This window comes from Musa acuminata, chromosome BXJ3-4, assembly GCF_036884655.1.
Source record: "Musa acuminata AAA Group cultivar baxijiao chromosome BXJ3-4, Cavendish_Baxijiao_AAA, whole genome shotgun sequence".
Classification (NCBI taxonomy): Eukaryota; Viridiplantae; Streptophyta; class Magnoliopsida; order Zingiberales; family Musaceae; genus Musa; species Musa acuminata.
In genome coordinates, this window is record NC_088352.1 from 44,172,819 (window position 1) to 44,297,563 (window position 124,745).

The 124,745-nt window shown below is 38.9% G+C and overlaps 18 protein-coding genes across 34 annotated transcripts; 12 read left to right on the forward strand and 6 right to left on the reverse strand.

Moving 5' to 3' along the window:
- The first annotated feature begins 2,575 nt into the window (after positions 1 to 2,575).
- Positions 2,576 to 5,834, forward strand: LOC103982735 (thylakoid lumenal 17.4 kDa protein, chloroplastic). Its single transcript, XM_009399734.3, has 4 exons — positions 2,576 to 2,758; positions 3,549 to 3,673; positions 4,892 to 5,138; positions 5,466 to 5,834. Exons 1-4 carry the CDS (start codon positions 2,647 to 2,649, stop codon positions 5,687 to 5,689), a joined length of 708 nt encoding a protein of 235 aa, XP_009398009.2. The 5' UTR covers positions 2,576 to 2,646; the 3' UTR covers positions 5,690 to 5,834.
- Positions 5,672 to 9,503, reverse strand: LOC135636175 (pentatricopeptide repeat-containing protein At1g73400, mitochondrial-like). 3 transcript variants are annotated; one of them, XM_065147785.1, is made up of 3 exons: positions 7,526 to 9,503; positions 7,265 to 7,364; positions 5,672 to 5,808 (listed from the first exon to the last, which is right to left on the reverse strand). In XM_065147785.1, exon 1 carries the CDS (start codon positions 9,323 to 9,325, stop codon positions 7,580 to 7,582), a length of 1,746 nt encoding a protein of 581 aa, XP_065003857.1. In that variant the 5' UTR covers positions 9,326 to 9,503; the 3' UTR covers positions 5,672 to 5,808; positions 7,265 to 7,364; positions 7,526 to 7,579. The 3 variants fall into 3 exon arrangements, with proteins under 3 accessions (XP_065003857.1, XP_065003858.1, XP_065003856.1); XM_065147786.1 differs by lacking the exon at positions 5,672 to 5,808 and having other exon boundaries at positions 6,934 to 7,364; positions 7,526 to 9,029; positions 9,146 to 9,318; XM_065147784.1 differs by lacking the exon at positions 5,672 to 5,808 and having other exon boundaries at positions 6,934 to 7,364.
- Positions 9,504 to 10,098: 595 nt separating this feature from the next.
- On the reverse strand, positions 10,099 to 14,531 carry LOC135636178 (uncharacterized). 3 transcript variants are annotated; one of them, XM_065147790.1, is made up of 5 exons: positions 14,240 to 14,531; positions 14,052 to 14,150; positions 12,176 to 12,353; positions 10,561 to 11,075; positions 10,099 to 10,480 (listed from the first exon to the last, which is right to left on the reverse strand). In XM_065147790.1, the coding sequence occupies exons 1-4, from the start codon at positions 14,315 to 14,317 to the stop codon at positions 11,026 to 11,028; spliced, it is 405 nt and encodes a 134-aa protein (XP_065003862.1). In that variant the 5' UTR covers positions 14,318 to 14,531; the 3' UTR covers positions 10,099 to 10,480; positions 10,561 to 11,025. The 3 variants fall into 3 exon arrangements, with proteins under 3 accessions (XP_065003862.1, XP_065003860.1, XP_065003861.1); XM_065147788.1 differs by having other exon boundaries at positions 10,561 to 12,353; XM_065147789.1 differs by having other exon boundaries at positions 10,099 to 12,353.
- A 10-nt stretch (positions 14,532 to 14,541) lies between these two features.
- On the forward strand, positions 14,542 to 19,110 carry LOC135636176 (alcohol dehydrogenase-like 6). 2 transcript variants are annotated; one of them, XR_010495830.1, is made up of 10 exons: positions 14,542 to 14,688; positions 14,799 to 14,935; positions 15,012 to 15,058; positions 15,150 to 15,472; positions 16,773 to 16,855; positions 16,953 to 17,028; positions 17,096 to 17,157; positions 18,159 to 18,254; positions 18,329 to 18,570; positions 18,658 to 19,110. XR_010495830.1 is itself a non-coding variant. In XM_065147787.1 (10 exons), the coding sequence occupies exons 1-10, from the start codon at positions 14,646 to 14,648 to the stop codon at positions 18,772 to 18,774; spliced, it is 1,146 nt and encodes a 381-aa protein (XP_065003859.1). In that variant the 5' UTR covers positions 14,542 to 14,645; the 3' UTR covers positions 18,775 to 19,110. The 2 variants fall into 2 exon arrangements, 1 of the variants encoding a protein (XP_065003859.1); XM_065147787.1 differs by having other exon boundaries at positions 18,329 to 18,490.
- Positions 19,111 to 22,001: 2,891 nt separating this feature from the next.
- On the forward strand, positions 22,002 to 28,555 carry LOC135580782 (cytochrome P450 86B1-like). 3 transcript variants are annotated; one of them, XM_065149851.1, is made up of 3 exons: positions 22,002 to 22,114; positions 25,551 to 27,052; positions 27,979 to 28,555. In XM_065149851.1, exons 2-3 carry the CDS (start codon positions 25,817 to 25,819, stop codon positions 28,351 to 28,353), a joined length of 1,611 nt encoding a protein of 536 aa, XP_065005923.1. In that variant the 5' UTR covers positions 22,002 to 22,114; positions 25,551 to 25,816; the 3' UTR covers positions 28,354 to 28,555. The 3 variants fall into 3 exon arrangements, with proteins under 3 accessions (XP_065005923.1, XP_065005921.1, XP_065005924.1); XM_065149849.1 differs by lacking the exon at positions 22,002 to 22,114 and having other exon boundaries at positions 25,323 to 27,052; XM_065149852.1 differs by lacking the exon at positions 22,002 to 22,114 and having other exon boundaries at positions 25,323 to 27,052; positions 27,965 to 28,170.
- A 6,239-nt stretch (positions 28,556 to 34,794) lies between these two features.
- Positions 34,795 to 38,238, reverse strand: LOC135635146 (NADPH-dependent aldo-keto reductase, chloroplastic-like). Of its 2 annotated transcripts, none has more exons than XM_065146026.1 (4): positions 37,802 to 38,238; positions 36,926 to 37,557; positions 35,738 to 36,004; positions 34,795 to 35,251 (listed from the first exon to the last, which is right to left on the reverse strand). In XM_065146026.1, the coding sequence occupies exons 2-4, from the start codon at positions 37,493 to 37,495 to the stop codon at positions 35,003 to 35,005; spliced, it is 1,086 nt and encodes a 361-aa protein (XP_065002098.1). In that variant the 5' UTR covers positions 37,496 to 37,557; positions 37,802 to 38,238; the 3' UTR covers positions 34,795 to 35,002. The 2 variants fall into 2 exon arrangements, with proteins under 2 accessions (XP_065002098.1, XP_065002099.1); XM_065146027.1 differs by lacking the exon at positions 37,802 to 38,238 and adding an exon at positions 37,645 to 37,795.
- Positions 38,239 to 40,177: 1,939 nt separating this feature from the next.
- LOC135636771 (uncharacterized) lies at positions 40,178 to 49,102 on the reverse strand. Of its 3 annotated transcripts, XM_065148795.1 has the most exons (13): positions 48,926 to 49,005; positions 48,547 to 48,587; positions 47,437 to 48,000; positions 46,150 to 47,361; positions 45,573 to 45,900; positions 44,887 to 45,142; positions 44,601 to 44,814; positions 43,568 to 43,698; positions 42,507 to 42,647; positions 41,947 to 42,024; positions 41,792 to 41,860; positions 41,149 to 41,212; positions 40,178 to 40,500 (listed from the first exon to the last, which is right to left on the reverse strand). In XM_065148795.1, exons 3-13 carry the CDS (start codon positions 47,992 to 47,994, stop codon positions 40,498 to 40,500), a joined length of 3,054 nt encoding a protein of 1,017 aa, XP_065004867.1. In that variant the 5' UTR covers positions 47,995 to 48,000; positions 48,547 to 48,587; positions 48,926 to 49,005; the 3' UTR covers positions 40,178 to 40,497. The 3 variants fall into 3 exon arrangements, with proteins under 3 accessions (XP_065004867.1, XP_065004866.1, XP_065004868.1); XM_065148794.1 differs by lacking the exon at positions 48,547 to 48,587 and having other exon boundaries at positions 48,926 to 49,099; XM_065148796.1 differs by lacking the exons at positions 40,178 to 40,500; positions 41,149 to 41,212; positions 41,792 to 41,860; ... (2 more) ...; positions 44,601 to 44,814; positions 48,547 to 48,587 and having other exon boundaries at positions 48,926 to 49,102.
- Positions 49,103 to 52,918: 3,816 nt separating this feature from the next.
- On the forward strand, positions 52,919 to 67,148 carry LOC135636756 (exosome complex exonuclease RRP44 homolog A-like). Its single transcript, XM_065148769.1, has 25 exons — positions 52,919 to 53,133; positions 53,241 to 53,378; positions 53,464 to 53,621; positions 53,962 to 54,017; positions 54,294 to 54,416; positions 54,506 to 54,636; positions 54,746 to 54,986; positions 55,060 to 55,216; positions 56,269 to 56,509; positions 56,646 to 56,802; positions 56,872 to 56,940; positions 59,073 to 59,198; positions 59,329 to 59,381; positions 60,503 to 60,609; positions 61,868 to 61,922; positions 62,041 to 62,140; positions 62,202 to 62,313; positions 63,491 to 63,611; positions 63,712 to 63,771; positions 63,851 to 63,956; positions 65,302 to 65,397; positions 65,873 to 65,954; positions 66,044 to 66,109; positions 66,570 to 66,765; positions 66,857 to 67,148. Exons 1-24 carry the CDS (start codon positions 53,080 to 53,082, stop codon positions 66,763 to 66,765), a joined length of 2,805 nt encoding a protein of 934 aa, XP_065004841.1. The 5' UTR covers positions 52,919 to 53,079; the 3' UTR covers positions 66,857 to 67,148.
- A 362-nt stretch (positions 67,149 to 67,510) lies between these two features.
- On the reverse strand, positions 67,511 to 71,288 carry LOC135636006 (uncharacterized). Of its 2 annotated transcripts, none has more exons than XM_065147509.1 (8): positions 71,098 to 71,288; positions 70,935 to 71,000; positions 70,783 to 70,825; positions 69,024 to 69,078; positions 68,758 to 68,806; positions 68,193 to 68,260; positions 67,985 to 68,093; positions 67,511 to 67,833 (listed from the first exon to the last, which is right to left on the reverse strand). In XM_065147509.1, the coding sequence occupies exons 1-8, from the start codon at positions 71,242 to 71,244 to the stop codon at positions 67,720 to 67,722; spliced, it is 651 nt and encodes a 216-aa protein (XP_065003581.1). In that variant the 5' UTR covers positions 71,245 to 71,288; the 3' UTR covers positions 67,511 to 67,719. The 2 variants fall into 2 exon arrangements, with proteins under 2 accessions (XP_065003581.1, XP_065003582.1); XM_065147510.1 differs by having other exon boundaries at positions 69,024 to 69,127; positions 71,098 to 71,236.
- Positions 71,289 to 71,459: 171 nt separating this feature from the next.
- On the forward strand, positions 71,460 to 74,391 carry LOC103982726 (expansin-A10). 2 transcript variants are annotated; one of them, XM_018824588.2, is made up of 4 exons: positions 71,460 to 71,841; positions 71,928 to 72,243; positions 73,512 to 73,801; positions 74,079 to 74,391. In XM_018824588.2, the coding sequence occupies exons 1-4, from the start codon at positions 71,604 to 71,606 to the stop codon at positions 74,096 to 74,098; spliced, it is 864 nt and encodes a 287-aa protein (XP_018680133.2). In that variant the 5' UTR covers positions 71,460 to 71,603; the 3' UTR covers positions 74,099 to 74,391. The 2 variants fall into 2 exon arrangements, with proteins under 2 accessions (XP_018680133.2, XP_009398000.2); XM_009399725.3 differs by lacking the exon at positions 74,079 to 74,391 and having other exon boundaries at positions 71,461 to 71,841; positions 73,512 to 73,970.
- Positions 74,392 to 75,265: 874 nt separating this feature from the next.
- On the forward strand, positions 75,266 to 76,658 carry LOC135635767 (amino acid transporter AVT3A-like). Its single transcript, XM_065147071.1, has one exon. The coding sequence runs from the start codon at positions 75,337 to 75,339 to the stop codon at positions 76,594 to 76,596; it is 1,260 nt and encodes a 419-aa protein (XP_065003143.1). The 5' UTR covers positions 75,266 to 75,336; the 3' UTR covers positions 76,597 to 76,658.
- Positions 76,659 to 78,352: 1,694 nt separating this feature from the next.
- Positions 78,353 to 89,850, forward strand: LOC135636172 (protein EARLY STARVATION 1, chloroplastic-like). 5 transcript variants are annotated; one of them, XM_065147776.1, is made up of 11 exons: positions 78,356 to 79,000; positions 80,021 to 80,112; positions 80,375 to 80,568; positions 83,132 to 83,171; positions 84,250 to 84,325; positions 85,262 to 85,366; positions 85,478 to 85,603; positions 85,892 to 86,013; positions 88,407 to 88,446; positions 89,173 to 89,247; positions 89,394 to 89,850. In XM_065147776.1, the coding sequence occupies exons 1-11, from the start codon at positions 78,750 to 78,752 to the stop codon at positions 89,548 to 89,550; spliced, it is 1,278 nt and encodes a 425-aa protein (XP_065003848.1). In that variant the 5' UTR covers positions 78,356 to 78,749; the 3' UTR covers positions 89,551 to 89,850. The 5 variants fall into 5 exon arrangements, with proteins under 5 accessions (XP_065003851.1, XP_065003848.1, XP_065003847.1 ...); XM_065147775.1 differs by having other exon boundaries at positions 78,357 to 79,000; positions 84,244 to 84,325; XM_065147778.1 differs by having other exon boundaries at positions 78,358 to 79,000; positions 85,289 to 85,366.
- A 749-nt stretch (positions 89,851 to 90,599) lies between these two features.
- Positions 90,600 to 95,702, reverse strand: LOC103982725 (probable serine/threonine-protein kinase PBL21). The gene is made up of 6 exons (XM_009399724.3): positions 95,112 to 95,702; positions 94,852 to 95,015; positions 94,545 to 94,734; positions 92,601 to 92,992; positions 91,034 to 91,569; positions 90,600 to 90,936 (listed from the first exon to the last, which is right to left on the reverse strand). Exons 1-5 carry the CDS (start codon positions 95,212 to 95,214, stop codon positions 91,303 to 91,305), a joined length of 1,116 nt encoding a protein of 371 aa, XP_009397999.1. The 5' UTR covers positions 95,215 to 95,702; the 3' UTR covers positions 90,600 to 90,936; positions 91,034 to 91,302.
- Positions 95,703 to 100,540: 4,838 nt separating this feature from the next.
- On the forward strand, positions 100,541 to 102,151 carry LOC135637330 (WUSCHEL-related homeobox 8-like). The gene is made up of 2 exons (XM_065150019.1): positions 100,541 to 101,032; positions 101,516 to 102,151. The coding sequence occupies exons 1-2, from the start codon at positions 100,873 to 100,875 to the stop codon at positions 101,989 to 101,991; spliced, it is 636 nt and encodes a 211-aa protein (XP_065006091.1). The 5' UTR covers positions 100,541 to 100,872; the 3' UTR covers positions 101,992 to 102,151.
- Positions 102,152 to 104,850: 2,699 nt separating this feature from the next.
- LOC135637294 (24-methylenesterol C-methyltransferase 2-like) lies at positions 104,851 to 106,236 on the forward strand. The gene has a single exon (XM_065149933.1). The coding sequence runs from the start codon at positions 104,992 to 104,994 to the stop codon at positions 106,084 to 106,086; it is 1,095 nt and encodes a 364-aa protein (XP_065006005.1). The 5' UTR covers positions 104,851 to 104,991; the 3' UTR covers positions 106,087 to 106,236.
- A 1,350-nt stretch (positions 106,237 to 107,586) lies between these two features.
- LOC103982723 (uncharacterized) lies at positions 107,587 to 108,434 on the forward strand. The gene is made up of 2 exons (XM_065149934.1): positions 107,587 to 107,744; positions 107,843 to 108,434. Exons 1-2 carry the CDS (start codon positions 107,725 to 107,727, stop codon positions 108,195 to 108,197), a joined length of 375 nt encoding a protein of 124 aa, XP_065006006.1. The 5' UTR covers positions 107,587 to 107,724; the 3' UTR covers positions 108,198 to 108,434.
- Positions 108,435 to 110,994: 2,560 nt separating this feature from the next.
- Positions 110,995 to 114,556, forward strand: LOC103983432 (GDSL esterase/lipase EXL3-like). The gene is made up of 5 exons (XM_009400645.3): positions 110,995 to 111,332; positions 111,511 to 111,641; positions 111,751 to 111,987; positions 113,846 to 114,101; positions 114,170 to 114,556. The coding sequence occupies exons 1-5, from the start codon at positions 111,059 to 111,061 to the stop codon at positions 114,361 to 114,363; spliced, it is 1,092 nt and encodes a 363-aa protein (XP_009398920.2). The 5' UTR covers positions 110,995 to 111,058; the 3' UTR covers positions 114,364 to 114,556.
- Positions 114,557 to 119,423: 4,867 nt separating this feature from the next.
- On the forward strand, positions 119,424 to 121,766 carry LOC135635473 (GDSL esterase/lipase EXL3-like). Its single transcript, XM_065146561.1, has 5 exons — positions 119,424 to 119,867; positions 120,498 to 120,628; positions 120,699 to 120,932; positions 121,027 to 121,285; positions 121,379 to 121,766. The coding sequence occupies exons 1-5, from the start codon at positions 119,552 to 119,554 to the stop codon at positions 121,570 to 121,572; spliced, it is 1,134 nt and encodes a 377-aa protein (XP_065002633.1). The 5' UTR covers positions 119,424 to 119,551; the 3' UTR covers positions 121,573 to 121,766.
- Positions 121,767 to 124,745: the final 2,979 nt, after the last annotated feature.

The window sequence follows — 124,745 nt, forward strand, 5'->3', positions numbered from 1 at the left end:
GCTCACTGAGATCTGCCATGGCAGAAGAATGGTCAACACAGAGGTGCAAAGACAAAGAGGTTTGCCCTCAGCACCATCCATGGCTTATTTTTCCCAGATACCACCTTCACAAGAGCATGATGATGATATCAACCCAGCTTATGGAGAATCCAAGAGATGGGTGCCTCAGGGTCCAAATCCTCTGCATAACTGACCAGGTTTTACCTGTTCTCCAGGCCTTCTGATAGAATTTATATTTGTAGATAGATGGCTAGAGAGAGAGAGAGAGAGAGAGAGAGAGAGAGAGAGTTTAGTTCAGTTTATACAACTTGGTGATATTATTGTTCTGTAGAAGCGATGGATATCTCAGTCTTCCCTACATAAACTAACCAGAGTATATTGCTTCAAAGTATTGAAAGATTTTGTAGGTATTTATACTTTCACATCATATCAGAACCAGTTGCAGCAATTTCATCTCATCAATTCTGCATCAAAGTGCTCATTCTCATTTGAGACACTTTTAACAGACATTGAACAAGTTGAAAAGCTTGAGAGCTTTACACATCTTGGTGAAGAATGTACTGCAGCAAATCAAACATTACCACTGCAAGAAATGATGCAAACATGAGAAATATCAACCTCAGCCCCTTGAGTTACAAGTCAAACATGCAATGAAGTGGAACTAGATTTTACCCTTTGAGGTCTGTTCATATCTGCAATATCTCAACTCACTGGATACTAAACTCTCTTTTAGTGTAGGTTCCTCCTCTCATCAAAATATTCTTCAGGTGAGTTCCTGCTGTGCCACTTTGCTGCAGAAGATTAAAGCACAGCATAGTACACTTCCTCAAGAAGGAACAGGGAAGAATACATTCTTAAATCTCTGTTTGGTTGCACTAAAATGGACATTGGTCACTAGGGTTGCTCATCCGACCTTCTAATATTAATTAATATTGATAAGATCTGGATAATGGACCACTGTGGTTTCTGCCACAAAGAAAGAAAGAAGAGCTGCTGATCCGCCAGAAAACAGCAGATGGATGATGCAGAAGACAGAAGCTGGGAAATTAGAGGAAATAATAGATGGAAATCATGGACCATTGGACTATGAGAACTCTTTCATTGAATAGTCATCTCATAGCATGTGTTTCTTCAACCTGTGTGCCAGACACTGATCACATTCAAAAATAATACTCGAAATAATTAAGGAGGTTTTATGTTTCTAGCATTTCAAAATCTGGAAATAGCATATTTACGGCTCCACGTATCCCCTCAAATTTTAGAATTTTAATAGAAAATATCCTAGCAGCCCTTCTCATCTAGACAACTCATGGCTACGGAAGCATTGATGTGAACGACAAAAGTCGAATCACCCCCATGAGACAGTGATGTGAAGGCCATTCGAGTTGGCTCTATCAACCTCCGTGAACAACAGTCTAAGGATAGCCGTTTGAGTCTGCACCCCCTTAGTATTGTCCACAGGAAGCAGTTCAAGCCTGCCTACTTCCTTATCGAAAAAACATTAGAGGGAAGATATTACAATCGTTATAGGACTGTCACTTTCTTGGGCAAAATGTTAGAGGAAAAGGTATTACTATTGTTATGAGTGATTCCTTCCATTGGACAAGTATAAAAATCAACCTTCGACACTAGCCTATGGGTCGGATCTTTCGGTAACTAACCTCTTACCTCTCATTCCACTCCAAAAAAATTAATTTAAGTGTCATAGGGGTCAAGTCGAGAAGCTCTCACGTAACACTAACCTTGGGTAAGAACTTAGTAAGGAGCCGAATCCCATCTCAATTTGACCTTAAGACCATCTCGAATCCTGATACTCCACCTGTCATCTCAAATCTATCTTGAACGCCTTAGTTCCCCCTCAATCGCTTCACAAGACACCCACACGAATCCACCTTGAATCCCCCTCGATCATACATTCCCCATAATAGTTTTTATATTATATTATATTATATTATATATAAATATATGTATATTTATATACATCTTTTTGAATCTTTAGATCCTGCAAATAACACTCATGTTAATATCTATCCAATAAACTCAAAATAATTAATTAAAATTTAATATTCCTAAATTAGTTTTTATTATTATGAGAATATTAACATATTAATTAATAAAATACACCTGTTTAATTAATTTAAACTTTTTAATTTTATTTACTTGATACACACGATACACCCAAACTCTATAACATAATCAAAAGGAAATAAAGGTTATTCATCAGAGGAGAATTGAATTCATCAACCCCTTGAAAGGACTTTTAGATTTCCATTTGCATGCATGGATTACACCACAAAAATTACTTTTCGATGACAGCATGATAAAAATATATACATATATTTAATAAATGTATTTAGAAAGAGTGTTCTTATGATAAGATTACTCGGATAAAAATATATACATATCTCCATCTTTATTTAGGTTTCAAGGAACTTACACTGTAACCAAATAGTGGCTATTGGGCCAAATGGGGGCCCAAAACCAGGCTTCATGGGTCCAAATCAACCGATTCCTGGGGGCCCCACTGTATCAAGAAGCGCGGGTGATGGATAGAAGACGATGGGATAAGAACGAGGCGGAAGAAATCCCAAAGCCGTAGCAGCAGCAGCAGAGCTCAGGGAAAGGGAGCGAGCACTTGGAAGTCGAATGGCGACGGTGTGCCTTCCCGGGGCGTGCTCTTCTCCAGCACGCGTGCGCTTCTCCCGGCGCCCGGCCGCCGCGCCGGCACCTCCCTCCCAAGCCCGAATCCGATGCGCAGGTGCGTACTGCCGAATCGATTCCCTCTTCTCGCGTCTTCTCCCTTGCGCTTCTTGTGGTCGATTTGTTCTGGATCTATCTATAATGACTACTATACGTTGTTGGAGAGAGCGTTGTGAAGATCAATCAGCATGTGATTGGGTCGATAAAGTTGGCTGCTGCGTTTCTTACTCATGCCTTTGGAATCAACTTACGGCGTTCAATCGATCCGATAAAAGTATATGTTGTGGCATTTGTCTCCAAAAGTTATCTTTTTCTTATGTTATCTTATTGATGAAGGGCGCCTCACATTAATAGACGAATTTAGCTTCTTTGGCTCTTTTGATATGCTCTCCTGTTAGGTTTATCGATTGAAAGAGGTAAATTTCTGGAGAACCAGTGGACATTGCAGAGTTGATATCAGAGGATAAAAAATGCATCAATTTAGGGACCATTGCGAGAGTTGTTATTACAAAGTCCTAAGAATAAGCTTATTTGTCGATTTGGTCAGATACAATTATACTTTTCAGTTACCTTGAGACATTCCACGGTATAAGATAAAATAAAAAATATATGCCATCCAAGTAGCTACAAAGAAATAAATGCAGAATATAATCTCCGAATAAGAATCCTTGAGCCACTTTTATTCTTCAGCTTTCTAAAGCAAATACTATGTAGACTACAGTTGTCTTCTTAGATGTTTATCTAAGATGAATGTCTCATGTAGCCCAAACTCAAAGTTTTCATCTTGCTGTAATTTTTTTGGTTCAGATTATTGGATGCATCATCTAATGCATTCTAGTTGTCTTCAGCAATTGAGGACCAGACAATCTTCTTAGAGTTTTCTTGCTCCCCAAAAGGAATGAAGAATCTTGCTTGCGGTATGCTTGCTGCCTGGGCAATCACCACTGCCTCTCCTGTTGTTGCTGCCAGTCAGGTTTGGACTTGGATACTAGCTGCATTTATACCACATTACTTTGTGGACTAATTCTTTTGTCAGCTGCTTTTCCTTGTAGAACTTTCTTCTCATGATATAGTATGTTCCTATGAGATACTAAACTTCATGAACAATTAGTCGATTTAAAGACTCCATTAGCCAATATAACTCAAACTTTTATATAAATGTGATTAAATATCCCTGAACCTGGCTGTTGGCAAAATTCTAATCTTTGTTCTTTTATTGCAAGTGGTGTTTTAGGGTGACTACTACCCGATAAGAAATTGGTTGAAAACTCCCAAATATACACAAATGATTCAAGAAGCGGGCATATAATAAAGATTCCAATTCATGCTGGTTTGTTAGTTCTCAGGATGTACTGAAAGGAAGATTCCTCCAGACATGTTGGGTTTAATACAGTTGGAATTTGAGATTGAGTTTGCTGTTTAGCACTGGTGTGGCATGTTTTGCAAGTTCTAAAATATAATAATGGTTGATGAATTCTTTGATATTAACATTGGCAACCCGATTAAGAAGCATTTCACGGGGTCCCCAGGTGTTGAATAGTTAAAACTTAATTGAGAGTAAGACCTAGGCATTTGAAGTACATGTGTGCTATAGTATTCCAGTTCATTTTTGTCTAAATTAGTAGAGGCTATGTTTGTCCTTAAACATTGTCTTGCTTTGTCTCTTTTTAATATCTGGGCTTCATCATTCCGTTTGAAGCTTCTCGTGATCAATTATTGCAGTTAATTCATTTAGATTGACTGCACCTGTAGAACGTATTCAATCATCAGTATGTAATTGGTTAATTTACATATTTGAGAGGACCATATAAATACTTTCATAGACACTGATACCCTTCCGTGAATGTTCTTACATTTGTCAAAATGAATGCCATGTTGTACACTTTATCTTCAATAGTCAGACAAATGCATCTAAATGCTTAATTGAGTTTTGATCGTAACCTAACTCTTTGATATGTTACAAAAATCATGTGTAGATCCTAATGTTGTTTCTCTCGATATACATTTCTGAACTCTTCTTTGGGAAAATGGATCTTCCTTCTTGTTGATGATAAAAAATGGATGGCCAAAAGGAGAGATCCTCTAAAACCTTTGATGGAACATCCAAGTGCTTCATCTTTTAGGTCCATTTGGTCACTACCCGTTGCAGTAAGTCAGCCAACTTCGTCACATCATGTTCTTCTTCTTGTAGAGGCTGCCTCCACTTTCAACAGAGCCAGATCGTTGTGAGCGAGCATTTGTTGGGAATACAATAGGTCAAGCAAATGGTGTATATGACAAGCCACTTGATCTGCGCTTTTGTGACTACACAAATGATAAATCACATCTCAAAGGGAAATCACTTTCAGCTGCCCTCATGTCTGATGCTAAGTTTGATGGTGCTGATATGACAGAAGTTGTGATGTCCAAGGCTTATGCTGTTGGAGCAAGCTTCAAGGGTGAGAAAAAGTCATTTATTTTAGCATTAGTTGGCATAGTACCATGTACTGCAATCTATAACCTTCTTACATAGTTTGTCCTCTACAATGCAAATTCATAGACATAATAGTAGTAGCACATCAGGAATCTAAATATGGTTTAATTTGAAATTACCTCAGCTCACAAACTATCTATGTCTTGTATTTCTTGAGAATTTATTGGAGTTTCCCAATTTCATGTTTGTGCATGTAATACATCCAAATTTTTGCAGCATCAAATTACTCTTTGTTTGCACCTTGAGAAAAATGACCTGACTACGGTTTATCAATATTTTTGTATCATCACAGGGGTCGATTTTTCAAATGCGGTTCTAGACCGGGTCAATTTTGAAAAGGCAAATCTAAAAGGAGCAGTGTTCAAGAACACCGTCTTATCAGGCTCTACCTTTAATGATGCTCAACTAGAAGATGCCAACTTTGAAGACACCATAATAGGCTACATCGATCTCCAAAAGCTTTGCACAAATAACTCCATAAGTGCAGAAGGAAGAGCTGAGTTGGGTTGCAAGTGATGTGTAAAGCTTTGACTCATTTTGGTTTTCCCTTGTCCTAATTCTTGCTTTGTTCAAATTCCTCATGCCTTGTTTCTGAAGATGCCAACAGACTAATTGATGTATCCATGCACTCCTTTCTGGTAAAATACAAATGTTTTGTATACATTATTTAAAAGTTAAGAGCTGGAAAAATGTAGAGAAAAGATCATAACTTCAGAAAAATGTATGGTGTCTAATATTTCATTCGCAACTTTGCTTTCTGTACTTTATATTTGTGTGTATAAAAGGATATGAGTTGGATTCGTTCATTTGAAGAATGTTTTCCAACTTACTTATAGGTGCCAACTACATTATGGTTCATGTAAATCCATATTGTTAGGTGCCAACTACATTAACACATCAAGATCTTTGGATACCAACTTACTTTTATGGTTCATGTAAATCCATATGCAACAATCCATTCAACCACACAATGTTAGTCCACAACTATATATTCTTTGTTTCTTAAATCTAAACACTTGCCCGAACTAAACCATAAGCTCTGATATCATTTGGAAAAAATACCACGGGAGAATCTTAACATTCTTTTTACTTCACAAAAAAACATTCATAATGTATTGATTACAGTTTTTATTGTCGTAATCTCCTTCTCTTTCTATAGTGATTTATCATATTCCATTTGATTTAATATACAAGAACAAGTTCTCTTTCAAATCCCACTCTTTATCTTTGTACTACATTAGTTACATCTCACACCAAAGAAATTATAGGTTTCTAATTACTTGCAAAAGTCCAGTAAATATCTTTAATCCAATTGAATATATATGAAATCTAAAAGTTCCCTTTGGGAACTCATTTCTAATGTTATCATTCATTAGTTATCAACTATGGAAAAACCAGGAATCTATCCCCTTCTTTCCTAATCATTCTTCAGGAGAACAAGTCAAAGCAAGATAAATCAAGCCATAAAGAATGCAAACCCTTGTTATTGGTAGTAGAAAACAAGATAATTCAGACTACATCCTAAATCACCATTAGTATTTACCTAACCAGACTTGCCAAGCAATCTATGTTTAAGTTTGTAAAGTAGGCCTTGATATCACTACAGACATCAATAAGCTTGACAACACCATAAAATTTCAGCATAATAGATTATATCGATCATGCAGCTACTGAGTACTAAGTAAAAAACCAACATGCTTTAAATTCTGTCACCGGTATGAGAATCATTAATAATTACATAAGACCTATTTTCCTATGGATATAGAAATTGTTCCAGAGCATTCGTCAATTAATTGTGAAAACCATATGGTATACATAGTTTTACCATTCTATCAAAAGCAATAAGCATGAGAAAATAAAACATTTACATTCTTCCTTTGCCGCACCTCCATTGTTTTTACTTTAATGGGCTAATTTTCCCATTCCCATTCAAGAAAATTGAAAAACAGACATTTTGATATGAAGACTCTTAATTTTACTCTTACTTTTCCTCGCTAGTATTAAATACACAGTCACTTCGTCTTTTTAAAGAACAAAACTAGCAATAGGAGATTTGCCCATCAAGTATGCCCGAACCTTAAATCCACAAACCTTATTGCTTGTTTGCTTCATGTTTATTTGCACTTTGTCTGGTTTTGCAACGGTGGCTGAAATTGGCCTCACCAACAGCATCACTTAGTTCAGTACTATTCTGAAGGATAGAAAAGAGAGTGAATATTAGTCTGGCATGACCATGTTCGACTTTCCAATACATAACACTGGTGTATTAACATTAATTAGTACTGTTAGCAATTTGTAAGTCGGTATAACCAAAGGAATTGGAGAAGCACACAATATAGAAAATGGTGGAACCTTTAGATTGACACAAGGCAAAAGAACAAGTCATTGATCCTGAGATTTGCATAATCATATCCTCCTCATGCTGATTCTCTTCTTCTTCTGACTTACTGCAAAACGCCTAGCCATGGCAACATTATAGAACTTCCTCATGTGCTCTGAGAGCCGATGGATGGCATTAAGATTTCCTATTTCTGATAGCCGCAACAAAATAGCTTCAAACCTTGAATATGACAGCTTAATCCCACGGTCTATAATCTCATCCAAGAGGAAACATGCATCCTGTGCTCTGCAACAGCTAAGCAACCCATCAATCATTATACCATATGTATCTGCAACTCGAGCACATCCTCTATTGTCCATCTCCTCCCATATGTGGATTGCCCTATCAGGTTCATTCATCTCAAAGAACATTGTCATTAACATGTTATAAGTGTGAATGCTAGGCTCACAACCAGCATCTATCATCTTCTCACATAGCCTTAAAGCTTCTTCAGCCTTCTTGAGCTTGCAAAGTACCTTGAGAAAGCAGTTATAGGTAAGAATGTCAGGTCTAAAACCTGTCTCGGCCATCTCCTCCAATATCTTATGAGCTGCATCATCCTTTCCAGCCAAACACATGCCTTCAATCATTTGTTTATAAGTTGAAACATCAGGAAGGCAACCAATTTTTCTCATATCAGCGAGGAGTCTAAAACACTCATCCAACCGATCAAATTTTGCAAGACCTACGATCATAATAGCATAAGTCTTGGCAGTTGGTGAAGATATGGTCGAACCTTTAGTTCTCATAAAACTGAAAAGCTCTCTTGCTTCTGACATCATCCCGGCACTGCAGAAGGAATCAATTGCAGCATTATATGCAAAATTCTCAGGAGTGTGACCCATCTGAATCATTTCCTCGAGCACCTTTATTGCGGCTTTCGGGTTCCTCACTCTGCACCACCCAAAGAACATAATGTTATACGTCTCCGCATTTGGTGCGACCTTGCTCTTCAATCGGTGAAACATGGTATCTGCTTCCTTAACCAGGCTACACTTGCAGAGGGAATCCAATAGCAAGTTAAGTGCATCGGTCTCGGGTGGAGTCTTCATCTTAATTCTCCTCTTCTTCGCGAATTTCCTGAGATGGGTCAAGTGCTTCTCCGTGTACACCCTCAAGATAGTCAACAAAGCGCCGATGGGCACCGATTTCTTGCCGCTCCTCTTCATGTGGTCCAAGATATCGCAGACGACACCAAATTGCTTGTCCTTGTATCTTGTGCTGGACAATACGTCGATCATGAAGTTGTATGTCGGAGGCTCGTGGGCGTACCCATCTTGATGGCCTGCCCAGGCGAAGAACCCGAAGGCCAACTTCTCGTCGTAGCGCAGCATGTGCAAGACCTCGTTCACCAGCTCGGTGGTCAGCTCGATGCCCAGCACATCGAGAGCAGCTCCCAAGCTTTCGCCGGAGCCTGAGGCGGACATTATGGCTTCGTATACTTTGCTCGAAGCAGAGCCCACGCGGCCATCTCCACTACCATCGATTGATGTGCGATTACCGGATGCATCCGAAACAAGCGATTCAGAAGAAGATGAGGAATAGAGGGACTTGAATGAGATATAAATATCAGTTCTAGGTGAAAGAATCACATCGCCAAGCAAATTACGACGGCAGGAACAACTCGATTCCCCAAGATGACGCTGGTGATGAATCTGTGACGAGGAAATGCGAGCAAAAGGGATCGAATTTGAGGGATTCGGTCTCGAACCAAGATTTTTACGGAAGATCCAACATCTAATCGAAGCCGGGATGGATCGGTACGATCTCATTTACGGCCACCGCTTCAGAGGAACCCAATTAAATCTAGGGTTTATGGAGCTTGAAGGAACACCCGGCCGGTGTCGCCGCTACTAACGATTGTTTTGTGACCGTTTCGGACGAAAGACGTCGGTGTAACGGTTTCGGCGCGATCGTTTCACAGTCGCTACAGGTGGGACCACGAAATCAACGGCTGTGGCTGCTTGGATGGCTACATATGATGCAGATAACAATCCAATGGATGGGCATAGTTTGTGATGCTAATATTCTTTTATTAATCTTTTATTTAGCATAAGATCACAACATAATGCCTTATTTTGAATAGGTATTTTTCTCTTTAGTTATCTTGTAAAAAATCCAGAGAAATGTATAGTTGAGTTTTCTCTGAGAATTTATAGTTATATTAATATGAGATTTTGAATATTTCCTGTTCTGATTAAGTACTGAAACATACAACATTATTTTTTTATATTTTTTTATTTTATTCAATGATATGGATGATACAGATCGATAAATTACTGAAATCAACATCGGATTGGCTTTTAAAACCTTAAAATGATGAATCAAAAGATAAAGAAACAGCAATTGTGATTTGGGATGGAACAAAAATACAAAAAAGAATTAGAAGACAAGAAATGGCAACAGTTAAGCAGATGTCTGCAGATAAACACTCCAATCATCAAGAAGAAGCTTCCTCTTATCATTCTTTGAGAAATTTTAAGAGAACACTTGATGGAGCAGATATATGCAGAATTAACACTTGATGGATCCACAATTGGCCTCATCTCATCTTCCTTTGAGAAAATTTATTGGTACAACAGGCATGTCTATTGTAAATTTGTACTGAAAAGCTAAGATATCACTCTACAAAATTTCATCTCTTGGATCTTTCTATTTCATTTTTCGCCTATTTACCATCAAGATGTTCTTTTGGATGCCCAAAACAGGTTTATCTAGGAAATGATAACAGCTATATCAAGCAAAAGTTGCGCGACTGTCCTGTCCTGGTTTCATAAACTTCAGGTGACTTGTTTTTTATACTTCAAGCAGTAGATGGTGACTCTTCACAGTGACCTTCCAAAACAGAATCATCAACCATCTTCTTCATTGATTCAACATCATCAATCTCAGAAAGTGTGTGCATGCGAAGAGTGTCTGCATCATCGCTGCAAGGAGCAAAATAATGTCAAAAAATTTGAAAGTAAATGAAGTGGAACACATATATGCATGTGGGAAGTAGCCATACTCTTTAACACCAAATATTTCCTTAATAATAAGTGAGCTGTCTCTTGAGCAGAACTCTGGAAGCTGGACAAAGGTGCAAATTTAGGTACCAGCTTAGGTTAGCATAGCTTTTTAGAACTGGTAAACCGGTATACTAAAACCATACAAAAGAAAATCAATTTGTGCTTGAGGTTTCTAGCAAGAATCCATGTGAGTCATCAGTTAAGGCCAATATGGACTTATTAAACAACAGAGCTAAGACTAACTCACAAATTGGAAGAAACCGAAGAATGTAAAAGATGCGAGAAAAAGTAAATAAAAAATGACCAATTTCATATATTAAAAGTAAATGTAAAAGACGTTTGAGAATTTTTCCCCTTTAGGTCAGATGAGAAATTTGATATTCTCAAACACACTATTATATTCATGAGTAACGAACCGTAGACAGGTAGAAAATTTTCCCAAATAATGCTTGAACAGCGAGCTTTCACTTGAAACCATTCTCTGTGAAACCTGATAGGTCCATTACGGCAGGCCCTGGAAGGGATAAACATGGATAACTGAAATTTGAGAACATAAAGAAAGTCTTCTTTTGCTAGTTAAATAAGTTTTACGACTCCATGGGATTTCCTCATAGATGCATTTTGCACTATGATAATAGCACATTAACAGAATGAAATATTAAAACCAAATATTAAGAAAGGTTTTACACTCAAATCGATGCATGTCTCTGTTATTATTTTACCTACCTAAATAGAGATATTAAATTAAATTAACCATAAAATAAACTACATATCAACACAGTCAAACAAAGAGAACTAGGACTGTTAAAGATTATATATCGCTCAACCTAAATAGGTGAACAGAAGAGAGTTGGATAGCCTACAGTAAGGACTTCCCAATTTAGTTCTGATTGAAATTGTCTATGGTTAAGTAATCGAAATCATGGACTTGGGTGCCATGTTACATGGCATACTAACTGGCTTTTGGCATTGTATGAATAGGGGTCTGACACGGTTATTATTGTGCCATGTACTGGCATGAGTATTAGTCCACATTCTACATACCAGCACAGGTAGCAGCAAGAACTTTTGTTTGTTCATTACAAGTATGGTAAGTAAAACAGAATACATCAGGCACCATAATCTATGCTTGAATGACTACAAACAAATATCTATAATTTATTTGGAATTCCAAAGAAAACAAATATAAAACCAGTTACTATGGTGTTATGACCTCTACCATAATTCATCAGAATGTGTAACCAAATAGTCACATAATTCATCATGTGATAAATGATAGAAGGAATTCAGCATGAAACCCAAGTTTGGGTATTTGCAACAAAGATGTCAGAATTGTCAATCATATTTATCACCATATTATTTGTTAGTATAGCAACATTAAAGAATTCCAACTTGCCTATTTACTCTTAAAGGGTTTAAAAAAAGGAAATAAAAGATCAAGTTGCAAAGGAAAAAAGACAAGTAAACACAAAGAAAGTACAGAACAATGCAGTACAAAGTTACCCAAATTTCAGGAAGTTGCCATAGGAAGCATCCTTCAAGTGGGTAACACTACCAAGTAGGAAACAATACAGGTACAATCACACAAAAGAAGAACTAAGGTAGTGACAGCACCTTTATCTTTAACAGTTCGTCTTGAGACCTCATTTAAAATTTCTGCAACTTGAGCATCTTCCAACAGTGATGATTTTCTAAGATGTATGAGATCTACAACCAGGTCAGTGTTGAAGGGCTTTTCATTCAAAGCATATCGAATGTACTTTCTTAAAATATCTTCCATGCTGAAACCCGTCTGAATACAGATATAAAGGGGACTTAATAACTTTCAATGATCCAAAACTTTACATACTTGATAAACCATACTCAAGAAAATGATCTGCTAAACCATTTTACTTTTCTTTTACATTACCAATCACATTGACAAGTACAGTAGAAGAGATGTGGTCACACAATAAAAAGCCTCATGTACACTAAACAGCGCGCTGAAATAATTGATCAGCAAAGTGGCAACTTTACTGTTAGATCCTATAGAAATTTGAAAACTAAAAAATTATTGAATTTTAGAAATATACAGTAAAAAATGTAAATTTTTCTCTGAGATGTACAGGATTACTTGTTTTGATGTAGATGTACATCATTCTAAATGCATAAATATCTCAATTATCAAAACCAACAGTGAGTTGTCTCTTGTTTGATGTATCATGGAGCATTAAAAATGGGTCTAGGTGTCTTCTTCATTAGTCTACTGTATTCAGGTGCCAAATTTTATCACTGAAGTGAGATCGGAGAACTTAATATAGATAGTAAAAAACAGTTTTCCTTTTGGTTGTTATTTCTAGTGAATTGATAGCTGCACTTAAGTAGATTTTCATCACTGAAGCAAGAATTGAAAACTTAGTAGGAGGTTTAACCGCTTCCCAAGAATGGTTTTGATTTTATTTATTGAATTCTCTTATAATACAGCACTTGGGTTTAATTTACACCTTTTCCTAGTGATGCTTGTGTTTTCATTCATGAAGGAATGTTAAAAGATAGTCCTTAGTTCATCACATGGAAGAAAATATATTGAAGAAACCACGTTTACTCAAGAAGAAGAGAAAAGTGGAGTAAATTTAAAGGCTATAGCATTCTTGATCAAAAATTTTCACTTAATCTAGCATCTACAATGATTCCCTTGAACAACAATTAGTGTTTTGAACATATTTCCTTCTGAAAATTTAATAGAAGCTACTGATCTGCAACAGCGAAATTTGACTTAAATCTCAAAATCCTCTAAATACTTAGATACCATGACAAATGAGACCTGGTTGCAACACTGAATTCAGAAGATTCTATTACAAGATTTATGGTTATTACATGGCAAATAACTCCATATTTTCTTGTCTATTAGAAACTTCAGCAAGGATTCTTAATTGGCATTAGAAAACATGATCACACTTGATTCTGCATCATATTTAACATACCTCATTGCCACAACAATGGTTTGACAACAATAAAGGCATAATAAAATAGACAAAAATTTCTTAATTTGACTGGAAGAAGATCCAAGATATGATGAATCTCTCATTTTTGTGAATGTATTGTAATATAACAAAGAACAAAAGCCATACATTTAGATAGGAAAGGTTTAAAGCATATTACACCATGAAAAATACATGTTACACGAGGGAAAAGGATCAAAAGCGATTGTACTGATTCCTCGAGTCAATTGCCAACATACAACCTGGCAACATTAACGTAGTCGCTTTCTGCAACTACATTAATACTATCGGCCCGGGTAGGTTGCATGTATAAAAATATCTCAGCAAATTTTACTGCTATCTGCCTCAAACCATCGGTATCAATTGAAACCTTTCACTAATAAAATTTTCTCAACTATCCAATCATATTGTCTAGTTAACCTCCCTGTAATCTAAGCAGATAATTAACTCCCGCAAATAACCATCAAGGTATATCTGATCAAACAGAGGCAAAAACCTATAGCAAGTACCTTTTGCATAAGATCTTTGAGAGCGGAGTTGTTTACTTCATCCTTGCCCTTCAGAAACAACTCATCTATCGATTTTAACAAGAAAACGTTCTTATTTACCTGCAATAAAACACCTGATTGAAACAATGCAAGGGAAACACAAGCCAAAAGGTTCCTGAATCAAAAGGAATGCAAGAACGGAGGCGTACCAATCTCTTGCGCTGTGCTCTAGGCGAAGTGAACTTCCTCAGGGCCTTCACAAAGCCAATTACGAAAGACAAACCCATCCACGCCACAGGCGCCGCGAGAAGGCACGGAAGTTTGCTCGGTCCGACCTTGGGGCCGGGAATGGCTTGGTCACGGTCCCAGTGAACTCCAGGAGATCGAGGGCCTTCTCCTGGATCCAGACCCGACCCGCAATTCTAATGATGTGATCCGGATCCGGGTCCGGGTCCGGGTCCAATTTCGCTCCGTCACCTACCGCCCCTCACCTACTCACCAACCCCCTCACCTCACCGTCCCCGCAACGAGCTTTGGGACGCTCTTTAAACGATCCACCTTTGACTTCATCAGGACAAGCCTTTGGGTTCGGTGAGATCTCTCCAAGCTGCGAGAATGTCCTCTTCGATCAAATCTGCTGGCGTCATCACGTGCAAAGGTTCACCATCATCGTGATAATATGCTTTCGAAACGCCTTCGATCGCTCCTCTGTCGCTTTGATCGCTCGCCTTTTCCTTGATTCCTCTGTTCTGGTCTTTGGATTGTCAGCTGCGGTGGCATGGGGACCAGAGCAACCACTGGTGCTGGAGGAGGTGGAGGTCGACCCGCCGAAGGCGTCGGAGATCCGCGTGAAGGTGGCCTGCACTTCCCTCTGCCGCAGCGACCTCACCCAGTGGCAATCTCAGGTCGGTAAATCCACCCGATCGTTCTTGGTGTGTGTCTTCCGAGCACTGCTCATGTTCTTGCTTGTGCCGGTTGCAGGCGCAGCCCGATCTTTTCCCTCGCATCTTCGGCCACGAGGCTTCCGGGTTCGTATTCTCTCTCAATCTCAGTCCTATTGGCTCAGCAACCATGAATCGCACGATGTGATGTTAGGTTGTGAACGCTTAACTTGGGCAGGATTGTGGAGAGTGTAGGAGAGGGCGTGACGGAGTTCAAGGAGGGGGATCATGTGCTCACGGTGTTCATCGGAGAATGCCAGAGCTGCAAACACTGCACGTCTGGGAAGAGTAACATGTGCCAGAAGCTGGGGTTAGAGAGGAGGGGCGTCATGCACAGCGACCAGAAGACTCGGTTCCGGGTGAACGGGAGGCCTATTTACCATTACTGCGCCGTGTCGAGCTTCAGCGAGTACACGGTGGTGCACTCTGGTTGTGCCGTCAAGATTAGCCCCAGCGTGAGGATGGATAGGGCATGCCTTCTTAGTTGCGGCGTGGCTGCAGGTAAACTCCGGCATCCCGTGCTGTTTCTTCTTGTGGCTTCTTTTGCATCTGTGATATTCTCTTTCCACTATGTCATGTCGCAAGATTCACAAACCAACAATGTTTTCATTAGCATGACCATTAACTTAACACAGTTCATTCTTCTTTAGACCAGTTTATGCAAGCTAGTGGAACCCTGTGTCATAAATTAAAGAGATAAAATAGATCTGAATGATATGTATCAATACAGAAACCCACATATAAACATTGGATGCCAGCTTTAAAAATATACACTAGAAGATGTGAAAATTGGCTAGAACCAGTACCATTTTATTCAGGAAACTGTAAGGTTTTATTGCTGATTAAAAGAAAACAAATTAATAGATGGTTGTTCAAGCAAGCAGAAAAAGGAAAAGAAATTACTGCTCTAGAAGAACTAGGGTGCTGATATTGGCACAAATGCTCTCCTTTTCAATAGGCACTAAGTTTTTACAAATTTCGTTTAGGATGTCAGGTAAAAGCTTTTCTCTTCTTATGTCCTTTTCATTTCTCTTTCTTTACCTCTTCTGGGTCATGCCACTCATAGGCCTGTGCCAGTGTGGCAAATGAACAGTCACATGGACAGAAATAGTGAAATAGCTCATCAGTCTGAGTGATACCACTTGAGGTCACTTATAACTAAATCAAAACCTCACTTGCTGACCCTTAAAACCAATGGAACCTTATACAGACTATAAATTTGGCTAAAAGAAAGCTGATGCAAAGGACTCTTTTTAATCTAAAGCAGAGTAAAGGAATTGATGATATAGAAAAGCTGAAAAAGGTCTTAAATTTAATCTCAGTTTAAATCCAACTACTTGTGCTTTTAGTATCATTAGTTATTGATTATAGCCAAGAATTGTCTGATTTCTTGGGAACTTTTTTGCGCATGACCCATATAATTTCTCTCACATGAGTTGTCATCGTTTAGAAAATCTTGATCTGGAAATTGCATCTGTAAATTGTAATTAATATTTTAGTCAGTGTATCATATGAATATCATTTTTTGTCTTTTCCTTTTTTGTGTGTCCATTCATTGTCATGACGAATGCTTATGGTTTTTTTCTCTGGTCACTACTGAGTCTCATCTTGCTCATACTGATTCCGTCCATTAGTCAATGTATCATATGAATATCATTTTTGTCTTTTTCTTTTATGTGTCCATTCGTTGTCATGATGAATGCTTATGGTTTTTTTCTCTGGTCACTACTGAGTCTCATCTTGCTGAAACTAATTCCGTCCAATTGATTTTGATGTCATTTGAACTATAATTACATTTTAGGCATCGGAGCTGCTTGGAATGTTGCTGATATATCAAAAGGTTCAACTGTAGTAATTTTTGGTCTTGGCACTGTTGGCCTTTCAGTAAGTCCCATGACAGATTCAGCACTGGTCTCTGGACTTGTCAAATACATTAGTCTTTTCCGAGTCAAATGCATTCAATTATATCATCCTTCATCAGGTAGCACAAGCTGCCAAATCAAGAGGGGCTTCTCGGATAATCGGAGTGGACATAAATCCAGAAAAATATGAAAAAGGTATTATATGGCTGCTGGCTTAAATGTATTGCTTGCAGTTGTTAAATGTCTTCTGTTCTTGGTGCAGGAAAGGCTTTTGGTGTAACCGAATATATCAATCCGGATGAGTGCAAAGAGCCTATTCAGCAGGTATCATCTGCAAGATAAGTGACAAATTTGTAGATTCTGTAAGGGAATAAAGATTCATCATACAGCTAATGCATTGATCTGTTTCGAAGAATGGAAAAAACTCTCTGATGATGACTGCAACTGATAAAGGTGCAGAAAGATGATCAAGTGACAAGGAAATAGAAACATAAAGAGTTGTTTGAAGTGAGTGAAAGGAAGTAGAAAAATAAACAAAGAGACCATATGAGCCAGCTGGAACTTAGATATCCATACTATTTTATTTTGCCCCTGGTGCCTAATCATAGTTCTCTAGAAGTCATTTAGCTCTCTCCAATATTAAAGTGGTTGATGGTCTCTGATATTTACTTTACAGTGCCCAAAAATATCCTCTCATTACCAGAACTTTGCAGTGCTAGGAAAATCTTTTAAGTAAATTATTTAGTTATACCGTATATTTAGTAAATATTATATATATATATATATATATATATATATATATATATATATATATATATATTCGGTTAGTTATCTGACACTGCTTGATTTTGAGCCTCAATCATAATAGCATCCTTAAGTTAAGATATGTCGTAATCGTATGAAAAGTCTTCTTTCCATGTATCTGGCAAAAGAAGTTCGTTTTGTTTATTTGTGTGTATTATTTGGTAAAGAGATCTGATTTTGTATGGTTTATTAAAAAATTCATTATTATTCTTTTGATTATGGATTTAATATATAAGAAAAAGATGGTCAGTGCATTAGGCTCCTACTTATGCAAAAGTTCAAAGAGGTCGAACTGCACACAGGAACATGCAGTGAAGCCACTAAATCTCTTGACTTCAACTACTAAACAGTTCCTGCATAACATTCTTGATGGCATTTAACTGTCTTAGTAAGATAGGTGTGCTGTTTGCTTGTGACTACCTAATATTTGATACTAACAATATGTACCTTAATACCCCAGATTTAGATAATTCTGAGATAGGTTAATGGGAATTCATTGACAGCCATGTTTTTTTTTTCAGGTTATTAAACAGATCACTGATGGAGGGGCAGATTATTCTTTTGAATGTGTTGGCGACACTAGTATAGTATCAACAGCCTTACAATCATGCTGTGATGTAATTCTCATCCTTTATTGTCTGAAGTTACACATGTTCTGTGCTGTAAATGTTTGACATGTTTTAACTTACAGGGTTGGGGAATGACTGTGACTCTAGGTGTACCAAAAACCAACCCTGTGGTTTCAACTCATTATGCTTTTCTTCTCATGGGAAGAACTTTGAAGGGTTCTTTATTTGGAGGATGGAAACCAAAGTCTGAGCTTCCATCGTTAGTCGACAAATATATGAAAGGCGTAAGTTTCTGATATCATTTAAGGAAAAGTTTCAGGAGCAAGGTTATCTTACTAGTTGGTAATGTGTTTCTTTTACCAAGGTAGTTTCTTTGGCATTGTTTTTCTTCTAAAAGTTTTGGTAGCAAGTGTTCATTGTTTGAATTTGTTGCTAAAATAACTTACTACAGGAAATCCAATTGGACGAATTTGTTACACATGATATAATGTTTGCAAATATTAATGAGGCATTCAGCCTGATGAGAGAAGGGAAATGCTTGCGTTGTGTGATTCACATGCCAAAGTAATTGTCGGTATGATAGTATGCAGGTATGTCTCAATCCTTTAGGTATCCATTTGTTTTAATTTTCCAATAACTCCAAGTCATCGATCTGTGTGATTCATATGCTGATGAACTAGTCATCTTGTTGTTCATCATATTTCTCTTTTCTACTTGAAGTTGTTCTTGTCTGGTAAAAAGTATCTCTTGTTGCAACATTATTCAATGATTCCCCTTCAAATTATCCTCATAACCTGATTCTGCCTCCTGGTTTTGTCATTTGTAAATTAAGCTGGTAATGCCTATCTCCAATCTGGAATGGGAAATAATTGCCGTCTTTCACAGTGGATTTAGTTCTGGTAAATTTTTTTAGATTGTTTATGAAAACACAGCTTCTGAGCTACCAGTAGATTAAGCTCTGTTGACTATCGATGTCCATCCTCATCTTGTATGTGCTCTGTGTTGATGGCAAGTACATCAGAGAATGGTGCAAAGGAGATGAAAGCCCTCCACATTTTTCTCATTGATTCTTTTATTTCCCGTGAATTCCACATTCTTTAGTTAAAGGAGTGGGTTTTGGTCTCGCTTCTCTATTCTCTGCTCCAAGATAAGACTGCGTGTATTGCTTCTCTATTCCCTACTCTAAGATAAGACTTTACTTCCCTTCCCGATTGATGATAATCGCAGTGAATAAAACTTCTCCTTTAACGAGTCTTCCGTCTCTCTTTTTTTATATATCCATGTCGAAATTAACATGCCAACAAGAGGAGCAATAGGAGCTTTGGCCACCTCAACTTGAGGTCAAGCAATCCATCTAATAGATTAGTAGTGAGGCAATCATCATCTTCCTAGTAGACGTTGTGACAGTCATTATCATTTGTGTCAACACAGAGTCGTAGATACATATGTCGAGTGGTCTTTTCGTCATTTAACAATTGCATCAATGTAATTATGTTGACGTTGAGATAGATGCAAAGCGACATTGTTCGTTATCACTAATTGAAATGTTAAAGTTATTTTTTTTTTTTTTATATTTTTATTGATAAAATCGATGATGTTAAAGTAAATAGATTTATATATTTTATTTTATAATTAAAAAATATCAATATAATTTTTAATTTAAAAACCGAAATACTGACAATAGTTAACCACTAATTAGCCCTCGAATGGGGCTCTTAAGCTGATTGGTCACGTAAAAATTACGACAACCTGACATGGCTCTCACGGGTGAGCAATAAGTGAACTGGATATCAGTGGTGAGCAATAAGCAGTCGTGGCCTAAGTCACCATAGGACGATTTCGACGCTGCTGTACCTTTCTGTGGCAAGGCAGCTGTCACTTCTTTTATCGGAACGACATGAAGTGTCTCCGGGGGATCGCAAGTAGTTGGAGTCCCGACATTAATGAGCCACCTGTTTGTGCTGACAAAGCCACCTAGAAATAAGGCAACTGCTCTTCCTGACACGCCACCTGTACCATTTAAAAAAAAATGCTGATGTGGCACGTGATCTGCATGCCAAGTTGGAAAATAATAATATGGGGGAAATGAGTTGAGGGGATTAAAATCGGTTCAGTTTCTTTCGATAAAAAAACTTCTAATTAGTTGTGCGCTCCCCATCAAAAACATTAAATTTTAACTTTAGTCATGTAATTGAAATCAAAGCAAAGGAGCCTTTGGCCTTTTTTTTCTACTTTTCTTTTGTTTCGTTAGATGGAAGAAGGCATATATATAAATTCTAAAAATTATAATAATATATCATTATTATTATTATTATTTTCAAAAAATAAGCGGCTATTAAGATCTTCATCTTCAAAAAGTATTAGGATCAAATCTTGTATTCACTATTTATTTTATCATTTGCAACAACAAAAAAAGAAAGAAAAATCATCACCTTGTTTAACGAGATCAAAATGCACTTGGAGATGATATGATCCGATGTTCACTTGGACAAGATTCTCTTGGGAATTACCATGACATCCTGCAGTTGTATCATGATACAGATGCTGAGGAGGATATGAGTACTGTGTTCCTCTTTGTTCTTTGTTGCTAATCGATTGATGTGCCCTGATGCCTCCCATCAACGTTAAGGGCATCAGAAGTCCGGATTCCCCTCGCGGCCGTGGCATTTCGTGATCCGGGCCGGTATCAGTCACCACTTGTCGAAGTGATAGAGTCATGCACCGGTTGTGATCAAGACTAATGGCTATATATATTGATTACATAGATCTATTCATTGCAGGATGGTAGGAGGATATGACCGTATTCCTCTTTGCTCTTTGTTGCTACCTTTCATTGATCTACCCTAATGCCTCCCATCACTGTTCAAGGGCATATCATAGGACTAGATTGCACTCTCAGGCACGGCTTTTGTTGTTCCCTGCCGGTGTTGGTCGCTACCTACGTGGTAATCTGATATCTTCACATATACTGATCGTTTAGATCTATCCATTCTTATCTCCAAGAACATCAAAAAGAAAACGATAGAGCCATTAATTACTGCTAACTTCTCGTACATAGTTGGGTTTGTACTATTAATCGGCAAGCTTGAAATGATTCCGTTCACTACTGCAGGCTGAGAATGCAGTGCTTAAAGCCTTGAGGTGCGTAAAGCATCAAGTCCTTCAAGCAAGAAGGGGAAGGGGGAAGGCCCAGCAAACCATTAGTAGATTTATCTTCTGGGGTTTGATTCAGGAGTCATGGCATGAGAGGAGAGAAGATACATGCAAAGGAGGAGTACGTGGAGAATAATTTCCACAGAGAGAACTTCCGCACATCATCTCTCTTACTCGCTACTCTCTTGCAGGTTCAGATCCTTTTCTCCATCTCTTTCATTTCGTTTCCAGAAAACATATTGAAGACACGAGGCCTTCTGATCTCAGGATCTCATGGCATCTTGTCACGCATTCATTTCTCTGCACATCATCTTCAATCATGCAGAAATCAGTCGAGTTCTCCAACACCAACTTCTCCTTCCCTTGTCACATTGGTTTTATGTATGCGTCACTTCATTCTTTTTCTACTAACGAGTACTTCTCTCCCTGTCTTCTTGCTTTCATCTACCACCAAACCCTAATTATCTCTGGTCTCTTTAACACATGGATAGCTGGCTGTTCTCCTGTTAAAAAGAAGATGCAGATCATCTAACACCAAATTGAATGTCTCATGAAAGCAGGCATTCAGCTGAGCAACTTGCGTGGGCTGTGAAATGAATCAAGTCGACGAGGGGGCCAGTGGCATCGACGAGGTACAGCATCAAGGAGATGAGACTCGGGCTAAAGGAGGAAGAAGAACTAGGGAGGGTTTGCTACTACAAGGAGCAGGCGGTGGCTTACAACCTTTCCTATGCCAATCACACAGTCAGTATCAGGTTTTCGTCTCGAGTTATCCCTTGCTCTTAGTTTAGCCAATTGCAAGTCATCTTGGCTCTTACGCTAATCATACAGAAGCATGGCATCAAGCTCATCTCCTCATGTTTCATCCATCGTACTAGTGGTCGCCCTCAAGAACATCCATTAGCGTCTCTTCTTATTCACTAAGCAAAAAATAATGAGAACTTGTTCGGAGAAGAAGACTCTTGAAGACACCAGCTTTTCTAGGATATGAGATTTTAATCTAAAGCGCCATATTAATGCAAGTTGCTTCCTTTCCAAAATGAAAGCATTAGAAAGGGGATGAATCCACACTAAATCACATACTTTGTAGAACATGTTAGAAAGGGATTACTTCTATTTGTTTGAAACAGTAAGATTTTAGTGTCACAAATTTTAATGTGGATTAACTCCATTTTCATTTGAATGGTAGCATACTTAACCCATAAGGAAGGGATCAATTTGATATATGCATGTTAGTAATAATTAGTGAGAGATTGATGGTGGATAGTTGAAGTATTAGAAACAAATAAAAACTAATATTAAGCTATTAAAATAGAGAGAAAGCTAAAAAAATTCCATGTCATTTGTTTTTCAATCTACTAATTTTTTATTTTTTTTACGGATTTTCATTCTAATGAAGATTTTGCTCGCACAAAGGCATGGATATACGAGGATAGTGTGATTATTGAAAGAAAGAAGTGACTTGGAAAAAATAGAAAATTACCGACACAAATAATTTTCTATACCTAAATTTTTGGCTTAACTAATTAATCGTGATACATTATTCTTAAAGTTTTCCAAACAAATCAATTTTTTTTGCTTTTCAAATCGAAAACCGGTTGATATTGATTCAAAAACATACTCACAAAAAGTAGGCGTTGAAGTTAGATGATAGAACGATGAAGATAAAGAATTTAAGGAGGAGCTAAAGCGAAAGAATACAAGTCGATATATTATGACTAAAATATCATCTAAAAAAAAAAAAAATCAAAAGAATACAAGTTGATAGAATCAAATATCATCTAAGCCTAACCTCTCTTGAGAAGAGGTTTTAAGAATACAAGTGGATAGGTTATGACTCATCTAATGCTTAAGCTTTTAGATGGAATGATAATGATAAAAAAGTTAAAAGTGCTCTCTTAGTCATCAATTCCCAAGTAGAAACACAGAGACATCAATAGCTCAAAACCACAAGGTATAAATGTCATTGACTGGATATTGCATGCGATCTTGATCTTGAGCTTCCATTACATCCAAGATGTATGTTGCTACATCAGCCTGGTGGCTCTGTTTAGGCCTCATGAACCATGAAATAACCAACAGTATTAAGGAGAGTAGATGGGCCTAATCGAAACTAAGCATCAACATTTAGGCATCCTTCCTCTTCATGGAGCTTATCATCTCAATGTGGCCTATCCACCTCCCCAGTCAGTAGGATTGGTTGGTCCATCAATGTTCTCCTGCCTGCAATACGGCTGGTGTCATGTAAACTGCACCCCAATTATATTGCAAACCCACTCTCAAATGCTTCTGGGTTTGAGAAAAGGAGAGTCGTCATTGAAGATCTAACATCCAATCTTGTCTGTGCCTCCTTAATTCTTCCTTGCCTACAATTCAATCCTCTTTCAGTTTTTTGATGCACACTTCTTCTTATTATTACTTCATTTTCCTGACTATTTTCCTATTGTTTGTTTCCCTGCAAGCTAAAAAAAAAAAGATTGCCTCAATCATTTCAGTAACGATATAAAACTAAATAAAGAAGTAATCTTATCGTGATGCCAAAGGTTGAAACATTGTTCATTGTCAACTCCTGAGCACAGCTCTGCAGAAATCACTAAGAAAAAGAGGAAGAAACAGTTATTTGTTCAGGACAATAAAAAAAGACAGTATCAACAAGCATCTGTTGTGTGTGTAGTTTATAACATTACTTGTGCTTTTCTTTTTGCTCATAAGAGTATCCAAATTGACCAAATCGAACATCTTAGCAGCCTAAATGTTTACGGTAAGTCATCATCATCGTCCTCATCATCATCATATTTAAGTGTGAAATATAGGCATTCTTTAGCTTGAATAGCAGCTTATGTCTTATCTACTGCTGTAAATGCGTAGTTTTCATGTGGAATGATTTTTTATCATCATGTTCATGAGAAAAATATCTTTGCAGAATGTGTGATCTATTAATTGTGTGTGAACTAACCACCATAATGTCTCAGTAGTGTATAGAATTAGAAGCTAAAAAGGTAGAAAGATTCTGATTTCATTCTCATGAGCATATCTACTATAATCATGAGATTTTTTTATAACAAACATTTTTTGTTAGAAGTAGAAATATCATACAAGGCCGATCGACTAATGAACCTCTTAATAATTCTTTGATATAGCAGAATTTTTTAGAGGACGAGTCTTAGTATAATGGTAACATTACGTCTTTACGATTTGACCGATCAAGGTTCGAGATACATAATGCATAATATATATATATATATATATATATATATATATATATATATATATATATATATAATATTAAATAAGATGGCATTGCACTTCTTCTACTCACATTCATTTGATAATTGAGTGTAAGGCATTTAGCACCTCTGCTAAATTCAGCTAAGGTGACACTTTCATGGATGACAGTGTGAAAGTTGTGTGGCTAAACATGTCATCCAAAACTATACTCCAAATACATCAACATCCTCAACCGCTGTTGCCTGGTTAGGGAGTCGGGTCTCATTCTCTCTATTAAAGATATTTGATAGCCTCGGTTTGGGATGCATCGACAGCCTTCTCTCTTCCACAAAACCATCTCAACCTCCAGAATTAACAACGAGACTTCAATGGCGACTGCCCAACCATCTCGCAACCAAGAAACCCTCTCTAAACTGAAGCATTCCCAACGATACTGTAGCTATGGTTTGACTATCTTCTTCGAATCAATGCTGAGATGTGAAGCTTGGAGTTGCGTAAGCAATCTAATCTCTCTCAATATGTGGAAAGGGTTGCTCACACGTAGGCAACATTGACTCACTTGACAGTGTCAACCATCATCTACGTCAGCCTGAGGGTGATATTCGATTTTGATGACTGATCTCGCATCGATATGATTATCTATTTTCTAAAGGAAAAAAAACTTGATTTCCTAAGAAAAGATGGTTTTATTATGAGGTGCATAAATTGTGAACTTGATCATCTACATGATTCCAGAATTTACATGGCTTACCAAGAAAACTTGGAAATGGGTGGTTCTCAATTAAAGCTAAAGAACTGGAGCTGTAGGAAACTACTACAACCTTTGACAGGCAATGCATGAACCCTCACTTGTGTTTGACAACCTTCCCAATGCCACATAAAGTATCCATCCTCTCGACACCATTTTCATGCCGCGACAGCCTCACCCACCCCATCTTCATCGCTTCCTTTGCTGCCCCACAGGATTCTTCGCTCTACTGGTCAGATCAGGATTCCCTTTTCCTAGTACAGTGTCCAGCGATTGGCCTTAAAGAAGGCCGATATGTGAGCTTTTCAGGTTCCTACCAACATTTAATCTGTGGTGATTCTTAGTCATACCAATCGAACGGCTGGAGACGAAGGAAGGCAAGCCAAGGAACTCCCTACCTGCTCCCCCGTCCCCTATATGTACCGTTGATCTCGGCAGTGGTGCCATCAGAACGAACGGACTTCAACTAGAGGTCGACATCATGAACTCCGGCAACCAAACCGCCCTCTTCTCCTACAGCTCCAATGCTTCCACCACCGCTAATGTGGAGATGGCTCGGATCTTGACGGAGATCCAGGTCTTGGAGCTCTTCTTTGCCATCTCCATATTTGTGACCATCCACTCGCTGAGGCAAGGGAGGGTTCGTGGCCTCGCGGTGTGGCCGGTGGTCGGCATGTTGCCGTCCCTCCTCCTTGGCCTTCGCAAAGACATCTACGAGTGGATCACCTGCATGATCGACCGTCAGGGCGGCACGTTCATCTTCTGCGGCCCGTGGTTCACCAACCTTCACTGTGTCATCACCGCAGACCCTCGAAACTTGGAGCACATGCTCAAGACCAAGTTCTCTAACTATCCCAAGGGCGAGTACTTCCGCGACACGCTCCGGGATCTCCTGGGCGATGGCATCTTCAACGCCGACGACGAGACCTGGCGCGGGCAGCGCAAGACCGCCAGCCTCGAGTTTCACTCCTCGGCGTTCCGGTCCATGACGGTGCAATCCCTGTTGGAGCTCGTCCACTCGAGGCTCCTCCCGGTGCTGGCGGAGGCCCACGAGCACCGGAAGCCTTTCGATCTCCAGGACGTGCTCCTGCGACTGACCTTCGACAATGTGTGCATGATCGCCTTCGGCACCGACCCGGGCTGCCTGCGCCCGGGGCTGCCAGAGATACCTTTCGCCAAGGCCTTCGAGAACGCCACCGAGGCAGCCACCATACGCTTCCTGACTCCGACGTCCATATGGAAAGCTTTCCGCTACCTCGACTTCGGGATCGAGCGATGCCTCCGGCAGTCCATATACCGCGTAGACGAGTTCGCCTACGAGGTGATCCGGAGGAGGAAGAAGGAGCTCGCATCGGGCGAGCCAGAAAAGGCAACCAGATCCGACATTCTGACGTCGTTCACGAAGCTAAGTGACGAAACCGGGAACCCATACTCCGACAAGTTCTTGAGAGACATATGCGTCAACTTCATACTCGCCGGCCGCGACACCTCGTCGGTGGCCTTGGCCTGGTTCTTCTGGCTGCTGAGCCAGCACCAGGAGGTGGAGGACAGAATCCTCAAAGAACTAAGGGAGATAATAGCTGAGAGGGAAGGGGAAGGAGAAGGAGAAGGTGAGTTGGTGTTCAAGCCAGAGGAAGTGAAGAAAATGGAGTATCTGCATGCAGCCTTGAGGGAGTCTCTCAGACTGTATCCTTCAGTGCCAGTGGACCACAAGGAGGTACGACTACTACTACAAGACATTATAATCTATATATGAAGTCTTATTTTACAGACAATATACATTGAAATAATAGAGAATTCCGTACACCTATCGACGACAGAAAAGAAGCCAAAAATCGACTCTGACGGCTATGTCGATCGTCAACACACGCACATATATTTCTGCTTCTCTCGGTCTCACTTCTCGTCTCATTTTATCTTAAAAGAAAGGTATAAGGAGAAAGAACGAAAGCGATTAAAAGCTAATTAGTGTCCATCTTTGACTCTCAGAAGTTTTTGGTGACAGATTACAGTCGCGTGTCTATCACAAGAATAGATCAGCCGGTCATAGTCACAAGAATAGATTACAGTCGCGTGTCTATCACAAGAATAGACTCTCAGAAGCTGGTCAAGTCAAGTCAAGTCAAAGGCCAGCCATAGTCATTGGATCTCTGGTTGGACGAGTAGACCAGCCGGTCAGACAAGATCAAAATTTTAATTTATTTTTTTTGATAATTTTAAAATAAAACATGATTATCTATTTTTATTAAAAATATAAATCATAAAAAATATTTTTAAAGAAAATATATTAAGTAAAAAAAAAAAGAAGGACATACAAGATATGAAAAAAAAATGAGAAATATAGTAGAGTTTTTTTTTTCTCTCTTTTATCAAAATTAGTAAAAATATTTTAATTTTTAAGACATAAATAATTTAAGATGCTGATTGATAGAGGCCAACCACAAATTAGACATGAGGAGTTGGCCTTTAAATCTGAACTTATTGACAATGAAATAAATATACCATGAATGATGACACTTGGAGAAGTCAACAACACAGTCCATAGTTTGTTGCACTCTCATAATAACTGCTGCATCTTCTCTATCTATCGATCTCTCTATCTATCAGTCTGTCTGTCCATGTAATGCAGCGTTGCGTGGACAGGTTGTGGAAGACGATGTGTTCCCTGATGGCACGGTGGTGAAGAAAGGAACAAAGGTGCTCTACGCGGTCTACGCCATGGGAAGACTGGAGAGTATATGGGGGAAGGACTGCAGGGACTACAAGCCGGAGCGGTGGCTCAGGAATGGGCGCTTGGTGAGCGAGTCAGCGTACAAGTTCCCGGCGTTCAACGGGGGGCTGCGGCTGTGCCTGGGGCGGGACTTCGCCTACTACCAGATGAAGTTCGTCACCGCATCCATCCTGCACCGCTACCGGGTGGAGGTGGCGGCCGACCACCCCGTGGAGCCCAAGATAGCGCTCACCTTGTACATGAAGCACGGCCTGCTGGTCACCCTCCGCCGGAGAGACGAAGCTTAGCTCCCCGAGAAGTAAAGGAGTGGAGAAGACGAATTAAGCCAAGCTAATGGCGTAGTACCCGTGCAAGTGTGAAAAGTATGTCGTAGTATTGGTGTGTTTCTGTGCGATCGATATTGGACGCGTGCAAGTATGAAAAGTATGCTGTAGTATCCCAAGACTGGAGTGACCGTGATAGCAAGAAGTATATCATATCTTTAATGTCTGTACTTTTATTTAATATCTATCTATCTATCCTCATTCAAACAAAGGGCTTCGGTGGTCATAATGGTTAATTAATTATTTACTGAAACCTACCATGCATCTCTTAGGCTTAGCACAGTCAAACAGAGAAACAATCACATAGTATTTCTCAGTATATGAAGTCAGAGCTAATGCGTTGGATCGAAATAATAGTCTAAATGAAGGGTTTTTGAAGGGTAAATAAACACAACCTTAAGAGTCTTATGAGGATGGATAATAGAGAATTTTGTATGGCACGGATGGGTAACTGTTGACATAACAAATAACAAAGGCTTTAAATGGTGTGTTCCCTTCGGTGTGTGCCATCCGTAGGTCAAAAGAAACGCAAGCATGGAAGCTGTGATCGTGACAAATCCCAATTAATGACCATCACCCCCACTATTAATCATGCATACCTTTCCACTTTTAGCGTTTGTTTAGTCATTAACTTCACTCACCTCTCTCTCTCTCTCTCTCTCTCTCTCTCTCTCTCTCTCTCTCTCTCTCTACAATGTAATGGAGTACCCACCAAATGTATGGTCTAAGCGTGTATGGTTTATGATAATTGTTAGTATAAAGATTAGTCATTGATACCACATCTTAAGCAAGGGTTGAAACAAACACTCCAAGATTAGTATAGATATTAGTCCTTTTTGTCATCAACATCATAAACAAACACTCCAAACTCAAGTCGATTCGAGACCTTATGCAAGAATTGAAATTAAGATTTTTGAATCCAAGTCAGTAGTGACCTCCTATCTACCGAGTGACGAGGGAATATTCGTGAAATAAGAAATATCTTGAGAAATGTTTTTCTCTTTAGGTCATACTGTTTTCGATTTTGATTGGCTTGAAATATTAACTATATCAGTAATATATGATAAAACGTATTTATAAAAACGCTAGCGGATAGACATGAGTGTAAATGATAATGGTTTGAAAAATTATACTGTAAATATAAATAAATTTATATTTATATTTATTGTAAATATAAATAAATGACTGTGAGCTATTATGGATATAGTGAATTTAATTAACTCTTGGTTAGAAATTTTGCCACACATAATATTATTTGGAAAACATATTCAACTAAAGTGTGAGTAGTAGTTGTATTCAGATTTAATGTATAGATACAACCATCATTAAGCCATTGGTGTGAGTAGTAGTTGTATTCATATTTAATGATCGATACAATCATCGTTAAGCCATTGGTGTCAGACTCTTGAAGCATTAGAACCTCACCATTGACCAAAAGTTGGATCAGTCACTTACATTGTTGGTCTTTTGCTTGTTCCTACTGATTCCACAATCTAACCTATTGCAAAAAATCCAAGAACACAAAAGGAAAACATTTTATGACTTGTGTTTGATTTTTTTAAATAAATTTTGGACATAAAAAAAACCTTTTTTCTATTATTAAATCCATCGATGATTGTGAACTTTCTGAATTAACAAATAACTAATTATACTTATTTATCTGAAAGAAAAAATGTGATGATGAGTGAGGCATCTCACATCAAATAAAGCTCTCTAATAATGTTCATCTTCTGCTCAAGCAAACCCCTCATCTCTGATAACTATGGCTATGTGGTAAACGGGGAGTTGGTCTCTAAGTCACTGTTGGTAGTGTTGGATGTGATAAGCTGTGATAATTGTGAATGCATAGAACCCTATCCACCTTTATCATGCGCTTAGCTTCACTATTATTATGTGATTTATCATCCATTTTTTTCTAACTCTATTAGTATTTTTTTATCTTTTTCATACTTGAGTTTGGATGCCAATTAACTTTTGAGAGATATATGAACATGTTTGATGAATTTGGCTTGATTGTATAGTTTTATGGCGGGTTAAGAGATGATGAAAGGTTGGATTTGGTGACCCCATCATACATTTATTATATCCATTATATGTAATTTATATCTGCCCCTGTGATCCGCATGGATTGTTTTGTACAGTGACAATATGCATATATAAATACAAGAAAAAGTGTCCGATGATCTTATAATTAATACACTTCTTATACCATTAATTGCAGCATCTTAAGAAAATAATTGACTTATTGAGAGATAATCAACAAGAAACATTCACTTTTCTTATGATTACAAATATCATATTTTTAATGGTATTAGTGAATTCCTTTTGGAAAATCAAAAGAGTCAAACCTTTTATATTCAATACCGATTCTTAAATAACTTAATATCAAAAGAAAAACACTAATCAAATAATAAGAATCGAGAAAAAAAATCAAACATTTTATGAATATATTGCTTTCTCTTTCTCTCTCTAATGTTATATTTGTGGGGTTAATTATATATTATCTACCCTTAGTATTTCAATCCTTATAATTTCAAAAATTACATTCGGATATTTATACTTATGAAAGTAAAACATTTAACTATGTTTCTCCTTATCGAATTTGTTGACAAAAATATCGTATAATTTACCATTGAGCATACGTTGACTTTGCTTCATTTTGATTTACCAATGAGTACGTATGATATTTTCGTCAATAGAATCGACAACATGAGAAGAAATGAGATTAAATATTTTACTCTTATAAGTATAAGGATTCTATTTTTTAAAAAAATATAAAAAATCAAATTGTTAAAAATAATTAATTATAAAAAATTATAATTAATCCTATCTTTGTTTTCAACGAAACTGTTCCTTAATGATAACCATGGCAAAGAAGTAGTTGGGCAGTTGGGAACAGAAGTTAATTCACATGAAGTACACAAAGGCTACGTAATAAATGCATTTGGCAGTGCTGACTTCGACTACTAACGAACACAAAACACGCCACCCACGTCTACGTTTATGTCATTACTTTTGTATCTCTCGACAATTCAACCTAATTTCGTGGTGTGTTGCGTTCTTTCCTTTTCCACATTAACTTCACAATTTACTGCTACTACATCTACTCGTGTCAAATAGAAAGAATACAAGATGTTATTCTTCAAGCGTAAAATAAAGACTACATTATTCTTAGCTTCATGTTTCACACCACAAACATAATGGCATTTTTTGGGTGGTGCTTAGAGAATTTAAAGAGGATACATCAAGTTGTTGAGAGTGTGCAACTTAGTAGTGACAAGCACCATTAAGTAAAGGTAGGTACATCCGTATACCACTCACCGAGCCATCCTTCTCTTCATATTTTTCGTGTCACGTCGCAATTAACTCGTTTGGTTGATGTCTATCTCTTTTGAATTCTTCAAACAAATCATAATAAGATCGATAGTGGACTTAGTTTGATGCTAATTTTTATAGGTCATGAGCCAAGGTTGAAAGTCCACATCTTACGAGCTCGCTCGATCGATCACATGCATTATTTTGGATCTTATCATAGAGTTATTTTTGCAAGGACTGGTCCATGTAGCTAAACCTAATTGTCGTCGCGATCATCGTCGACTTAGTTGTAGTAGTTAGAACTGAAGCTCCATCCGAATAAATATGACATGAATAGGCTAAAACGAATGTGCAAGCAAGAACACGCAGCCATACAATTAGCCACGATTTGCATTGACCAACATAAATGATCAACTACATTTAGGTTGCAATTATTCTTCTCCATCATTACTAATTGCTCTTTTATATTCGCATTCATGAAATATAACTAACATACTAGTTAGATTATCATTCATGAAATGTGCACGGATAGTTGTAACGTGGTGACGACTAAGTATTTATTGATGTGCTCTTCGTTGACGGTCCCAAAAGTGTTTTAGTTGGGGCACCGTAGGATATGCAAATCTTTGGACCCAAATAAATGTGGTTGCTTGATCAATCTATCTATGTACGATATAACCTACACGGACTAAAGAGGGAGATTTTGTTGTGGTGGAGAACCAAAAAATCATTGATAGTTGACATTTTAGATCCAATGGATTTTCAAGTGTAAATATATGCAATGATTAAACTTATTTATAGGACAGCAACGGGTCGAGTTCGACGATTCGATCCAATCGTGGATCAATTTTGACGATCGAGTCAATCCAAAGTGGATCTAATAGGGATCGAGCTCGATAAGCGACTACTTGAGCCCAACAAAACCTTATATTTAGGATTAATTTTTATACTTCAACCTTTTTAAATGCCCTTTAACCGAGTATAATTTGTGTAATCCCATCCAACTTAACCCATATATAATCTAATCGCGCTAACCTAAAGACTAGCACCACTTGGGTCGTGGTCGGGTTACGGTGGGGAAAAATATATATATATATTTCTTGTATAAAAAAAATAAAATATGTCTGAATTTTTATAATGTTAAAAATAATTTTATTCTGAGCTTTAATGAAGTTGGCTAAATATTTAGCTATCATGTTTCATTTTCTAAAGACATAAGTTCCTCACAAGATTTGATATCTTGGAGAGTATCACTGATTGCCATGAAGATGTTTCTAATGCTGATCTCTTAGTTGCTGCTGAACATTTAGATTGTGTACTTCAATATGGAGTCGATTTTGGAAGATTACACACACTACAGATATGTAATAGCTTGCAGGTTGGCCAACCTCAAGTCAGCTCAGCATAGTGGCCGAGCACTTCTTTGTTGCACTCGTCAGAGTTAATTGGCGTCCACTTACCACAATTCTTCCCTCTCTAAATGAATACTTGAATATGATCAAAGCAAAATAAGCGGTAATCAGAAGAACATAATGTTATTATTCTCTTTTTCGATTCAATGTTTGGTGCATATTATAAGCTGAATCAATTATCATGCAAAATGAGGCTGAGACTAATAACAAAAAGAATCATTATTCTCCAGCCAGGCCCAAAGACTTCAAGGTGAGATGTGTGGGAAGCACTTCTCGTCTAAGTTTCCTTGCGATCTCTCTCAGATTGATGCCCTCAATGAGATCACAGGGGCTTGATATTAGAAGAGCAGTAGAAGTAGATAGATAACAAGCATTCCTATGGTTCCCATGGATATAAGCTTAATCGAACACAGCTTCAGACTACAAGATTGCATTCCCTTCTAAAAGAATGTCCAGAGTTGAACGCAGGAAGAGGCCGTCCCTGTCTTGCCTCCCTTGCTTTCAAGGCTCTCCGGTGTCGGAGCAGTCCGATGTCCCGAAGCAGCAGTCCCTGTGTGCCTGCTCCGGACACAAGCTCGCTCCATGGTTCTCCTGGTCACAACCTCAAAAGAAGAGGGCGAGAAAGAAGACGAGTCTAGCCGTCGATGCTCCGGCCGCCGCCGCTGATCGAGACAGTCTCTTCTCTAAGTCTTGTCCCAAGGTTTGCCATGTAACTAACTCATGTTGGCTTCGTTTTCCTTCGTTTCTGTAGTAGTATCACTCTCGATTGCACCGAGTGGAGGCTCTTTCCGTGGTTCTTTTGGTCACGACCTCACAAGAAGACGACGATTTCAACCTTGGTGCTCCGGTCGCGGCCGCTAAGGCCGGGGTCGGAGCTTGCCGCAGGTGATGGAAGAAGAGACCGCAGCGCATGTACGTGGGCTGCGGGAATCTTAAAGCATAGCCCTTCGATGGCCACCATCCGAGCCCATCTGATGATGACTCGGATCATGATCCGTAACTCTTCGAAGATCCGATCCGATCCGATCCACTCGTAAGCTTAGAAAGGGCTTAAGCACACAAGTCTATGAATATATCATGAATTGGATCCACATTAGGATTCAAACTAAAGATAGAATTCCAGATGATCACCAACCGTTCATTTCATGTTTATTGCAGCGACGCAGCCGCGAATCCAAGCATCCAAATCTTCACACGAGCAACAAACCGGCCCAATTACGTCGGAAGCCTCAAGACCGGTCCAGGCTTATGGCAAGTAAATCCGGTGACCCGGACCGAGCCGCTGTGGTTGGGCCGTGTGTCGGCTTATGTGTCATGGCACTGACGATGGCCGTAATGCTTCTTTCCGGCCCTGTAACCGCTGCGATTTGCCTCTTCTCCTGCTCGTATCTGCCGCCCCTTCCGAGGACGATGACGGCCGTGGTTGACGACCCTGCAATTTCTCAGGCGGAAGCCAATGGCGCCTCGATGGAGCACAAGAAGAGGGTGATGTTACAAGGGTTGCTGCAGAGGAATGGCCCGCGAACTATTACCGTTTGCTACTGAAGTGTATTATTATATTATGCTTTTTTTATGATGTATATATATATATATATATATATATATATATATGTATGTGTGTGTGTGTGTTGGGGTCCACCTGTTACATTAAATAGTGAAATTGAGATCCACAACAATATGATGTAATTTCCTTAATTTACGCTAACAACAAACAAAGTTACAAAATGATATTTGTCTGTTGAACGGATTGATTCATGGACAGACATAACATGTGTGCAGAAAGCTGTGCCAAATATAACATGTGTGCAGAAAGCTGTGCCAAATTCGCTGCCTTCTCAAATAAGAGATTACAGTATCTGAGACTGGATGAATAGAAGCCTTTAGAATTACTCAGTGTCATCTTCAATCTCATGCACGGCCTGAAGAGGACCAGTTGCTGGAACAAAGCCAGTTTCGGATGTGTTCACAGGCCCGTTTCCGAAAAGACATACCTGTGGTTCAATCCCGTTCATCCTATTCCATTCCTCATCTGTCAGTGACCAATTGAAGATGTCTATGTTTTCCCTGATCCTGTCAGAATTTAGGCTGCATGGCAGGACACTGGTTCCTCGCTGTAGTCCCCACCTCAGAATGACCTATTAGGAAGTTGAGAAGAAAATCCATCAAGAAGAGATGCACAAACCTGAAGACAAAGGTGAAATAGATGCAGAATGATGCCACAGCATCAAACATGATCCCGATTTGATGGATGATAACTATGCTGCAGATTTATTTTACCTCACACTTGATCATGTCCGAGATGACAAGAAATCCTTACACTAAACCAATTAAATATACACGTGAAGTTAAGGAAGTGGACTTGCAATAATACTCAAAGTAATCTACCTGACGGAGCTAAGTGGAGAAGCTAATGGTTAAATTACCTTGTTGTCTGAATTGCAAGTTAACTTAGTACCAAGAATTTTTGTTCGTTCCTCTTTGACACATTGATCAAATCATCCATCAAGTATCGCAGAGTTATATAATACAAAGTTATTTGGAAATTAACAGCTGTAAATAGGACCCAAATGATTAAATACTAAAGCCCAAAATCGAAATTAAGTACTTTTTTTCAAACTTGCCTGCTCTGGTGTCTTGTTATGTTGTTCTGCAATATCTGCAACGACAGAAAGTTGCATCATTGGTCCATGCACTGATCTTGACCTTCGGAATGTTATTCTAGGAGTTCCAGATTCATCCTCTGATCCACTGTCAGAAAGACCGGGACTGGTCATTGGAACCACTCGAGAGGTGGGTACTCCGAGTGGAGTATGAGCAGATACATGGATGCATTTCTCTCGACAGAATTTCACTAGTTCATCCTGCCTCCAGAATGGATGCAACTCCACCTACAATTTATTGTACAATCAGATATAAATACAAAACTTGCAAAGAATAGGGAAAGCTCTTTAGTAGCTCATGCAAATAGGCAGTTGTTCACATCCACCTTTAAATTGAAAAAAGAAAAAAGTTGTATCATCCAAGTGAATTGGGATGAGCTCTAGCAGTCCGCTTCATTATTGCTCATCGTTAACCATTGCATCCAATTTTTAATGATCATCTTAGATCATCAACTATCTCCAACACACAGATCCTGGAGACACATTAAGTCCCTCAAATCATCAGTTTCCATCCAATTTTCATTGTAAACTCAACTGTATTCCTATCGGTCCTACTCTACCAATGACATTCTGTAACGACTTGATATAATCTTGGCAATCGGACTATACTTACATAATTGAATCATGAGATCTTAGATCAAAATTCATGCAGATAGCTATAAGATACTATGCCTCACCCTCAGTATTCAATTTACATGGTTAACATCACAAAAAGTTTGAGAGACAGCTTATTTAAATGATAGACACAGATTCAGGAAAAACAAAAAGCTCAAGAAAAGCATAGAACAACAGTGACCTCAGTGCACCTACTAACATAAAATTCTTGAGTATCAACTAAGAATATAGGTTAGATGACTCATCTCCTCTAGTAATCATGAAGAAAGAAAAAAAAAAGAGAGAGTATAACATGGTCAATCCATCCTTTGATTAGGAGTCAAAGGGAAGTATACCCAAAATAACACTACTCGTTAAAACCCATTTCACATCATCCAAAATCTAAACATGAAAGGCTCCAGTTAGTAAAGTGCAGATCAATTAATATAGTTACATATAAAGAGACTTCTGATGATTTATCTTCGGAAGGACTATATTCTTTTTTGACAGACATAAAATAAACATTAAATATAATTAAAGAATCATCAACCAAACCTGATTGACTGCTGGAACAATTTTTGCAAATTGGAGCAATTCTCTGATCTGGTGAATGTCAAAATTGCTAACACCAATGGCACGAACAAGCCCGGTCCGCACAAGACCTTCCATGGCCTCCCATGTCGGCTTTAACCGTTGTGAGAACTGACGATACTCACTTGCCGATTTCCATGAAGGATCAGTGGCATCCCCGAAAGCCGAACACTCAGGCCAATGCACAAGATACAGATCCAAGTAGGAGACCCCCAGGCTCTTCAACGAAACTCTCACAGAATTCTCGACCCTCTTATGCGAATTAGTCGCACAATACAGTTTTGAGGTCAAGAACAAATCGTCCCTCTTGATTCCACCCTTGAAAGCCACGGCCAGCGCCTTCCCCACCTCGACCTCGTTCCCATAGAGATGGGCGCAGTCGATGTGGCGGTACCCGACCGTCAACGCAGTCGCCACAGCTTCCACACAGAGGTCGCCTCCGTATTGCCATGTTCCGATCCCGATGGCAGGAATCTTATCTCCGGTGTTCAGCACAAAGTAGTTCTTAGCAACAGTAGTTCCTTTCCCTGCCATTCCTCCAACCTATTCAAAAAGAATCTCTCACCTTTCGAGCAATCCTCAGTTGCTTGAAGAACCTATGAACAAACAATTAATACATATAGCAAATCCCACAGAAATAAACCAAAAATTATTGCACAAGTGCAGCAAGATCAGATTTTTACAGAAGATGAGCGCAGAACTAGCACAAAAACATCCGACGATCATGATCATGGTGTTGAAACATACGAATCCAGAGTAGTCAACGGTCCAATTCATAAAGAACTCGTAGGACGCATCTACCAAAGAAAAAGAGAAAAAGAAGGGAGAAGGGATACAAACCAGATGAAGAATTTGCTTCATATGCAAGGAAGCAGCCCCACCAATCCACAAGCCCAAACGCTCAGAAACGGATTAAGGGGGGGGCGAGGGTGTTCGGCGCCGACAGTGGAAAAAGGGGAAAAATGTAAGCAGGCCCAAACCCCACAAAATTTGGAACATCGCAATCCAAAGCCACGTGTTCGTCCATATCACGATCAATACAACAAGATAGAGAGAAGATAGATTTTTTAAAGATATTTTGAGATCTTTGACGAGCGCTGTTCACCGAAGCGAGGTGCGGAGGAAAATGCGACGGCCCACACCCACCAACCTCCACCTACCGCGTGTCGACGATATGGAAACAGTATCCAAGACTTCCCACTCCTCTCCTCTCTTTGCTTACTCTTCAGCGGTCTGTGGAGGGGATGATTCCGAGGGACAAGAGAAGAGGAGCGGCCAAACTCGGAGGAGGGATCGAGGCCAGCATCTCCGACGAGTTAGGCTGCGGTAACCGCTTCGTAGCACTTCCAAAGAAGATTAATTTACCCAATTGCCCCCAAACTCGTAGGTCTGCTTCCGGCCAACACCCACCACCTTGCCACACCCCAAAGTTCACCATCCGATGTGTCGATGGGGTCCCACATATGGCCAGGCGTTAAGTCAATTAATTAGTCAAAATAATTTGCAATTCAAATATGAATAGTATACATATATGCCATTGTAAAGTTTGCATATGATCATGTGTTCCATCTTGTTAAATTCAACCTATGTCAATTCCTCAACCATATTAAGGGAAAAAAACTCGAATATTATTGATTTGGTTCGTAACTTCACATTTGTCAATATGAGTTGAAAATATAATTAGCATTTTAATTTTAAATTATGAACAAACATGGTTTTAATTTGATATTAATTATAACCTGACCTGATTTGTAAATTTGAAATAAATCTTAAGCATACATTTTATTAATATAAATGAATAATATATGTGATCAAATATAGAGTTACTTGAACACCATAATATATTTATATGTCAACGGCCCATTTAAAGCCGTAATCCGTTGAGCCCACAGCATATGAGAAGACTTTCCGCCATTGTTAGCATCAGATCAGATCGAGCCCGTACTCCGTCGTCAACTGAAGCAGGCGTTTCCCATGGATGCGGGCGCCGGCAGCGGCAGCGGAGGAAGAGGGCCGGACGACCGAGCTGCAGGAGAACGACCCCGGCGGAACCGGTACACGACGAGGGTCTTCGTCGTGCTGCTCTTCGCTTCCTTCTACCTCCTCACGAGGCGGTGGCGGGGCAAGGAGCGCGCCTCTGCCGCGGATGCCGCCGTTACCCCCTCCGAGATCGCCGGCTTCGTTTCCTTCGTTGCTTCCCTCCTCTACCTCCTCCCCATTCTCAGAGACCTCTGAGGTCGACGGCGGCGTCCTCGGATCCGAGCTGCTCCTTGTTTTGATTTCTTGGCTTTGTACAAGTCGGGGATTGGAGGGTTTGTGCAAAAATTGTATCTTTTTGTTGCCAAAAACTGAGAATTGAGTAAAGATGAGATTTTTCTGGGTTAAATAATTGTTTCTAGTTTTTGAAGCATTTGCTGAATGTTGTGACTTCATTTCCAATCTTCTACTCTTGGATTTCATCCGAGTCATATTGATGCCAGCCTATGGGAAAAGAAAAAGGGGTTACAGAACAAAAGTTTGATCCAGATGATGATCCAGGTGGAGTTTACTGGAATCCATTTCTGCCATCAGCAGGGATACTATCTCATCTTGTTTTGCATCGTTACACAGAAACTTCATCCAAAAGACAAGCCATTGGTCAAACGAAGGTGTATTCAATTGGCTTATGATGATCTTATTCAGCCAGCTGTGGTGGGGCATTTCCATTCATGGAACTTTCAGCTTCATTTGTCTTCCGAGCAATAAACTTCTTTGGCAGACATTCTCCTGCAATTCTGCAACAGAGTCATCCAGAAGAATTTAGCTGTCCTGCTTGATGTTGCATGACATGTTTCATCATATTTTGAAGGATGTTTATCTGTCATCAGTCTAGGATGCAGTAATCCACTTGAATTGTTCCTCCACAAACAGTGCAGCAAATGTTGGTTTCCAGTTATAGTTCAGACATCAGAAAAGCTTATTTTTCTCCAGGGAAAAAAGAACAAATGCATTTGGATTGTGGTACTATGACTGTCTCAGTCACAGCTGAAGGGTAGAAAAAGGCTGTAACTTAATCTGGAGAAAATCCTTTGTGGTAAACAGTGGATCTGCAGCAATCTGCTTGACTGAGTAATGGTGCAAAATATGACTTACTGAGGGAAACCAATCACGGTAAATGAAAAGTCAAACTGTTCTTCCCAGAAAGATCACCTTTCAGTAAATATTTGACACTGGACAAAAAGTCAACTGTTCTTTCCAGGAAGATCATCATTCAATAAATATTTGCCGCTACATACGATACGATCATAGGATGATCAAGACCAAAGTACTAAATTTAGAAAGAGACACACCACCGTAAATATTTAATAACAAAATAATAATTATGTTTCAGTGGAGGAGAACACAGTAAGATGAGAAGATCGTCTCCTTGAAAGAGTCAAAATAGAGGTATAGCCACAAAATAGTGGTATCCCTGGTAGTCCACCAGCAAAGCCAAAATACTGATCAAGTTGACGCATCCATTCGGGCCAATAACATCATACTAATCTACCTGCATCTTACTGCCATAATGAAGTAAAACATATAATTGTTAGTCTTCAACAGCTGATAACAAATCAAAAAAGTGCAACCAAACAGCACAAGTTGATAAAATTCACGACAAGATTTAAAATTTTAACTTCAATATGATCATAGTTTTATTCAACTGGAGAACATCCTAGCAGTATACATTAAGTTTTTATCTATTTACTTGCACTAGTCAAGAAATTACTAGTTCATATTAGCATATTAGAGTAGCTTAAAACTATCATAATCTTAATTTTTATTCTGTGAAGCTACTTGAGTCACTTTCTATAGCATCATTACAAACAACATTGGTATAATTCAGCTTCTAGGCATATAAATTTGACTCATTGTTTGATTAAAAAAGATCATTTATTATGTCTATTGCAATGAGCTGCAACATTAGTATGACCGACACACTGAAATACATACTGCTGCCTACGATCATCAAAAAAATTATAACATGAATGCCCATGAAAAACAATTTTATTTGATGTACAATAGCTAAGGAACCACAAGATTATTTTGGCATTATAGACAAATTTAGTTAAACATGACAACATACGAAGTTAAGAAACCAAATGCAGAAGAAAATGTTTATTTGAAACAAAACGATGTGTCAACATAATCATATTAAACATGCTAACCTTATGACCAAGTAGACCAGCAACAATTTTGATCAGCTTACAGATCGTTGGCGTATCCAAGTCCCTGGAACAAGAAAGTTACACTTAAGAAAAAAGTTTTACATTTATAAGCAATCAGAAAGGAATAGAGAAATGAAACAGAATGGGAAAAAAGAAATTCTGTGGTAAATTTAAAAGTATGATAAACAGCATTAGAACAACAGTGAAGGAGTTTTTCATACAAAGAAGTATATAAGTATGGTGTAGTGTTGCTGTCCAAGTAGTATTAATCAGACACAGTATTAATATGATTGCATAAAAAATGTTCAGAAAAACATGTTCAAACAAAAACAAAAATACTATCTACAAATATGACAGCATATTTCCGTTCATTCATCATGACAGCAAAAAAAAGAAGAAGTTAATCAAACAGAATGCTAAATGTCTAAAACCCTGTTTCTGAAACTGAAGTAACAATTTTCTGATACTGACCAAGTGCTTCATGCATGGATCGGAAGAAAAAGAAAGAGCAAAATAACAAATTCAACTGAGATTAAGGTAGTAGAACACGGTCAAGCAAAAGCTTTAAAATGGTAATTTAGCATATACATTTAAAGTCAGGCTTTTGTAAAGTCATTTAAAGAAAACATTTTAAGTATCTAACCCAATTTCTGAAACTGGAGTATCAAACATCTGACGTTGACCAAGTTCTTCATCACTAGATTCACTAGATCTGTATTGAACAAAAGTCACAGTAAAAGAGTTAGCAATCAAAATTAACATAAAAAGTAATTTAATGTTAGAAGTATAAGAACTCACATGTACTCCAAACCACAAGTATCCTTTTCTAGCAGATCAACTTCAGAAGCTTTGTGGATTTCTGAATCTTCAAATTTACTGTATCATGAGAGAATGACTCAGGACAGATTTGGATGAGAACTGCTAGATTAATATTGAAAACAAAAAAAGGAACAAGTATTATGAACCAAAGAACTCTAGTTTTCATCTCTGCATCGTGTACTGGAATGTAGCAATTGAATTAGACACATATAAATTTAGCTAGTTGCTATACATTTGAAGAGTCTGAAACACTATCGTTATGATGATTGGGATGCACCAAATTGCAAGAGAAAACCCTTTTATCTTTGTATGCCATTATATAAGAAGTAGCTGAGCCTTGTGTTTGTTCACGAGTCTTTGGAGCCTCATATTATACATTGCCAATACATGAACTAAATGCACAATAAAATACAATATATTATATGTAAAATGAGAAATATAGCATCGATAACTTGTACAACAACATGCAAGATCAAAATTTTAAAGCATTATAAAAACTATTAAATGAAAAAACCCAAGTATTTAGGATGGATCCTCACGTCGTCATTAAACCTGCAATATTCACATTCCTTCCAAGATTAACTGAACCTAAAGAGTTCTCTCCAGGTAAATTTCTACCAGAACTAACAGGCCTATACACGACCTTCGAACATTCATTATTCCTCTGAGGTTCCTGCTTTCTGCAATTTCACACAAAAATGAAGTAAGATTATCACATTATTATTGTTTCATGACATAGAACAAATGAAGATAATAAATGTTAGTTGAAAATGTAAAAACACTAATTTGGGGTTCAAAAACTGCTTAATAGTCCTTGCTAACATGCACACATATATCAATTTAGGTAAACTTCTGCAAGAACAGAAAATTCAATAATAGTACCATACCAGAGATAAAATATATACAAAATTACCAAATTAATATGTCAAACTTATTCTTTACTTAGTTAACATCATATCGTGACTCCAGCTGAATTTTATGCATAAATTCAGCCACAGCAAGAAAATTGGTTTATTCTTCAGTCAGTTAAAATAATATCTCCAAGTTATTACCCGAAACGTACTCCAGCTAAAACCAATATGAAAAGTTCAACCAACAAAATTTCCGGATAGTGAATCACTTACTCTCTACTTTATGATCTATCTACTCAAACCTATATGTGGACATTAGGAGGGGATATATATTGAGCTCTCAGATGTGGCATTCCATGCAATGCTACACAGTCATAAAAAATATTAAGGAATATCTCTTCAATATTTTTCATTCCCTGCTTCTGATTTAATGCAAAGGTTCAGGTCTGAATTGAACATCACAAAAACCTCAATCTTTTTTCACACATTTCTCAACTATCATAGCAGAAGGCAATCGGAATTTTTGTTTACCAATTTAAATGTTAATTTATATAAATTAATAATACTTGCAATCACTACTCAAAGATGCAATGTGCAACAACAATGTGTAAACGAAGTATGGCAATTCACAATATACTGGTCAAAGAAGCACTACGGTTAATATGTAACAGAAATGAAGGGAATGCTCTAGTGGAGCCGGAAAGTGTGACAACTTATAAGATGAGAGATGACACCTGATGAAAACAAACCTTAAATAAGCCACAGAATCATCATTGTGTTTGACTGAATTATGTGAAGTTGCCAACCCCTTCCCTTTGGAGACCTGAGGTTTACTTGATGATGCTGGAAGAGAGTTCGAAGTTCCTGTAACTTTGTCATTCTTGAAGAATGCAGAAGCAAATACATGGCCATCAGTAAAATATTGTATGATGAAAAATTGAACAATGAATCATTTACATGTCTGGAACACTAGATAGCTAAATCAGAACCTAATGCAAAAGTATCAATGCATCCTCAGGATTATGATCATCTAAAAACATGGGCATCAGTACATTTATGAAGTGATTGAACTGATGATATTTCCATGTTCTCAATAAGCTAGAAGCATAGGCACTCGATTTAAGGAGCTGTGACTAAACTATCCGCGAGACCTGATAGCAGCAGTACATTCATAAATTATTAAAAACACAGTAATAGTTTCCTTGATCACTGTTCATCCATTGATGTTGATCATCAAATACAAGGTTCCAAAGAGCATGAAACCAAGACGATGTTGGGGCAAATCTATATGAAGCTTCATCTGTTTGTGCAACAATGGGAACCATTTTCTTTGGAATAAGATGAAATGATTTGCGCATGAACTTAACGTGTAATCACGATATGGCAGATGTTAAGAAAAAACCATCTCTGAGTGAACCATTTTCTTTGAAATAAGATGAAATGATTTGCACATGAAGTTATCATGTAAACAGGATATGACAGATATGCTAAGAAAAAAGCATCTGAGTTTCTCCGTTCTCAGGGTTACCTGAAGGTACTGAGTTTCACAGGTAGCTAACTAGAACAACATCTACCAAACAGACAATTAAAAAATCAAATTTATAACATTTTTAACGTGGAAAACATTGGAAAATGATGTATTCTGATTAATTCAGTATGATACCAACTATGGGATAAGAAAATTGAATTTCTGCTGAAGTTTCAACTACAGAAGATCTAGATTCCATTTTAGCAACTCTCTGAAGCTCTTGATTTTGATAATATTTGCAGTAAGGATAGCACCTTTGTAGATTTTCTGCTAATGTATAAGCCATCCATGTTAAGCGAATCGACGCTCCATGGATCAGAGTCAGATCTAAAGATTGCAGAAGCAATATCTTTATCCTCTATTGCGTTAAAAAAGCATTGGCGAGACTTTGCATCAAACACTAATTTTGCCCAAATTGATCCACTGCTAATTAAGGTTGGTCCATTGCCCACAACCCAAAGGCAATGTCTGCACGTCAAAACAATCCAGAACTCAAAAGGGAAACAAACAATTAACACCACTGAAACAGCATTGAGGTACCTTGCTCGAGTCAAAGCAACATTGGCACGATTAAGATTGGAAAGGAATCCAACAGAACCATCAGCATTGGACCTCACAGTGCAAAGTATAATAACATCCTCCTCGCTGCCTTGAAAACCATCAACAGAATTAACTTTAACCGACATGAATGAATTCGACTGATACATTTTCCCTAACTTTCCTCGAATTGCAAGAACTTGAGCAGTGTATGGACATATAATGCCAACACTAAGCTCTTTCTGTGTTCTGGAACTTGCTGCAGGTAGAAGTAGTAATCACCATTAGAAATATGAAAATAATTAAAAAACACTAGTTACTGTGGATCAAGAAATTCAAAAAATTAGAGATCATTCTATTTTAGCAACCATAATTTCTTGGAACAGAGAAATAGCTTGAGAAAAAGACAGGAAAGGAGGACTGTCATAGTCTCAAAGGCTTGACTTTCTGGAGCTTTCATACATTATGTATAAAATTTACTATTATGTGTCATGAAAAACATAGTAAATGAAGCTGGAGATCAACTAAAAACATTAGCACAAGATCAGCCACCAATGACAGAAGCAAGAGTAAATTGGTGGAAACTAGAAATATTTCAACAAGTTTATGGGCCAGAACTTTTTAATAAAAAATTCGAAGAAAAAAAAACTCATAAGTGAAGATGAACTTATGAATGCTACAATAGTCACCTTTATGAAGATTTCTCAATATTTGCAAGATAACAACTATTTCAACCTCATTTTTTCTGCTTCGTCCAAGACTATCAAAGCTCTCCATTCCGTGGTCGATGTTTATAAATGAATAAGGACCATACATAGGGCCTGGAAGATATTTTCGTTCATGATTCTTTCCAATGACATTTGGTGCATCCATAATTTTTTTGTCATAGAAATTGGTATTTGGAAACAAACTTATCTGAGGGTGCATCCTGTACTGCATGTTTAGCAGGTGTTTCTTATGCCCTAATGAACTCAGCCTTTCAAATAGACTCCTTCCAAACAGTGAATTTTCAGCAGCCTGAGAAAAGAAACAAAAACAAAGAAACATTTAAAAATTTTGCTTTGCAAGGAAACATGATAGTTAATAGGCAGTGTAGTAAAAGTAAATCCTTTTGGATAGACTGGTTTTATGTAGAACTAAATACTTGCAGCCAAATTATTTAGAGTGAAACTGGTTTTATGTGGAATTGCAGAAACAGGAGCTCCAATATTGTCACAGGTTGAAACATGTAAATAACAACAATGATAAGATCATAAGAACTTGGACCTTGCTTCGAACCATAGCAGGCAACTGGCACTCATCACCAATAAGAACTGCATGGTTTAACCATAATATTTGCAAAGGTATTAATGATTCACATTCCTTCAACTGTGCAGCTTCATCAATGACTACCATCTCAAATGGTTTCTTGGTCTCTAATTTGTTTAATCCGGCTGAAGTCGATGCAGTACACAAAATGATGTTAGCATTTTGCAAACAAAAATTCTTGATGGCACCTTTGCTGGAGATTGGAGGAAGTTGTTTCAGTGACTTCTCAAGAGCTCTTAAGATTTTGCAACAAGAGGCTCTAGTTCTACGAATCATGAATGATGTGGCTCCTCCGAAATTTAACATTTCTTCCACCTTTTCTTCACGGGATTGAAATATTTCCTTCAGTTTACTGCCGGCATCTACCTTGCAGAGAAGGTTCTCAAATTCCTTAAGTAAATCAAAAAGAATTAAAATGTCTTTGCAGTTACTTTCTGACAATGCTTCTCTAGGTATATGCAGATACAACATCTTGAAACAACTACAGATTTGCTTTGAACGGACCCCGAAATTTCTCCTAGCAAATGATAGAAAAGCCTCTTCGTCATCGCCCAATTCATCATCTGAAAACATTTTATCCTCATAACCATCCTGTTTTTCTTTTGAAATGTCTTTGTTACACTCACTGACTTTTCTGTCATGTAAAAACTTTTGGTGTAGAGAAACACCATCTTCAAAAAACTCAAGCATTGAACTCAAGCAATGCTTCCATCCAGTTTTCAGTGCAAAAGATTCTCGGATACTTTTTATCCGGAAATCCAGAAACACATCCCGCAGGTCATCACTGATTCTCATCCTTTCTTCATTGCCAAACAATACCACATCTCCCAAGCGACAACTACTGTTGCCAGAAAATTGCTTCACCAATTTCAACAACCGTAAAGCAACTTCTTTGACTGCAGTATTTGTAGGTGCACATACTAACGTCCTGCATCTCAGTAGATCCAGAAGCCAAACCAAGCCACTGATTGTTTTCGTCTTTCCAGTACCAGGGGGTCCCCAAATAAGGTTTATTGATTTATTGTTGTGGCGTTGTCGTGCAGATATGCAACTCAATATTGCATCAGTCTGAGACTCATTAAGATTTAATTTGGATAAACACCAGCCGAAGTCAATGCCTTGGATTCTTCGAACAACATTGGACAGTGAGTATCTACAATCTTCTGCATCCTGTCACAAATAAATAAATACCAAATGGACTCAATAGTAACCAAAATTGAACATATATTTGCAGTATCAGCATACCTTTGGATCAACTTGCAACGCCTTAAGAACGAGACTTAAATTTCCCTTAGCAGCCAGCCCAACATCGATTGCCCTCCAAATTCGATTGTATGTTATTGCGTTTACCAGGTAAAATGCAAACAGGTTACTTCTCTGTTTGTTGTTGTCGCTGCTGTTATACTTCGCTTCATCAATTTCCTCTGAAGCTCTGATTACATAAGTATTGGGTGGTAAATTATCAAATTCATCCTTAAAAACCGAAACAAGGCGATAAGATTGCCCACTCTTTGTCAGATCAGAAACATCTGAAGGTTTAAATTCTGACAGAACAAGAATGTCTCCTTTGTGGGGACTATAAATAGCATTGCTTCCAGCTGATGCAGTGTGAAATGGTGGTGCAATTAAAATGGAATAGATGTGCTCCTTCCGCTTTGTGCACCGGAGGTGTTCTATTTTGACGAAAGATGCTTGAGATATAGATTCCAAGCTGGAGCACACTTCAGCGCGCACTTCTTCCATCAATGGATAAGTAAATGAACTGAAGTAACTTTCGGTGGTATCAAAAGTCTTTGGTATCATCTCCACCTGAAGATGTATACAATATAAATACTAGGCAAGTGATTTCTAACAAATTTGAGTTCTTTGTCAGGCTCATTCAAGAGTATTCATTAAAGGTAAAGCCACATTCACTGACTATGGTAGATAACTTTGCATAAACCATTATACAACCGTTGCGTTATACTATACGACATGCTGATGAAGCAAATGGTATAGTTTGATGAATCACAAAAGCAACAAGATTGCTTTTCTTTCTCTTTCCCTTCTGTTTCTATAATTGTTAATTGTATATGGTGCATATAGCCATATAGCACAATCAACAGAGCAAAAAAGAACAATGAGCAACCAACAGAGCTCAAACAGAGAGCGACCGAGAACATCTTATGAGATCTTCTTTTTACATCTTCTGAGATCTTAACCTGATACATTACATAATATTAGCAGCTTACAAACTCTTTTACTTTCATATTCCCAATAAAATGTCATATTTATATCTATACCATACATTTAATGGATCGTAAGCAAGTAATCTTACAAAGGAGGTATTGCATTTTTTGAAGATATTGTTGATACCTTTGATCATCACAACTTTGCTCATTACAACGCTTTTTTGCCTGCGAATTACACTTTAATGTTGATACCTTCAAACAATAAATCTTTCTGTAGAGAAAGAACTTTGAACAGAGCGTTCGAACAAAAACCATTTCAGCCATCGCAATCCCATGGTGTGAAGGCAATCAGCGACAGGGGAAAGATGAAAGAAACAGAGGGAAGTCAAGATGAATATAACGAGCATGTGATAGGACTAAGTAACGCAACAAAGAAGCCCGGAAGTGGTCTTTCGACTGCAGTAATCTAAAAGTCGATCATGAGAGATAATAATGAAGCAAGAGAACACATCAAATCCAGCAGCAGCAGCAGCAGATTACAAGGAGAGAGCATGACGTAGAACCTTATTCTTGAAGAGATCGTTGTTGAGGACATCAGCAATAGACCATGAGAAGATAAGCTGATCCATATTCCAAACACTGAGTTATCTTTCTTCCCCGTTCCTTGGCTCTTCGCCATTGCCACTCTTCACCGACTTAAAAAAGCTTTGCGTTCTACCCGTTCGTACGATTTCTTTCCTATTCCTCCACCGAGAGACTGCCAAGTGTTCTCGTCAGTGGAAACTCCCTATTATTCAGTATTGACGATTGACTTGCTTTGCCGACTCGAGGAGTCGATTCGGGATATGAATTATTGGAGGTGACGACGAAAAGGGGTTCGCTTTAGGCTTTTCGACTACATTAAGCAAAGCATATTCTTGTGGAAAAAGAGCGCGGAACACGCGTTCGTCGTTGCGTGGGATTGGAAGAGGGGTTCAGCCTCTTCTCCTGCACGAAAAGCTTAGATGCTGCCGTAATGAATCCATGCGTGCATGCGGGATGCCAGGAGGAGACGAAACGTCGAGCTCGTCCGACGACGAGGAGGCAGCATGCACAGGAAGACGTGTGCTTGGAAGTCTCGCCAGATCTCAAATCTGACACAGAAGAATTAGTAACTTTGTCATGCAGACTCGTTGAACTCTACGACTGGTCTTTGTGTTTTTGATCTGTACATCGCTATCTTTGCGATTCACTTCTTTGATGCATGGCTCATGCAATTGTACAACAGTAAGTCCCAGATGATGATGACGACGACGACGGGTTGATTGACTGGTCCCAGATAGATCATATATCATCGGCTGCATGTGCTTAAATAGTGAATATTTGTCCTTCCCTACAAAGAAATGCTGTAAGAAATGCCTCAAAAAATACAAATTAAACGTAAAAGGTGAGTAGCTAATAGTTCATTCGGAGTAAATGCGTGCTTCGATGATCATGGAACATGAGCACAGCAGGAAGTAATTAGCTTGACAAAGCAATTAATTATCAAGTCTCCAAAGTAGTCAACTATCTTACCATACATATTATCAAGATTTGAGCCACATATATTATATTTTCTTGTACATTGTTGACATTTGCACACTTTGGATTGATTGATCGTCCATAAAGTCATGTTTCACTGTTCATCATTGACACCACACTCTATTTTTCTTGGGGATTTTTTTTACATATCTATCCTCGTTAAAATCTCAAAATAATATATTTGGACACAATTCATCGTGTCTATATCAATAGAGAATGAGCACAGAATCCATGCGAAGAAACACTATGACGTGAAGTGGACTAAGAGAAAGATGCGCAAACAACTCTGTTGGTAAATCCAACCATGGTGAAAGCTCATGTAGAGAGGAAACAGTGGCTCGTTGAGAACCATCACAGCAGATGAGCCAGAATGATGCAACCCAGGGAGCAGAAGGCCCACACCTCGGTGGCCAGGCCAACTTCACCTCCAACGTGCAGTAGATGTTTTAAGCAAGAAGCTGCAATGCGAACTTTCTGAAGTGATTAGGTAGGAGACGATGACAACATGTTCCAACAGCTCAAGAGAGTTTGTACAAGGTATGGTGTGAGAAGGTAGAAGATGACCAGAGAATATATATTATAGTCACATAGGAACTTTGCTTGTCGGCATAGTAGATTATTGAGGATAAATTATCACTTAATTTATAACTCCATGTCAAGAGAATGTATTTAGGATACTTCAATCGAAGTACAGAAGAAAGAGTGTTCCTCCCTTTCTGCCGAAGCCTCCTTAGCATCTTGAAGTTTCGTATCTTATAGAACTCCTAATCAACAGACTAGCGAGGTGACTACAAATGTGAAGGCTGTGACGATCACCATTTTATTAGGCCCAACCCACTTGAGAACATATCATGCATTATTTGAATGATCTTTTTTTTTTTCATTATACCTTGAAAAAAACAATTATCTTACATTATTCAATCATAGAATATATATATATATATATATATATATATATCTTATAATTTATTCTACAATCATATAATATATATTAATGGGTTAAGGCATATTTTAGCTTATGATCTCTTGGGCTCTGATGGCTTACTCGTGTTGAAAATAACCTTTATATTTTTTAAAATATAACATATAAGTCTATTTGATCAAGTTTGAGTTAACAGACATTAGAGTATGTTTACATGATATGCAGACTCATAATAAACTATTAATATAATGACACGTATAATTTATAGTTAATGTCCACTTTGACTCATATGGTTTTGGTCATGGACCTCTTAAGTCCTTATGGTTTACTCATGTCTAAAATGAACCATATATTTTTAAAAATATAACATATAAGCTCCTCATGTCAAGTCTAAGTTAATAGATGTTAGAGTCTGCTTACATGACATATTGACTCATAATAAACTATTAATATAATAATATGTGTGATTTAAATTTAAAAAAAATTAAGACATCCATCGATGATGGGAGGAGGCGTCGTTGTGGAAGCGACCACCAACAGCAGCATTGAGTCACTGCTGCCTAGGAAGGCATCATATACATGTAGCATATGCTGCGCTGATGACGAGCTTAGCTTTCGGTCTTGCCTCAGGTGGATGTACGTCGACCAGTCTGACACTAGACACGTAGTGTCTCTTGGTCCCTCTTTCTTATTCTTATTGTCTTTGTCCCCATTACCTCCCATTTTATCTTCTCTTGCGCCCCCACACACTACACCTACAATATGATGGTCAAACACACTAGCTCTAGGATACACGCTACCATGTCACCCACCTTGGCGTTGCCCGCCACCTTGAATGACACTTGCTTCAATCCTAACGAGTACTATCATACCTGGTAAGCCACCTCCCCCATGAAGCATAACATTACAAAGACAAAGAGCAGGCGGAAGGAGTTGTTGAGCTGGTCCATATAGCCCTCCTGCACCCGCTCACTCTCCTCGGTTAGCTTGTCGAGGAATAAGAAGCGACGGAGGAAGATAAAGAGTTAGAGGTAAGAGATAGTAGAAGCGGAGGTGAGGGAGAGCTAGAATACTACGTCATAGGCATGGTGGGTGGGGTCACAAGAGAGAACAAAGTGGGAGGTGATGGGGACGAAGATGTCTAAGAAGAGGAGGGACTAAGAGACTAATGTGTGTCGGACAAATCGATACACATCCACCTGAGGCAAGATCGGAAGCTCTTAAACTTGTCATCAATGTGAGAGATGCTATGTGCATATGATACCCTATTAGGCAACAGTGACTCAGTGCTATTGCTAGTGGTCGCTTTCACAATGACACCTCATGGATGTCTCAATTTTTCGAAAACTTTAATTATATGTACAATTATATTAATGATTTATTATGAGTTAGCATGTCAAACTTTAACGTCTCTTAACTCAGACTTAATGGAAGAGACTTATATATTATGTTTTTAAAAATATAGAGATTATTTTATACATAAGTAAACCATAAGGGTTTAAGAGGTCAATGACCAAAACTATATGGGCTAAAATAAACCTTAATCCTAAGTTACACATGTCGTTATATTAATAATTTATTTTGAGTTAAGTAAGCAGAGATCATAATTACGAGGGCTAAAGTGGACCTTAACCCTAAATTAATGTAACAACTTGATGTAAATTTATATGCTGAATTAATAATTATAAGAGACTTGATGATGACATATATGATCAGCAAACTTGCGTTGAAATATATTACTCTATTTAAAAAAAATCAAAAATTGAGATTACAATGACTCAATTAAATAGAAGATAGACTTATGACTTGGAATCTTATATATATATATATATATATATATATATATATATATATATATATATATATATATATATTGTAATGTTTAATTGAAAGGTTAAATCGGTACCGTAGTTGTTGTTCATTTGAATTTGGACTTGTCTATGTTGATCAATTGGACCGGTAATCGAGCAATTGGACCTGCGAATAGCCCATTTATAGGCCCAAGCTCGCTTGAGTCCATGATGAGAAGCCTTCCTAGTTCCTATATGCTTCTGCGACCCCACGAAAGGTCGCCGCTTCTCCTGTCGCTTTCCCTCGCCCTCCAAGTTTTGCGACCTCCACCAAGAGGAGCCGCTTCTCCCCTCGACTACCCTATAAGCTTTTGCGACGTCTCCGGAACACGCGGCTCCTCCTATCGTCACTTCTTCGTTCATCTCTCGCTCGAAGCCTTCGAAGATGTTGCAGAGCAAATCCTTCGTCAAGAAAACTAGACAAGGCCGCGTCGTCAAGGTTAACTTTCTCTCCAGCACCAACACACACCCCGCCCCCCCTACCGCCTCAAAACCCTAGCCCTATTATTTCTTAATTAATCTCTCTTTCTTCTTCGGCCGCCTCAGGTCGTGAGGGAGCACTACCTGAGGGATGACATCTACTGCGGGGCACCGTCCTGCAAGACCTGCGACACCTCGGCCGCTCGGCTCAGCACCTCCGCCTCCACCATCTTGATCGTCGACACCAATGTCGTCCTCAATCAGGTTGCCATCGATGTCTCCCGTGGTCCCTGGTCGTTCTACGCCTTGTCTTGGCTTTATTTTGTTGATTTTGATGGGAATTATGCAGATTGATTTGTTGGAAAACCCCGCCGTAGACGATGTGGTAGTGCTGTCGGTGGTGTTGGAGGAAGTGAGGAATAAGAACCTTGCTGTGTATAACAGGCTGAAGGCGCTTTGTACTAATTCGCTTAGGAAGTATTTTGTGTTCTCCAATGAGCACCACAAGTAAGTTGTTTTCTTGTATTCTTGTTCTGTTTTGTTTAAGATAAAAAAGACATGGTTTTAAGGTAGATGATCTGCTTTCTTGGTTGGTTTCTTTCTGTATAATGTTACAATAAACTGAGAATTATAATTTAGTGTAAGCAGCATGTGGGGTTGTCCGCTTGGACTTTGCAAAGTTTGGCCTTTACTTCCCTTTAAGAGATTTAGATATATGTTCCAACTGATAAAGTGTGTTTAGATCTTTTTCTGTTAACTTAATTCTCTTCATATCTCATGGTATTATTGCTGAGCCTTTTTCTTTTGTACTTCTTTAAGCTCACTTTTGATATATGAAATGAAACAGAGATACTTATGTGAAAGAGATGGTCGGAGAAAGCCCAAATGATCGGAATGACAGAGGTATGCATTTCATGTCTCTAGACCTTTGGACCCTGTTTGGTTTCTCTGATTGCTTCTTCATGTTTATCTTGGAAAGCCTAATAATTTTAGGCAATTCCTTTATTGGAATCAAATGACCTAGATATCATGAATTTCATATCCTTTGATACATCCCACTTATACTAATATTGTGAAGAAAAACATGCATCTATTAACATTTCTACAGTTTTTGAGCAATTTGTTTCTGTAGTTTGTACTTGCTACTAAATATGTTGACACCTCATGTTGGTTCTTTAGCTATAAGAGTGGCTGCACGTTGGTACCAAAGTCATTTAGGTGTAAACACACAAGTATTACTCATTACCAATGATAGAGAAAATAAGAGAAGGGCCATTGAGGAGGGCATTTCTGCAGAAACTGGTAATTCCTTTTAGCTTTGGGTATTTTGACAGTTCATTGTAATTAACCCATTACTTTAAAACTCAGCGAGGCTTTATTTTTTGTTGCAGTTGAATCATATGTAAGATCTCTTGGGAAACCTGATTTACTTGACCTGGTTGTTCTTTCATCATCTGCTGATGTTAGCATGGAAGATGTTGAAGATCTCAGACCATCTAAGAAAAAAGTTATTTACAGTGAGGTATATTACATTTTATTTATGACATTCTTGAATAAGTCTTGCAAGTGTTTTTCGTTAGTCACTTTTTCTATAACAACTATAAATACCATACGTTTTCACTTTGATGTAGCACAAGCCCATGTCAGAAATTACTTCGGGTCTGCTTCATGGAGTTTATCATCAAGGAAAGCTTCGTGTGAACCGTTATAATCCATTTGAGGCTTATGTTGGGAGTGAGAGTATTGGTGATGAAATAGTTATTTATGGTCGATCTAACATGAATAGGGCTTTTGATGGAGATATAATTGCGGTTGAGCTATTGCCTCAAGACCAGTGGCGTGATGGGAAGTCCATGATAATTGCTGATGATGGTATGCTTCTGAATTTATTCTTAAGACATAAGTATGCACTGGCTGATGGTTTTGTTATATGAATTTCTTTAAGAGGATGATGAGGAAGAAGATGTTCATTTGGTCCCTAGTAGTGCCGATGATGCTCCAAGGAATGAAAATCTTGTTCAACCTACTACTGGATCTGTGCCTCCTGTGTCAGGTCGTCCGGCTGGGAGAGTCGTTGGAATTATAAAGCGCAATTGGCATTCGTAAGTAGAACAGAAGATCTGTAATGCTTGTACTTTGTTATGGAATTTGCCTTCCGGAATTTTTCTTAGAAATATCTAAGTAATAATTGCTTGATTTTTTTTGTAGGAGCTTTGCAGTAACTTAGATTCTTCAAGTGATAGGGCAATGATGAATGAGTGGTCAAATTTAATGTTGTGATGCTCAGGATTGAGTCATATAGAATAGAGGTCTTAGGTTGTTTACATGCACTATATTTGCTTTGTAGATTTTTTTTATCAATGTCTATCTTGTCATGGCATCAGTAGATGCTGCATATGGTGGTCATCAAGGGTTGTTTGCTGCGTAGGTATCTAAGGAGATGTAGCATATATGGTAGGCATAGGGACCACTATGTGTATGTGTACATATGGTGATGCATACAAGGTGTACTAGGACTTGTTCACTATTCTGGTACTAGGCTAGGTGCCTAGGTGATATCCCATGATGATAATGTAATATCTTGAGATAAAAGCCTGGAAGGTCATGGGTTTCACGAATAGAAGATCAATTAATGGAGAAAGCATTCAGAGCAATGATGATGGGATGTCATTGAAATCAGAATGTTCTGTTGATTCATATAATGGCAATTTCTTGAGGAAACTTCCTGTGATCATGCATGTGAAACTTAATATAGAAGGAATAACATTGTTATCTAAACTAAAAAATTGACATAGAACTTTGGCATATGTTTATTACTCTCATCTTATAAATTTAGTACCTTACCTAACCAACTTATGATTTTGGCTTTTTATCATTTTTTCTCATTCTTTTTGCTTATTTTGGATTACCATGTTGCATCAATTGCACTACTCACATGGAATATGCATGCCAGAGAAATTGTTGCATTATCAGGATCCAAGTGCGCACTAAATTTTGTTCAAGCAGGCCTTAATCTTCTTTGACTAGCTGATGTATAAGTAAACAATTTACATGTCCTTATTCTTGTAATTTTTATGGGACTGAGAATCCCTTTATTTTATTTTTTATTCTTGTGCTTCACTTTGTTATTGTGGCATTTTGCTATTACTTGCAGTTATTGTGGGTCTTTGGAGCCAATGCCTATGCCTGCAGGTAATGCTGGTGTGGCCCATGCTTTATTTGTCTCCAAAGATCGTAGAATTCCTAAAATTCGGATTCAAACTCGACAGCTTGGAAATATTTTGGACAAAAGAATTATTGTTGCTGTTGATACTTGGGATTGTTTGTCTCGGTATCCATCAGGACATTATGTCCGAACAATAGGAGAGATTGGGGACAGAGACACTGAAAGTGAGGCAAGTGACTATGCACATGCTTTTTATGATTATATAATGTTTCTTTTGCAGTTCTGGAATTTTCTACAAGGATTTGCTTACTAGATCATTTGAAAAATTGAGGCATCTTTGATAGTTTTTGTAATTCCTTAAACAGGTTCTGTTAATTGAGAATGACATAAATACAAGACCTTTTTCATCACAAGTTCTTGCTTGCTTGCCTCCATTACCATGGTCACTGTCATCTGAAGATTTAGCTAAAGCCAATAGAGAGGATTTGCGGCATTTGAGGGTCTTCAGTGTTGACCCTCCCGGTATGTACTCTTCAATGGCACTTCTTTTAGTCTCTTGGGCCAGTGATCATGTTTCTTCGTTTGTTCCAGGCTGCAAGGATATTGATGATGCATTACATTGCATGCCACTCGCAAATGGAAATTTCGAAGTGGGAGTTCGTATCCTCCATCTGGTCTTGGATAAAGGATTTTTTTCCATAAATTTACTGAATTTGCTTGCCCATGATTAAGTTACCTGCATTCTTTTTTGGTTTGTTAGGATTTTACTTGTTATATAAAGTAGACAAGGATTATGACAAGCTGCAGCTAAGATTTCTAATTTCTTTAGCTTGCCTGATTTATGGTCTGAAAATATTAAATTATGGCACTACGCATATGGTCGAGTTTAATTTCCAGTAGGCTTTGGATTTTTGGTTTGGCTGTTGGCTGTGTTTGACAATGTTAAGAAGCAACTTGTAGGGATAATTTTGTTGGTTTAAGACATTCACCAGTCCAACTCTTCTTAGTAATTCTGTATTCAACCTTCACAGTGCAATCACATCTCCACATTCCTATTGATATAATGCATTACGTATATAGTCCTCAAAAGTCAGAATGGAAAGTTTTTCAATCTATTTTCAAATTTGTGCAGATGATTTTTTTTCACACAGTGCTCAGCTCGACAAGCATTTTGATATGTATGAGCCTCAAGTTAAACTATTCATTGGCTTATGAGACTGAACAAGCTGAGCCCTTTTTTTCCTTAACTGGATTGAGTTGGATTAGTTGCTATGGATGCCACTAAATCCTTGATCAAATTGTTTTGGTTTTTAGGAACCAGATTGTTTTGTATTATATGTTGTCACATAAGAACCTACTGCCTAGCTTGCTGGAACTTTAATACTGGATCCAGTTGAACTACTTTTAGATGGACCATTTTCAGTGAAGTTTGCATGCTGACACACAAAATTCTCACATTCTAAGCACAAAACTGTTTATATATACTTGTTAAGGTTTATGAAATTCCTCAACAATGAACTAACAGAAGGCTCTATGAGGGCGTCATAAATTTGGAACAAAATGACATTGTCTTTAATGTTGTATCTAACGTTCTTTATGTTTGTCTTTAGATTCAAGCATATCTGCTACTGTTGGATGGAGGAAATCGGTGCATTTTGGTTAGTTAAACTGGATCATCCTATATATTTTTTGGATCCATTAGAAAGCAGTAAATATTTATATGATATTTTCGTAACTAATTTATTTATTTTTAACAAGGATACAGTAGCTTGATGCTATGCACTGGAACTAACTTATCAGAAACTAAACTTTGCAAAGTATGAGATCTGTTGTTGCTTGTTGTGAATAGTTACAATACAAAAATCAAACCTCTTTGGAAAGACCTAACATATATTTTGATCAAGCTTCAATAGTAGGTGGTAGTATTGTAATTTTTGTTGATCCAAAGTCATGTACATTAGATTAAGTTTATTAGACTTGTGTCTTTTTGTGTTCTTTCCCTTAAGGTTCATTTGTCCTCTTGGTCCATGTATTTTGAACCAGTCTCTCTTGGAAGCCTTGAGAGCACTGTGTGTCTCTCATCCTGGGTTTATACTAGCTTGTGGATGATACTCTAATGTTGGATAATCGAGCCTGCTGAAGGCTTTTGCCTATCCAAATCAATTTGCAGAGACATGATAACCTGTAATCATCTTATGTAAAATTGAATCCTGATGTTGGTTTTCAGCACTTCAAAACTTTGCTGGCAATGTTGAAATGTTTCCAGCTTAACTGAGTTAGAATTGCTTAATTTATGGTTCGGTTTATAGGTCCGTACCAGTGTATTGATCGGCTGTCGGTACGGTATATATCAATCTGTACCAATGTACCAGCACATGGTATGTTATGGTATACTGACAGATCGGTATGTACCGATTGTACCATTTCCTTGTTGGATTGGTATGTACCACCTGTACCACACAATATGGAGAACCTTGGCTTAAATTATATTTGTCTGCACAAATAGACTTACTGATGCATGTCGGTAGATTTATGTACAAGCAAAAAAAAAAAAGGGAAAAACGAAAATGCTTAACCAGTTATTGAACTTTGAAATATAGGTATCTTATACCCTTAGCTTGAAGTCTAAATGACACCATTATCTGTGTACAGAGATTAATTTAATCAAACATACTTGTACAAGTTCAATGTCATTTATATCTTATCCTTTACGAATAATCCTGGGCTTTCTTTTATAGATCATGGTTCTGCAGGCCCTAAACATCATTGTGAATCCTTATTGGCATTGTCAGATATTGCTGATGTCACAAATTTTGTTCTTGCTGGTACCCCTCTGGATGAAGAGGCTTCACAAAGGGGTACATCAGTTTATCTTGTTGAGTGTCGGATTGACATGCTTCCCAAACCTCTGACTGAAGGTTTCCTCTCCCCTTTTAGGTTTCACTGAAAGTACATATACTGCTGAAACTTTTTTTTGTTGAACTACAAACATTATTATTATTCATTAGGTATGAAATAGTGAGACAAGACACTTTCCTTTCTTTGTAGACATTTGTTCCCTTCGCTCTGATGTGGAGAGGCTGGCTTTTTCTGTCATCTGGGTAATTTCTGTGCCACTCTACCATAATTCGAGGATAACTTTGGAAGGACTTGTTAAATGGGTGTCCTCCAAAGTTGTAATTAAACAGTACTTCATAAGCTCTTCATTTTAAATTGCCATTGTTGGTTCATCTCTCTTTCTTGCTGATAAGCAATTTTTTTTGTTCAACTGTATCAATCTTCTAATGTAATTGAAATCATAAATTGCCCATCTTGCTTCCTTGCATGTTTAGGACACATCCCAGAACTATTGCTATTGATGTAGTTGTAGCTTTTAATACCTTTTGACATTTGGTAGATACACCTAAATACTAGTATAATCACAAATTTGGATATATAGAAACATTTTCATTGTGCATTTATATATTGGGCTGAAAATGTCATTATGATAACTTTTACATGTGTCATCTGTGAAGAATCAGATGCAGCTTCATTGAAAGATAAGTTGAGGAAAAGAAATTAAAATGGTATGTAAATGTCCGAAGATTTATAGATGCTCCAGTTGGATTAGCTTAGTCTATTAAAATTGCTGGAATGAGGGGCGGTAGAGTGATATTGCCCTAGACAGGTTAATGGTGGGGAAGATCCATGTAGCAGACTTCATTTATTTGGGAGGTTATGGCTTCTTGTGTTGTCTTCACTTGTTTACTTCATCTTGGAAGTTTGTGCAATGCATCTACACAATCTTATTAGTTTTTGAAGTCTGAAGTGCGTTCCAAAATTTTAATCTCTTTACTCTACATCTTATATCCCATCTTCAAATGCAATCAATCTTAGCTCTCTTTTGTATATGATGCAAATTTATTTGATCATTCTAATATTGTTATCATCTTTGGCAGTTTGTTCTTGGACCTCTGACCCCTGACATTTTAGTTTTTTATTGTTGTGGTGGTTTGAAACAGTAGAGTATGTTAAAGGGTCTGAATAACTTCTTTTCTTGTTTCTTTTTTGATTTGGTATCTTCTAAATTTTTACTTGATGATACTTGGAAACCTGTTTTATAAGTTGTCTTTCACTTGCATGTGTGGAAAAGTCTAGTGATGTTTGTTCCAAGCTTGTAAGCTTGTTGGCTCGTCTGCTTTCTGATTAAATTTATAATTTTGGATTGTTTTTACAATGACAGGAAATGACACCTGATACAGAAATAATATCAACAAGATATACAAAAAGTGCTATCAAGTCATGTGCTGCACTGTCCTATGTTGAAGCTCAAGCAAGAATGGATGATAGGTCCCTTGTTCTTGCCTTTTATTCTCACCATGACATTTGTAACTGCTTCTTTATTCTATTCTCATGGCCTTTATAAGTCTTCTTCAAGGCCTAATAGGCTTATACCTACAAGGGAAGCTGTAAAAAGGATGTACTAGCTCATTCACATAAGCATGTCAATTAATTTAAAAAAAATGTAAGGCTCCTTATTAATGTTTTTAAATTATTGCTGCGGCAAAGTATCTATGAACTCTCTATATTTTTGTGATTTGAAGCTTGCATTTTGAAAGTAAAAGATGAAGTTATGCTTGTTTAGCTGATATGTCCATGTAGCGCTTAGGAAGAATTCAATCTATGCATTATTATTGGTTAAAAACAGTAGCCATTCTCTTGCCATCAGTCTTTGGCTTTCCTCTCCTTGGGTAAGGTTATATGTGATATCGAACAATCAATGAAGGATAGGTTTAGAAAATTCACTGTATCATATTTTGGATAAGAATTTGTATTTCAATAATAGCTTAATAACAATTAAATAAAGGTTATTGCATTAAATAGCCCTGAGTTCATGCTTCACCTTGTTTGACCAAATAGCTTTGCCTACCAGTGCTATTTTATTAAGAAAATGAAATAAGCAGAAGAGGAAAAGAGAAGAAAGAGGGAAAAAAGAGTGAACTTACACACTGGATTGAGATTTCCAAACTGCACAAAATTGTCGATGTTTTCCTAACCCCCCCTTCTCCTTTTTTGCTTCAATTCTTGGCCTGTGCTTTACTTTGTCATTTAAAAAAGGTCCCAGGAGCTCATGAAATTATCCTTCTACAGCCAATGAATATTGTTTCAGTCACATCCCATAAATCTAAATCTGAAACTAATTTCAGTTCAAATCATCCTTCTAGATTGATGTGAACCAAGATACTCTATTAGAATGTACCACAAAGTATCGAATTTAAAAATGCCCGTCTCAGATCCATGCCTTTTCAAATCCCTGCCATCCGCTTCCAGCACAAACAGTCCTGCCTTTTGATAACACCTTTTGGTGTGATTGTTTGATTGTGTTTATGGAGTGACTTGGATTGCTGCATTAGTACTGTGTCATACCTAATTCGGTTTACATATTAGTTTCATTAGTTGCATGAAATATTGTGTATAATTCATTATATACCATGGAATTTTTCAATTTAAACTGTGGCTTTAAACCTCTAAAGTTGAACTGAATGCAGATTATATACTTTAACTCCCATAACTAAAGGCAGGTTATGTACTCTTTTGCTGCTTGCAGCCGAATGATGGATCCATTGACTACCGACCTACGAAATTTGAACTCATTAGCAAAGGTTAGCTTATCTGGTTTAATGCTTTAATCCAATTTGGTTATAATTTGTTTATCCAGTATATATGGCACTTAAAGATCTTCATGAGCAAGGGAACTTTAAGTATCTTCTACCTGAACAGATTATGAGGCTTCGGCGAATTGAGAGAGGAGCTCTTACACTTGCTTCTCCAGAAGTCAAATTCCAAATTGATACAGAAACTCATGATCCTTTAGACATAGGTACATGTTTAAATTATTATTCTTTAGTAATTTGTCAGAGCATTTAAAATTTGTTTTGCAGGTATGTACCAAATTCGCGAGGCAAACCAAATGATCGAGGAGTTTATGTTGGCTGCTAATGTTTCGGTTGCAGAAAAAATCTTGAGACATTTTCCTTTGTGCTCTTTATTAAGGTAGATGTGATTCATTACCTTTCTTTGAACTTGAACTCTTTTTGTTTCATGATCATTGTTGTGTTAATCCATGAAGTCTTTAAATATAAGTTTGTAAATTCTGTTTCAATCTAAGTGGAAAACTTTAATTTTGTGACTTTTCAAAAATAACCCAAACCATTTTATCATGGAAACTGAAACAAACCTAACCAACATCCTAATGTTCAGTTTGGTTACTCTCATAGCTTTTACTCTCCATGTAACCCATCTTCCAGACATGATAAACTTTAAAGTTATAACATGCTTTGAAAAATCATTGATCCGGGATTGCCAAAGCCAAAAGGAAACTCCTCAAAACCATCAAGTTTTTTTTTTTAATGTCAGAAATAGAAGAAAAAAATGCAGCATGATAATGATAACGGAGTGGAAAAAAAGAGGACAAATGGAAGAGATGAAAATAAGAGGATGTGCCCTCTATAACTAAGCCCTTAGACATCAGTCCTGGTGATCCCTCTAGCACAGCTCTTTGCTGCATCCATTTTTTACCTTGTAAACATATCAAAACAATATAACTGATTGTGTTTGACACTTGAGCTAACAATAATGGTTGGATCTCTACCATTGATTAGCTTTTAGTCATAGGCATTGTCCTCTATTCGAGTAAACCTGGGACTCACACCAACATTTTGGAGATTGAGATTGTCTTATTTGTGAACTTGTCTTAAACTTTTAACTCATTGTACCTTGATAATCAAGCTCACTTTTATGAAGTGATACTTTGATCAAGTTAAATAAGTGCTTGATAAATATATTTGTTATAAACATAAAGTATGCATTAAATGTACATGTAGGTGAGCCTTGGTGCCCATATGTCTTTCCATACCTAAGAATCAAGCAATAGATCTTTTAGGTTCCCCAATATTTTTTTTCTCATTTTTGTGCCTGATATCAATGCTATTCTTGATGTTTTTTTTGTTAATTTGCCCTTTCTTGGCATTTACAGTGTTAGTCATTTTAAAATAATGCATTTGTATTAGAATGTTGTATTGATCACAAACTTTATAAGTCAAGATTAGAATAATGAGCTGGAGCAAGATTATTTTATTATACTTGTAGGTGCAAAATAGGTATTTTATCTTTCTTGAAATGTTTGCGGAATCATAATTTAGTTCTACCTAACTTGGTTAAAATGGAACAGGCGTCATCCTAGTCCCACCAAAGAGATGCTTGAACCATTACTGCAGACAGCTGCAGCTGTTGGGCTGGATTTAGATGTTTCATCTTCAAAAGCTTTAGCTGATTCACTTGATCGTGCAGTGGTAATAACACATCGTGTGTTACTTATATTATACATTTTGCATCCCTATTTTCCTTTTATGGTATATGCTTGTGCAAGTTGGTCATTGAGATCATCTGCAGGGTGATGATCCATACTTTAATAAGCTCATCAGGATTCTGGCAACTCGATGCATGACCCAGGTACATTTTAAAGTAGTGGTATCAGTTATTTACTTACAAGTGTAGATGTTCTAGTATGATATTCTGCTTGAAAATGTAGGCAGTTTACTTCGCTAGTGGAGATTTGAGCCCCTCTGAATTTTCCCATTATGGTCTAGCAGCACGTCTTTATACTCATTTCACTTCTCCAATCCGCAGATATGCAGGTTAGTTGTTTACTGCAGTATGGTCCATGTGTATGAGTCATCGTTCTTACAGTCCAGATAACAAATATTGATGATTTCAGCATTTTGGTTTTGAGTTTTGTTGAATCTTGGCTGGTGTTTTGCCATGTGTATTTTACCACCATTTGTTAATTCACCAGTCACCAGTTCTTAGTGCCATTTCCAATTTTGCATACATAAAGACTTAACATATATTGTGGGGTTTTCTTGTTTATATGCCACATCATGTGTATGTCCTACTTATAAATTTCCTGTGGAATTATGGGAATTACCATTGTCATTAAAGTAACAAAAGTATATGCTTATATCTTGACTTGCATGGTAAAGTTATCTTTGGTAATTATTTTTCCTTTTCAAGGGGAAAGTAAGTATATTCAGATATGCATGTATATTAGCAGTTTGCCTAATGGGTTGAATATGATCATGCAGAGGTGGATTAAGTTTGGTCACAAACATTCATTGCTCAGAATGATTTGTTGGAGTAAAAATAGACTGAAGAACAAAAGGGATGGTATTCTAAGAGCTACCTAGTGGGCCACAGAAACTTTACCTAGCTAATCCATGCTTAATGCTCAGGCCATCATAGAAACGAAAGGTCTTCACAGCCAATACTACAAGACTAGATGACAAGTGGTCTAAGTTGCCATAATTATAAACATGGAGAGAGAAGTAAAAAAAAAGTTATATGTGATGTTCAACAGTTTTGTTAGATTTCCTATTTAATTTTCTTGTAAAGCCAAAATTTGGTAGGTCATCATGATTGTATTTGGGATGGAGGTGAGAATAAAAGTGACCAGGAAGAATGGATCCTGCAACATCATGTTTGCCCATAATTTTTTACTATACTTGTGTGAAGGGGAAATGATTCTCAAGAAAGGTATCCAGCAGCATCATACATTAAGAGGTCAGCCTAGTGCAGGAAGCTTCTGATTTTGAGATGTATAAAGAGGGTCAGATGCATGCAACTTTATCCTTACTCATGGAGTTTGTTTCAGCAATTTAAACTTGTGGCTAGGTTGTTGTGGACTAACCGTAGTGATAAGTCGAGGCCCATGCCATCCTACATTGAGATTGGAAGTTCATACAAGTGGGTGAGGATTGATGAGGATGAAGCTTCTCATACACTAGTCACCTTTTAAGGTTCTGTATGATGTACTCACCAAATTTGAGACATTATTTTATACAAGTTATGTGGAATCAGTATGTTTTTGAAGTTTAATCATTCATCAAATGTACATTTAACAATGTGGAATCCGTCTGAATTTAATTTGATGAATAGGAGAGTCGGTACAACTACAATTGGTTCTGAACTTTCTGTTTTTTGCAGATGTCATCGTGCACCGGTTGCTAGCTGCAGCACTAGGAATTGCCAAGCTTCCTCCAATTTTTCTGGATGGTCCACAACTTACGGGCATTGCTGACAGTAGGACTTTTACTGTGGCCTCTCAAACTTATTTCTTTTAACTTTTAATCGGTTGTTGGCTAATACAATTTTATTAAAGGCACAAGTGTGGTGTGTAAGGTACGAGGTCCACCAAGGCCTTGAAACTGTGTTACCTCAATTGAGGCTTAGTGACTTTAACAAGGCATGTGTAACGCACACACTTCATGTGCCTCACTGTTATTTTTCCTTATGAAGCTATAGTCATGGGATGGCTTACTCTATTGTTAATTTTATGAGGATTTTCAATCATTTAGGATTAAAAGAAACTAACAAACGGACACTTGTGGTTTTTACAACAGACTTTGTTCTACCATTTGAGCTAACAACCAAAGTTTGACATACATCGAGTGGTGGATAACTGTATATTTAGACAAGATACACCTTATACAGTTATGCCTATACTTCAGTCGCCTTGAACCTTTGATAATCTTGGACTTATATTTGTTTCTCTCAGATTTGAATAATCGACATCGAAATGCTCAGATGGCAAGCCGAGCTTCAGTTGAGCTTCATACACTAATATACTTCAAGAAACGGTACTATTAGTTTGCTGTCTAAAACTTTATATTAAGTGTCATATGCCTTCCAATATCGTTTAATTAACAACATTTTCCATTTGTTGCAGGCCAACAGACACCCAGGGCAGGATAGTGAAGATCAAATCAAATGGATTTATTGTTTTTGTTCCCAAGTATGTTTTCATCACTTTTATCTAGTTTAACTTTTGAAGTATTACATGCTATGTTGATTACTTGTTTGTGCACTAAAATGTGGTCTATACATGCTGTCAAAAATGCGTGTTGGGTAAGCTGACCATCCTGCACTAGGCTTTGGTGGTCTCATATGTTGTGTTACTGTATATGTTAAATTTGTCATACATGTGTTTGTAAAAGTATGAAAATGTGATCACATGTGGTTTATATTGTATAGCATTTTATCAAATGTTATCACATGCGGTACAGCATTTTATCACTTAGAGCATTGCTAACTTATCAATCTAATATCAGAATATCCATCATTATAGAAGTTGGCCATTCTACACCTTAAAACAAAAAGGGCGTTACTGGGGATTTGACAGTTGTTAATCATGATAATGTACCTAATAATTTATTGTCTGATGATTAATACTAAGATGTTGTCATTTCTTCCAGGTTTGGCATTGAGGGACCAGTGTACTTGGTGCCCAAGGGAGATAAAGGAGCTGATTGGGTGGTAGACGAGGCACATCAGAGAGTGACCAAGGCAGGGTCAAACATCACCTACGGTATTCTTCAGACGGTGAGGATTCACATGGAGGTAGTAGAACCACAACCCAACCGGCCAAAGCTCGAGCTCACTCTCATCTAGGTAGACATTGTAGCCTTTTGTTTCTATTTATTTCTATCAATTGGAGCATTTAACACTTTTAGGATAATGTGTCCAAAATCTTATATTTCAGGTTTGTGAAACTGTTCATGGCAAATTGGGGGATCAGTTGTCGATTCTGTGAATCTTCCCTGCTGATAATGCTGGTCTTCGTTTGCCATGTCTGTGAATCCTGTAAAAGATCGGATGAGTTAAGTAGCTTCAGGCCAAAAGATGATTGTGATCTCACAATGTAAGATTATTACCTAAATGTTAGGATGGAGAGATGGAATACCTGCCCCCCCCCCCCCACTAGGAACAATATCAATTTAATTACATTGGATGACTATGTAAACTAATGTTATGTTGATAGATTGCGCCTGGCATGTGTAATGTATCTGAAATGCTCAAAGGGGTATGAAAACCCTGTTGCCATCAAGTTGGTCATGATTCAGGTTGATGGTATAAAACCTATCACAGTTTTCCTCCTTATCCATATGTTTCTGTTGGTGATGGTTAGTAAGAGGTCACTCATGATCAGCTTCATTCTTGTGTTGGCCAAATTGCCAAACAGTCTGTTTCCGACTACTGCCGCAGGGCTGAGTCACCACCGATATCGTCCGGGAGTGCCGTCCGAGGGGGAGTGCCATCACCTCTGACGGCACTCCTGGACGATATCGTCTGTCGCTTCCGTCACTGTATATGGCGAGTTGCCTAATAGCATTTGCCTAATCTTTTTGCAGGATCATGTCAAAACAAATTCCTCTATATTTTTCAGAAAACTATAACAAATAGCTATCGTGCCTTTTGGCAAACAATGAAATAACTGAAGGGCAAAAATGAGTTAGACTTAAGCATTGATTAGAACACAATCACGACGAACTAAAACTATCCACATCCTGACTTCCAGAGTCCAGTGAAGAATTCTACCATTACAAAATTTCCTGTTGACATCCACTAGTCATCCTTCACATGAACCTTTCTTCCTAGTACGTGCACAAACACTGCAGAAGCAAACATGCCCACCGAGTAACCAGCAATTGCTCCATATGTAACACAAATAGGCCATTCCTACATGCAAAAAGCATTTATTTATATTACAGCCTCACAGTCAAGTGGGAATAATGTACTACTAAGTGATATAAAAAAGCATTGAGTTCATCGTACATCAATGTACTACTTCAATAAGAAAAAAAGAAGAAGAGGGAATAATGAATTTTACCTGCCATGGCCTCTCCCAGTCAAGTGGCATAGGCCAAGCACCAAGCCATGCACCGATGACAGCACCTTGAGCCGGTAAAGAAATCATACAGTCAGCTCCTTCATTTGGTCTGTAATGAGGAATGCAATCCATAATAAAAGATAATTGGAAATTTGAAACAAATTACGTTGAAAGAAAAAGGCTTCGATCGCATAAACAGAAATCCTACTTGGAATAAGCTAGAATACGTTGCCAATCCGTCCTTGATGTTCCAAAAACACAAACTGCAGGCACAAACTGACATAAAACAAGTTCACCATATTTCAGGGGTTAGAAACATTCACATGCATTTTATTTCTTAGAAAGAACCTCATCAAGAAAAATTCAAGAGAATTATCATTTTAAATACATGGACTGCTAACTATACAAGTGCGCTCAATTCGGCTTAAAACCATATTCTTAAAACCAAATTTATTAGCATTGGTTGGAGAATAAAATTCATTCTGATTCCATTCGGCCTTGAAGTAAAATTCTTTAGTGCTGACATAGCAGAATGGTAACAAACATTTAGAAGTATATATAGACGTTTCATGGAATGTTCTTTAAGCATAATACACTTCAATGTATTCTAGCAGGCAACCTATCCTTATCATGACTGACCCAAGGCAAATTTGCCTAAAGTAGGTCAGAGAAATTTTAAAGATCTGGCATCCATAATTTGTTCACTTCAAGACTTGACGAGATTATTTGTTCATGCAAACTTCCTCTAAAGACATTAATCATAAGTTACTTACAGTGAATAATGACATGAGAGATGACCAGTAGATTGTGCTTAGCCAGTACCTGCATAGAATAAAACTTTGATAGTCTTAAAAGGAATCTTCGGTTTCTCTTGATCGTATTATTCATATGAATTAAATATTCTATCCAGTGTTTAGAAAATCAAATCATTAAGTGGGGCTCAGAGAATTTGAATTTTTTTATTATCTGATCCATCTAAATTTATTTATAATAGAAAAAATCTTCCCAGCATAGGTGAAGCACAGATCAGAGCACTTACTTAAGACCAACAGGTGCTCCCAGAACAATTGCCCCAAATGCATTTAGCAAAGCCCCTGATGATAATAAGCCAGATGATATGCATTGAACAAGAGGGATTAAAATCTGCAAGTTTAAGGCGAGAAGAGGAAGAAAAATCAAAACTACCAGAATCTTTGTACGATCTTATATTTTCAATAGATTAAATAATGAATAGCAAAGCAAGTAAGTTTAATAGCATAATCTTAGTTCAAGATCTAAGCTATCGTCAAGAGGCAACGGTATTTCTTAGTCCATTAAAACATGCAAACAACCCACAATTTCAGTTTTGTGAAAGCCCCTAAGCTCTCTGAAGGCACTTCATCAAAATGAAAAATTAAGTGTTTGCAGGCCCTACTTTTTTGGGAGATTAAAGGGTAACTGCCACATATTCTTATCAAAAGAATTGTCAGTTTGTCACTTAAAAACAGAACAATAAGTAGTGAAGTACTTGCACTAGGTAATGAATGCATTAAATGTTAAGGAACCAACACTGATTTTGTGGATTTATGTATTAATGTAGTCTGTCCAACAGCATGTCCAAAAGTGACGAATTGAAGATGAGGTTGAATATGGTAATCAGCCTGAAGCTGAACTTCTGGGTTATATCTGCTGTAAGTATGAGTTTATAGTAGCTTTTGGTGTAATTACTCATGTCCTATAGAGTATCTTGCTAAGACTTGAACATAAGTTTTCTGAAAAATTAAAGCCATTCTTTTTTATTTCGCTTGCAAGAACTTAAAAATCTTTCAAGGAATAATAAAAAAGGCTTGAAGAGTAGATTAGCACCTCCCTATTTTTCAGTGTTTCTAGCATGTGAAATCTTCTTACATTTACAGCATGTTTAAATCTCACTGCCATAATTCTACAGTATTAGTACATTTTGCAGCCAGCCAATTTCAGAGCATAAGTAGACTGAATAAACACATCGTCATCGCTATTCAAGGTTGGTTTGCTAATTAGCATCTACCGATGGAATCTGAGAAAATCTGTAACACGGCTTTCAGTTTTCAGATTTTCTTTTTAGGTTTGAAGCTATCAGATCAAAGAACTGCAATCCAGAACATTGCAGTAGGATCGACAAAGGGTGTTGTGGCTGTGGCTACAACAGAAAAAAATAAAACCATTGCAATGATAAAATAACGGAAAGATGCAAGGTAATAAAGATTTGATAAACAGGAAAAAAAAAGAGTAAGGAGAAGAGAATGGAAGAAAGGAAAAATGATCTAAGCCATAAGCCAAATCTGACTCTATTTTGGCAACTTAAAGAAACATATGATTCAGTTGTCTCTAATATGAGAGACCCTTTATTAATGATTTCATCAGAAGCCAAGTCCAAACAAGACTATGACTTTTATGGGATAAGTTCAGGGGATAAAGATTTCTTTTTCTAAGTGATTCTATAAGTTCCTAACTAAGGAGACATTTAAAACTTCCAAACTCAGGTTTCAGACAACTTAATAAATCTTGCAGTTCAATCTTATTCAGGATACCGATCACAATCAGCAATGTAACTTCCAAGTAAGCTCCATATCAAACTTGTCAAGCCAAAACCCTCAAACAACCTTTTTCCAACGAGTACGATTGAGTATAGACCATTACGTTTGAGCTTGAGAAAGGAGAAAAAAAATCCTTAATCGTCGAAAAGTCATCCATCTTATTCATTATATAATAAAGAATCAAACTCAAGAAAAGCAAAACAAATCAATCAACAAAATCTTCTCGAGGCGATAAAAACTCACCAATGGGAAGTCCGAGCAGTCCCCTCGCAACAGCCTTCGAATACTGTTCCCTCCAGTAAAAACAGAGAAAAAACGCATCTTTAGGGCAAAATCAAGCGGAAATGCGCAGACAATTACGGATCATAAATGAACGAACTAGTGAATGAGGTTACAGAGCAATGCTCGCGATCTCGACGAACCCAACCATAAATTCCGATGATAACCGGTCCTTCTACCACCTGCAAAGGAAACCAAATCAAGAATTGGGCCATAAACCATCCCATTTGCTTCGACCGGTGAAACCAACAAAGAAAGAAAAGGATGATTGTGACGAACGAGGAGAAGACGGAGGGTTCGGGCGGGGTCGGCGACGAGGCTGAGATCGCAGCCTAGTCGGGCGATGCCATAGCCAGCGACCAAACCGACGCCGCAGAGGAAATGGAGCGCCAGGGCCTTCGAGGCGGTGATCTCGCCGTAGCCCATCCTCTCTCTCTCTCTCTCTCTCTCTCTCTCTCCGTCAACCTTTGTGCCGTATAAAGACGATCACAAAAAACCTTCAAGTTGACACCTGTCGTTTCACGAATCTTAAATCACTTGGGATCAATTACCAAAAGAGAGATGATCTCAAGATGGCACATGTGATTTCACGAATCTGAAGGGATCGATGCCTTATCACGCAAAGCTAAAAGAAAAGCTACATCGGCGCTTCCCCTCACGTGCCGCTTAGCCCTTAGACGCTTCCTTCCGCCTTGGTCCCCATTCCCACTGCGGCTTAGCTCCGCTCAGCTGTCTCTCACCGCTTCTCCACCGCACTCTCAGCACAGCCACTTCTTTCCTCCACAATGCCAACGCCGTCACAACCGCCATTTCGGCCGAAGTCCCGCCTCCTCAGCCTCGGCCAGCTCTTCTCTCTCCTCTTCCACTCCCACGGATTGGCGCTGCTATTACTGCCCTTGACCCTGCTCTCAAGCTTAGCCGCAGCTCACCAGAGTTCGTCGTCCTACGGTGCCGCCGCGCTCACGGAATGGCGCTCCGCCCACGCCTCCTACTACGCCGTCTTCGACCCCCGCGATACCGTCGGTGGGCCTCAGATCTCAGTCTCCCCGCGTCCCCCTTTCGCTTCTTCTGTCTTTATGGATCAGTCTCATTTGTTGCGTGGCTGGCAGGGGGGGCGTGCGGGTACGGGGATTTGGGGAAGCGCGGGTACGGGATGGCGACGGCAGGGCTGAGCGAGGCGCTGTTCGAAAAGGGAGCGGCCTGCGGCGGCTGCTACGAGGTACGGTGCGTGGAGGAGCTTCGCTACTGCCTGCCGGGGACCTCCATCGTGCTCACTGCCACCAACTTCTGCGCCCCCAACTACGGCCTCCCCGCGGACGCCGGCGGGATCTGCAACACTCCCAACCACCACTTCCTCATGCCCATCCAGGCCTTTGAGAAGATCGCCATCTGGAAGGCTGGCGTCATGCCCATCAAGTACCGCAGGTGAGGAAATTACGCCTTCGTATTCACCCCTACTTCGCTTCATCATTGTCACTCTTATCTACATTGATTTCTTTCTTAAAGAATTGATTTGATTTGTGATTGGTGTAAATTATGTTCGATTGAATTGAAAATGAATTGGCTTCTCCAGAATGAAGTGAAATTGAACTCAGTGCTAATTAGTTCTGAAGCTTGGAGACATCGTGAATTCTCTTTTTAACCTAGACTTGGGGATACATGGCACTGATTCATGACCCACCTTTCTCTGATCTGTTCACGTCATCTCATAGCTAACCGATCAAGTTTTGAAAATACAAAAAAAAGGTGACATTTTTATTGTGAGTTTTGAAGCCATGAGAACTCATTGACCATGAACAAAAGTCAAATTCAGGAAAAACTTGCTGAGATTAAGATTCACCTAGTTGATTAGTAGCAAGAAAACAAAGACGAGGGTCTTTTGTAAAGCAAGCATAGAATGGATCCTGTATGTTTCTCCTATAGCAGCTCACTAATTTAGTTTCTTCTTCTTATTCCAGACGCCGGTGTTAGACATTGTAGAAATGTGATCTGTTACTTTTTTGGGGGGTTTAAGAATCTAGCTGGTATCCAACAATGTGTTGGCAAACAATTGTATTATTCCTAGTGTATCAAATTTAAAAGTTCTCGTGATGTGTGAAGAGACAAAATCGTTCATATGCATAAATGGAAATATTCCATGAATACAATCAGTTGTTTTGACTATAGGGCTAGTTTCAAAATTTCTTTATGAGCTGCGCTAGTGATCAACTATATCGTAGCTTTTCTCCCTTTAGTCCATATGTTATGTATTATTATGTCGTAGGAGGAATTAAAGCTATTCTCAGACTGCATTCATCTTCTCTGCTGACTTATCTTTTTGTGTTGGCTAAAATGAAGACAGGACCACTTGTCTTCTTCTGGAAGCTGAGTAGTTCAGCATCATGAACAGCTCAGCTATATGGTTAACAAATTACAGCACTGGTTGACACAGCAAACAAATACTAGTCTTTTAGAAAATTATGAAGTTGGGAAGACATTTAAATCAACACGGTCCTCTCTTTGCAGCAGTTTTGGCTCCCGCTTGTATATTTGAGCACGAAACTGCCTTGATTGTTGTCACTAATGTCCATCTGATTTGTTGGTTTTCTCACACACACTCTGATGCTTTTATAAGGGAGTTTTGTTGGCCGTGAACTATGTGTGCTTATTTGATGCATATAATTAAATCTTACAATTTGGAACTGCACACTCAGGGTCAAATGCATAAGGGAAGATGGTGTCCGGTTTACCATAGATGGCAAGGGCTTCTTCTACACAGTGCTGATCAGTAATGTGGCAGGTGCTGGTGATATTACAGCTGTGAAGATAAAGGGGTCGACGACTGGGTGGCTGCCCATGGGCCGTAACTGGGGCCAAAATTGGCACATCAGTGCTGACCTCAAGGGTCAGGCATTATCTTTCGAGGTCACCGCCAGCGATGGTGTCACTCTCACCTCCTACAATGTTGCTCCCAAGGACTGGACATTTGGCAAGACTTATGTCGGTAAGCAATTCCCTTTCTGATATATCGAAATCTCATTAATATGGCTTAATATTTTTGTACTTTTATTTGTGGATATACATATTCAAGAAACAAGATATTAATACGAAGAAGAAATCAGATTTTGTTAACAATTATCTGTAGAAAGCAATACACTTGCTTCACTTGTATCCTTGATTAACTCCTTTGTCTAATCATTTAGATTCATCCATTTTATTCTTGTAGTTGTCACAATGTACTCTGTCATCATAGTGTTGAGAACTTTCAGGGGTTTTCACAGGATTCAGTAGAACAACATGAGTGGTGACAAGGAAGCTCTAAATTAAATTTAAACCAGGAGGAAGGATTTAGGTAGGGCGGTTCTGAGGACTTTCATGGGTTAAAGAATTCATAATAAGATCTATATTCTCTTGAGCCCCTAATTGTTCTCATGGCATCCTGCAAAATAGATGTCATCAAAAATCAATATATATGAGATATTTTTTGCACAGGGATTCAATGCTGCATACTGATGTCCATGTTCAACGAATTCATCTTATTGTTTCATTTGGTTTCTTTCTATTTTACTGAGAAACATACTAAGGATTTACTAAGCTAAAAGATTCTATGTAATGTCTGAAGGATTGTTAGAAGTAACTGTGTTCAGTGTCCAGATCAATCAGAGAGAAACTTTGGGTGGATTTAATTATCTAGAACGAATCTGAAGAAGTGTTGAGCATCAATTGCTATAATGTGGGATTCTGAGCCGGTTGTGTGTGCATTTGATGAAATAGGATTCAATGAGCTTGTGCTAGACACCTTTCTTGACACTTGTTGATGCTGCATTGGAGATCATGCAGCATGTTACAGCAAGTCACATTAATCATGTATTTTCATTCTAGTTTTCTGGCAATCATTGATCATCAATGAGAACTACCTAACAGACTAATATAAACATAGTAGTGATGGTTAAACATTAGAGGACCATTATACTTGCCTGTTTTCTTTCTCGTTATTTCTCCCTGAGCAGTAGTTAAACATTAGTGTTGTTATTTCTCCCTCAGTGTTGGTTAAACATTAGAGGACCATTACATCTATTATCGTAATAGATGATGCTTTGAGTGGTTATTATTAAAGACTAAAATCAATGAAAGAAATTCAGAAAATCACAACCGTCCGTACCGTCTATCTTTCTCCGTGATCTTTGATGCTGATGAGGTTGACTCGGTAGTTTGCGCGCGTCGGTATCGAACACGCTGCTCCTCCGACCGGTAACACTAACACGTACGTCTCGCTTCCCAAAAGAGGCGACGTTTGTGAGAGCGAGCGACTTCCAAATTACGCGGGACCCATCCATGTTTTTGGGGTCTATTTCTGACTCGTTATATACAAGTCGTTCGTCAACTCCCCCTCATCGTCTTCTTCCCTTCTCGATTCCATCACGCAACCTGGTCTCCTAGATTTCTTACTTCGCTCTGTCTCGATCAATCTCCCAGTTTGCACTACTCTCGTATATAGAAGAAGAATAAAAGGGTTAATTCATTTGATCGATCGATAACATGTCGTATGGCATCGACGAAGACTCCCCCAGCTACGGCAGGGACGCCACGGTGCCGCTGCTCCCGTCGGTGGCTGGAAGCGGCTACGGGGAGCGGCAGATGTCGTCGCAGCCCAAGACGTTCGCGAACGTGTTCATCGCGATCGTCGGTGCCGGCGTGCTGGGCCTCCCCTATGCCTTCCGGCAAACCGGGTGGGCCGCCGGCGCCCTTCTCCTCCTCGCCGTCGCAGCCTTTACCTTCCACTGCATGATCCTTCTCATCCACACCTGCCGCCGCGTCGAGCTCGACACGTTCGACATTATCACCTCCTTCGGCGATCTCGGCCTCGCCGTCGCCGGCCCAGTCGGACGCCTAGCCGTCGACGTCATGATCGTGCTCAGCCAGTGCGGCTTCTGCGTCGGCTACCTCATCTTCATCTCCAACACCCTCACCTTCCTCGTACCGTTATCCCTACCCTCTCTCTCCTCCACGGCCTTCTACGTGCTCGCCATGCTTCCATTCCAGCTCGGCCTCAACTCGATTCCGACCCTCACACACCTCGCCTTGCTCAGCATCTTCGCCGACATCGTCGACATCGGCGCTATGGGGGTCGTCATCGCCGAGGACGCCTCCATCTTGCTCTCCAACCCTCCACCGGTCCGCGCCTTCACGGGGCCCTCCGTCCTCCTCTACGGCATCGGGGTCGCCGTCTACGCCTTCGAGGGCGTCGGCATGGTCATCCCCCTGGAGGCCGAGGCCGGAGACAAGGCAAACTTCGGGAACACCCTCGGCTTCTCCATGGCCCTCATCGCTTTCACCTACGGCCTCTTTGGCGTTCTCGGCTACGCGGCCTTCGGCGAGGAGACCCGGGACATCATCACCACCAACCTCGGCGATGGCGTTCTCAGCGTGCTCATCCAGCTGGGCCTCTGCATTAACCTCTTCTTCACCTTCCCGGTCATGATGAACCCGGTGTTTGAGGTGGCCGAGCGCTGGCTGCACGGGAAGAGGTACTGCTGGTGGCTGCGGTGGGCCGCGGTGGTAGCGGTGAGCCTGGTGACCACGCTGGTGCCCAACTTCGGCGACTTCCTGTCGCTGGTTGGGAGCAGCGTGTGCGTCGTGCTCGGGTTCGTGCTGCCGGCGTGGTTCCACCTCAAGGTGTTCCGAGAGGAGCTCGGCTGGGCCAGCACTATCGCAGACATCGCCATCGTCATCGCCGGATTGGTGCTGGCCATCTTCTCGACCTGGTCTTCTCTCGTGTCCATCTTCAGCTCTGTGTAATCTTGATTACGTGGTCGGCATCAGTAGAATTTCTCTCTCCTTGGACACATTCCAACATAGAACGTTAGGCCGGGAAGCGTTGGATCTCAACTTCTCAGAGTATTAATTACTTGAGGAGACGAGAGAGACGGAGCTGCACTATAGATTTGCGGGCTTTAAATATGTAGCAAACTCACAAAAATGATTTGTTTGTATTCAGATTTACAATAGAATACAAATGCCTAAATCAATCTATCCGTGTCTTTTTTCCTGAAAATAGACAGTTTAGAACATAAAGATTGTGCTTTATGGAAAATGGAAAGAAAAATCATGGATGACTGCAATCAATCAAGCAATTCTTTCCACCTTGTAATATGAGCTAACAAGCCCCAGGTTTTATTTTGCTCTTCTGAGATGCATATTTGAAGAGCTATTTCCACCCATTCTTAATTAAGCCAAGGATTTCATGGTGATAATGCTCGAGTACTCCTACTGCAAACTGGGTGTCAAACACGAACTGCAGCCCCGATATACGTGAGATGCATGCATGCATTGGACGTCATAAAAGTATCAGCTTCATTGACATTTGTAAAGGCCAGTAACAAAACTGCAAGTTTAGGTCATCACGTCAACTTCCATTTCAGAATTGATCGCCGAGCTTTATATTATTATTTGATGGTTGGCTGGATCACCTTTGTTATCCATGGCCACATCTACTTCCAGTGCGAAAAGGACCTTGCACGTCAATCAACATCATGAGATCATGGAAGTACCAAACGGAAGCGAGCAAGCTCCGCACACCGCAAATGTAGGGCAACGGATGACTCGCTCTGATAGATTGACGCCATGCGAAGACGACCACCTGCATCAGTACTGACACCACAAGTTTTGAGTCGAGTTGATTTATACTGCATCAAGCCTTATCCTCTTACGGACATGAGGCAACGCAAGCTCTGCCATGGGACGTCGCGGCCGCTCGTTCCACCGCTGGAGACGGTGATCCACGTGTGACGGTGGTGCGATCTTATCGGCACCTGATGGGACGCCCGCACGTCCGCATTAACCCAGCTGATGACACGCGTTTGGTTGGCGCTGCTCTTCGTTGTATGCTATTATCCCGCGACGACACGTAGCAGTGGGATCATTCTGAAGAAAAAAGAGGGCGCTTGGGACAGTCAACGCAGAAGCCACGTAAGAAAAAATTTTGGACTGGTCAGCATCGTGGAATGTCAAACTTCTTTCTTGTTATCGAACCATTTTTGAACTTGTTTTCTTTGATTCACATGAACACGACTTTGATTGGACATTTACATACATATGTACGTACTAATTCTTTTATTTGATCAGCGGACGAGTATATGTAATGCAGCGGAACTCCTCGACAGAAGCCATCGATCATTCGAAGCGTGACGAAGCCGGAGATGTTGGTGGCAGAAACGACAAATATTCAACCACGTGTTCCCCACCCGCTTTTTATCCCTCGTCACACAGAAGCGGAGGCATCTACGGGACCCCACTGGATGTCCCACGTGGCGAGAGTTGTGAGAGTCCTCACTGCGTTGGTGGGAGCGACAGTCCAAATTGAAATGGCAGAGGTAACTAATAGCGAAACCGAAGGTAGAGACCGTTGCCGGGAAGCATGCGCTTTGTTTCCCAGCCCATGCGGGCGTACCCACACCGGGGTCTGTCGGCGGCGTCTAAAGCAAGTCCAGCGCTCGGCCCCCTCCCCCATCCTTTTGCGGTTTCGATCTCATCACCTCCCGGCCCCAAACGCTTGCAATTCCATTTGCAGGCCTCCACGTAGCTCAATGACCGGCATCCGATCCCTCTTTCTTCTCCTTTTGAATGCTCCGCGAGCAGAGGGGGAAGGAGGAAGACGCAACAAACCGGAGCCCACGGAGTGGGTCCCGCCGGCGCAGCTCACGTGAGTGGTTGAGGCCTCGTCAGAGAGCCGAGGCCCCGCCGCGGTCGTCCCATCTCTTACGGCCACTAACCCGGGAAGAAACAAACAGCGAGCCTCTTGTAACGGAGCATCCCTCTCTAAAGGAGGCTGTTTCGAAGACATCCTCTTCCTCCTGGTATCTCTTTAAGAAGACTCCTTGGCCTCTCTATATCTCTAATCTATCTGATACCGACCCCATTTCGATCTCTTGGGTCTTAATCTTGGTTGGGAAATGGCCGCGAGATCGGGGGGGCTCGCCGCGGCCCCCTTCGATCTCGGCTTTGGGAGGATCCGCCTCCCGCCGCTGCTCTGGATGCCCTCCTGTGCGCGAGCCGGCGCCGGCCGAGGAGGGGTCGGGAGAGTGGTCAGGTGCTGCTGCCCGGCGGAGAAGGCGGAGGACTGCTGGCTCGAGCCCAAGAAGAAGGTCGGCACGCGTAGAGCTCGGGCGGAGGCCTTGCCGTCTCTCCCCTTCCCTTCCACACGGTACGCTTCTTGTGAAATGCTTGGACAAGTGTTTTCGTGATGTGCTGCTGTCGTCGGTCCATTCTTTGCCTTAGGAACCCTGAACTTAAGGTGCATTGCCCTGCTTCTGCTGCTGAATTCTAGTTGGTCAATGTTGGTCCAAAACGCATTTCTGTCAGCCACAGTGCTGCCTTTTTTATTGTTCTACCAAGTCTCCATTTAATTCATTAAGAATGAGTTGTCCTCAATTGCACACAATATTTAGTGTTAATTCTCTGGCTCGGGTGCATATATCTCTTTTTCCTGGAGATTGTTATCAGCACATAGTGTTGCTTATCCTTCTCATCCTGGGGATATGCAAATAATGAGTGGTCTTGCATTTAGTTGTGTAATACTTTTATTGAGGTTGTTAATAGTTTATCAAAGGCACATTAGCCTCATAGTTCCACTTATGGATACTTTATACCCGTTCCTTGAGGACCTCCATGTACTAATCTTGTGTGCTAGACATGAATGTGTCGCGTGCCTCTCTAATTGTAAATTTATTACAGCACGGTCAAGGTTTGTGGTTAAATGAATCCTTGAGTTCCATCTAGCATTCTGATTAGATATCGTCAAAGCTTATCCACAAGCTATGAAGCTTCCTCTCTTTTACACATTAGATTCATATAATTTATCAAGTCTTAAATCATTTTACAAGCCAAGTATGATCTTTTGGTCCCCATACATATCAATTTCATGCTTGTGTTGGAGATCTTACGTTAGTTTGTACATTTTTACTTCTGGATCTAATTGTTGCGATGCCTAAAAGACCAACCTCCCCATCATTTGATGTGTTTCTTTTAATTGAACTTTCTGTTCTGTAATCTACCACCAATCTTGAATTTCAGCATAAAAAGAGTTAATGAATCACCATGTTATTCTCTAACTTTCTATAGTTAACAAAATCCTGATTTATCCAGTTTGGAATTTGACAGTTGTTAATTAAAGTTGTAATGTTTAATTTTATTTTTTTTGACAAAGTTAAAGCTTTTATGACAGCTCCAAAAGGCTCTCCAAGCAGCAAGATTTCTCCTCTCGCTGCAGTCCCAAAAGTTCTGCTCCTGAGTCTCGTGATACTCCCCCCAAGAGAGGTGTGTTCCAGTGCCAACGAGTTTAGTGGTTATGAATTGTATAATTTTGTTAAAATGGCACCAAGATATTGGTATGCTTCTGAGTAGGGAGTGCTTTCCATCAAGAACAAATTATCAATAAGCCAGCAACAAGCATGTCTTTGTGGTTTGTATCATGTGTTTTCACAAAGAAGCTCATGCACTATTAGTACACTTTATGAATTTACTTTTGTCATTTGGAGTATTCAAGGAAAACATTTGCTTCTTTGATGTCTCCTTTTAGACACTGGTATTGCAAGTGAGAAAGAATGGGGCATCAACTTACTGGATGAAATGGTCAATGAGTTTGGCACAAATGAAGATGGAAGTACATGGTACCGGGAAGATGGAGAAGAACTCGGCGATAATGGATACAGATGTCGTTGGGCTAGAATGGGTGGTAAATCTCATGATGGCTCTTCAGAATGGAAAGAAACTGTAAGTTCTCTTGAATGCATTATAAATAAAGTTATGTACTACTAATTGAATTTAATAAATTGAAACTAATGAATGGTTAAATTAGTGTTTGTTTTTCTGAGCAATCTCTTTCACAAAAAAGTCAGTGTCATATATGGTTATACCAAACGAATATCAATTCTGAGTTTACCACATTGGTCACTTGTATGACCTATCCTGTCTTTATGCATATCCTCTGCCATCTGTTCATGAAAATATCTATTGCCAGATCCACACTGTTAGCTGTCTCTTTATCCTTCAACTTCATAGTCAATGGTTGGTTGCATTAGGAACTGCAAGGGTTGCTGTTGATTAATGTCTTATGATGTTATATGCTTTATCACCTGGTCTATCAATGCTGATATGACCTGACCCTCACATTTACAATTATGTATCCTTTATGGCAACAAGTTTGACATTGTTTAAAGTTTAAACTTTCTTTTTATGAATTACAAATATCAATTGATTTAATGTGAATTCTTTTGTTCGTGAACCTTCTTGAAAGAATATTGCTCTTCATAGTTTTACATGGGTGGGACAATCACTAAAATGTGTTCTTCTCATGAATATTCCCTCGTCTCCTTTTTGCATTACAACCTCAAGTAACTAACCTAATTTGATTTTTATGTTAACCTAGGATTATTGTGCCTATCAGTACATATTGATACCAATTCTTATCGTACTGGGAAAATCAGGTGCAGTTGAAATTCTGATGCGTGGCTAGACCAACTCGTGGCCTTAACACGAGCAAGACAACTGGCACAACACAAAACTGTATCATGCCAAATAGGTATCAGCTTAAATCCATGCCACAGAATGACAATCCTTGAATTTAACACCTAGTGCTCTGGTTGGCTGCATGAAGCCTTGAGAACATAGCTCTAACTTGACACGAATACCCATACAACAGCTTTTTAATTTACTGCCTAAGACACATGCTCGTGGAGTTGATGCATTTCACAATTGGATAATTTGTCATTTCTCTCAAGAGTACCACCATCCAGCAGCACTCAACCCACCCTCATCTGACAGTCCTCTTCCAACAAGTTTGTCACTATCACCCTGAGAGTTTCTATCTGAACCTGTAACACTACAAAATTTAGTCCCACATTGAAGGTGGGTAAAAACTTGAATTGGCTAAGGGCTTGGTAGGTTTACCATGATTAACTTTAGTCCAAACATTTTGGGATATATTATTATAAGCCTATCAAGTCAGTGGGTTTATCTCATTGAACGAAGCCAGTTTGAGTTGGAAAGAACTATTCATAGATGAGGTCAGGTGGATATCACAGTATAGAGGCCCATGTTGAGGTTTGAATCTAAGAAATTTTGGCCCATAATGGGGACATCATACGTTTGCAACATTCTGAACTTAGTGGATTACTTATTCCATCAGGCCAAGTCATACAAAATATCATTAATTCACTAACTGTCTTAATATATTATTTCCATCCATCCAAGACAATGATATTGCACCTCCCACTTGCCATCATAGTCGTCCTACAACCCCCTTCTATACCTATCGGCTATCACCACATCTTCTTCCTGGCTTTTTTACTCTTCCTTTCACTGAATCATGTTATTCACTATTTATATCCTTTTTGGAATAGCTTCACAATTATAAAAATGGTGGAGAAAATTTTGGTAATTTAAGAATCTAGAATAGCATCATTTGTACAGATAAACAATCAAACAATATCAAACTCTATCCGCTGTTTACTTTTATGTAATATAAATCCATAAATAATATGAATTAATAGCCTATAAATTTTGGTGAAAATGAAAATTCAGAGTAGGGGAGATCGCCCAGGTAGAAGATTCTAGTAGCTAAGTTTGCATTAACTCCTTATTTCTGTGTTGTACATGCCATTACTTTCTGGCAAGGCCTACAAGCATTATTGTAAACTTTTCTTTCTGTTATGTACTGTGTATGTGGTATCAAAACATGGAATATGTTGCCAATGCAAGCTACAGAGATCAGAAGAAAGAAATAAAGAAAACTTGGAGTGGAGATAACCTGAGTAGCAAGACCCAGGCTCTCCCATTATATAGTAGCATAGATGCTCTAATCCAACTTGCATTTGTTCCAAAATTTTGGTCTTTTGCTTTTTGGTCTAGGATGATCAGATGGATACCAATTGGAATTTACGATATTTAGAACAAGGGTAACCATATGAAGGGGAGGCCATATGCAAGTTCAGCCATCATATTGGTGCCATTCATCTAAAGGTGCATGTGAATTACAATTTCTGCAACATTCACATTTCCTCATCTGTATGGTAAATAGAAATTCGTTTGTAACATTTTCTTGGAGTCATTTTCTCAATCTTCTGTTATTTTCTTTAAAATGTTTACATATATTCTTGGATGAACCAAAATGTTTCTTTTTACAATCAAGTTCCAATTTAAAAGCAAAATTAGGCACTATTATGATTAGAAAACTATATATTAGTTTCATTATGTCTTCACAGCATTTGCTAGAAGCATCTTTATTACTCAATAATCAACATAAATACCAGTTTTACTTTCTGTGCTTACTTGACAGTGGTGGGAAAAGAGTGATTGGACCGGATACAAAGAACTAGGTATGCTACTTTGAAATGATAATGATTTGTGCTGGTTGAAGTTCAAATCCTCCAAGAGTTACATTTTATGCATTATGTTTTATGACACTAGCAATCTGATAACCCTTATGCCTTACACTATGTTGATGATAGATCTTCCTTAGCTAATGGTCTGGTTCAGTGATGTTTAATTGTATGACATTCAGTATATGCCACTTTGTTATGAAAGCTTTTCTGAAGTTAAGAAAAAAGCAGAACAACATCCACTATATGATTATTTTTAATAGTATTTTCCTTTTTCGTTACCTTTCATCGTCTATCTTTGCAGGCTAGACATTCTTTTCTGGTAATAACTACACATTTAATTCCGACTCAATAAATTTCTAGTAGTTAACATATAGGGTCACTGCAGTGGGAATGGACTTTATGGTACATGTACATGTAAAGTGACAATTCGATGTATAAACTTTGTTTATAAGAATTACACTTAGACAAAAGAAAAGACATCTCAAGGTCATCATGCATAGATAGACACAATCTGGCTTGCATAAGAAAACCTTATCAATTGAGAACTACACAACATAAGTAGTTTATAAAAAATGCTTGATACACATGTATGAGATAGTTATCCAATACAATGTCTGTCCAGTTTTCAGATCATTATTATAGGAGTATATTTCTAGTTAAAAGGTGATTTCTAAATACTAAGAAATATTAAAGCACTTAGCATAGTAGATCAGTTATTTAGTACATATAGATTTGACTAATATTATTAAATTATAAATTTTCAGTGCCTGAAATTATACCTCTGCATGTATATGCAGTCCCTGCATATTGTTGAATGACACAGTATCATGAACAGTTTATTATAAAAAAGTTTAATCTGTTCTGCATCTTAAACTAAATGTTGCTTCTATATTATTGCCTACATTATCATTGATGTCATGGACTGAATCTAAGATACACTTCTTACAAGTTGCTATTAGTTATTTATAATTATGTTATATCAGATGAATGTATGATTTACCACCTAATCGGGTAATTATTGCAATGTTGTTTCTTCTAAGTTCTAATTTGTTATCACTTTCTAAAGGTGCAGAGAAATCTGGGAAAAACGTCGATGGAGATTCATGGTGGGAAACATGGAAAGAAGTACTGTACCAAGATGAATGGAGGTAAAATGATCTCAAGTTCACTGATGTTAGCACTAAAATTATGAACTCAGTTGATATGTCATCAAACTGATTTAGTTTGAAATTGTTTATTTTTTGTGGCATAATATTATAGGAAATACCTTCAGCATAACCACTAGATAAAATTTTTATGATTTCTATTTTTGCCCAAACTCCAACGCACCATATTTGCATAGCAAGTACTTTTGGAACATGTAGATACCAGATTCTGTAAGAATTCCCCTTTGCTGCACATGTGTGCCTGCTAAGCATTGTGACATCATATGAAGGTGCAATTCCACAATGGCAAAGGAATGCTAGTAGGAGGAATTGTGGCCACTCAAACTCTTATTCCTAAACTAAAAATTCTGCAGAGTCTTCAAACAGCACGTACACCCCCACTCAAATTGGACAACAATACAAAATTCTGTCACATTATGTACCTAGCACACAGTATATCAAAAGATGTTAAAATTTAGATAATGGATCTAAGAACAATCATCCTAACAGAGGAGTTATAGTTGCAGGCAGTTCAATTACCTGATAAATATTCTGCAGCAATGCAGAGTGAGAGCATGCCATACAAACACAGAGTTTGCAATAAATTCTCTTTTAACTATTATAAAAAAAGTTACATACATATTATGTACTATAAGCTTAGCAACTATTTTTCTTTTTTCATCATAACTTATCCTGCCAATGCTACCATTAAAGGAGGCAGCTTAGTGCACACAGTTCCCCCATACATCATTACTCATGCAAGCTGAGAGACTGCTAATTTCTGCCAGTGCTACTATATAAGTATATAGTATATACACCCAAATTCAGAAAAAAATTATGGTTGCCAAGAGTCTGTTCTTTGTTTTTTCTTGTAAAATGTATATATTTAAATTTCTCTGCAAAGATTACAATTTAATATATGATAACTGTATAAAGCAGTAATGATGGACTCATTCGCATCTGTAGTAATCTTGCAAGGATTGAGAGGAGCGCGCAGAAACAAGCAAAATCAGGCACAGAAAATGCTGGGTGGTATGAGAAATGGTGAGAAATGAATCAGTATTTGTCACATACTTTGTTTTTTTCTTTGTTTACTTTATTTTTTTTTCTGTTATCTGAAGTAGTGAATCTGACTGGACATTACTTTGTTCCCAGGCGGGAAAAGTATGATGCAAAAGGTTGGACAGAGAAGGGAGCTCATAAATATGGAAGGCTAAATGAACAATCCTGGTGGGAGAAGTGGGGTGAACACTATGATGGAAGAGGATTTGTACTTAAATGGTTTGATTTTTTCCATGATCCTTTACATTCTCCTTTTTAATTTCTTGTGGAAACCACTGATGTACTTCATCTACAAAAAACAACCATAAATCTTATTCGATAACTTTGTAAGCATATCTTTCCTTCCAAATTCATTAAATATTTGCCATGTACTCTGTAATTGCAAGTAGATTCTAGATCTAATTTTTTCGAAGGGCAACTTAGATACTCAAACTTGTTTTGGATGATAAACTTTTGAAGTATTCTTCTGCTCTTAAATGCAATATAACTTATTTGCATGTTTGATAGGACCGATAAATGGGCAGAGACTGAGTTAGGTACCAGATGGGGGGATAAATGGGAAGAAAAGTTTTTCGCTGGAATAGGTTCACGACAAGGGGAGACATGGCATGTATCTCCTACTGGTGAACGTAAGTTGTGCTAGTATTGTCATTCTTCTTGGCATGTTGATTGCTAAATTGTTAGACATCTGCTCTTCCTGAATGTTGATGAACCTGAGAAAAATCATATGAGATGAACAGATTCCTAGATAAATTTATTTGTTTTAAGCTTAATTTACAAATTCTTTATTGTGCCCATTCAATCTAAGATAATTCTTCTATGTAGACAATAGAAACTTAATACGAGGATCGTTAGCTCAAAAATTTGTAGTGATTCAAATATTATTTTTTTACTACATCTCTTTGATGCAAAAGACAAGGAAAGAAGGGAGTGGCTTAAATACATATTTGTGCCTTTTTATATATCAAGTCCATATGTTTTTCTTTTTTTCTCTACTCATTTTGCCCACCTGTGTACCTTCTCTATCTTAACGATGATAAGCTTTTGTCTTCCTTTCTTGGCTTTCCATCTTTATCTGGCTCTTGTTGTTTAGGGATATTAGAGACTTTTTCTTAGTTGCATGAGCTTCAAAGGAAATAGAAAATGAAGCTTCTTATTCTGCAAATTTTTTCTTGCCAATCTTTGGGATTCCGAGGTTATTTCCAAGTTGCATGACTTTGAAAATAAACAAAAAAGGAGAGTTCCTTTGCAAATTTAGTTGCTTAAAATATGATTAATTATTAAAGTTAATTGACTAAACTAGTCAATGTTTGAATTGGCCCTTTCTTGTAGCAATACTAACCCAAATTTTTTGTTTCAAATGTTGTCCTATCATTAAATGAAGCAAGGATTGCAATTTTGGTCTATACCGAGTCCTGCTTGGTATGGTATGTACTGAGGTGTACTGACAATACGTTCAAAATCATCAAAAAAAAATATCTAAAAAATATGAAAATAGAAAAAAAATTAGATGGGGGTTCTTAAGTTATAAATGAATATAAATTTAATATAATTGTAGTAAAAATAATGTAAATTAGGAAAAAATAATATCATATATCTTTTTCGGGCTTTGAGGAGTAGCTTTGTGATACGTTTCAATCCGTCCTTCCATTAATATTGAATTATCTACAAAAAAAATTATGATTGATTGATATACATGATTGTACCATCAAAAAGAATGACGAGACTCCATAGGCGGTGGATCGGGATCCTCGATCCTATGTATCTATTTATCAGTATGATATGTTTGTCGGACTCAATCTTGAAATTGATCCCATGACATATTATACTAATGTCATTGGTGCATCAATGTGGTGATGGTCATAATTTGATCGTCGTGAACCACATGTGTTTAAGGCAGCTCCGAAAGCAAGGACGAATGTGGCATGTATTGGCCTCTTAATCATCCCAAATTAGTCTACTAAATTTGATCCGATCCATAAATCGTACCTTTGTTGAGTTTAAAAGAGTGAAAATGTGAGAATAAGAGAGGGATGTGAGTGAAGAGTCTGAGAGAGTTTAAGAGATTGAGAGAGTGAAATAAGTTGAAAGAAGGGGAAGAAAAGAGTTTAAAAAACCCTTTTCTAAGCCGCAAATAGTCAAATTGACCATATGAAATAGGGCAATCTCAACCCTTGATCAGTAACAATCAAAATTTGATCGTTACTAATTGGTACAGATCAGTAATGGTAAGATTTCGATCGTTGCCGCCCAGTATAGATCCCGTATCACCCGACAGAGGACGGTCCGTATACCAGTATCCTGTTGAACCGATACATACCCCCCATACCAGATGGTATGCATTAGTATAGCAAACCCTAATATGAAGAGTGGAAATTAGGAAGATTAAATTTGCAGGATCTATTAACATAAAGTTCGAATTCATGGAACCTTTTAGGGTTCTAGAAATTTTGTTTAGAAATTTTTAATGATTCAAAAGTGCTGTACTATCAGCTTAACAAAAATTCTAGAATGAAATGATAGATCAGTTTATTCAAATACCTACATAATCGAGTAAATTATTCTTTTTTTATATTCAGACATCATAAGTAGTTCAAAATTTCTTATTAACATGAACAAGAAAAGAATTTGCTCTTTGATTGTTAAACTATTGGTTAAAATCGACTGCCTGATATAGCCACCAGGAAAAAAAACATACTTGGAAGCCTTTGCATGATCTCTCTCTCTCTCTCTCTGCTACTACCTGATATAGACACCAGAGGAACACATATCTGGAAGTCTTTGTATGATCTCTCTCTCTCCTCGTTCACTACCTAAAATGAAATTGCAGGTTGTATTCCATTGAATTTCTTTTTTGGATAAGCTTAACATGTATGCACCAGTGCAGAATCATGTGGAAAAGGTGGAGTTGTTTCTATTTGTGCCTTTTAAAATATTTTACCTCTGCTTACTGCTGTAATTAAGTTATATACCTTACATCACTTGAACCAAATTTCTTGAAATCAATTGTCATTTCATGTAGGTTGGTCAAGAACCTGGGGTGAAGAGCACTTGGGAAATGGGTACTTTTCTGAGTTTTGGTTGCTTACAGTAGTCTTTAAACATGTATCAGCTGTGAATCTTTTTTGCCTAGAAGAATCAATTCTCCCTAAACTTTCAGAAATAGAAAGACCGTAGTGTCTCACTTCCTAGTTCCTAATCCATTTATCTAGGCACAGAATGAATGCAAATATGTTTTATTTTAGTCTTTCTCTCTGTGTTGAGAGGCAAACCACAAAATGTAACATTATTTGTCTATATTTGTAGAATTTCTGAAGTTTTGGCTTCCTGAGCCTTCAATATTTGCCTGTTCCTAGTTCCAAAGTTGGTAGTTAAATTATGTTATGCTTATTCGATAAAACTTACTGTATTGCTTTGTCTGTGCTCAAGATATTCCTTTGCAGAACCATATAATTTCATTCACCTACTCATTCTTGTGTACGTTCTTTTTATGAATAAACTTGTATATCAGTGTGTAACTGAATACATGACGAGCAATTAAATAATCCATTTATCCATTTGGAGAGGGGTGTCTCACATACATATTTTTGGATGCTAAGATTCTTATCATCCAGTGGAATCCTTCATCACTTTGTCCATGTAGGGTGCCCAAAAATTCTTTTATTCCATTTTGCTTCTCTGTAATAATTTCCTTTGTATGATAAAAGAAATTTAATTGTTGAACTAATTCATAAAATAGCATAAATTTTTATTTTTGAATTAACCATAACACACTTATTTTGACTCAGAAAAGTACACAAGTATGGTAAAAGCACGACCGGAGAAAGCTGGGATATCGTTGTGGATGAAGAAACCTATTATGAGTAAGATGATTATTTATGCTTTGTTAGTGCTTATTGTGCTTCATGCAACTTCTTTTAAGAGAACAATGCATGATATGCTAGTCTAATTCTAATGTGGTCATGTCTCCTGCAAATCTAATATATTGGTAATTCTTTTTTCAAATCAGAGCTGAGCCTCACTATGGTTGGGCGGATGTTGTGGGTGATTCCACCCAATTGTTATCGATACAACCTCAGGAAAGGCCACCAGGTGTATACCCAAATCTTGATTTTGGTACATCAGAACCAAGGAAAGATGATCCACCAGTTGAACCGCTTAAGTAGTGTTTAGTTTGCGGTAGGCAGTCCTATTTTTTTTACTAAATCTGGTTTTTGTGCTAAAGGACATCCTGAAATGATTTATCGAACATAATTCTTCTCTTCATTTATTCATTTGTCCTCTTGTGTTTTGCTGCTGTTTTTCTTCATTTATTCACAGTATTACGAGAGTTCAAACAGGTGTGGAGACAAAATCTCTTCAGTTGTATTTAGAACAAGTTGTGTATTTAGGTGATTGCTGAGCAGTTAGCACTTGTTTTCACTGTATTGTATCATGGTTTTAGTAATGCCATCTAGATTATTTAACACTTTGTTGTCTGATTGATTTGAAACGGAAATCATCATATCAATTAGAGGAAATATCTCATCAAACATTTTATGTCAGTATGAAGTTTTATGCTTGTTGATTCTCATTATTATTCTTTTTATTCTGGATATTTGTCTTTCGAGTCTTTTATCCATTTTTTTTTCAATCGTAAGTCTGGTTTGCCAATCTTCATAAAGCCAAAATCTTCTACTTTACAAGATGCATAGTATGACATGAGATACCACCATCAATCACCCAATTTAATTCTTCATTTAAAGTAGGTGCAACATAGGTTACATACATCACAATAGCGTGTGACATTAGCAAGAAGCCATGAGGTATAATGTTGTTCACCTATATTTCTTTGATCAAACTGAACCCAACCAGGAGACCACCACGGGAAATATCTTCCTCTATAGGAGATTTATCTCAACAATAAAACACAGATTTAGGAACGATGGGGAATTAAATTCTATGGAACTCAGAACCGATTCCATACCATTTTAGAAAATGGCAATAGCTAAAGGGTTTCTGCATAGTATTTTTGTGTGCTACGGATTCAGATCTAAATAGTTATCGTCTGGGAATTCATATTGTGCTTTCATTCAGAGAGAAAACAGTAGTGGTCAGAGAAAGATTACGTGAGTCTGCTGTTGCCATCCGAAGCAAATCTTGAATGGTTTGACTTTGACCATGAATATTAAATCTGCACATAATGCAACATAGATTCTACAGTGGGTCATGCAAACAAGATGAAACGCATGATCAGATATTGTTTCTTCTTATTCAATAGACGAGTCCCCAAATCTTTGAGAAAACAAACATAACATCACTGAGATTTTGAAATATATGGTCGCTGAGAAATTAGAGCAGAGTGTGAAATTTCAATGTGATTGAGCTCAATCTCTATCCATCGACGGTATCAAGTTCTAATCTCCAGGTTGTTTCATTCCTCAAAATGATGCCACGAGAATTCACCTTGAATAAACAAATCGAATTCCTTAAGTCCACATAGTTCCAGGTATTCATAGATATTCTCAACATTAATCATCTGCTTGCTCACTGCTGGTTCCTCCAGTAAAGCCCTGAAACCAACAGAAACGATGGTATGAGGTAATACATAACTAGAAAAAACTTGTCATAACAGTATATGAAGACTAAAATTGATTCTCACAAACTTACCTCAACCGCTTTGTCAGGTACATCCTCCTTTGCCCATCGTAACTAGACTCTGAATATATGATGACAATATTTTTGGTATAGAACAGTGTAACGCATCTCCACAAGCATATAATTTAATAGGCACTGCACAACATCTGATTTTTTTTTTTTTTTTCAATCACCATCTTCTACATCGCATTGAGTTGAAACTGTAAATATGCTACACGGCCGTTTTCAGACTTGGGGGCTCATATGTATAAATACCTTGAACCTCTTCTTCCTTTACACCCTCAAGATGGTGTACCAGTAACCTCCCCTGGGGGCGGTGATGGAGAGGTCTTGATCTTGGAATCAGGCTCAGGAATATATGGCTGAGATGCCACATGATTAAGGGCAACAACCACATCAGCCATGATGGGTCGAAAATGGGGCTGCTCTTGAAGACACATTGAGGCAATGACAACCAATTGGTGAGAGGCCCGTTGTGGGAAGCGGCCTTGAAGAAATGGATCAGCCAACAGGTTGAACTTCCTTCTATCACTGAGAAAAGGTCTTGACTGAAAGAAAGATACAGAAGTAAATAATACAGAGCAGCCTTGAAGAAGCTTTTATCGACATGACATATGACATCAAATTTGACTATGACATTATATGAAATAAGTAGCTTTTAATGTGCACAATATATAGGAATTGCAATTTTGCTACAGAATGAGCATATGCTGTCTAATCATAGATATGTCAGCATAAGCTGAAGTATACATGGACTACTTCATGTGGAGTACATGTTTAGAACATTTATTTGGTTAACTTGATTCCAAAATTAGATCCACAAATCACCCCACTAACATTAAGAAGCAAGGGAAAATTAACTAAGGTTTCTTTTAATGTATCATGATAAAGATCATTACATATACACAGTGTTACATCCAAATTGCTGTGAACTACAAGGTGCCATATAACAGAAATTCACAAATATGTTTCAGATTTGTATAAAAAGTTCCTGAAAGAAATTGAATAATAATTTATGAGGCACTACTTATTGGCAGAAAAATCAAGCATCATACACAGCAAAGAAGAATTGAAAAATAAAAAGTCCATTTATACTGGTTTTGACAGCATAAGAAGAATTTGCCAGTAGGATGAAGCGAGACTTCTTGTTATGATATGAAATGTAGAATGTCATCCACTGAGAGTAATTATATGCTAAAAAGGAGACAGTCATGTTGTTATAGGATAGTCATGCATGGTAAAAAAAAGTGAGGTTTACAGTCATGCGTGGTAAAAAAAAGTGAGGTTTACAGTCATGCATGGTAAAAAAAAGTGAGGTTTACAGTCATGCATAGTAAAAAAAAGTGAGGTTTACAGTCATGTTGTGATAGGATAGCTACATTTATGTATTGCAATAGCAGCCTAAACCACTTCACATAAAACCATACTGATTGAGATCTAAAAAGGAGATATAGGATTATGCATGGTAAAAAAAACTGAGGTTTACAGTCATGTTGTGATAGGATAGCTACATTTATGTATTGCAATAGCAGCCTAAACCACTTCTTCACATAAAACCATACTGATTGAGATCACTTACCCAATTTGTTAGATATTGCTCGCCTCCAATCCTTGAAGAATCAAAAGCCCTTTGCCCAGTGATCAGCTCCAACAGAAGCACACCAAAACTATATACGTCAGACTTCATTGTCAACTTGCCACTCAACGCATAGTCAGGAGCACAATAGCCATATGTTCCCATCACCCTTGTCGAGACATGTGTGTTGTCGCCATCAGGCCCAAGTTTTGCGAGTCCAAAATCAGAAAGTTTTGGATTGAAGTCATCGTCTAACAATACATTTGCAGCCTTCATGTCCCGGTAAATAACAGGAGGATTTGCAACATCATGTAGATATGTAAGCCCTTTGGCAACACCAACAGCAATCTTTATTCGTGTGTTCCATTCCAGGGGTGGTTTGCTCAGAGAAGGATCTGAAAATTTTAACAAATAAGCATAAACTGCATATGAAAAGCTTCAAAAATAAAATATAGTTTATCCAGAAAACAGTGAAAATGTGGAACATAGTTGAGAACATTATAAGACTACAAGGGAGCTGCATACACATTTTGTGAACTAAACACGGGAGATGCAGACACATTTTGTGAATATAAATTCCAGTGGCACGTTACATGCGATTAATTGTAAACTAAACATTTTGAGACCTGCGATGGAGAAAGAAACTTTTTCTACCCACAATACTAGCTCAATAAAATATGAAAATTAACACAGTATACATTGAATCTCATGAATACTTCAGATCACAATCAGCAATGTATTATTTGGTTCGACAAGGAGTTTGTCTAAAAGCTAACAAAAGCAGTCCAAGTATGCATTTACAATATTCAAACATTTTGAACAAACATGACTGGCTAGTTGGAATGAGTATATACATCATAGTAGTTGATAAGAATCTTGTTATTATTTGGTCACTTCTAAAGAGAGTTTGTCTGAAAGCTATAAAGCTAGTTGAAATAACAACAATTAATAGAAGTCAAAATTGTGCAAATCTAAAGAGAAAAATACAAACATAAAAGAATGGTTGGAATAAATATACAACACCTGCAGCTCTAAATATTTTAGAAATATTTGTCACATTGGCAAATTATATTTTAGAAATACAAGCCAAATATTTTAGAAAGCTCAGACAAGTTACCCTAAGGGTGGTGAAATTAATATATGTTACAAATTCCAAAGTAGTTATACAATGCAAAGATTAAAAAGAACTGCATTATGTTACAAGTGGCATTGTGGAATATATTGTTAAATTTGCAAGTTTTCAATGAATCCTTTTTATGTGGTCTTTGCAATTTTTTTTTGTCAAAGCAAACTCCATTGTGGATTACAACAACCAGTACATATAAACCAGTAACCTGAAGAAAGTTAATGTATGAACAGTCCAGTCCAAGTGTGTTTCCTTAAAAAGTGTTGCCATAGTTTTTGCATTTCTTTAGATATCATTCACCAACAAATGTTGTCTGGTTTCTGCCAGTATCTAATGAGGTTTATTCCAATGTCCTTCACATGCTGGGTTTGGAGTTTCTCCATCTAACCATAAACTAACGAAGATCCCGGCAAGTACCAGATCAAGTCATCTATGCAAAGGAGGTCGTACCATGCAAAAAGAAGGATATGCAATTAAACAATTTGTTGTATACCAAGTTTAGAGGTCATCTGCAACCAACAATATACTAATGGAGAGATCCTGGCAAGTACCAAAACGATTGCTTGGAATACTGGATCATGTAATCCACACCAAGGTCATAAACTATGAAGAAGCAAATGCTATCAAACACATTGCTTCGTCCTTCTGGAATTAGAAGTACATTCAACTACAAGTCCGCATGCAACAAAAAAATTGCATCAGATCCTAAAACAAGATGGGCCAGCAATAAACAGAACACAAGAAACCCATCGAAAGAGAAGCAGAGAAAACAGATAGGCATTGGCTGTGGAATTTCTGAAAGTAAGAAAAAAGACACTTACCAAACAGGTGGTCTTCCAAACTGCCCTTTGGCATATACTCATAAACTAAGAGCCTCTCGTCTCCATCAGCACAGTATCCAATTAAGCTCACAAGATTCTCATGCCGTAGCATGATCAGCATGAGCACCTCCACCAGAAACTCTTTGTTTCCCTGAAGCCCATCCCGGTTTAGCTGCTTAATAGCTACCACCTGCTCGTCAACATCCAAATCTGATTTAGACAAAGGTAAACTTTTGATGCAAAAATTACCAAGAAAAATCGAAGCTTTCCAGAATCCAAAATTATAATTAAAATAGTAAAGACTTGCCTGGCTACAATCCAACTGGCCTATGTAAACTCTTCCGAAGCCCCCTTCTCCGATCAAATTGGCTTCTTTAAAGTTCTGGGCAGCGGTGGCGAGCTCTCGGAAAGCAAATCTTCGGGCACAGTTCATCATCTCCTTTCCAAGCGATGACACCTCGCTCCCACGCTCTAATCCCACACAAGGAACCCATAATGTCGCCGAAAATCCCAAAGAAAGGTATCCGACTGAAAAATTAGAATGTGGAAGCCATTTGAGATACCCACCCGAGGAATCGCCAAGGAATCTGGAGTTGGGTGCGCCGGCGGTGCCCTCTAACCTGCAACTCCTCTCCCTCCGGCGAAGGTTGAAACAAGGAAAACAGCTCATCTACGGCAACGATCTCAATCCCTAACTCCGATCTAAAGGGAACTTTATCACACCCACGTCCATTTCCCTGTTGCCGCGGAACGGGGAATCATCGTCAATTTCCTCACTCTATACGCTCCTCCTCGTATCGACTGCCCTCTCTCTCTCTCTCTAACTTTCCTATCGCAAAACCTAAGAACAACTCGTCTTCTATAAATCAAGAATGAAGGCGGTTTCAGCTGCGATCCAAAAGACCTCCACAAGAAATAGCAAGAAGCACGACAAAAACCAAAGGAGTAGGCCGAACGAGAATGCCGAGAAGTGCGAGAGCAGAAGGCGGAGTCGCTGACACAAGTCAAGGAGGACAGCAACCGCTTCATACCTCATCCAAGGAAGGTTGCCTTTTTCTCTTTGCTGTTTGTTCGCTTCTTCTGTTGCTGCGGCACAGCAGAGGCGAGAAAGAGAGAAACGACATGGGAGAGGCGATTTCTGCGCCTCGTCGTCTCTTCCCTCCGTTGTCGTCTTCCTCATCCTGCCAGCGAGTTAGACTGAATCACCCCTGAAAACGGTCAGCGGTGATTCAGTCCTCTTGGAAAATTATGCCCTTCTCGTCTTGTCGCCAACGGTCTCTTCAATGATGCTTCGCGCGTCCCGAAGCTTCCGCCCTAGCGATTACCCATCCTGCGTGGCTGTCCCACAGACGTCGTTTCGCGGGGTCCATAGGTGCTTCCCCCTTCCCGCACGACCCATCCATCGTATACTGTAAGATTCGCTCATGCGCTTTGATGAGCAAGCACCTTCAACGGTCCTCATCCCTATCACCACTATACGTGTCACATCAAGACTTGATTAGACCGATGTCCGATCCGATTCCATCCACATCACTTACAAAGCATTAGATGGAAATTACAAAGCAATCCGATTCTCCGAGAAAATATTATTTTTGTAGATTTTTCTCAGATGATACCTTTTTTTAAAATGTTCATATCATCATTTTTATTTCTAATATTTCAAAAAAATCTCTTAAAAAAGTTATCATTTTTTCCCACCCAAAACACTATATAGTATTTTTAAAAATATTATATAATATATATTTTTATTTTAAATATAATATATAGTGTTTTTTTAATACTATATTAAAAAAAAATACTATATAATATTTATGGATAAAAATAAATCATAAAATACAGTAAATATGTGGTATGAAACTTTGGAGAAAAAACACTGTGAATAACTTTTGGAAAGTAATTTTAGGATTTTTGAAATAAGAGGTGGCGATTTGAGAATTTTAAAAATAAGATATCATTCGAAAAGAAAAAAAAAAAAGGCAAAAAGATAGTTTTTTTTTAAATAATCACACGAGTTTATTTGCTTGCATCTATCTTACAAATTTTTTGCATAATTATGTCGATCATTTCATCTTAAGAGAATTATGACATGATATAATAAGCTTCTTTTTTTTTTACTCTCATGTGGCCAAATCTTCGATATAAGAAAACAAAAAGGTAAGAAAGAATCCTTTTGTGGTTATGCTTAAAACAGAGGTTCTGATCCATTGTGAAGCCACTGACCTAAGATAGAGCACATATTTATAGTAAAATGATTTCTCTCTTCTAATCTCGATATGGAGTTCCATTATTTTGACAATTGTTTTAATGGGGAATATGTTTTAATAGTTATAGCTCAATGACTTCCATTTCATTGAGCTTCATATATTATTTATTTATTTAAATATGCAATCAGATCACACTACTCATTCATTTACCACTGACTCAATAGCCTCGTATTTGTTGAGGTAGTGCTATTTTTTTTTTATTTTGCTATGTTAAACCATCCATTTATGAAAGTGTTAAGTTAATTGTTGATTGTCTGAGTTGTCTTACAGTGATTTTTTTCGACACCAATCTCGTCTGGCACTAATGATGTTGAACTATTATGTCGGAGATGTTTTCAATAATGTCCTTCTGATACCTAAGTCAATACATGTTCAAATGATTCAACTTATATTTTTATATTATATTGAGCCAAAAATATAATTTTGAGCGAGTTCTTTTATAATAAGCTCTTAGTATCATTACTCCTACAAATAACAAGGCAACATGTCTCTACAGACCATAATATATCAAATTTGAAATACAATAACTTCGTGCTAAAATGTCTCAATCACATAGTATTAAGGTATCGATTTTATAGTATTATGGTATTAATCACATAACGTTAATTATCGACGACATGATAATGTGATATCGATCATCGACACTAAGTGTTGATCTATGTTGTTAGAGATAGAAAAAAAAGTACCTTAAAGTGATACTAAATATATCTATCTCAATATTTATGAGCTAGCTTAGGTTTGATATGATCGATCCTATGCTTTTGAATGAAAGATTTGAGCGCTCTCACTAAAACATAGAACACAAATCCTTCGTAGCTTATCCTTAGAAGTTATTGTACTAAGAATGAAGAAATCTGAGTTGAAATGTAACTACCATTATCATTTTCTCTCTTTTTTTATTTTTTTCTTATACATAGTATCGTATTTCAAGATTTGATTGAGAGTTCAAAATCTAATCTTATGCTTTTTATATAAATATTTAAAACATAAATATTTTTTATACAGAAAATATTAATTTTATCAAATATATAATTTTTTTATATTCAAATAAATTAATCTGATCGTGACGAATCGAACACAACTATCTTACACATAGCTCGAAACTCGCTTGCTAAAGTCTTACCGGTCGAATGTCGAAAGATGCGACTAATATATTATGACAACATATACAAAACCGATTAGAGGCCGAGCGGGCTGTGTTGACAATGGCGAGAGATAAAGACAACAATACGAGTTTGTGCATGTGAGAGAGACGACGAAACGGTGGAGGGATGCATGCATGGATGCATGTGCACCGGCCGATCCCGACTCAATGGAACATACAATATAGAGAGAGAGGGTACCGACTGCCACATGCACCGGCAATCCGTCCCTCGTTAATTACATCCTTCTTCGATCTTAAATAAGAACGCGGTCGGTCCTAAAAACGACGATGGATTGATCATTTTTCTTATTGAATTTATTCATGTTTATTTAGGACATTTTAATTGGTTTAAATTCCGATCCTTTGATAGATTCAGACCATCTTTTCTTTTCGATGTATACGGATAATTGCCGGAAAAAAATCACCAATCTGTTAATTAATTCCCTCCCAACTCTTCTATGTAATGGCTTTTGATGAAAGGAATATCCGTACAGTCAAATAATATAATATTTTTATGAAAAAAATTGACCGAATAGAGTAGTCTTAATTAAGTGTAATTTAGTTAATATTTTCGAAGAATAACTAATTTATAAGAACGTAAAGCTTTGGATGTATTAGGAGTCTCTTATGATAGTCATCGATGTTTTAAATGTATTTGTCCTACGAATTGTTTTATTTAAGAAATAGATGAAAAATAAATTTTCTTGTAGCTTTTTATGCCCAAGTATTAGTAATTGTTTCTCTTGTTCGTCAAAGATTATCATTCTTTTTTTGAGCTTATAGTAACTTCTTTGATTAGATATAGTTATGGAGAAATAAAAATAAGATAATCTATTATAATCGATAAGAGAAATCTTTCACACTAATAGTTGCTTGACGCATGGTTGCATGTGACAATGAGGATATAAGATTTATTTATAATCGGGCCACATGTTTGTTAATCCAAAAAATAGTTATAAAATATTTATTATTTTTATTCTATTATAAAAACTATTTTAACATGATAATTAAGATAATATATTCTTTGCTAATACTTTATTCTCATCGAAACTAACTTAGAGTGTGAAAAATATCAAACCAAAAAATTATTTCAATCTCAATTTCTTCGTAAGTTAATCTCATAATGTAAGCTCAAACCAAAAAACTATTTCCTCTCGATAGTCATCCCATCTCTCTTGTGCATATATATATATATATATATATATATATATATATATATATATATATATATATATATATATTCGAAACACGTTGGATTGACTAATAATTTTTATTAACATATATATATATATATCATTGTCACATGACCATAATTTTGTACAGTGCATCCATATTCCAAATTGATTGCGATGGATTATGGTGTTATAGAGAGTTCATAATGTCAAACATAGGATGATAAAAGAAAGTGTTATATCTACATAATTAATAATTCGTCAACTTTGACAACTGACCTACCAATTCCTTGATTTGTGCAACCGTGTTGAAGAGGAATCACTCCCACCTCAGAACTTTCATTTCACTTCACTTTCCTCCAACCTGATACAATCTACTACTCACCATCCAATGAATGAATGAATGTTTGGTTGATCACTACTGCTGGTCTTCTTCTTATTTTATTCTTTCACTTGCTAATTGTTGGTGCCGTTGGGAGTATTTGTGACAATAATAGAATATTAGTCTTCATATATTGACAATGGGTCCCAAAGTATTTAATATGAGCATAAAAAATACCTAACTAGCTTAGTTGCCTTTTAAAAATATATGTATAAAGATGTAGTCTCTTATATCATTCTTTTGTTGAGTTATATCGATTTTAAGATCATATCCAAGATAGTAAAACTTCAACTTTAGTTAATTAATTTATTATCCATTAAAAATAAGGATTTTTTTTGGCATATATGTTCATTTAAGGTCCCATAAAATGGCATATTTATCACATAATCAGTATTAAAGTGTATTAATATCAAGTATAATTTTAACTATATATATATAAGGTGAATTTTTGAAAAAAAAAATTAACTTTGAGAATTTTTGATAGTATCATAACTTTAAAAAATTCTCACGTAATATTTTTTTTCTTCATAAATGATCATTTTGGCCTGGCTTCCATCAGACCCGTCATTTCCTTTCTCCTACATTGTTCTCGTCATGTTCATATGTTACCCTCGTAGATATTATTCCTTGCATAAGAACTAGGGACAATCATAATAAACGAAGTGAAGAGACGATAAAATTTAGATTTAAGATTGTAAACGATAATAACAAATTTTTGTGTGAAGACTATGGAAGACGGACGTAGGGGAGATGTCACGATAGGTTCGAAGGCGATAATATAAATAAAATAATTTTTTTTATGTAGTTAAAAAATAATATTTTTTAATTAATATATTTTACTAGAAGAATATATATATATATATATATATATATATATATATATATATATATATATATATATATATATATATATATATATATATATATATATATATTGTGCCAAATGCACCGGTGGTATGTGTATATAGTCCCGCTGTCTCTTCCTCTTGTCTTACACAAAAAGGCTTTGCGATTTGATGGAAGGCTTGACCTCCCCACCCAAAGAAACATCATATCCCAGCATACCATCTTCCACCCCTCTCATCATTAGATTCCAGGGATTCCGTAACACCACCTACTCATACCACCGTCTTCCCCTCCTAGTCCTCCCATCCCGGCCGCCCATCCCACTCCACTGATCCCGAAGCAACTCTTGTCCACTATAGAAACAGAAGCGAACAAAAAGAGAGAATTGCGGCCCAACCTCGCGGCTCCACCGTCTCCGTTCCTTGATTTATACTAGTTTATTTTGGAAGGTGGCGACTTCTTCATCACGATGTAGGAGAGCGGAGGGACTCGCAGTGTTGTCGACATCGGGAGTGGAAGCATGGAGGAAGGGGTGGCGGAGGAGGGAGCGGTGTGCGCGAAGGTGATGACGGACGAGCAGATGGAGGTGCTGCGCAAGCAAATCGCCGCCTACGCTTCCATTTGCGAACAGCTGGTGGAGATGCACAGGGCCATCGCGGCCCAGCAGGACTCGCTCTCAGGTTCTTCCCCTGTTCTTTCCCCTGCCCTCCTCGATTTGGTCGATTCTGGTACTTGTAGATTGTTGGATGTGGGAACTCCTTAGAATTCGATTCTTGGGGGTAGTGATGCGTCAATCGATGTTTTCTTGTTGTTCATTGCGTCTTTCTGTTTCCCTCTTAAAATCTCACGGGTGATCCATCATCGGTGTCTTCATGGCATGGTGTTCGGTGTTGTAGTAGATTTTGGATCTCTGTTAAGACCCTCATCCATTTTCCATTTCAGATACATGCTCGTACTCTCTGGATTTGGTGAACTCCTCCTTTCTCTGTGCTGAAAATAAACATAAACATAAAAGGATATTGTTCTCTTGCAATTCATCATCCGGTATAACAAACACAAAACCCTCTTGGAGGTGAAAGTGTTCGACATAATTCTCGGCATCCTAAGGAAAAGCCATTACGATGATGTCATCTAATCACCGTAGAATTGCTGCTGCAATGCAGGGATGAGGCTCGGTAGTCTGTGCTCGGACCCCCTAATGGCACCAGGAGTCGGTAAACTCTCTTCACGGCAGCGGTGGACGCCAACCCCGACGCAGCTGCAGATTCTTGAAACCATATTCTACGAAGGCAACGGGACTCCAAGCAAGCAAAAGATCAAGGAGATCACCTCCGAGCTCTCGCAGCACGGCCAGATCTCGGAGACGAACGTCTACAACTGGTTCCAGAATCGGAGGGCGCGGTCGAAGAGGAAGAAGCAGCCAGGTGCAGGACCCAACGCTGCTGAATCGGAAGCCGAGGTCGAATCCCTGAACGAGAAGAAAGCCAAGGCACATGGCAATCTGTCTCCTACCGTCGATGATGGTCCGTTCCAGAGCCCCGATATCAGCTCCGAGTTGCGGTTTGCTGATCCAGAATCGAATGGGAGTCAGAGCATGTTTGCATTAGGTGACATATCCAAGTATGGTGATGCGTTTTAGTGTGGTGAAGGTGTTGTGTCGTGCTGACAATTGGAAGGATATTGTGAGGAACACGAATCTAGATGGTCGCAGTCCGGTTATCTTTGTAAAGCAGATTAGGTTGTCATGCCAGGATATGTATCTCATGTTGCAATCACACGAAGTTGGGAGTTGGCAGCAAGTCAATTAATGTCACCCAAAGGTCAAATAATATTATAGGAAACAATTTGAATAATAAATATAAGTTTTTCACTAATAAAATATTTTTAAAAGGTTTATAGAAAAATTGTATTGGAAAGAACATAGAGAATTATGATTAGAAATATATTTTTATACTCGTTCGCGTTAATTAATAATTTAGTAATTACAATATTTCATTACAATATGCTGGTTTAGATGTATTCCATTACAATATTTCTCCCAAAAAAAAAAAAGGAATGATCAAATAGTTAAATAAACCGAATTGATCAATTGGTGCAGTCCATAAGGAATTATCTGTTTTAGGCAACGTGAATATTTACATAATTTTTCATTTTTTATGAGCTCTAAAAAATATCTCTGAGGGTAAATGAGACCCGACGAACTTATAAGTCATTGATTCCTATATCTCTGTAGGAACGTGGGACTAAATATCCTTATCAAAAATGATAATCAAATTTAGAATCTTGTGATAGATTATCAAAGACTTAATCGCTAAGACTAGCTGGTACTCAATAAAAGATTCTCATAAGATCATTCAATCTGAGTCATCTTTTTTATCTCTCTAATTATTTTCTTTTATTATTTATAATATTAAACTGCATACATGATGTCCTTATATACTTTGAAAATGTGAAGAATTACATAATCAGTATTTCAGCACTTATAATACATCATCAAAATTAAATACGGGTTGAAAAAATTTTACTAAATATTTATTTATATTTAAATTATATTGAGCTCTTAGTGTGTATTTAAAAAGTTTTGTATGGCTCAAATATATAAGATAAAATAAGTAATTTTAAAAAAGTAAAATAAATAAATAAATAAAATTTTATTTTGTCAAAAGGATAAGTAATATTGGATTCTCACTTAATCATCTTGATAATCTTTTAATTTTAGATGAAGTCATAAGATATTTTAAAATATAAAAAAATATATTAACATCCCATAAACACTAAAATACTAATATTACTCTAAGATAAAATCAACACTTAAGCATTTTCAATATAACATTAAGATCAAATATAATTTAAAAAAATATTAAATATTTAATTATATATATATATATATATATATATTAAAATTTAAATAATATTTTAAATATGTTCTCAAACAAACCCTTACCTTTAGAATGCTCACTGCGACACGTTACGGTCTGGATCACTCGCTCACTCACACAAACACACACACTCAGCACGATGCGGACCATCAACTAAATGACAAACCAATGACATGCTCTTGCACGTCAATTGGAGCGGCGTCCAGGTCACGCCACGCCACACCCCACCACGTTTGGAGAGACTTGGCCGGTGGGATACTTTAGTGGATAATACGAGCACATCATCAGCTACTTTGACATCATGTCATGTGAGCGCAACGTGCTTCCTTCTCGTCCTCTGTTCCCCTTGCATCTCGTGTCACGAGATGTGCTCCCAACTTAGTTTATGTTATCTTCGTGCATCAGTAACAAGTGCCGGATGTTAAGCGTGGCCAAACTAGTCCACCGAACACGCCTGTCGTTCGTCGAGTGCAAGCTGTCCGTGGGACATTTGTGCAGAGGTCAATAAGTCGAACACAGGTCGACTGAGTTGGCGACCCATTGGAATTATGTCGACTCGTGAGGAAATAGGTTAATCTCTGGGTTGGAACTTAGCTAGTCTCAGATATCAATCTCCGTGCAAAGCAAGAGTAGCTGCACGAGAAGGAACGAAAGAGGAGCCACCAGCACGAGCACCGACGCACCCCCCCGAGCGTCCGTCCAAAAGGAAGCTCCCAAGGCCTAAAGCCACGGCCACAGGCAAAGAGATAAAAAGCACGACGAGATGAAGGAGCAGCGGGTGGGCAGCTCGTCCTCTATCGCGTGTCCTTTTTACGACTTTTGCTCCCAAGCGAAGGGTGGCCTGCTCCCTTGCCACCACAGCATGCACTGCGTCCTCTCTTTCTCTCTCTCTCTCTCTCCTGCTTCTGGTATCCACTATCTGTCTCGTAACATCACGGACGTCCGTTGATGGCCATCCCATCTCCGATTCCTCCAGATACTATAATGTTCTCCCTTCTAGAATGCTTTTCCCTCTCGATTTCCTGCTACTGCTTTCTGTGTCACGTGATTCCTGCGCATGTTCCGGTCGAGTGGAGCCACGGTGGGTCCCACGCCGCTACTCTGCCACGTGAGAGGAAGAAAAGCGGGTGCGACGCCAGGCAACGACTCGGGATCGCGAAGGGAAGAGAGGGTCGGTCCGGACCGGTCCCCACATCGGTCCACCAACCGACTCTCTGGTAGCGATGTCGGGTACGATTTGGGCTGGCCCGTAAGAAACTTGCGACACGTGCGGGATCTCACAGGTGTGGAGGACGGTTAAAAATACAAAACAAAACAAAAGAAGAAGGAAAAGATCTGCCATCCGGACGCCACCTCACGCTCCCACTCACTGCTGCTCTCCACAAGATGTAAGATTCGATCAAACTATTATTATCCCACGGACGCGACCCGCATCTACTCCCGACCGCAGGCTAGACACGAGCATCGTCATCATCGTTGCCAGGATAAAAGGGTGTGTTGCTGGGTCAGTGAGTTTGTTGGTGAGAGGTTGAGTTGTTTGTTGGCACAGATCGGCGCCCAAATACGGTCATACTATACATAGATTCGAAACGGAAACATTGAACCATTATTCGGCAATGTTGACCTGACACCATTAAACTGTTCCGGCGGTTTTCATACCGCATCGATCTCCGTCGATAAATCCACTCGGTCCGGTCTCCGTTTCTTTTGAATAGGAGGAGAAACAAAGAGGGACGAATAGCGTAGAGACAGAGAAGGCTATGGAGGTATCGACGGCAATGTGGACGGCGGTGGTGGTGGGGGCGGCTGCGGTGTACTGGTTCGTGTGGGTGATGGGTGCGGCGGAGGTGAAGGGGAAGCGGGCGGTGAACCTGACGATGGGGTCGATCACGAGGGACAAGGTGCAGGACAAGTACAAGCAGTACTGGTCCTTCTTCCGCCGCCCCAAGGAGGACATCGTCGCCGCCTCCAACAACGATGATGTCCCCGCCTTCGTCGACACCTTCTACAACCTCGTCACCGATATCTACGAGTGGGGCTGGGGCCAGTCCTTCCACTTCTCCCCCTCCATTCCCGGCCGCTCTCACCGCGACGCCACCCGGCTCCACGAGGAGCGCGCCGCCGACCTCATCGCCGCCCGCCCCGGCCGTCGCATCCTCGACGTTGGCTGCGGCGTCGGCGGGCCCATGCGCGCCATAGCCGCCCACTCCGGCGCCCACGTCGTCGGCATCACCATCAACGAGTACCAGGTGGCCCGCGCCCGCGCCCACAATCGCAAGGCCGGCCTGCACGAACGCTGCGAGGTCGTCTGCGGCAACTTCCTCGAGATGCCCTTCGACGACGCCTCCTTCGACGGCGCCTACTCCATCGAGGCCACATGCCACGCCCCCCGTCTCGAGGACGTCTACCGCGAGGTCTTCCGGGTGCTCAAGCCCGGCGCCCTCTACGTCTCCTACGAATGGGTCACCACCGCGCTGTACCGGGCCGACAACCCCGCCCACGTGGAGACCATCCGCGGGATCGAGCTGGGCGACGCCCTCCCGGGGCTCCGAGCGCACCACGAGATCGCGGAGGTGGCGCGGCAGGTGGGCTTCGAGGTGGTGGAGGAGCGGGACCAGGCGTTGCCCCCGGCGGAGCCCTGGTGGACGCGCCTCAAAATGGGGCGGATCGCCTACTGGCGGAACCACCTCGTCGTCTCCGCTCTCGCCGCCCTTCGGATCGCCCCAAAAGGCGTGGTGGATGTGCACGAGATGCTCTGCGAGACGGCACGACATCTCAGCGACGGCGGCGAGACCGGCATCTTCACCCCCATGCACATTATCCTCTGCCGGAAGCCTCTCGTTCCCGCCTCCTAATCAATTAATCTCCTGTTCTCCTACTTCTGCAGTTGTCATCACAGCGTCTCTCTGCTTTTAACTTGTTAACTTCGTCTTCATCTCTCAGTGATGTGTTTCGATTCTTCCCATTTCTCGTTTGATGAAATCTTTGTGACTATTACTTTTTCATTGAAATGTACGGGCTGTGTGTGGGGGTCAGTTGGAACGCACAACGCTGATGCTGCTGCTGCAGCGCCGTGAGAGGTACGTTCTACGAGACCTGCATCTTCACCCCTAACCTTAAAATATTACAGGAATTGCTTCATAATTTTTACTATATATATATATACATATCTCTCTCTCTCTCTCTCTCTCGCTTTCGCTCTCGCTCTCGACTTCTTCCCATTTTTCTAGTATGTTATTTGCACTAACTTCTATCAAAACAATGAACCTAAACGTCGCCCGTTGGAGTGCATTTCCGTCATGACAGAGAGAATCAAAAGCATCCTATTTCAAGACTTTTCCGAAGCGAAAGGAGGAAAAAGTTTTGGAGTTGCTTTCCCATCAAGAATTAAGTGCTATCTTCTGAAAGTGGTTGATATGGAACATCAAGCGAATGAAAAGAAATAGACATCATCTTTGTTTTTTTGGCTAAATCCCGGTTTGAAACTTCCTTCCTTAGACTTAAGCTAAAACGTTGTAGTAGTAATGTCAAGATTGGATTTTTTTCTCTTACAAATGATAACAATGTAATAATGTTATACGTCTATCGAATTAATATCAATTCCACACTTGTATATTTCTTGGAATATATAATTGTGCTAATCACTTATATAGTAACTACGGCGATTGTTCACATATTTCCTATGATTCCTCTTTGAGTATGAACTCTCATAAGACGATGGATTTTATGATGATCTATCTAACTTTTTAGCCTCTATTAGAATATATTAGATCAGGTTTTGAATCCTCATCCTTACTAAATTAGTCTTAAAAGAAATACTATAATTATTAATAAATATAAACTAAAATTAAAATTTTTAAGGTTATTATATAGATCTTTTATCGTCATTTAGATTTTATTGACGTTTAATATCTTAACTAATTGAGATAATATTTGTTGATGAAAAAGAAATTAAAAAAAATTAATTTTATGATAATTTAATCATCAACAAAGAATGCACCTCTATGAGTTTATTAGATAACTAAATAACAATGTAATCAAAACAAAAATTTACTAATAAGCCTATAACAAAAACATCTTTGTGAATACATAAATGAGCTTATTCACAAATCTACGTAAACAAATGAACTAATTAGTGAGTCCAAACGAATCGAGTATGGATACACTCAAAATATACTCATTTAAAAATCAGACTTCAAAAATCGTGTTCAAGCTTTCTTACCTTCACTGCAATTGGCCCTAGCTTTTAGGTTATATGGGTCCCACATGTCATTTAACCAATCGCAATTGCGGTAAGCAGGGAATAGCGTACAGTTCCGGACGAAAACTAAAACCCTTTCGACTTCTTCCGGTCCCTTCCTCGCAACGTCGTCGACCGACCTACCTCCTCGGTTTTCTTCCACGAGAAGCAAACGAAACCAAAGCCTCCAAACCGCATAACCCTAACCTTCTTCTATCCCCAGACGCCCAAATCCGATTCCCTTCCGAGATTGATGATGGCCACCGTCTACCGGTAGAAGAACTTATACCCTCTCCGGCCAATTGATCTCTATCCATGTATCTTTGAGTCGATCTTGTGTTGTTTGACTTTGTAATCGACGTTAATGGCAGGTGCGCGGGGTGCGGAGCGGACCTGAACCTGAGCGCGGCGCACCTGTATCCGGCGGATGCCTACTTCGAGGCCGGAAATAAGGGCACCCTCTCCTTCTCCTGGATCGACGACGCCAGGTTCCGCTTCGCCAAGGAAGACCGGATCATGCCCTTCTTCGAGACGGTCAACTACTGGGGTATCCAGCGACGGCGCACCCGCATCCTCTGCGACGCCTGCGGTCGCCTCCTTGGCCACATCTACGACGATGGCCCCCCCATGATGCGCGGCCACGGCCAGTTCGGCTTCGGCCCCAGCCAGGCCATTCCCCGCGCCCCCAGGTACCGCTTCAAGATCAAGGCCCTCAACATCTCCTGATCCTGATCCGTGATGCATGATCACGGTGATAGATGAACGCTTTGTATTTTGTTTTTTTGGTATCACAAGCTCAGATCTGAATTCTGGAGTAGACTTTTGATAGAAGACGTTGACGTATTCTTGCATCTTTCTCCCTTTTGTAAAGGTATCAGATGGACTGTTGTTGACAGCTCCACTGAACAATGTTATTGCGAAAGCATTTTCGATCGAAATAGACTTGTGTTGTGCCTTCGAGAAGATTTGCCTTCACGAAATGTATGATCCCAGTGTTGATGTGTGGGTTCTAGAGAACTCGGACATGTGCCTTTGATCTACCTCATTGCTCAACCCAATTGGCTCTGCGTGTGGAGCCTGGTAAAAGGGTTCGGGATCAATCCAATACCCCTTCTTTCTCCTCCCATCTCAAAGTAGGGCAGGGAGCATTGCTTGCACTTCCCTCGTCCCGCGCAGATTTTGGCCGAGGCTCCCGCACCTTCGGTGGCGATCGCTTCACGAAGGGCGCGACACCATCGAGGAGCTCCCCGACCGTCACCTCGTCAAGAAGAGCCCCAGGAACGACGACGAGGACGAGCGGCGAAAGGGCTCTTGGCATATGCATTACTGCTGATGCAGATATAAAACGGTGTTGTAGAGCGCTCGGTAACTATATCGGCTTCAAAACAGATGTTGAGTGCTCAGTTACTACGTCGGCGCCGATACATATGTAGAATAACGTCACTTGCACATCTATGTCGGTGTAGAGTAATGTCACTTGACATCTACGTTGATGTAGATGTAAAGTGACCCTTTCATTACTCGACAACTACATCGATATTGACGTAGATAGTGGTAGTCGTCGTAACATCTACGGTGAAGATGGTGATCGTCTCGCCACTGACCCATTGGGTGGATCGCTCAACCCGAAGTTGGGGTCACCAGAGCTCCTACCACTGCCCTCGCTACCGCGGTAGTTTCGGCATGGGCATGAAAAAGGGAAGATGAGGGGCTCAACATAGGAGGAATTTTATTCGTCAAACGGCTCCTGATAGATGATAGATGTATCCGTCAACGGCTCTCATTTCTCGTCATTATTTTTCTCATATACAACAATCACTCATAGCATCTAGCTGCGTCGTCATCTGCCACCAGTAGTGGCATTACCATTCGTCACCACTAACGTCATCCATTATTACCAACTGAAATATTAAAATTATCTTTTTGATCTTTATTTTTAAATTAAAAATATATATAATTTAATTTCTTCGATGCAGCTCTATCTAACGATAGTTAATGCTCTTTCCCGCTCCAGTACTCATAACTGGATCATGTAACTGGAAAATATGAAAAAAAAAATCAACAAAAGCTAAGTTGGTACCTCTTAGACATCCTCTCAAAACATATAGAAATTGGTATAATAAATGTAAAATAAATAAATCAAAATAAGTCAGATCATATGATCACAATTCTCAAAAATCAGATTTGCTAGCATAAATTAAAACAAGGATCAATCTTAAGTCACAAATATAACTCATAATAGATTACCTAAGTTCGACACTCGAGGCATACTCTCAATGATAGACAGAGATGCTTAATCGGGCGTGATGAATTCTCTCCCAAAGCAAACGAAGTGAATATATATCGTACTCCCAACAATAGATAGAACGATATCCATCATCTGCCAAAGTAGAAACAACAAGAACCATCTAGTTATTACATCTAATAGTCTATTAATTCCCAAAGGAAATCATCTAATATACTAGTCCTCCTCCAATTGACATCGTTCACATAGGTCTTTTTATCATATTAGTTACATAACTCATATAGACTTATGCTATCATATACATCTATCGATTTATAAATCATTAAAGAACATCAATATCATGAATCTTACCCTAAATAACTCTTTAAATAACTTGAACCCTAGTTGAATAGGTCCAATTGACTTAAATCGGACTCAATTTAACATGGATCTAACTGAACCAACTTATAATCCTTATTAGACTAGTTGGGAATCACCTTAAACTGATCTAATTTAAACGATTAGATCCAATTTAGGTCAAAGCCTCATAAATCGGTCAAACCAGTACGATTCGGGTTTAATTTTAGGGCCAATTGGGTTCCAATTCACAAAACAAGCCTAAACACTGGGCCAACCCAGGCCCGAGCGTACCACGTGCATGACACGTGCAGTGGACAAGGGGCGGGCTGCTGGATAGGCCGCGGGCAGTGGGCTGCGACCGTGCGGTAGCATGTGGGCTACCAGAACTGAGCCGCAAGAAGTGGGCTGCTAAGCCCGTTACTGGGCCGGGCGGAGCCTATTAGGCTGAGACAGCTTGGTCCAGTCGAGCCACTGGACTCGAGTCGAACCTGAAACCAGGCTCAGGTCGCGCCAGACCGAGCCACAGGTTGGGTCGGGTTTGATTTTAGGATAATTTCATTGAATAACCTAATGAGAATATTTGATGAGATCACATGACGTGAATCTTAACCCATCTGGAGTATATGGATGGTGGTGGAAAGAACAACGAGGAGATTATTTGTAGGGGATTGGTGATGGTCGGAGCAGAACCCCTTCCGTCACGTCTGGTTTACCATTGGTCTATCAGAAACAATGTATTGAACCAAATTACTGTAGTTGAAGTTGGCGTTTTCATCGCCTCCCGTCGCCGGACCTGAGAACTCTTTCCATCACCCTAATATCCGTACGTCACAGTAATGGCGGCTTTAGCTCCGCAGCGTCCATGGGTCCCCTTCCTTTATTACTACTGTCATCGCATCACACCGCCTGCTTCGGTGCACGTTTTGCTAGCTCCTAATACACCAAGGAGGCTGCTTGCTCGCCTTCTGCACCGGGATCACTTGCTAAGAAAACAAACGTAAAGATGATGTTCTTCTGCGTTCCAAGAGCTGCTGCAGCTGCACTTTTCATCTTCCTCCATCACTGCCTGCTTCTCCCGACGTCTGTGCTATCCGTCAACCAGACCGCCGCCCTGGTGCCGGCCGTGATCGTGTTCGGCGACTCCATCGTCGACCCGGGTAACAACAATGTGATGAGGACCATCGTCAAGAGCAACTTCCCACCCTACGGCAAGGACTTCATCGGCCACTCGCCCACGGGAAGGTTCTGCAATGGGAAGATCCCCACTGACTTCATAGGTATATCGACTCATTTCCACATCATTCGTTCTTTCATCTGTACCAATACAATCAATGAAAAGTTCAACGTATAAACGAAACCTAAGTGAGCCAACGTGCCCAAAAAAAGGACTTGTGTGCATGGATAATGACCCAAGTCAAGCATTCACTTCTCGGCGTGTTATCTTGTTTTGATTAGCTTCGACCGTCGGAGTGAAGGAGCTTTTGCCGGCATATCTTGGAACTACGTTGGGACCTGAGGATCTACTAACCGGTGTGAGTTTTGCCTCGAGTGGGTCGGGGTTCGACCCTTTAACCCCAACACTAACGGTACTTATCTTATCCCTGAAACCACTTCTAGGGTTCTCGAGCGTTCATTGGCACGTACATGCTAGTGTCTATCCTTGTTTATTGATCATCTTTGGTGGGGCAACCACAGTCGGTGCTGTCGCTGCCGGATCAACTGGAACTGTTCAAGGAGTACAAGAAGAAGGTGAGAGGCATTGCAGGAAAAAAGAGAGCCAACAGCATCATTTCTGCAAGTTTATACGTTGTATGCGCAGGGAGCGACGATATAGCCAACAACTACTTTCTTCCCGCATCCTTGAGGCAGCATTCTTATGACTTTTCTTCCTATGCCAAATTCCTGGTACACAAAGCCTCTGGTTTTGTTGAGGTAAGGCCTTCTAATCGCTTGTGCTCCATTAGTTTTGGCTGTTCCTTCTCCAAGTCTTATGCTCGATGCAGACTGTTAACTAGTATTTATTATCTTATCTGCTGCTTTACTTCATTAAAAATGCATCATTGCGACATAAATATGCTGCTTACGTTCATTCATTCTCTGTTGACTTGTTGTGAACATAAGCACATTCTGTGATAATGGAATTATTGAGACAAAATTATACGAAATGCTCTCTGTGGAGTTCTTGACGAAACTTGAAGCTTTCCATAGACAATCTAGTGGTTACCATTACACACAGATCACAGCTTTAGGTTTGATGGGGATACCAAACTAACAATGTAGATCAAACCTCTGCTCCGAGAGCTCATAAAAACACTAGTCAAGGAAGAGTTTCTTAAGCTTTCCTTTCGCTAAACTCCTGTCACACTAGCTAGCGAATTCGAGGGCCACATTTATCTGCACTGGTTTCACTTATATCAGAAGAATAGTAGAAGAAAGATAATATACGAAAAAAAGGTTTTGAGTCTGAAGGATATGACTTTAGAATAGTACTTAAAGAATTTATGAGGAGGAGTGAGTGGTCCATCACAAATGTAATGCTTCTCTTCCAGTTTCTGAACTGATGGATTCAAATCTTATACTGTAGCTCTTAAAAACGCCAGCTCGAGTTTGTCCTCTTAGTTAATTGAAGGAGCACGAGGAGTATATTCCGAACTAAATGCAACACTGTTCAGGAACAGTACGACAATGCATTTACGACGGTCGTACTCTCATCTCTCACCCCTTCTCTGGTCTGTATCACCTTGCTTCTCGTGCTTGCTCCGGTGAACAAAGTCGACTCGAGATCTGTCGACTGAAACCACCACGAGCCAAGGAAATCTCAGTTGCACCGAGTGCCTGAAGCTTGGAACAAAACGCTTCGTTTGCACAAGAGCGTCCTGAGGGGGTTCATCAACCTTTCTCTTTCCTATAGTAATTCAAATCTTACTGCAGCAGTAGTAGATATCTGCTTTCCTTTTTCTTTTTGTCAGTTGCCTGCGCACCCAAGATGGGAAAGAGAAGATCCTGTGAGTGTCATAAAGGAGACATGTCCTGTCGTAGCACCTGTCGCTGTGAGGACGGTTGGCGGCGTAGTTGGGGCGTAAATGTGTCACAGCCCCCCTTCCCACATCACTTAGGGACGCAGTACTGTCTGAAGTATTGTACGCTGGCGACCAGTCTTGACGAGACGTGTCCTACCTATTGAATCATTAGACGTACCAGCTTGACTTAAAATAAGATATCCCATCATATATTTATTATGAATCCGATTGAAGATATCCTTCGACTTCAATATCGCATAAAAAAAGCTTCATCTCCTTTGATAGAAAATTGTCCCACCGGAAGATACAGGATCAGTGAGGATCGAAATAAGATCATCTGAGTTGTAGTGACACAGGACTCGCCATCAATGGAGATTCCTTCGGGACCGGAACTCACCTTGTTCATCACTGACTTGTACGAGTTCTTTTCATCTGAGTTGATTATTAATATGGTAGCTCATACCACCTTAGGAAATAGGAACAAGTTCTTAAAGGCTTTGATTGTAAGGACAGTTTTGCCATGAACTCAACTACTTACACCTGGATATTTCAAGACACTTGAATCCGCTGATCAAGTTCTCGGAGCAACAAGTATGGATGTTACATTTTCGTCATTCCAGGATTCTATTTTGTCCTCATAATTATCAGCGAAAAACATTTTAATCTTTCCTACACTGAGTTGACCGCACAACCCTTTTCAGCATTAAGGATTAGGTGAAGAGCTTCATCATGATCGAACATCTCTCACTGCCAACTCTTTCGGCCTGCAGGATCTGGTCAATCTCGGAGCGCGGAGTGTGGCTGTAGTGGGGATTCCTCCGATCGGATGTGTGCCATCTCAAAGAACGTTAGGAGGAGGGATCATGAGGTCTTGTGCTTCCGGTCATAACCAGGTAGCCCAGCTATACAACTCAGGGTTGAAGGAGGAGATGCAGAGACTCAAGACCAAGCATCAAGGAACGAAGTTGGTCTACGTCGACATCTACACGATCTTACTCAACATGATACTGCATCCGAATGCTTACGGTAAGTCATTACACATCACATCTTATTTCACTTGAATATTTACCGAGTGATCGAGATGCTTTGTGTAGGGTTCGAGGTTTCAGCCAAGGGATGCTGCGGCACAGGAGACCTTGAAGTCTCAGTATTGTGTAATGGATTGACAACAGTCACTTGTGCAGATGCATCCAAGTACGTCTTCTGGGACAGCTTCCATCCCACAGAGAGAGCCTACGAGATACTGGTGGACTGGGTTCTCAAGACGTATCTTCCCTACTTGCTTTAGCGAGAGAGTGTTGTGGACGTCATCTGAAGTTCAATCAACTCTCTGCATGGTGCCATTTCCATTTCCATTTCCATTTCTATTTCCTGCTCATCTGTTTTCACTGTCTCCATGTCCTTTGTATCTGTCTGGTACGAGCTACTTAAGTCGCCATTGATGTCTAATATAACCTCGCGTGTTCGCCATTGATGTCTAACCTCTTTTTATACTATGGTTGCATTATACATTCACTCATTAGGGCATCCCTTGCATTATACATTCACTCATTCGCCATCGCGTGTTCGCCACGAGCTACTTATTTGGCATTAGGGTGCCAAATAATGTAATGGATATATAGTGTAGAACAACCGCTCTAAACGTAGAGATAAGGCCAATGGCAGCAATCGACGTTGGTAGGAGCCTTACTTCACCCTTAGTATAGTGTTAGGGCCCATATTTGTCCTAAGTCAAGTCCAAATCAAACAAATACATTTTTCTCCGTTGTATTTATTTGCCTATTAACTCTCTAAATTTAGTTTCTAGTTGATGCATCAATAAGTTCTATCATCAACTAAAATTGTCTTCATATCATGATAGGAATTTAGTTTACCAATTTAGTATGATTTCAACAAGAGAGAAAATTTGTTTGATGAACTCGAAGACATGCGATTGAAAAAATGATGGTCGAACTTAATTAAAATACTTATGATAACTATACAAAATCAATTAGTAGAGCTAAATTGGATGATCAAATCAAAGTTTGTGTTAGAATTTACGAACAAATGATATAATTTTACATTTTCAAATATTAGGGAATACTTAATATATTTAATTGTATTTATATAATCTAATGCATCGTCGTATCGAAACAACAAAAATAAAAATGTGCACTAAATTGGTATGATTAAATGATGTACAAAAATGAAATTGTCTACTTTGGTAGTTTTGACTAGGATAAAATAAAGAAAAAAAAAGATTTGGGATAGGCATCTTATAATTAAATTTATATAGTGAAATTAGGTAAAATAATTAATGTTTATAATATTGAAAATGATAAAAAAAAAAATATTTGTTGACTACATTTATTTCAGGATTATATGAGTGGATTAATATTTTTAGTCCTCATTAAATTAATAAAATATAAGTTATCTACATTATAAACACAATGTATTTATTTATTTTCATTTTTGGCCCCAAGTAATTGAGACATTAGTGCTTTTCGTAATTGGCAATCAATAATCATTCTATGCAATAACATTGAAAGATAATATTACATAACTATTACGATTTGGAAAAAGACTTGAAAGCTTGGCCATTAAAATTAAAACCTTAACCTTAAGAGAGAGAGAGAGAGAGAGAGATTGAAAAGTGGCTGCCACATTTGTGGCCAGACTACCACAAGAAACTGCAACACAGGAAGAACATGACATGGTCCACCACCATCACAGTAGTTGAGCAGCTCTTGCTTTCTCCCTCACATGGAAGAGCTACGTTGCAGAAGATAGAGAGAAGACATTGGAGTGACCTCATAAATGCCTAATCTTGATCCCACCACAAACCAAAAGTACTTTCTGATCTACGGTTCAGGCCGATCCATGTTGTTACTGCTACGAAAGTGCAAAGCAATTAGACGTGTCAGAGGCAGCCCGATCTCACGTCCCATTTAACACAGGACTTTTGGACCAGAAGCTGGGATGTATGCATTCCGGTGTACGTAGCAGACACAAGTAGACAGAGAAAAGAAGAAGAAGAAGAAGAAGAAGGAGAAGAATACAGACAGGGAAGAAGGATATGTATTTACTGTGCGACACATCACATCAAGTTAGATGTTTCATGATGTGATTGGTGTCAATGACTTGTCTTCTCTTCATCCACTTAGAGGAACAATTGGATCAAGACATGGTTGACATAATTACCTTAAGATTTATGAGGTTTCCAACGATGTATTGGTACAGTACTTCTTCATCAGCCTCTTAAGGACCAACGGATGAACGTCTTCGTCAAACCAAGTTGGCCATCGAAAACTTTAATGCCGGATTATATGCACGGAACTAATTTGCCCGCTGAACAGACAACGTAATGAGCTCCATTGATAAGCAAGTTAGTGCACACAGCAAGCAACACACAGAAGCAGATGCATATCGTTTTCTAGTCCTAATTCGCCGAAGGGAACATTAGGTATATGTGGAGCCGAAAGAGTGGATAGAACGGTGCGTAATAGTCCGACCAATAAGTGAATCACATCAGTAATAGGAGACTCGCTAACATAAACACCACACCAACATAACATGATGATTGTGATGCCAAAGACTTTCTGATTTCATTTAGCACTAATGAAATGGAAACTTGAATTCGATGTGAGTGTCTCATTATCAAAAATCAAATCAAATAGCTTTCTTGTCACCTCTCTGAAAACATCTTCAGAATTCTCTAATCCAAGTTTACTTTCTTCTGTTTAAGGTCTTCAGAAACTTTAGGAACTCAATGGTCCCAAATCTGTGATTGCAATTGATTGCGTTCATACTAAATCCAAGTTCAACGTAAACATGGAGAATAAATAGCTTCATATTTTAGCAAGAAGCCTTAAGTTCAGGGAGAAACTCATCATGCAGAAGGCTGAATGGGGTAATGGAGTAAGTTGCTTTGGGCATGCAAAAGAAGAATTAATTAGACCTATATAAGCATACTAATAAATGAGATCACTGATATCATGCAAGACGTCTTCTTCATTAATAAGGACGTGCCAAATAATCATCAGAGTTGATGTCAAATTATATTATAGCAAATTCCTATGTTCTCTAGCAATCTATCTACAATTCTAACCAAATCCAACATGTAGCTCGAAAAGGCCACAAATGTTGGCTACTTAGTTGTAGCTTAAGAAGAGTAATGCTTGTGCATATAGTGAACATGTTTCCGAATGTTGAATTATCGATAAAACGACTTTCTTCCCTCCACTTTTGTAGCTTTAATCCGATACCGAATGGCTTATTATCATTTACCAAACATGCACAAGAGGAAACTTTTCTTAGAAATCTTATTAAGACCATGATGATTGATCAAAATTATCACGTTGTGATGAATTCTAGGAGGAGAAAAGATGAAGTGATGCTATGAAAGTTTAAATCGAGCAAAAAGCAGGCGGCAAATGTGACGCATATCTACCGAATGAATGCTCTTCTTTAATGCAACGGCATGTAAGGTAGACTTATGGTCCATGTTGTGGAAGTTTCATCGTGACTAAATTATTCATTAATAGTAAGTAACACTATATCTGATACTGTCATCCAGAGGTACTTTGTGTGCCATGTTTTGGTGCCTCAAAGATTTACTTAAACCCTAGTGAGGATGAGGTCAAACATTGAGGTAGGTTACTCTCCTTTCGCTTCCTCCTTTTTCCTCACTCCATTTCTTATCCTTATTTTGTCTCATTCATTGGATAAGTCATCAATATCAAACACACTTATTACAAGTTGAGAGAGTGAGACCTCGTTCCATAAATATTACATTTCAAATATTAGTTTAATTATGATATATCTGACTCACTTGTTAGGGGTTTAGAGTTTGAAAACTCATTCAATATATTTTGAAGATAGTAAATAGCTTAATTAGTAATAATTTTCTTAAATCATCATAAGATCTTAAGATTAAGACATGGCTTCACAATCTATCCTAAAAAAATTATTTTAGTTTGATTTCGGATGTCATCTCTCAAGCAACAAATTGAACAAGCCCTTCATTAAATGCCTTTGTTTCTGCATTACTATATATATATATATATATAACAAGTTGTAATGTCTTAACTATTTGTATGATCCACTGTCATATCTATCCTATTGTAACATGTAATGTAACTTTTGCATAAATATATAATGTTTTATGATACAAGGAACAAAAAGTTAAATTATTCCTGAGACAATTGGGAAATCTGCATGAGATGTCTTATCATGGAGAATTAGGAATGATCAGGATTCAAATTATGAGAATTAATATGGGAAAATCATTATAATTATCAGTTAAGTAGATGAAGGAATCATCTTTAAAGTAAGTCTCTTTCTAATTTAATTTTGGATAGAAGTTTCATGTTAAATACAATACCATTCCTTAGAAGATATATTTTGGATTAAACATGGCCTATATCGCTTTTGCCATGCTGATTATTTATTACCATGATTAATTGGACCATTAATTTTCCCCATTTTTAGGATAGTAATTAGAAAGGGTCCAATTTCCCCTTCAATGTTAATCATTAATGGATGAGCAGTAAAACAGGATTGACAAAACTGGTAGGACATCTATTAAATTACATGACATTTTGGCAATATGTGCCACAGGTTGTGTACAGTATGGTGAGTTGATATTGGTGAATACATCAACCAATAGGAGAGCACAATACTCTATGATTTAGATGACCAAGGAAATAGGAGATGAAAAAAATATATATATATTAAATAACATATTTAACGCTCTTAATATTTTATCTTATATAATATTTTACTAATCAATTTGGATATCTCAATCGAGACAATAAATACTGATTAATTAGGCTTCTATGCTCATAGAGAAAATAGAGAATGACTTGCATGATTATGCGAATTGATTTGGAGATGTTACAGTACTTTAAGTCCAAAAGTTCCAAGAAATCGATGACATCTTATTTCCTTAATTGCTTCTCTAAATTCATCATTAATCTTTCTTGTTACTATAATTATTATTCTAAATTCGAGTTATATAAGTCAAAGTGCCCACTTTTTCTTAGTACCGAGTGAACCACAAGTGACTTTTGCCCGCTGACCAAATATGCTACAACAGAGAACAACTGCAGCTTCTTCTTCCTCCTCGCTCTCTCCTCACCAGAGGAAATGGAGGGAAATTGGTTGGAATGTCATGATCGGATCGGACGTTCGCGCCATGTGATGCGTCCCCCCCTTTAACTGGTTGAGTACACGTCATGTGCCCCACCACAACCACCTCATTTGATGCACTGCCCCCGCAGCAATCCAATACATCCCTTTAATACTGGTAGGAAAAATTAGATGGGCCACTTTGATGCTTCGTCCTTGTTGTTATCTCACTCGCTAATCACCGCTCGTTCGATTCCGGGAACTGTGTGTGTTGGGTGACAGATAGAACACAGATCGAAAGCCTGGGACGCACAGTGCTCCTTCACTGGACCATCCATCAGCTGTCCTCTATAAGAAGGATCTGCCCCATGGAGGAAGCAGCAGCCGGGGAGGAAACCATGGGGTTGAGAATGAAAATGGCGTCTCACAGTGCACCAGCGCTCTTCACCTCGCTGCTGCTACTGATGCTACTGCTTGCTCGAGCGCATGGATACTCCTCGAATCGGACGACGGGGTCGATGGTGCCGGCGGTCATCGCGTTCGGCGACTCCATCGTCGACCCGGGCAACAATGACGTGCTTGCGACCACCATCAGGTGCGACTTCCCTCCCTACGGCCAAGATTTCATCGATCACCAGGCCACGGGAAGGTTCTCCAATGGGCTGATCCCCACAGACCTTATAAGTAAGTTTATATACGTGTATACATACATATCTTCCTCCTCCTCCTTGGCATCGCATGATCTTTTAGATATACGGCATACCGAGTATATATGCATGGAGGAAGACGTTCATTATTGAGGTGTTACACTTCCTTGGGCTGTCTCATCCAGCATTGCCCACGTAGAGCTAAAGGAAATAAATGGCTTTCAACGTCACATTTATTAGCTTTCCCGTCGATCTTGCAAAAATGGTCTTCAAACATTAACCACTTGAAAAAGATGCCTCAGTTCATATGTCAGAAAACTAAGCTTCCTCTGTTCATCATGTCAGCCCATTTCTGCCGCCATTGCTGACTTTTCCAAAAAATGGTATAATTTGCTCGTCACTTAATGTTCAACTTGGTGTTAAAGTGTGTCCAGCCAACTTCTGTACCGACGTCTCTCTTTTTGTTCCATTATCGAGTTAACACACATCAAAAACTGCGGAATAAATTATATCTATATACACACACACAAAAAACCTATCTGTTTATGTAAAAGATAATCTTCGTGTAACATACCATCTCGAGGAAATTGGAATAGTGATGTATAGAACTGCTTTTGTTTGGAGTTATTGAATCTAAACCAGATTGCTATGATTCAACAACTTGCAGCTTCAGGGTTAGGGGTGAAGGAATTGCTTCCGCCATACCTTGGCGTTGACCTCTCACCAGAAGACATTCTAACCGGTGTCAGCTTCGCCTCCGGTGCAACCGGATTTGACCCTATCACCCCCGAGATAGTGGTATCTATCAGATCTGTCGTTGAAGACGACCTTGTCTTGAATCATGAACACTAACTGGGTACTGTTTCAGAGTGTTTTCTCCATGACCGACGAGCTTAAGCTCTTTGCGGAGTACAAAGAAAAGCTGTACGCCATTGCAGGCGAGGAGCGAGGCGCAGAGATCGTTTCCGAAGCTCTCTACGTGGTATGTGCCGGAACCGACGACATCGCCAACACTTACTTCACCACCCCGTTCAGGAGACCACACTACGACATCCCTTCCTATGTGAATTTGTTGATCGGTGGGGCTTCCGACTTCATCAAGGTGCGTGAACTCCGGTGGAATATTGGATATATATATATATATATATATCCTTGAAGACTTGCTCTTACTTCGATGCTATTATCATTGGGTTCAGCAATTACACGGCATGGGAGCAAGAAAGATCGGCTTTGTGGGTCTTCCACCCATCGGATGCGTACCATCACAAAGAACTGTTGGCGGAGGGATCCTGAGACAGTGCGAGGAGACTCGCAACCAAGCCGCACAACTCTACAACTCCAAGATCGAACAGGAGATCCGAAGGCTCTCCGGAGAATTCGGTGACGGCACAAAGCTCGTCTACATCGACATATACGACATCTTGCTTGATCTCATTCGTCGACCCGGCTACTACGGTAACCCATCCTTCTTCGCGTTCCCACTCACATCCATCCTTCAGCTTTGCACACGGGTTGCTATTTGGACTACCATCTCCTGCGTGTGTGTAGGATTCAAGGTGTCGACGAAGGGATGCTGTGGCACCGGAACGATAGAGGTGACGCTCCTGTGCAACAGCAAGACGGCCACCGTGTGCAGTGACGTGACGGACTATGTGTTCTGGGACAGCTACCACCCGACCGAGAAGGCCTACAAAATCATAGTCGGCAGCATTTTTGATAATTACATTCAATTCTTGGTTTAATGTGATTCAATGCACCTTTAACCATATTCCTTGTGCCAAAAAGAGGGAGAAAAGAACCCAATATTTCTTGTGCTTGCCTTTTCTACAAACCTCCTTAAGATGTTGTTTTCGCATTGTGAAATAAGGCCGTGGAATCAAACGTGTATGGGCTGCACTGCTACTATTACTAATGAAGTAACAAGGTTCTTCGGCCAGTTCGAGTGATGCGTTCGGGGTAATGCTGGTACCATTTGATGAATTCATGTGTTTGATTGATCCCATGCGCTCGGAGGAGCAAGCTCTGAAGTTTGATGATCATCTATCGGCCAAAGTATAACTTTATCCTTCGTTTCTTTGGCAAATTTGTGTTAAAGACCGACTCTTATGGTCACTTTTGATCAGGTTGATCTGATATTGTGATGCCTCAAACAGGGAAAGAATTATAATTTTTGTGGCTTTAGGATAATCTAACCTAAGCAACGCAGCTTGTCGTTTTGTGCCATTCTTCCAAGACACTAAGCACAGGTTGCATGGGCTCAGTCCAGTTGGAGACAACGTCCATCCCATTCCAATATCTCAACATCATTCATTGTTTAGTGACATAAATAAGTATGATTAGTTAATGGTTTATTGGAATGAATCAAACTACATTGATTACACGTAACCTTTTGAGTACATTATCAAAAAAGGTTATTGGGGGAGGATTAAGAGAGAAAGGTTGGGAAGCCATAGATTCTCTAATGTCCCTTTTCCAAACTGGGCGGAGATGCTTGCACTCCAAGCAGGCTGAGTCCATTGTGACTCTCTTTACCTCGATGTTTTCAGATGCAGCTTTCTTCAGAAGTAGCAGCAGGACCACTTGAAGACAAACATGAGCTGTACAGAAATCATTGGGAACTTTGTCATAATGTTCTGTCTCCATGGAAAAGCAGACTGATCCAAGCTCTAGCTGGTCTTATCATCCTCCGCCTCACTGTCTTCTTGGCCTCTGGGTCTTCAGTTGTGATGCATGATTATTGCTTCTTTGTTCTTCACGTCTACTTTAATTTTTTCTGCCTATAAGTTTTTGTTGATATCTTTCAATCACTTGCCTTTATATATTGTTGTAATCTTAGATGTTTACACATCTATCCGCGCCTAAAGCTGATTTCGTGTCTTTATTTGAATTCATATTCACTATAGATGAGTGGGCATAAATGGCTTCTCCATCGCCTGATCCAAATCTTATGAGCTGGTTGAGAAAGACAACTGCAAAGAAGATCTTTGCTCAGCTTCCCATCTGCAACTTGTGATCACATGAAGGTGCTTCTTGGTCTACGGAAATCAGCATGGAGACGGAATAAACAGACGAGGCGCAGTGATATGAGTGGAACGAATTCTCGTCCTTTTAGTTGCAGCAGCAAAAATGGTGTGTGACCAGTAGCTTTTTTTGGTTCCCATCCTGGCCAAGAAATTATGTCACATCTTGATGTCACCTCCATTGACAGCGTTCAACCACTCTTCAACTTGGAGATGGTGCTGCCGGTCATATGAAAGAACTGTTCAGTTTCTGTACATGTTACAGTCATCCTGTCTGTATCTTGATAAGCTCCGACCATGGATTTCTTCTTGGAAAGCACAGCTTGCTGATGGACCTGACTGGTGAGAAGGATAGCTTACTAGAGTATTATGCCCCATGTTAGCAATAAGAATCATAATTAAAGCAAGTTGTTGTATGTATTATGTTTAGTTTAGTTGGTTGGTGTCCTTGTCTTCATCAAAAGAGTTGGATATCCAATCCCCCAAAGGGGTATCACTCTTTATTTTATTGTAAAGATGCTGTGATGAGTGTTGGGAAAAAGGAGCTTTATTATGCCAAATCTTGATGATATCACACACCAAAATAGGCCTGCTGTTGTTAGAAAATGGGCAAGAAGATGATAAGGTTGGTACTTTGTCTAAATTTTTGAGATCCATGTATGGATCCCTACAATCTTTCACCACAGATGATATTTAATATTCAATTAACTCATCAAAAGAATAGTACTAATCTATGGTAAATAATGATGATCCGTAAACCAGAAGTTTTCTGATATGAGCTGTTGAACCGAACTGTAGCATGTGGATTCGAGCCCCATGTCGCCAAGATGCTGGTGCAGGAGAAGACAAGAACATTAAATTTATGCTTACGTTAAATATCGAGCACGTCGTCGGGCGGCGACGGCGGCACTGGCGTAGGCGTCGGCACGTAGTTGTAGTTGCGGTAAATGCATGTGATGAGGGGAGGGCTGGGCGTTTCCAAGAGCTCGCGCACCGTCGGCCACGGTGCGGTCAAGGCGAAGGGCGACGATGAAGCCGCCGCACCGTAACTGGGTTGCCTGCATCGACGGCAGCAAGGCGCAGAGGAGGCGGCCACCGGAATTTGGGACGTCGAAGAGGAGCTCACCGATGGGGATGTGGGAATGCAGGCCGTCGTTGCCGCCAATGCGTGTCGGCATCGCAGTGGAAGGGGCAGGGTGTCGGCTGGCTCAGTGCATCGCATCCAACCCGAGATAGACCCGACCCGGTTTAGATCCGATATGGGCCCATCCTTATGATCCACGACAAACAGTTTAGGTTCGGATCGGACCCGAGACGATTAAGTCCGACAAGACACAGTCCATTAGTTAGTCAAGATTTGTTGATTCGAGACAAAATTATTTATCATAAGTATCTCGAATTAAATTGATTCATTAAATCGGTTAGCTGGACATTCTATGTTTGTATAGTAACATATTTATTGGGATTCATTTGATGAAATTAAAGTACTTATGCAATTTTCTGAATATATATATATATATATATATATATATATATTCATATTGATGTTTATAATATTTTTTAAAAAACATTTAGAGTGCTTTATTGATGTATTAAAAATACTGTAAATATTATTGAAAAATATTATAAATCATGTCATGTTATATCTTTTTAGTTATCATTATTTATATATTATTATAGAATTATTATAATCATCTATAATATAGCCAATTTGATGCTTTTGACCGTATCGGCATAGAGACGTAATTTTATTAGTGGATTTGGTCGTCTTTACCCATTTTGGATCGATCTCTTATTGCGAATTCGAACAGGACAAACGTTCGCCTGGTAAGGCCATGTGGCATGTGGCTCCAGAATACAACAAAAGTAATCCTGTTGGTGACCCAAATGTGTCC

What these genes read in the sequence shown, in the direction of transcription:
- LOC103982726 (XM_018824588.2), top strand. Translation starts at nt 71,604, where the DNA reads ATGCCAACGCCGTCACAACCGCCATTTCGGCCGAAGTCCCGCCTCCTC. An exon ending in CGACCCCCGCGATACCGTCG is followed by an intron (nt 71,842 to 71,927) that starts GTGGGCCTCAGA and finishes CGTGGCTGGCAG; the next exon opens with GGGGGGCGTGCGGGTACGGG. An exon ending in ATTTGGCAAGACTTATGTCG is followed by an intron (nt 73,802 to 74,078) that starts GTAAGCAATTCC and finishes GGGTTTTCACAG; the next exon opens with GATTCAGTAGAACAACATGA.
- LOC103982735 (XM_009399734.3), top strand. Translation starts at nt 2,647, where the DNA reads ATGGCGACGGTGTGCCTTCCCGGGGCGTGCTCTTCTCCAGCACGCGTG. An exon ending in AGCCCGAATCCGATGCGCAG is followed by an intron (nt 2,759 to 3,548) that starts GTGCGTACTGCC and finishes AGTTGTCTTCAG; the next exon opens with CAATTGAGGACCAGACAATC. An exon ending in TGTTGGAGCAAGCTTCAAGG is followed by an intron (nt 5,139 to 5,465) that starts GTGAGAAAAAGT and finishes GTATCATCACAG; the next exon opens with GGGTCGATTTTTCAAATGCG.
- LOC103982725 (XM_009399724.3), bottom strand. Translation starts at nt 95,214, where the DNA reads ATGAGCTGTTTTCCTTGTTTCAACCTTCGCCGGAGGGAGAGGAGTTGC. An exon ending in ATTCCTTGGCGATTCCTCGG is followed by an intron (nt 95,016 to 95,111) that starts GTGGGTATCTCA and finishes GTGTGGGATTAG; the next exon opens with AGCGTGGGAGCGAGGTGTCA. An exon ending in GCCAGTTGGATTGTAGCCAG is followed by an intron (nt 94,735 to 94,851) that starts GCAAGTCTTTAC and finishes GTTGACGAGCAG; the next exon opens with GTGGTAGCTATTAAGCAGCT.
- LOC135636176 (XM_065147787.1), top strand. Translation starts at nt 14,646, where the DNA reads ATGTCCTCTTCGATCAAATCTGCTGGCGTCATCACGTGCAAAG. An exon ending in TAGTTGCGGCGTGGCTGCAG is followed by an intron (nt 15,473 to 16,772) that starts GTAAACTCCGGC and finishes ATTACATTTTAG; the next exon opens with GCATCGGAGCTGCTTGGAAT. An exon ending in TCGACAAATATATGAAAGGC is followed by an intron (nt 18,491 to 18,657) that starts GTAAGTTTCTGA and finishes AACTTACTACAG; the next exon opens with GAAATCCAATTGGACGAATT.
- LOC135637330 (XM_065150019.1), top strand. Translation starts at nt 100,873, where the DNA reads ATGGAGGAAGGGGTGGCGGAGGAGGGAGCGGTGTGCGCGAAGGTGATG. An exon ending in CCAGCAGGACTCGCTCTCAG is followed by an intron (nt 101,033 to 101,515) that starts GTTCTTCCCCTG and finishes GCTGCAATGCAG; the next exon opens with GGATGAGGCTCGGTAGTCTG.
- LOC135636771 (XM_065148794.1), bottom strand. Translation starts at nt 48,991, where the DNA reads ATGGATCAGCTTATCTTCTCATGGTCTATTGCTGATGTCCTCAACAAC. An exon ending in ATTGCAGGTTTAATGACGAC is followed by an intron (nt 42,025 to 42,506) that starts GTGAGGATCCAT and finishes CTCATGATACAG; the next exon opens with TAAATTTGAAGATTCAGAAA. An exon ending in ACTCCAGTTTCAGAAATTGG is followed by an intron (nt 41,213 to 41,791) that starts GTTAGATACTTA and finishes TTCTTGTTCCAG; the next exon opens with GGACTTGGATACGCCAACGA.
- LOC135636178 (XM_065147788.1), bottom strand. Translation starts at nt 14,317, where the DNA reads ATGGGTTTGTCTTTCGTAATTGGCTTTGTGAAGGCCCTGAGGAAGTTC. An exon ending in GAGCACAGCGCAAGAGATTG is followed by an intron (nt 14,151 to 14,239) that starts GTACGCCTCCGT and finishes GTTTTATTGCAG; the next exon opens with GTAAATAAGAACGTTTTCTT. An exon ending in TCAAAGATCTTATGCAAAAG is followed by an intron (nt 12,354 to 14,051) that starts GTACTTGCTATA and finishes ATCTGTATTCAG; the next exon opens with ACGGGTTTCAGCATGGAAGA.
- LOC135635146 (XM_065146026.1), bottom strand. Translation starts at nt 37,495, where the DNA reads ATGGCAGGGAAAGGAACTACTGTTGCTAAGAACTACTTTGTGCTGAAC. An exon ending in TTGTTCCAGCAGTCAATCAG is followed by an intron (nt 36,005 to 36,925) that starts GTTTGGTTGATG and finishes AATAAATTGTAG; the next exon opens with GTGGAGTTGCATCCATTCTG. An exon ending in ATAACAAGACACCAGAGCAG is followed by an intron (nt 35,252 to 35,737) that starts GCAAGTTTGAAA and finishes ACTTCCTAATAG; the next exon opens with GTCATTCTGAGGTGGGGACT.
- LOC135636756 (XM_065148769.1), top strand. Translation starts at nt 53,080, where the DNA reads ATGTTGCAGAGCAAATCCTTCGTCAAGAAAACTAGACAAGGCCGCGTC. An exon ending in CCAATGTCGTCCTCAATCAG is followed by an intron (nt 53,379 to 53,463) that starts GTTGCCATCGAT and finishes GGAATTATGCAG; the next exon opens with ATTGATTTGTTGGAAAACCC. An exon ending in TTTATTGTTTTTGTTCCCAA is followed by an intron (nt 66,110 to 66,569) that starts GTATGTTTTCAT and finishes CATTTCTTCCAG; the next exon opens with GTTTGGCATTGAGGGACCAG.
- LOC135636006 (XM_065147509.1), bottom strand. Translation starts at nt 71,244, where the DNA reads ATGGGCTACGGCGAGATCACCGCCTCGAAGGCCCTGGCGCTCCATTTC. An exon ending in GAGATCGCGAGCATTGCTCT is followed by an intron (nt 70,826 to 70,934) that starts GTAACCTCATTC and finishes TGGAGGGAACAG; the next exon opens with TATTCGAAGGCTGTTGCGAG. An exon ending in ACTGGGAGAGGCCATGGCAG is followed by an intron (nt 67,834 to 67,984) that starts GTAAAATTCATT and finishes TTTTGCATGTAG; the next exon opens with GAATGGCCTATTTGTGTTAC.
- LOC135580782 (XM_065149851.1), top strand. Translation starts at nt 25,817, where the DNA reads ATGAACTCCGGCAACCAAACCGCCCTCTTCTCCTACAGCTCCAATGCT. An exon ending in TGCCAGTGGACCACAAGGAG is followed by an intron (nt 27,053 to 27,978) that starts GTACGACTACTA and finishes TTGCGTGGACAG; the next exon opens with GTTGTGGAAGACGATGTGTT.
- LOC135637294 (XM_065149933.1), top strand. Translation starts at nt 104,992, where the DNA reads ATGGAGGTATCGACGGCAATGTGGACGGCGGTGGTGGTGGGGGCGGCT.
- LOC135635767 (XM_065147071.1), top strand. Translation starts at nt 75,337, where the DNA reads ATGTCGTATGGCATCGACGAAGACTCCCCCAGCTACGGCAGGGACGCC.
- LOC135636175 (XM_065147785.1), bottom strand. Translation starts at nt 9,325, where the DNA reads ATGAGATCGTACCGATCCATCCCGGCTTCGATTAGATGTTGGATCTTC.
- LOC135636172 (XM_065147775.1), top strand. Translation starts at nt 78,750, where the DNA reads ATGGCCGCGAGATCGGGGGGGCTCGCCGCGGCCCCCTTCGATCTCGGC. An exon ending in CTTCAGAATGGAAAGAAACT is followed by an intron (nt 80,569 to 83,131) that starts GTAAGTTCTCTT and finishes CTTACTTGACAG; the next exon opens with TGGTGGGAAAAGAGTGATTG. An exon ending in GACCGGATACAAAGAACTAG is followed by an intron (nt 83,172 to 84,243) that starts GTATGCTACTTT and finishes CACTTTCTAAAG; the next exon opens with GTGCAGAGAAATCTGGGAAA.
- LOC135635473 (XM_065146561.1), top strand. Translation starts at nt 119,552, where the DNA reads ATGGAGGAAGCAGCAGCCGGGGAGGAAACCATGGGGTTGAGAATGAAA. An exon ending in CTATCACCCCCGAGATAGTG is followed by an intron (nt 120,629 to 120,698) that starts GTATCTATCAGA and finishes GTACTGTTTCAG; the next exon opens with AGTGTTTTCTCCATGACCGA. An exon ending in GGGCTTCCGACTTCATCAAG is followed by an intron (nt 120,933 to 121,026) that starts GTGCGTGAACTC and finishes CATTGGGTTCAG; the next exon opens with CAATTACACGGCATGGGAGC.
- LOC103982723 (XM_065149934.1), top strand. Translation starts at nt 107,725, where the DNA reads ATGATGGCCACCGTCTACCG. An exon ending in ATGATGGCCACCGTCTACCG is followed by an intron (nt 107,745 to 107,842) that starts GTAGAAGAACTT and finishes CGTTAATGGCAG; the next exon opens with GTGCGCGGGGTGCGGAGCGG.
- LOC103983432 (XM_009400645.3), top strand. Translation starts at nt 111,059, where the DNA reads ATGATGTTCTTCTGCGTTCCAAGAGCTGCTGCAGCTGCACTTTTCATC. An exon ending in CTTTAACCCCAACACTAACG is followed by an intron (nt 111,642 to 111,750) that starts GTACTTATCTTA and finishes GGGCAACCACAG; the next exon opens with TCGGTGCTGTCGCTGCCGGA. An exon ending in AAGCCTCTGGTTTTGTTGAG is followed by an intron (nt 111,988 to 113,845) that starts GTAAGGCCTTCT and finishes TTCGGCCTGCAG; the next exon opens with GATCTGGTCAATCTCGGAGC.